The following is a 144,179-nucleotide window of genomic DNA, read 5'->3' on the forward strand; positions in this document are numbered from 1 at the left end:
TTCCTTGCCCGTACTGACACACACACATGCTTATAAAGTCTACGCAACTTAACCAGTGTACAACTGTGATGCGTGTTGATTAGTATGACAAATCTAGTGCCTCAATGAGCATTGTCCGTATACAGGGAGGAACAGACTGCTGCATGTACATTGATGGTGAATCCCTATTGGCAGCTCCACCTCTGTGAGCCAGACATTGTGTTTGGGATAGTTGCTGGTAGACCTGTGCTCTTACGTGTCTTTAGCAATGTGAGTGTGGTGTCCAATTTCTTTCCATGTGGATCAATGTGATCCATTAAAACAGACTGTGTCCACACCGATGTGGTTGAGTAGGTCATGCGAAGAGATGTTCTGTAGCCACATGCAATGGAGGACACTACTTCAGGTGTGCCACCGATTTTGACATTTCTACACACAGCCCTATATAACACATGGACGTGGGGCTACGTTGGGGGGGTTGTGAAATTGTTGTTCATGTGCAATGAGGCCACAGCTAGTTCACACCTTCACGGTCATCTAATTGGTCACGTGGGTCAGGGTCAAGCACGCGCATTTATGACATTTACCAGGGTGTACCTTTTTGTGCAATCAATGTCCCTACATTCATCCATACTTGTATACGTGAGTGAACATAGACATGACACATCTGTGTGATTTGGAATGTTTTATTCACATTCTGGGGAGTGTCGGAGCTGGAGGGGTACATGACCAGTTCAAGCCAATATAAAGTGGTTGCCCAATGGTGGGCCAACCAGAGTCCTTGGGGGAATGCAGAGTTAATCTGAAGAGGAAGAATTCAGTCCAAGGCCGGATTGCTGTGTCATTGGTACCAGAGCAGATATGGCAGTCCATGTTGGGGTCCAAGTGAATGTTGCAGAGTGTTTTGGGGGACAGTGGGAGGTGTTGTTCCAGGGCAAGATGCATATGGCTGAACCAGGCAGGGACAGGCCATGTGGTGGGGATGGATGCTACTACCTCCTTCCTCACACAGTCATTACCCTACACATCTTACTCCTCTGAGGCGTCTTCTGTGTCCAGTGTGCCAGGTGTGTGTGGTGGTGTTATGGCTGCATCACCGTGGGGCACTGATACATCAGGATATGAAGGTGATAGGGCTGCATCACTGTGTGCCAATGACACATCAGGGGGCGGAGATGTGTGTGTCGAAGTTCCAGCAGAAGTTATCTGGGACAGTTTCTGTGGCAGCAATGGCAAGATAAGGATCTGCAAGGCATGGAATATCCCAGCCACATCTCGCTGTGTTCAGCCGTGGCAGCCCTACTTCCAGCCTGCATCGGCTCCATGGTCTCCATTGTCCTCCGCATCTGTGCCAACTCTGTGCTGTCATCGCTGGAGCCTGTCTGAATAGACAGTTCTTGTATCCAAGTAATGGCCCCAGCGAGGTCAGCCAAGGATTGTTGGTGAGCATGGTGCGGACAGTGGGTGTCCGTTAGGGACTGTAAGTGGTCCCTGGGGACTCAGACACCCACGTATGGCATCTAGTTTGGCTGCCATGAGCTCGAACCCCACCTGCAGCTGATTAGCCATCTTCTCCTGGCACCCTAACACACAGCGTTGGAATTCCATGTGTTGGTCGTGGGGGTCCTGTGAGCCAGCCGTGATGGTGTGTGCTTCGTGCTGTGTGGTCTGTGCAGGGTGTGGGGTCACCGTGATGCAGCTGGGCTGCCCTGCTCATGGGGGTGGTGTGTGGAGGCTGTCCATGAGCCATTGGAGGGAGTCTGGGCAAATGTGCAGGGTGTCCTCTTCATCATCACTGTAGAGATGTGTGGTCTGCTCTGCAGGAGGTGTTCATTGTCACTCTGCAATGTAACAGGGAGATGCAGGTTAACAGTGTGTTCCATGCATGTTGACGCATTGGAGATGTTTACATTCAGTCTGCATGCCAGTGTACATTTTGGCTGTTTTGGTGAAGCTGGCTATTTGATGGGAGACAGTGGACATTTCAACTACATGATGGATGTGAGGTTGTACTCGTACATTATCATCTCACAGTGTCATGCAATGTCAGATGTGATTGGCCAGTTACTACGCACAAGTGGCACCAGTTGTGTCCTCTGTCCTGTGGTGTAAGGGTGGCACTTTGTACAACATTGTCATCAATGTTGATGTACTGTGTTTGCTATGTGTGTGTGCTGCATTGTTGGTGAGTCTCCCCTGCAGCTTGGATTTGGTGGCCCCTTATCCCTTTGAGTCGGTGTGCCTTTGACTTGTGTGCTTTTCGGATGCTGGGATGTTTGCGACTTGGGTCATTTGTGCTCTTGGACGGTTTTTGTACTCTTGTGCATTGTTTGTCTGCAGATGCGTTTTTGATGTCATGGGTTGTAGTTGCACGTGGATGAGTCAGAGTGTGACCTGCTCCTTTACGGATGTGGTCCACACTCAGCCACCTCTAAGTCATCTTTAACACCATGTCATGTATTGTGACTGCAGCCATGCTGTCATGCAGTGTCACTTGCATTGTCAGTGTGGTTCACAAAGCTGCTGCTTTTCAGGATTCTTGTTTCAGGTCCAGGGCAGACATGGCTTGGTAGTTCGGGCTGGACTGTTCCCATGAGGCACAGGGTCAGACTGATTTGCATATAGCCATGTCTGAACTGGGGTGGCAGAGTGAGCTAAAGAATGATGATGGATTAAACCCAGATCAGTTGACTAGGGGTGAGTGCTTGCAATGTTTAACACTCCGTCCATCATCCCCTTTGGTTTTGCTTTTCAGGATTCAGCACATGTGCTTGGGTAGATTGTGGCATTGTTGACATGGAGGGCGGCCCATTAGTGCACATTGTGGATGGGGCCTACTTGGTGTTTCGCTTTGTGCTGCAGTGTGCCAAGGGTATTAGAGACATGCTCCACACACATTGTGGGTGTGCAGTGTGCTGCACATGATTGTGCATGTGTGCCATTGTGTCCATCTCTCTCCGCCCCCCCAGTCCCAGGTTGTAACTCACCCTGTTGCTGTTGGGTCAGATCATATCAAGCTGTGTCCAGACCCCTGACTCCACACTGATGACTGTGGCCACCATTTCCTCCAGCTCATCCAACTCATCCAGCTCCTCCAGTGGCGCAGGACTCCCACCTCCAGTTGCCTTTGCTGCTTTCTTGTTGGCAGCGACTTTCTCCTTGGTTTGGCTGTGCACTTCATGCCAGCGCCTCTTGACCTCCTCCATTGACCTCCTTGATACTTCGACTGCATTCACGTTGATGACGATGGACTGCCATATTTCCATTTGTGTTGCCAATGACACAGTGGAGGTGATGAACAGTTGTTGGTAGTGTTCTATCACCTCTGTTATGATCCGGTCTTCCTGCGGACTGAACCCCGTCTTCCTCTTCTCCTTGCCCTTCCCCGGGGTTCCTGGCTGGTCCTCCATGGGGCTTCTGGGGTTCAGGTTGTCCTCTGTACTCGGTCGGGGTGCATCCATGATGCTACGCAGATTGATTTGGTTTTGGTGTTTTTTTTGTTGCTTTTATAGTGCATTTTCCCGCATGACGCATGGGAACTGCAGGCCTGTGGCTGGCTGTCGCTGATTTGTGTATTGCGATTTGGGGCATCACAACATTTTTCGCATTGGTGTTTCACATTTTTGCGTTGATTTGAGCGCGGTCATTTGACGCGTTGCTGTGGGTCCATCGCATGGTGCTGCCGGTTTGGGAATATCACGTTGACACGGAGATATTTTCCCACGATAGACTGCGATGTGAAGAGTTGCATTAATCTAATTTTGCGATGGTTATCACACGTTCTTGAGAATATCCCCCAAGTTTCTTGACCCTGAATTGGTGAAGTTTGTTAAATCATTCCATATTTTTAGTCTCCAAGAGACGTGGGAAGTCAAGAACACTTCTTTCAAGAGTACTATAGAACCTACTTTTTACCTGCGCGATCCTTGGTAGTAGGGAGGGCTTGTGGAGGACTGATCGCCTTTGTGCTTGTGGAACTGAGAAAGTTTGTTTTGCATTGGAAAGAGCAGATGATGCAGAGGTTAAGGATTTCACTTTTTATTGGTAAACCTTTACATTGCTAAAGCTAGTATTGATGGGGCCTTTAGCCTCCGAGGTTTAAATATGAAATTGACATCCAGGATGGATACTGGGGAGGGTAAAGGGAGTGAGCTGGTCATGCTATTGGGTGACTGAAATTGCCACCTGGGACTGAAATTGCCACCTGTGTGAAAGCCCCTTAGCGTCTGACGCTACCAGATCCAAATGCATTTTATCTAAGGGGCTTAATTTTGATCAGTCTATAGATGGCTTGGAGCTTGGTGTAATTCTGGAATCACACAATCTCGTGTTTGCGCTGGATAAATCGCTAAACTCGCCTAATCCCTGCATTGTTCCACCCGTCAAGAGTAGGGGATGTACCTTCATTACTGTTTTTGTTTTTGTTTCTGCTCTCGTTTTTGTATATTTCTGATTTTTGTATTATTCACAGCCCATTTAGTGATCATAATTAGGGCTCCCGGTTTTCCGTTTAAACGGATTTTTACATATAAATACAGACGGAAAACAAGTTTTCCTTTGTCTGTATTTAAATGTAAAAACGGGAAAATACTACTGCCATGCTCCAGCAGAGTTGCCTCCAGGGACTGCTTTAGGGCAGTGCGATCGGTGCCACCGCACCGGGGGCTGGTTTCCTGGGGGCGCCGTGTTTGAAAGTTTATTATGCTTTTCAGGCACCTGCTGCAGCGTTTCTTTCCCCCGGCAATTACCAGGCCTCACATAAATGTCAAGATAACTCGTGTGATTAATTATCTTCCTGGAGAGAGATCAGCATTTTGTATAGTTGAGGTTTTGATTTAAGTGAAGTTAGTGCAGAGGGTTAATATGCCTGCTGCAAAGAAAGTGTACGAAGTAGATTACAGAGTGCGTGTGATGTAAACAGATAAGCAGGTTACTACTTTCAAAGAGACATCCTTTTGTTAATTGCAATTTATAACTTAAAGTCCTAATATAGAATAGTGAGCTATTAACTTTCATCCTAGAAACTGCATACACACTGCAAAGCATACATTATTAGAACATTGATTAATGTTGCAAAAAGGATTTATTTGGCTAGAAATCAATTCTTATTATTGAAGAAAACTCCCAACTATGCTGTTTCTTTTTCGACTCTGAGTTTGTGCTTCTCCAAACCAAGCACTCTTAAACTATACTGCCCACCAGCATGGATGACATGTGACTCCTACACTTTTAGTCCTTTGGCTTATGTAGCATTTCTTATACACTGATTTACACACGTATGATAGATTGTCTCTGTGTAATGTGTGTGTGATGCAGTGCTCGGACACCCTACACTGGTATGAGTGGCGCTATATAACTAATTTAATGCATATGAGAGAGTGTGGTTATGGAGACTTGGTCACTGTTAAACGGTGCTAGTGAGAGACTCCGTGGTGGAGGTCGTGATTGGGGGGGGGGCGCCAACAAACATTGTCGCACAGGGCGCCACCAGCACTAAAGTCGGCCCTGGTTGCCTCTCCAAGTCCTCTTCCTGATTCCAGGGCTGTGCCTGCCTACAAGTAACATCAAACGTTTTTGTTGATGCCCAGCCATTTATTTCCGGGGCTCCGTACAGCCCCTGGAGTGAGCTCTTCACCAGCCATTAGTAAACAAAAGTAAGTGCCCTCGGGGAAGAGGGGAGGGGGTGGGGCTGGAGTCGGTGGCGTATGCAGTTTTGCGTGTGGCAAAAACAGGATTCGAATGCCAGCATCCCCTGGAGTGCAAAAGCCTAGCTACGTCAGTGGAGTGTTGTCGAGTTTGTGGCCAGACTGCAGAGCAACACTGTGTATGTGTGGCTGCAAGAACAATCTGGCCACAAACTCAAAGCCTTTCTACGCCACTAACTGGAGTGTTTGCAGAGTTTGTGGCTGGACTGCATAGCCTATAACCGTTGCGGTCTCTTCTTTTTTTAACTGGTCAAGACAAGGACAGTGTCCACTTCTGCTGCCCCCCCCTCTTTCTTCCTCTTCTTCCCTCTCTTTCTGCTGCACTTCTCCTCACTTGTAGAAAACCGTGATTGTTCTTTCCTCTCCTTTCCGTCAATCTCTCCTCTGTGAAATGGATCCAAAAAAAGGAGAAACATGTTTGCTGCAAATGTCTTTGTCTGGAATTTTTCTACACCAAAATGCAGCCTCATGAGGAGAGAAAAAAGGTTTTAAGATGCAAACAATGAATACATAACTAAATAAAACAAGACAGAGTAGTCGCAAAGTGGCCAGTTTGGTTTTATTTATACCCAAACACATTAGAGCCACCTTTCAGAGTTTGCCAGTGAAGCACTACTTTTCTTTTCATGTCGTTAGCTTTTCAAGCAAATACACTCATTGATTTCTGAATAATGAGTGTAAAAGCATTATGGTGACTTCCCTGTGAGTGTTTGCTTTTTTCCAGTACGTTGTTACTTTTTTTTCAGGTAGCATATTAGTCTAGTCTAGTGCATATTTAAATTGAGTTGCTTCCAGGTGTTTTATAGCGGGGCACAATTGGGTTGTAGCTGAAGTTAGTGCGCTACTCTCAGTGGGGCAATATGGTGTTCAGTGAGGGGGAGGATGTGGCACTCTACTGATGACAGAAACTGCAAGGCTCTGAGACAAATGGCTTATGATAGCACTTTTAAGCGTATTTGGGACATTCTGCAAATGACAAATTTATCAAATGAATGTATTGTGTTGGCCAATAACAACGAGTGCATGTGTGCATTGTCAATTTAAATAAATGTGGAAAAATACTAGCTGCAGTGTCAACTTTTGCTTGTGGCAAAAATAAATGTGGATAAATACAGATAAAATGCCCAAAAAATAAATATGGATAAATACAGACGGAAATGGTAAAAAAATAAATACCATAAAACCGGGAGCCCTAATCATAATCCCCTGTTGTTAGTTCTAGAGAGGGTTATGATCACTGCTAATTCACAGGCTGGGATTCACCACAGGCTTTCGCTTGTCAACCAAGGCAGGAGTCTTAAGTGGTCCCAGTGCACTTTAAAGAGTCCTTAGTGTTGGGCTGTGCCCAGGAGTTTGCTATTTGCTTGGAAGTAGACACCCCAGATAACGAGGGAATTTTCCAGAAAGTTCTGGCTTTTCTGTCAGTTCTTCAAACACATATGGGTAAGCAGGACCTTAAGTGGTTTACCAGAGACTGCTCCAGGTGGGATATTCACAAGGACTCATCTGTGATTTATCACCCCCTTAACGTATCAAAAGTGGAGATAGATTTAACACCCCATTCACAAGCAGGTGCAAACTGCTGACATCGCCAGTTTTCCAGCGTTAACTGCAATAACATGTATCTCCACGGTGGACACCACCAACTAACCCTAATGAGATGCAGAGTAGGCGTTCCCATGCAAAAACACACAAAAAACCACAACACCACTTTCACAACGAACTGACAGATCCGCGATGCGAACCAAAAACAGGTGATAAGCCGTGTTAGCAGCAGGGGATTAACACGTGCCTTTTGCTGGTGTTAAGCAGGACGACTACCTGCAGCATAAAAGGGAGTCCAGCCAAGAGCCACACCGGACTCTTGGCTGGAGACAATGGAGACAATGATCATGCAACACGTATACCCATGAGGGCCACAACACCCACTGCAACCTCCCCGAGCCCGCCACCCCCCCGGATCCCCCCGCCCCCCCTGGGAACACCACAGAGGCTGTGTACACAAAGACAGCGGACCCACCTGAAACACACCTGCCGCACAGACCCAATGCCATAGGAGGACATTGCCCACTACAGGCCCCAAAGGACAACCATCCCCCGCATTCTGACTTACATCACCCACCTGCTGACGGTACCAAACTAGCGGACAACCAACATCCCTCCATAGACAAAGCTGCCGGCTGCGCAGCACATGCTGGCCTCTGGTACCATCCAACCCACAACTGCCGGAGTCGGAGGAGTCACACAGCCAGCCACATCCAAGGTCATCACACCTGTCCTGGATGCCAACATCAGCCTGGTACCCCAGCACCCCTATGTCACCCACACAGCGCAGGAGCAGCTGGAGACAAAGCAAGGCTCCTACGCCATAGCTGGATTCCCTCACATGTCAGGGACAATCAACTGCACACATGTACCCCTCTTGCCCCCTGCCCACACTTCACACAACTACCACAACAGAAAGCACACGCATACCATGATAGTGCAGGCAATAGTGGCTCGCCTGGGACGCCTCAACAATGACGTGGCCAACTCCCCAGGCAGAGTGCATGAAACTCACATCTCCCGACAGTCCATCATCACCCAGCGCATCCAGGATGGCACACATAAAAATGCAGTGCCAGTTGGTAAGTCCAAAATAAACACACCACACACCTCCAGCCCACAGTCATGCAACTCACCACACTGCCAATGGGCACGCAGGACAACTACATTCAACATGACACACAATATGACAACCGACCAGACACAACAACACGACTCCATTGGGAATCCTGCCTTGCCGTACCCACAACCCAGCCACGGCATGGCACCACAGACACACAATAGCAGGATGTGAGGAGAGGCATGGAGCAGGCATGTGCAAGAGCTGCAAGTGAATACCCAATGCCAGGTGTGGCGTGGAGGTGCCGGACAGACCACAGAGTGCAAACCGCGGAAATGGCCATGTGGAGAACAACTGTTGGTGCATGGAGTGTAGTGGCCAGTGGACGCTACCATGTCCCCACAGGCTGTGGAGCAGAATGCAGAAATATCGTACGTTACATCCGCTCCTGCATTCGCGTGCGTAGTGAGTTGGACATGCGTACCCCAGGCCTGCGTAGGGGTGTGAACAAAAAGCCAGCCGCACTGGTTGTGCTTCTCATTCGGAATGGACAACACGTCTGCCAGGGCAGGGCCTCTCAGCTCGCCACGAGTCCTGAGCCTAGCGCGGCAGGGCCTGCGTTCCTGTGCACCTGCTGCACCCCGGGCCGCTGGTCCCCAGACCCGTCATGTCTGCCAAAGCACACCAACAAGGCTCCACTCACCTCCCTACACCGGTGTGTGTCAAAGAGGGCCCACAACGTGCCGGTGCAAGCTCCAAGCACCAGCCCCATGACCTCTGCAGCCTCCGCAGACCATCGCTGGACCCCCGATGCTAGCCCACATTACTCCTTTCTCATTGACATACTCCACCGGCATCCCCTTCTGCCCGGTAGGTCCCACATTTGGAACTGTGTCCTGAGTCCTGAATGGCAGTGACCCCAAGTCTGTGGCAGCGGCCACAGCACCAGACTCCCTTTGATCAGTGAGGCATAATTCCATATCACAGGCCTGCAACACGTGGTGCCACTAACCCTTTTCAACACAAGCCGGCGACCCGTGGTGCCACGAACCATGTTCAACGCAAGCTGCCAACACGTGGTGCCACTAACCATGTTCAAATCAAGCTGGCGATACATGGTGCCACTAACCCTGTTCAACGCAAGCCGGCGACACGTGGTGCCACTAACCCTGTTCAACGCAAGGCGGTGACACGTGGTGCCACTAACCCTGTTCAACACAAGCCAGCGACACGTGGTGCCACTAACCAAGTTCAACGCAAGGCCGTGACACGGGGAGGAGGGCTCAGGCCTAGCCTGCAGAGCAGTAGGTCTCACATCCAGCACATAGTCGCAAATCATGAATGGCAGAGTCCACACCAGTGAACGCATGGAGAGGAGTAAGAGGGAGATGCCACTCAGTCCGGACGAAAGTCATGGAGGTAATCGAACACTATCAACAACTGACCTGGTGCCATCAACCCTGTTCACCACAAGTCCACGTCCCGTGGTGCAAATGAACCTGAACTACACAGACCGGTGGGGCCATCCAACCTAAGCCGGCGACACTCGGTGAATGGCCCGTGCTGACCGCTGCCTCAGGCCTACACTGCGGTCCAGTAGGTCACACATGTGGAACTGTGTCTTGGGTAAGATGTGGAGGAGTCCACACCATTGGACACGCCTCATCGCATGCGGTATCCCCTAACAGCACTGGTGCCACTAACTCTGTGCGCAATGAGTCAGGGGTACCATCTGGTTGGACCTTGGTGGCATCTGAGTCCATGGACTGGTGGTCTTCTGGATCTTCATCTTGCTGGACCGGGCTTGGTGTCTGAAATGTGTCTGTTCCATTCATTGCCACCATAATGACTGTTTTAGCGTAATCCTGCCCTCTGCATCATGCCCTGGGGGTACACCTTCCACTGTCCACCGAGACACTCCGCGACAAGCCCCTTTCTCATCTACAGAAACCTGCTTTGCACTCGTGAGCCTGCCCAGTGCCCCGCAAGTCAGCGGCCCGTGGCGGTAGGCCCGTGCAGGACGCTGTGTATCCGGGGCCACTAACTCTGTGCAGCACAAGTCATGGGGCCTTTATGGTTGAATGGTTGTGTCCTTTACGATGTACACTGTTGTCGATTTCTGACTGCACCAGGCAGCCCTTGCCGGCTAGTGTGCACACACCCCACACACATCCAACACAGGAGTCACTCAGTATGTGTGCCTGCTAATAAATGTAGCCGTGCGCACGTGCCCGTAGCCATTCACACCATCTGAGCAAGTGTGTCCGTGTTGACATTGTGTCAGCATGATGGGCACGGGCTCAGCAACATCACAGTGTGCTGTCTTCAGCAGACATTACCAAGTCATCTCAGCATTGGCAGTGACCCTGGACATGTAGCTTCGCAAGCACCCCCCTGCATGCACAAGTGGCATGTGCTGCTCCGGAGTAAGTCAGATCAGCGCAGGGGTGTGCTGATTCAGCAGGGGGAATAGGGCGTGGCTCAGACCTGGCCTTGGGCAAGAAGTGCGGGGTGTTATCGCCGCCAGGGCCACGGTAGTCGATGGTGCAATGTGGCATGCACCAGTAGGGCGGGTGCGCACGTACAGGGACATGTAGGAGCGCAAGCTCGCTCGGGGGCTTGGCACATGCGTAATATGCATCAGTCGTTCGGATGCATGAGTCAGTTGCCTTGCCTAATTCGCAGCGCGATCGCAGCCAGCCATGGGCTGTACACCTATGTCTGCCCTGTCCGGCCAATTGGCCTACACTCGCTTGGCCGCACACCTTCAAAGGCCAGCATCGCGGTGTTATTGGCATGCCGCTGGACATGCGTGGACAGGCATTACAATGGTGTGCCGTAGGTTTGCACATGATGCAACCGCGCAGCGCACACAAGTGTGGGGGCTCGTGGGAGGGAGGAGCAGCTGTGTGGCAACATAAATAAGTGAGGCCACTCATGTGCCCCGTGCTGGACATATCATCCATGATTTCCAGGGTCACAGACATCCCCCCACACCCATGACAGGCCTCTGTACATCTCCTGTATGCATGCAGATGGTGAGGTTACTGTAGGGATGAAAGGACCTTTGTCTGAACTATCAACTGGTAGCACATCTACAGCTCCAAGCAGAAACTTGCATGTGGCCAGCACCCCCTGACAGATAAAATAGCATTTGCTTGCGACTCCCACACTACGCACTGCTCGATGTGAGACCAATGTGTACATATCCCACATGCAGACGTCCTTGGTCGTAGTTAGCATGCGTGAAATGGCCTTCACACGTACTCCCACCCCACCCCAGGCCTGCACCCGTTGTAAACAGACACTGCTCATTGCACCGAGCTGTGCCATTTCATCCACTGGACTGGCACTGGGCAATCATGTGCCGCTTTAAGCAGAGCCACTGACGCAATGGCAGACCATCCCGGACACATGCTCGACTCCAGTCACGTGGACCTGTACCATGCACGTCTGCTGCATGTACTGGGGGCACTGCTGTTGGCAGGGCTGCGGATCAGTTACCGGCTGTACTTCCACCTTGCGGACTTCACCTGCGTTCAGCCTGTGGTGCATTGTTGCTCGTGCACATTCGAGTGGTCCATGGATGTCTGCCTCTCCAACGTAACGATAGCTGACCTGGATTACGACATGTGTGTGCGCCCACTGCTGGCCCATGACCAGGAGTGTCACCGTGATGCCCTTTTATGGCATACATGGATGTTTGGCATGCAGGTTGTAAACTGGACCTGGGAGATTGCACAAGTTGTTGTGTGCAGTGAGCACATTGAACCACTACCCGATAGGGATTTGGTGCACATTGGGTCCAGTGGTTGGAGTCAGCACATCTGTCCGAGTCAGCTGATGGATTACGTCAACGACATGTCAGATGTGGTGGACAACAATTGCTCATTGGAGATGTTGGCCTACGCAGATGCACTCACGTTCATGGACGAGTGACAAGGTGCCTGCAGGGCAATTGGATGTGACCCACTGCATGTGTCCCAAAGCCTGGTTGCATGTTGGGAATCTGGTCACATGTCCCAAGACGACAGTGGACATGGATGCATTGGCCTGGACTCATGTTCCCGGCGCGGACAACCAACGCGGGTTGGCACTGACTTGTGTTGTTGATGGACTCCCCCGAAGTGGACATGAGCGCTTTCCTACGTTCCTCATTCAGACATGCTTCTGCATTGGTCTGCATTTCGTGGCACTTCTTTTGGCCGAACTGAAACGCACTTGTGGATAAAGTTTCCACACTTTCACTTGTCTCCAAACTGTGTTGTGTCTTGATTTGTATGCCAATGTGTGTGTCACGGACTCTCTTGCTCCCTGCCATATGTGCATTACTACCCCATCAGGACTGTGGGTTTGTACTTGTGTATTATCATGTCCCTATTTCGTTCTTAGCCAGATGCGTATGGCCGCTTACCGGCCACATGCGGGTGCACTTGTGTCCTGTGTTCGGTTGTGCAAATGTTGGTGTTTGTACCACATTGTGTTCGATGTTGGGGTGCTCTGCTTCCTATGTGTACGTGCTGCATTGTGTGTGAGATGTCCCTTCAGCTCTGATTTGGCTCATTCTTCTCCCTTTCACGCAGTGTGGTTTTCACTTCTGTGCTTGTTCAGTGGTGTGACATTGCCGGGCTGTGTGACTTGTGCTCCTGGTTGGTGTTGTTACTCTTGGGCATGGTTTGTCTGCAGTTGTGCTGTGCTTAATTGTGCATGTGTGCCATTGTGCCCATCTCCCCCCGCCCCCCACTCCCAGCTGGTTCCTCTCCCTGTTGCTGTTGTCTCTGTTGTTTTGGGCAGTTTCCAGTCTGATGTGGTGGACACCATTTCCTCCATGTCATCCAGCTCCTGGTGTGGCGCTGGACTCCCACCTCAGGTGTGCATTGCTGCCTTCTTGTTGTTGGCGTGTTTCTGCTTGTTTGTGCCTTTCGCATCATTCCGGATGTACTGGTTTGCTTCCATTATCCTCCTCCGCTCTCAGGCTGCATTCACCTTGTCCAAGATGGCCTGCTGTGTACAATGTTTTGTTGCCAATAGGGCTTGTTGGGTTGTCTGCTGGCTCGGGTTGCCTCCATTGTGCTTGGCTGTTGATTTCCGCTTGGTTTGTCTTTCTTTTTCAGACTTTTGTTGTGCTTATTCCCGCCTGCCGTGTGTGTCGCGGTCCTGGCGGTGCTTATCCCTGCTTTCCTCATCGCGAATGGGCTCATCGCATGTTTTTGTGTGTTGTGGTTTGTGTTTTTATCTCCCTTGAGGTGGTTGTATCATGGACATTGGCCGCAGTTTCGACAGCTATCGCATGGTACCGCCTTATTGTGAATCCGACGTTGCCACAGGGTTATTTCTTGTGATAGGCTGCAATGTGAAAAGTTGCGTTAGCATTTTTTGGAGATGTTTAGCACATGTTCTTGTTAATATACCCCTAGGAGTCTAAGGCAGCTGAAGGGTGCCCTGAAGCAAGTCCCAAGAGACAAGAGCATTGTAGCAGCCTGTAGGCTGACATATCGGCGGGTGATATGTGGAGAGGTGTGGCTCACTGGTTAGAGGTGGCAGATCCGTAAGCAGAGAATCGGCCAGGGACCAGGGTTCAATTCCCGACGCGGCAGGGTCGTGGACCAGGGTCAAAACGGACTCGATAATTCTCGCCTGGGTACCTACTCTAACCAGGCACACACTCGGCAACTCTGGGCATTAAGCTTGCCTCATCTCTACAACGGCCCCCCACAGACGCCGGGGATGCCTGGTTTCACCTTGGAGATACCCAGAAAGGGAGCATCTCACAGGGATAGCCAGGACGGGTTCCCCAGCGGTCTGTAGCGCCAGGACACTTCCGAGTAGCTGTGCGCTGTATAAATGAAAATAACATAACATAACATAACATAGGCATGTGGAACCACGCCCTGCAAGAAATAGCCTGGGGAGACTTTACCCAAGCTAGAAATTGCCTGGGGAGACTTTACCCAAGGGTTGATCATAGGCCTGGGGAGGGAATGGGCCCAGCAAAATGCACTCATATCTCTAAGTTCCAATGGGTTGACCATTTTGTCTATAATTTCGGGGAGGGAGAGAAGAAAGATGTCAGGATAGATCCCGCATTGGAAAGGGCCCCCATGGTCTTCACCCAGGACGAAATAATTACGGGTATTTACTCGCTCACCGGTAATAAGGCTTTCAGCCTGATGGTATCCCCCCAAACCTGTTCCAGGATGACACTGAACTTTGGGGTCCCCTACTGACACCGGATCTGAATGCAGCAGCACGAGGAGGGGTGCTGCCCTCCTGGTTGACAGGATATTGTACCTGTGTTCAAAAAGAGTGATATGGACAACCTCCAGTGTTACCGCCCCATCTCCCTGATCAATGCGGTAGTAAAGGTCTTTGGGATGTTATTCTCAATGGGTTACTGGTATGAGTGGAGGAAAACATGATCTTGTCAGAAGTCCAATATGGTTTAGGACAAGAAGCTCAACCTCTGACCAGTGTTTGAAACTTCACCTAGTAATTAACAAGTACACAGTAACCTGGTCAGAAACCCTCCACCTGGCATTCATGTATTTAACGTCTGCATTCGACCTGGTGAATTGTCAGAAACTATGGACCCTGTTGGATGAGTTAGGGTGAATCCGAACATGGTGGTTTTTGGCTGATCTTCATGCTGACACTTCTGCTTCAGTATGTTTTTCTAACGGTGCTGCTTGTACCTGGTCTTTCTCGACTAGCAGAGGAGTCAGGCAGGGCTACATTCTTGCCCCAATTTTGTTCAGCCTCTATGTTAATGGGCTTGAGGGAGCCCTTCTCTTGGTTAAGGCAGACTGCCCAAGGGCAGGCTTTGATTTACTGCCGGTATTGTTATATGCCGATGATACGGTTCTCCTGGCCCGTACGGCCAGAGGCTGCAGATGCTTCTGGACAAATTTGTGGCCTTTATTTGACAGTGTACTTCACCATTTCCCATGTAATGACACCATGTCCACAATGTAGGTCCTTTAAAGTGGGCCCACACACTCAAGGTAAAGTTTAGTTATTCCCATATGTAGGAGTCCTTTTCAATGACAAGAATATGTGGAAGTTCCTTATGGAGGGAAAGTGCGCTGATCTTGCCAAAGCCATTGGGATAGTGGCCAGTTTTGCAAGCAGGGTGGGCTTATGGTGGCCCCAGATTTTCTTGAAGCTATATCAAGCTGAATGCGTGTCCCAGATACAGTATGGTAGCGAGATCTGGGGTACATAAAGACGGACACAATCCAGGTTGCCAGAGAGCCAGTGCACAAGATGGCTGTACTGCTGTGAGGCTCCAGCAGTACTGGGCTCCGATCCGCCACAATCGTCCCTCATTTGGGACCATCCTTCCTTTATACTACGCTCCCTGAGAAGGGGAGGGTGGCAGATCGATCTCAATATAAAATGTATTGTCGACGGCAGCTCTGGTCTGGATTAATCAACCATTGCTGAGTCAGGCCACAACAGCGTGGAGGAGGCCTGCTGAGAGAGTGAACGCACTGGAGGAGGTCTTCTTGATGCAGTGAGTTGCTGTGGGGAGTAACGATCCCAGGGGGGTATCAGCAGGAATATCGACCCACAGTGGGCTGGGAGTGTGCACCGCTCCCCCCTTCTCCAGCGAACTCGAGTCCGGTGGGCTGCATTGCCAGGCCTGGCCTGCAGTGGTGGTGGGCAAAGACTGCACTCAGCCCTAAGAGGTAGAGTCCACTTGTGCTTGGACCCCAGCATCTACTCTCCATAGGCCATGCCGGGCCTGGGAAGGGTCTGTGATCAGCCCACACTACAACCTGCATTGGAGAGAATGAGTTAGGCCTAGGCCGCTGTATGGTGGGGCCGGGGGTGTTGGTCATAGGCCCGGCCGGGAGAGTGGGTGCTTTCCCTACAGCCAGGCTCACCATGAATCGTGGACCCTTTGAAGCTGGGGTATACTGTTGACCTGACTGGCTCTCAATCAATCTTTCTGGTCAACTTATACAAAAGTGGCAGAAGAGCCCAAAAGAGGGGAAGAATATACACAATTTAAAACACAACAAAAAAATAAACACAGATGCACTTCTCTGCTGTAGCATCCCCGCCTAATCCTACACACTGACAATGACCGGCCTGGGCCCTCCACTGCACTTGGTGAGTGGGAGGGTCGAGAGAGGCCTGATGCAAGGTCGAATGGGTGGGTATATACCTGCTGTTTGGAGCCATCCCCAGCCCACCTGCTGGGTGGAAGGTAACCCCGGGCAGCAAACGCCGCTGCGCCAGCGGAGTTTGCAGAATTTCACCAACTCTGCACTTCGTTGGAAACACAGAGTTCAGGAAAAACTCTGACTCCACAGTGGAGCAGAGTTAGCAGGCCCCTAAAACTAAAAAGCAGTACAAAAAAAGTCACGTACCTGCTGTGGCATCTCTGGGCTGCCCTCCTCCTTGCCGTGGTCTCTCCTCCTCATCGTCCTCATCCACGCAAACCCTTACGTTGTACGACTTGGGAAGACTGCGCATGCTTTTTAGTTTTAGGGGGGGGCGGATGAGAGCTGAGTTCCACAGAATTTTTTCTAACTCCGTGGGACTCTGCGTAGTCGCAATCCTCCAACTCCACCCGGGCTTAGTGGAAGGAGAGACAGGGGATGGTACACTGGGGCCTTCGAGGGAGAACCTGATGTTATCTTCGACTGCCTGCAGGTGGAGACATCTCCTGCCCCGGGAGAGCTTCCATGGAGGCAACAAGGGCAGGATGGCAGGACTGGGCTATAAACCTCAGTCCACAGACTCCTTGTGACACTTAACACAGATTTCAGGTTCATGCAGCGCCCACTGACGGTGGAACCACAGGGCACCCTGAGGTAAACTCAACTAGCGTCTGCCCACAACTGCCACCTAAGTGGTGTTTCAATCCATCTGTTCATTATCCTACCATCACCGGCAGACATAGTTTGATTTCTATCGTGTCCACACTGCTATACTGTGCAAACATGGGCAAGAAGGATGGGAAACAGACCAAATTGCACTTTGACTCTCGTAAGTCCTATAAGTAGCTCCACTCATCCTAATGATGACAAAATGCCTGTGATAACCAATAATGACACTGAAGACATGAACACACTTCTACTAGCCATGAGAAGAGTCTTACCTTCATTGAAACAAAATTGGACACCATGTGCACCGGAATGGACTCCATTACTCATAAACTAGAGAGTCAAGATGGCCGCCTCGCAGAGTCCACAGTCGAAGACACTTTTGCTACCCGTAGTGACCAATTAGACAACATAGAGAGGGTGCTCAAGGTTATATCAGCTGAGAACAAAGACTTAGAAGCCAGATCTCATAACCTATGGATACTGGGAATCACTGAATCTACTAATACAGGGAAAAGAAAAGACTTTGCCGAACAACTCCTCACCACCCTCTCTCGGCGCAGACGCTTAACTATCAAGATAGGTACACTGCTTGCACCCCGCCAAGGAAAAGCAGCACCTCCAGTTCGAGGGGAAAGCTGTGACCATATTTCACCGTTGCAGTGCAAGACGCACAAACAAAATGTATACCCATCAAGCAAAAGTTAAGGCAGGCAGTCATCCCCTATACCATGTTATACCCAGCCAGACTCAAAATATCTTTTGAGGGGAAAGACCACTTCTTTCAAACCCCACAACAGGCTACAAAACAAATGTGATATAGCTGCATGAGAAACTCCGCAAAAGAAACCTCCTTCTTCTTCCAGGCCTAAATCACAAATGTCTGAACAAGGCTGAATATACTGGAGAATTCAAGAGATCTTTACACCTTCCATTGTTTGGTTTGTACTCTATGTTGAAACCCCAAACACCACCACTGTGCTAACCCTAGGCGGGTCATCGGGGAACTCCATGATACTCTTCCACTATATGTCAATGTTGTCATGGACATTGCCCTCCTCCATTTCCAACTCTCGAGAGTTCCTTTGGCCCACAGGCCTCTGTCTTCCATCATACCCGATAGTGAACCCTTTCGAGGTACAAGCTACTCCCCCACTTAACACCCTTGTTATTACGAGGAAGCCCCCACTTGGCTCACTGGAGGCACCTGATAGGATACCGCTGCTTCACTACTTCATGGTTACTTTAGCAGTTGTTGATGTTTTGTTGTAAGATTGGGAGGGATTTGCATACCTGGTGGGATAGGGCCACCAGAGTGGGTGGAGGGGGGGGGATGGATTGTTCACTGGATCACGCTTTACACATCTGATTGTCATCTCAAGTCTTCATTGTTCCGATTACTCACTGCTCCGCTTTCTCTCACAAATCCACAGTCCAAGGTTAATAACTCCACTGCGCTACAAACAACGCCTCCTCTATGCCCCCTAAGCCAAGCTGTCAAACGCTCAATTTTGTGATATGAAATATTTGGGGGTTGGGCACCCCCACAAATGCAGGCATGTTCTCGCCTATTTGGATAGGCATAATTTGCATGTTGCCCTATTACAAGAAACTCACATCATAGTGTCCACCTGCACTACATTCACAACTCGCTGGTCATCACATAAGCAATGTTCCACATATTCCACATGTGCACAGGGCACAGTTCTCCTCATTCGAAGGGACGTCTTGAATGTCCCAAAGGGCACACTACATGACACTCAGGGGCACTTTTCCCTGATGTGGGCAGATCGGCTTCAACAGTTGATATTTATTGTAAATTGCTATGGACTCAATATTTATGATTCTCCCTTCTTTGACTGACTCTAGGGCAGAATTGCAGATATAGGTTCACCCAACTTAATCTGGGGGTGGTTTCAATGTCACATTGTATTCTGATGCTGACCACTCTCACCCGAATCCCAGCCGCCATAACAATGCTGCAGACCACTGAAGGTGGATTGTGGAGGAGCAGGGCTTGTTAGATGCTTGGGGTGATCTGTATCCAGGGTGGTACAGAGGGCACATTCTATTCAGGTAGCCACAACAGCTGGTCAAGACTAGATTACTGGTTAATTTCTAGAGATGTGGGTACATGGGTCCATGAGGTCAAACATATAGCCCCCACCTATTCCGATCATTCTCCTGTCCTGGGGGTGTTGCTCCTCCCTGCCCCTGCACCTCCATATGCATCATGGGGTCTCTCCCTTAAGCTTCTCCTGGATGCTCCGTTTCGGGAAGACCTGCAACAGAAAATCGTCAACTTCTTTTCCAGGAATACTGACTTGGTCCCAGAAGTAAGCATGGTATGGGAAGCTTTTAAAGTTATGTTCAAGGACAATTGCCTGACTAGAAGGGGTGGGGTGTTGAGACCCCTTTGGGATGAGGTGGTGAAGCTAGAGGTGACCTTAAAGGCTTATGAATCACGGCTGTGGGTGTCTCCTATCCCAGATATATTGAAGTATATCAGAGCTACCATGGCAGACTTTCAGAAGACAGTGGACAGGAAGTCCCTGCACCATGGGAGGTACGCACGTGCCAGAGCTAATGGCGAAGGTTAGCAGCCGGGACATGCCCTTGCCACAATGATTATAAAGCCCTCCTCTGCCAATGATGTATTAGAGATACGCGTTGCTGATGGGATGATACACAGAGATACACTAGACATGACATCCCACACACTTTTTCCTCTTTCACGGCTCCTTTCACACTTCTAGCAGAACCCAACACTCCGATATCGATGCCTGTTTAGAAAGGGTCATATATTATGATGGCTGAGTGACACCCAAAGAAACTCCCTAGCTGCAATTATCAAGGAAGATGAAACCAGAGAGGCCATAATGCAACTACAATCTGGCAAAGGCCCTGGGCCGGTTGGCCTGCTGGAAGACTTTTATAAAATGTACATTGTCACTTTGATTCCAGTTTTGAAATCAGTGTACCAGGAGGCTAAAGCAAAAAGTCTGCTTCCACTTTCCATGAGAGTAGATGTATTAATTACCTGTTACGAAGTCACCCACCTGTACTCCGGTGTGTTCCTTTCCTGATGTTGCCTTTTCCCAACTCCACCTGGAACCAGCCAAAGCCGCAAGGTAGGAATCTCCTGCAGCGCTGTCTGATCCCCGGGGGGGGGGGGGGGGGGAGGGAAGGGGGGAATGGGAGAGAGAGAGAGACAAAATACTGCAAGTCTGGAATTGCCTTGGGAACTGCTTAATCCATGTCTCTCTCTGGAAGGACTGTTAGGGTCTCTGGAACCTGTTTGAATTCACTTCAACACTGTCCTATTGGGAATAGACATGCAAATAACATCATTAAACTACATTTAAATATATATATATATATTGTTCACTTCTTCGTACAGAGTACATGTATTTATTCAACGTACCGCGGAAAAGGAGAGCCCACGACTTGGCGCCCTTCCTGGATATAATAGTATGCCAACTAGTCTGTTAAGCTTATTTGTCCTTTTCAAGAAAACAAACCAAGATTGCGCTAATTAGTTTTAAATTTTCTGGATTTACACATAAGTTTCTGTAATTGTTTTTTAAAACTTTTACATTCTCATACCTTAAGCAGTTTTCAGGCGATGAATCTAAAGGATTAAAAAAAAAAGAAAAAAGAAACAACAAAGAAAATTCTGTTCTTGTGAACAAATATTCACTACCAGTTTAAAAGTTCGAGCCTTGTTGACTCTATTGAGCCCAAGAATCCAAAAACTGTCCAAATGAGTCTATCACAACATTCTCCGTATTTTTTTTGTCCTCCGTGAATACTGGAATGCGTTTCTCAAATAGTCTTTTCTTGTGTCATGCCAAAGCCGCTGTTAAGCGATTAAAATTAGTAGGAAATAAATAAACTCTTACCAAGTCTTCTGTTTCCTTCTAAATGAAAGTGACCGGAAAATGTTCTCAAGAGGTTACCTGGCAACCACGTTGTTTTAATGTTTCTCTTTTTCTTTGCAGGAAATCGAAGGGAATACCTCCAGCGAGCCAATGAGAAACCCAGCCGGAATCGAGGATCAGGAAGCACGAGAAGACGCAGGAGTCCTGAAGAAAAGCACCGGGCGAGCGAAGAGCCAGCCGGATGCCTTCTACAGGAGGATTCAGGGCTGTGTACCAAAAGCGGGAAGATTGCGAGCAGAGAACAGGTAGGTAACACTTAACGAAGCGAAGCGCTCAGATCAGGCGGGTGGAGGTTTAAATAGTCTTTGGGGCTTGTGCGCGTTTCTCAGTCAGTTTGCACGTGCGTCCTGAACTGCCGTTGGAAAACATGTTCTAAAGCGGCTCTCATTAGCATATTACATTAATTACTAATGTTGGCTTCTGAGAAGCATGCTTATGAATACTGTTGCACTGAAAATCGGTAACAACAAACATTGGCAAATACAACATTCATTGGCAATCCAAATAACATCTCTCAAGTATAATAATACAACACAATACGTGAAAATGGCATTGCCGATCTTCACCACACAACACAGGTGGAACTTTTGGCTCGCACATTAGTATGGTGAGGAATGTTTGGATACACACTTAACGTCTTTCGCAACATTACCTTGCTCAAGCCAGGAAACCCACCTGACTGTTGTGAATTTTTATAGACCTTTCGCTCATTGACTGTTGTATGAAAATACTAGCTGAAGTACATTTTATCTAATTGTACTTCCCTCCTAATGTCATTTTTGGTGAGACCTGACCAATCAGGCTTTATCCCAAGTCGATCCACTTCCCACACTCTGCACGCTGTTTGCCCTCCTACAGGACATCGATCCAGGCTTGGCAGCGGTGGCGGTCTTTCTTAATCCCACCAAGGCTTTTGATTCCCTGGAATGGGACACTCTCAAGACTGACCTCCGTCGCATGGGGCTCCCACACTGTTTTTGGACATGAATTGCATTTTAGTATTATGTTTGAATGTTAGTACAAGCTCTAGTAGTAAGCAGATTAGACTACGGCAATGCTCTTTTGGCAGCAGTAAATGAGTCGCTGGAAGCCAAACTACAGGTAGTCCAAAACATGTCAGCCAGGCTTGTTCTCAATCTCCTCCTGGCACCTCTCCTGCCCCATTGTTAAAGGAGCTGCACTGGCTGACGGTGAAGAAAGGAGCATTTTCAAGATCTGCTCTCTTACTTACAATGCTCTACAAGGCAAAGGACCCAGATATCTTCAATTAAAGATTAAACCGTACATACACAGCAGAAGCTTAAGTTAGTGTGATAAAGCCCTATTGTGTGTCCCCAGCATTAGTTTAGCGAGATGCGGGGGAAGAGCTTTCTCTTATCTTGCCTCTTACTATTGGAATAAGCTTCTGCTACATGTTCACACTTGTGCGAACTACTGAAAATTCAGGAAATTGTTGAAAGCCCATCGATTCAAAATTTCTTTATTTCTCATTCTGCTGATACTTGTTAAATTGGCTACAGCTCTGAGATACCCATGGGTGAGTTATGCGCTATAGTAAACTTAAATGACATAACAACATAACATAACTCCTCTATTCATAGTCCTATGGCTGGTGTCAAGGTTAATGGAGCAGTCTCAGTACCATTTAAAATTGCGAGGGGCGGGCGGCAGGAATGCTCATTGTCGCCTTATCTTTTTACCTTGGCCCCTAGTGTCAGTGATTTGCCAGCACCATAGTGAATATGCCATCCGGTACCCTTCGAGACATATCCTAGCCTTGCTATATGCAGACACCATCACTCTCTCCTTTAGGGACCCCCAACTCAGTTTAAATGGGGTACTCCGTGAATTTGTTACATTTGGAGGTTTCTCAGGCATCCAAATGAATTGGGGTGAAACCAACCTGTTCCCTCAACGCCATCCATGCAACAATTCATTGATTTCCTATTAAAGTGGTGTGACACTGAACTCTGCTACCTTAAAGTGATGGCGTCAAGGGACAACAAAGAAATCATCAGGACGAATTATGGTACAGTGCTGTCTAATATCACTGACAGCATTTCATGTTGGATCCCCATGCCTTTGTCCTTAGCGGGATGCATCTCACTTATGAAAATAGTTATTTTGCCCATTACTAATGTACTTGTTCCTTTATATTTCTATCTCGCAAGGATGCCACTTCTTCAAGGCCCTTTAGACGCAGATGATCTGGTTGACATGGGCTGGCAGGCAAGCCCGGACACAATGGGATGCGCATATACTGCCTTTTTCCAAGGGGAGGGTTTGAAGCCCCTGACTTGGAGCTAAACTCTTTATGGTCCCAAGCTCACTTGGCCTTCCATTGGTACAGATCCATCCCTTTCCTTCCACATTTAGCTATAGAACAGGGATACATGGCTCCCATTCCTCCAACCTCCTATTTGGACACCCAAACCAAACCTTCAACGCATATAAACTTCACGGTTGCGTCTACCTCTCTAGCTTGGTCCAAGATGGCTCAGAAGCTGGGCAAGTCACAAATATACTTCCCCCTTACCCCCTTCCATATACCACACATCTCTTACCAGTCACACATGATACTGCCTGTCGGCAAGTAAGTATGGTCTAACTAAATGGAGAGACCTCTATAGTGAGGGCTAATTTAAAGACAGAACTACCTTCTTTGCAGGTAAACAACCAACCCCCCTTGATGTCTTCCTATATATACGGATAAGGCATGAGGCAAGGACTGCCACTCCAGACTTACCGTGTGAACCCCTGCCCTCAACACACTGTAAATGCTACTCCAAGCTGACACACCAAGCCATCTAGTATCCCGCCTATACTCAACTGCTCAGCTAGAGATTCCTCATACTGGGGATCACCTCCCGTCCCAATGGGACATAGACCTAGGCGCTCCCTGACCAATGACCACTCCCGTTTTTGCTCCACAAAGGCAGGTAAAATAGCTTCCAGAAGTAAACTACGGATAATTCATTACAAATGTCTTCACAGATTGTACAATACACCGGTGAGACTACATAAATACTGAGTCCATCCTGATGACACTTGTGATAGGTGCGGCATGGTGGGCGTGGACTTCTTGCATCTGGCATGGTCCTGTGCTTCCAAACAAACATACTGGAGGGGTGTGACCACAGCACTTACAGACAAGACGGGTACACCAGTGTGACTCACACCACTTATGGGGCTGCTGGGTTTTACCAGGGAAGCCGAAGCCAGCTTTAGGAAATATGTGGGATTGAATTTAATCATTGCAGAATCGGCTTTAGATGGGGTCATGACAGAGCACCCAAATTCAAAGAGTGACTGACTGACCTGACCCACTGTCAAGATCAATTGACTATCAATGCGGAACTCCTGCCCCCTAACCCCGTCCCTGGAATATCCAGGAAGCCCTACATAACTATTTGCTCAATCACCCACAAAGCGATGCAGCGACAACTGAGCCTGCGCACTTATTGTAAACAGCTACTTGCGTCAAGGGGCTCGCGCTTCCATTCAACGATGAAACATTGAACCCCCCTCTTCCATACTAAACCAGGGAAAGGTCCCCTTATTTACCCTACTAACCCTCTCCGGCCTACCAGCTACTGTGCTCTATGAAGCACCTGCCCACGCACTCACAAGTCAACCTGCACCCGGTCACCTTGCCAATAATAACTGCTTTCTACAGTCTTTATGAACTGCGATTAAAAGATGAAATGATGTGAAACGAGTCATGGCTAAGATAAATGAGATGTATTACTTTCTCTGACAAGGACGTGAAATATGTTTTTAAAAAATGTGTACGTTGAAAGTCTGACTGCTTCTTTTGTCGGCTGTATTAACAAACAAAAAACAATAAAGACATTTCTAAAAGAAACAAAAAGACGGACACCATCCAGGTAATAGAAAATCAATTCTTAAGCTCGACTGGTCCAGGCACCTCAATGCACCCCGGCTTTTTCAGCAGTCCATCTAGAGCTGGGAAGCCATCATATAGCTGATGTGGGCACTCTCAGTCTACTTTGTTGGCTAAAGATCTGGACTAGAGAGGATCTACAGGTTAATAGGCACATTTTATCGGATTGTATTTCCCTCAATGCTGCGCACAGAACCCCCATGTTAGCCTCTGTGAAGGCGGCTTTTGCCTCCATAGGATGAGGGAATACATTTCTGACACCCCAATCATTCACATCCTAAGATTTAAAGGTTGTAAAAGGGTTGTTTCTTGAGTGGTCATGGCTAACCCGTGAAGTGGCTGAACAAAAGAAACCCTTGGTGAGAGCCCCCATGCTCCTATAAACAGCTCAGGGTATGGAGCATTGTTTAGTACAGGTACCAAACAGGTGAGACAGATTTTTGTTGGCAAAATTTCGATTTGGTAAATCATCACATCTCTTGGCCTCACCCTGTGGTAGGGTTCAAGCAGGATGTAGGTTGCCCTGCGGCTGAAACAACAGGTCTCCACAGGACACTCTACATTTTATAATGTTTTGCGATTATTTTATCCAGCCTAGGAAGCAGTTTTTAGTCCCTCTGCTAAAAAGTCTAATTTTTACACAGGTGCGACATGCCCTCGTTTATCTGCAGATGCTTCCGAACGCTCCTGTTTTATTTGCAGTGGTCAGTTTTTTATGGGCTGCATGGATGTCTAGGCGGTGAAGACCTGATTGAATACTGATTTACTGTATATGGAGTTTTTAACTTTATTGATAGTTTATTGGATCTTTTTACCAATTTTATATGACTGTTTTATCTGCTGTTTGCATTATTGATTGGATTTTTTTATGTTTGCTTCAGTCAACCGAATAAAGATTTTATTATGATGATGATAAGAGCCAGGGCCACCATCACGACAGAAGTTTAAATGTGGAAGCTACAAGATGTGCTTAGAATATAGAATTGTATATTTATTTACAATTGTAAATATTTGGCACACTGGGTGGTTTCGAAATTATGCAATAGAATGCCAAGATCATATATTTCTATATGCAATTAGTTACCACTCTGAGAAGAGACTGATGTAATTTAAATGTAACATTTAAGTACACCGTTTGTTGACTTGCTGCAAACTTAGTTAAGGACACTACATTGCATGTTGAGAAATATCTTGACTACAACCCTCCTCTTCCCAAAATTATTTGACTAATATCTGCCCTTAAAAAGCCCTACAGACCCATGATGCTAAACCCACACTCACATTTTGACCTGTGGTTCATCCGCCATCTCAGAGGCTGTCCACACGCATTTTCGAGATTTGCAAATCTCTGACCTGAATTTAATTTTGAAATGGTTCATAATGAAATCTTATCTGCGGGGTCAGTGTTGGTCTTGGCTCAAACTTTAGAGCAGGGCTTTTGGGATTTTGCCTTTTTCAATAGTATAACACGATTTGCAGAACCCACCGAGGGTATTTGGCATAAGAAATAAATATGTTTGCCAGTTTCAGCTTGATTGAGCCTTGTCCATGACCCCTTTCACAGCCCTTTTACTGCTAATATGTCCACTGCTAGTATCAAAAGGGACAGTTTTGAGAAAGCAGCGATTGCAGGCACAGGTTTTCAGTAAAGTATAATATGGCATCACTAGTAAGCACTCTGCTCTCACCTCACTCTTTATGGGTGAACAAATATGGCATAGGTCTGGAAAACAACATACTAGAGGGTGCAGAAACCTTCCACCATGCATCGCTGGGGAGAAACCTTAGATCTCAGGAGGAGGTGTTGTCATTGCTATGATTCCTCCTTATGAGAGGAACACATTTTTAAATCTTTAAAATATGGGGAAAGAGCAAAGGTTATCTTTGGCGGCAAACAGGGATGTTTCTCATATTCCCTGAATACTAACACAATCTATGGAAGAATCTATCTTTCTAGTCATGGTCAGAAGTGTCTCCCAGATGAAACAGCCGAGTTGTGCCAGTAGCCCAGATGAACAGAATAGAATGGCTTTTACTGGTCATTATACAAATATCCTACATGGAATACTGGCAGGACGCCAGGGCCAATAAAAAAGTGTGTACCCTTCAAAAATGAATATGATCAGCGAGCCCATGCCAGTACATCCCGCAGGACACCCCCACAGCACAATGTGACGGGGGAGTGGAACAAATAGTGTAAAGCATAAGTACTTCTAAGACACAGTGCAGACATCTGCTGTGGGGTCCATCCTCTATGTGTGGTGACAGACAAACAAAAAAGGAGGCAGATCAGGTGGCCAGAGAGACGGTCATTAGGACAGGTGCGTTCCAGCTGTCATAGACACATCTGTGCCAACCTGATTCCAGTCAATCTTTTATTGACAAAGATTCCCCTTAGGGTGCGTTAATGGTTTCTCATACCCTTCCTGAGAGACGGCAGGGCTTTGGAGTTGAATGATTTATGTATGTTGGAAAGGCCAGAAATTTGAAGGGAACCTCCATTTTGTGTTGCAGTCATCATCACCATCACAAAAGCTGTATTAGGTTTCAGACATAGAACCATGAAAGCACGACAATAAGAGAAATATTTCATTAAAAAAGAGTAAAAAATTATAAATACATAAACATTTATTGTATGAGAAAGAAAGTACATAAAATATCAATAATAAAAACAGAACCTTTATAAAATATTAGGACAATAAGATATGCAGTTGCATAATCTTCTATCAGTCAGTAACACGCTCACATTCCATATCAGTATAAACCTCCATAAACATTTGGGCACAGCTGAACATCTTTCAAGGGAGCACAGTCGTAATAAAAAAAAGCAGAGCTGATCTGCATTGTCTACATTTAAAATGTTGCAAAGGCGGCTTTAGGAGTTGTGTCTGTGGTACCTCTTAGAATCATTGTTCACTGACACCATCACATGAGCATCTGGTGAGAATGGGGGACCAGTCATTTTCTCTCAAGAAGGACACAAAGCGATGAAGATTATTGCATCGAGACTTAGGGGGCTATTATAATTGCGGGCGGATCGCCACCGCCAGTATGGCGGTGGCAATCCGCCCGCCATTATCCACCGCCCGCATGCAATTTACCCCCCGCCTGATTATGTTGGCGGGGGGTACTGCGGCGGACGGAAAGACGGTCTGCCGCTTTTCGGCCCGATTGATGAGTCGACCCGGCGGAAAAGGTTTGAATATGGTGGCGGTGTCTGTTAGATACCGCCATCCATATTACTATGCATGCAGGGATCAGCCTTTCTGTGGCGGCATTGCCGCCACAGAAAGGCATGCGGATTTCGCAGTTAGGGGCCTGTTGCGAGCCCCCAGGATGTTAGTGGGGTGGGGGGCACATGGGGGGTATCTATGGTACCACCCTGCATTTGCATGCACAACATGGCAGGCACCGCACGGTGCCTGCCACGTTGTGCATGTAAATGCACAGTGTGCAGCCACAGCATTGTGACGGGCGGTGCTGTGTGCACCGCCCGCCACAATGATGGGGGATGCTACCGCCACCGTGGTGGTGGCATCCTAATTGCCGGTGCAGGACCGCCGTACCACTGCCGGCCGGTCCCAGCACCGCAAGGGTGTCCGCCCACCATCCTAATAGGCCCCTAGGTTAAAAACAAATCTATTTTGGAGAATGTGCACATGTTTCTGATCGAATTTATGCCCTCGTTAGTTAACCCGTTTTCATGATTTTGAACACTAGGCTTTCCGCACGCCCTGTAGAATCTTCCATTATCCACCACATTAATTGAAATGTATTTAATGTCCGCCTTCATAACTCCATATAGGGAGGAGGGGTTATTAAAAAATCCAATCTGCCCAGCCTACCACAATAGGCCTTGACATATTCAAGCCATGGAATTTTACCAGCACAATCCAAACATAAACAGTCAATAACAATCTTCCTCGGGCTGAGGCCAAATTCTGTGCCACAGAAGAAAAATAGCATGTAACCTATGAAGATCTTCAAGGAAACACAAATAGGTAGAAACTCTTTGTGTAGCTGAAAGGTACTTTTAAACACAGACGTTTTCTGTGAGCTGCAACTTTTCTAATTTAGCATAGCCCCAGACTCCTGCCCCATATCGGGCCAAGGAGATACATTTTGCTCTATAAATAATACATAATTCTTTAAGAGGATTTCTCCCTAATTTTACTGAAGAGATATTTAGCACAGCAATTGATTTATTCATCTGCATTGTTCTGACTATTACAAGCTGTGCCCAACTGCCCTGAACATCAAACAACAATCCCTAATAGGAAAAGGTGGATGTCAGGTCAAGCTTGGTATTGGTCTTTAAACAATTTGTGGAGTATCAGTTCTTGCTTCCTCAAGGACTCTGCTCAAATATTTTATAGAAAGTGTCAAAAGAAATGGTGCTTGGACACAGCCCTGACGTACTCTGCTGTCAATAGTAAACTACTGTATCCACTCCCCATGAATCCCAAACCTAACTCTAGCATTAGCACCAGAGTAGACTTATCTAAAAAAATGAGTAGGAGATGCTCTATGTCCATCTCAATCATCACACTCCATGATTTACTGATATTTGCACAGTCAAAAGCATTGGAATAGGGTACGGGCGAGTACGCGTATCCATACGCGTACTCGTCCGTACTCTATTCCAGGATCTCGAAAGTGCTCCTGTCCTGGTACTTACCTTAAAATTTTGTAATTGCCCTTGGTTGTGAATCACCAACCTATTCAGCCGGGACGGAATTACAACCGGCGGAGAGAATCTACTATCTCAGACCATCTGCCCTACTGCCCTGAAGAAGTCGTGGGTTCACACCCTGACGAAACACTTGTTGGCTGGGCATCTAATCACCGATTAAAACTTCAAAGAAAGAAAACACTACTTGACTGCTGTTATAATTGTATTCTTTGTGACTGACAGTAATTCAAACTGTTGATACTATCATGTGTGCACAGGTCATCTGTATTACTTAAATCTTAGACTCCGGTCTACTTTGGGGGTTCAGGGTTATCCTCCCACCTGTAGCACCGTGCTAATTTACTTTGCTATATACTTCACGTACACCCGAGAAGGCGCCACCGCATACCGCATCACTTCAAACCCCCTGTGATATTTTGTATAAATGAATATATATATATACATAAACATGTAATATAAATATAAAAATAATATATATATATAATAAATTAAATTATTATTATTAATATTTATTTGTAAATAAATTTTTTACCCTACATTAACTATAACAGTAGGGAAAAAGTTGCATAGCGGAGGGGTTAAAATTATTATTCCCACTCCAGTAATTGCAACAGTAGGGAAAGTGTTGGATAGCTGGAGGGTAAAAATTACTATTCCCACTCCAGTGAGTGCACCAGTAGGGAAAGTGTTGGATAGCCGGTTGGTAAAAATTACTATTCCTATTCCAGTAAGTGCAACGGTAGGGAAAGTGTTGGATAGCGGAGAGGTATAAATTAATATTCTCACTCCAACAAGTGTAACAGTAGACCACGGGGAAAAATTAAATATTTTCCCCTCGTCATCGTCTGTTGTAATCACCCACCACCTGGCCCCACCGTCGCTCTTACCTTCACGGGCCACGGCAGAGGACCACTCAACAATTCTGGCAGTGTATCTCATGCTCTGCTCTTGCTCTGCAACCCTCAGCTCTGAAAGTTATGAACGTGGAAGGCATAAACCAACAAGAGGACAAAACAAGCTCAACATGAGTTCAAATGTTATACTGTCTAACCAAGCCCAATTGAATTATGCTGCTTTGGAGGACCATATTATGTAGCAGGGTTGACAAAATTATGCAGCAAGAAAAGGCAAATTATGTGACTTCCTGCTGCACATTTAGTGCTAGTATTACCACAGTTTTTGTGTTTTTCCATGTTAGTTCTGTCTAGGCAAATGTTTCACTTCATTAGTACCAGTTTAACACCCAAGAACAACCATAAATAACACACAGGTGATCGGTCAACCTTTCTGAAGGTCCTTCTCATGCATTGCAACATGGGTCGCTGCATTTTTAATAACTCTTGATCCATTTGAGCTAGAAACTATTTGTTTGGCAAATTCTGGAGATTATGCAGCAGATGATAGATTATGTGCAGTTGCTACAAATTGAACATTTTGAGCAAAATGCAGCGGTTGCAAAATTGCATAATTCTAGTGGCCATGGCTATATCCTAGACTTGGGCATCAACCAAGTAGTTGATGTACCAACTCACACATGGATCAAGCATTATACTAAGCATTCTCTCAAAATATTTAAACCTCAAAACTAATGGTGCCACATTCTGCCTCACAAATATCATTTATGAGCATAGACCACAAAGGAAGATGAAAAAAGGTTTGTATTTATATAGCACTTGTTACCCATGATGGGGTGTTGATGCGCTTTTTTTTCGGCGGGTAGCACGCTACTCCGGAACCCATAAAGGATTAGTGGTGAATTAGTATAGTGAAGTATGAAAGTAATTTGAGTGGTGGATATTAGTCAGTTATTTGGAGTGAGAAGGATAGCGGAGGGATAGAAGAGTGAAAGAAACGTTTGCATTTATATAGCGCTTGATACCCCTGATGGGGTTTTGAGGTACTTTTTTTGGCGAGTAGCAAGCTACTCTGGAACCTATAAAGGATTAGTGTTGATAATTAGTATAGTGAAATATGAAAGTAACTTGAGTGGTGGATATGTTATTCAGTTATTTGGATTGAGAAGGGTTGGGGAGGGATAGAAAAGGGAAAAAGGTTTGCATTTATATAGCGCTTGTTACCCCTGATGGAGTGTTGAAGTGCTTTATTGGTGAGTAGCACGCTACTCCGGAACCCATAAAGGATTTGTGTTGAAAATTAGTATAGTGAAATATGAAAGTAATTTGAGTGGTGTATATGTTTTTCAGTTATTTGGATAGAGAAGGGTAGCGGAGGAATAGCAGAGGGAAAAAGGTTTGCATTTATATAGTGCTTGCTACCCCTGATGAGGTGTTGAAGTGCTTTTTTGGTGAGTAGCACGCTACTCTGGAACCCATAAAGGATTAGTTATAAATTAGTATAGTGAAATATGAAATTTGAGAAATGAACATGTTAGTCTGTTATTTTGATTGAAAAGGATAGTGGAGGGATAGAAGACTGAAGGATTTAGACTTTTTTTTGGAGCTCATAGCAGTAGAAAGAGGCTTTGGAATGAGTAAAAAGGGATATGTAGGAGAAGAGTCAGAGGGAAGAGTTTAGAAATGCTTGTTTTGGGGGATCGGTATAGTAAAAGAGTTGTCTGATGATGCACGGGGGGGTAGAGTATGGGAGAGTCTAGAAAGGGTTATTTTGCGGGATCATAAGAGTGGTATGGGGTTTGGTATAACTGAGAGAGTGGATGGATGTAGAGGATATATTGAAAGAGGTATAGGGTGAGAAATAGGGTAGTGCATTGGAAAGAGTAGTAGAAAGAAGTTTGAGAGGAGTCACAAAGTTGGGGTAGAAGATATATTGAGAGTAGTATAGGGTGAGAAATAGGATAGTGCATTGGATATGCTGAAATGGAAGAAAGTGATAAATATATAGATCCATAAGTACATGGAAAGTATATAGATGCATAAAGGACGTAGGTATATGTAGATTAAAGATATTGATGGAGGTATAGGATGAGAAATAGGGTAGTGCATTGGATATGCTTTTTAGGGAAAAAAGTAATAAATATATAGATCCAAGTACATGGAAGGTATATAGATGCATAAAGGAAGTAAAAAGATGCGTTAGGTAAACTCTGGTTTTCAAGTGTTATTGTACTTTAAACATTTATTTGTATTTATTTTTTAACAACATAATTATTCTACATATTTATACAAAGCAATACACAAAGATAGGTACATATCTGTAGTAAAATAAATGTTTATATACGGAGGCATATGCTGTAAATTTCTGTTTGCATATGGTGCTCATGTGGGAAAGAGCCAATTTTTGAGTAGTTTTCTGAAGATAAGGTGGTTGTCTGTGGATCTTATGTTGGGGGGAAAAGAGTCCCATAGTTTAGCTGCTTGAACAGAGAAGGATGTGCCACCTATGTTTTTTTTCGTGTATCTTGGGATTTTGAGGCGAGGTGCTACTTTAGAGCAGAGGTTCCTTTGTTGAATTTGTTTGGTGATTTTATTCCTGATGAAGAGAGGTCCCATTCCACGTATTGCTTTGTGGGTGATACAAAGCAGCTTGAACGTGTATCTTCTGGCAACCGGTAACCAATGCAGGGCTTTCAAGGCAGGTGAGATGTGGTCTTGTGGTTTGATATGCAAGAGGTGTCTGGCAGCCGAGTTCTGAATCAGTTGTAGTCTTTTCATGGTTGTTGAAGTTGATCTGTGGGAGAGGCTATTGGCGTAATCGAGTTTGGACAGAACAAGGGAGATGGTAGCTTGAACCTTGTTAGTAAGGATTTCTCTTTCTGTGAAGACATGTAGGTAACAATATCAAACACTTTTGGAGCCTGTAAATGATACATTTAAGAAATATAAATTTCATGTATTTATTTAAAAATGGTTTATAGGATTATTAGATTAAGATTTAACAATTAATGACGTTATGCAATTAATAATTATATATCCATTTTTTGTTGATGTGCTCTTGGTTTGTGCTTTAGTTCCCAGCTGTTTTTCACTTCTTGTACTTGGTGTTCAGTCTTTTTGTGTTTTGCTCTATATTCAAAATGTAGAATAAAAAGACAATGGGTCTTATTCACAAAGTTAAGATTGTATTTGTAGATGCAGTTACTTGTAGCTCTACTCTCTATTTTTTTATATCCACCATTGGTGAGTGGAGATTTACACCTAAGTGTGTACTTACTTGTTTCCAGTGAGGTCTTATAGACTCCTATGACCAAATCTTTGGCTGTAAAGCTGCAGTAGGTAACTTTAAGACTGTATGTTATGTTCCACCTGATTGGTGGAGACTTCTACCACTGGGTGGAGACCTCCGAATTGAAGGAAATAGGTATATACTATGCACAGGACCCAAAACATACACACCTGACACCCATTCCATTTTGACCCTTCTGTCAAAAGACAGCCACATACAGCCTCCGAGAGGCAGAACATAAAATTCAAGAAGACGAGGAACTTCACTGAGGATGGGACAACCCTTGTAGTTAAAATTGTGTTAAAACGCCACAAATAACTACATGGATTGGCTCCATACAACCTTAGTAGAGCAGAGGTAGCATGCTTGTGGCTGCAGGTCACACACTCAAATGTATTGGGGAGTAGTCACGCACCGTGGGGAAAAATAAAAGAAGGCAGAATGATAGAAGGTGTGTGTAGGAGAAGTTCTTTAGGATTCAGATGGTGACAGATGTTCCTTGAGGTGGATGTAGGTCCTGTCTCAATTTCACCACTCAGGAAAGGTATATACTTACCACGTTGCGTTCTCGCCTGCTATATCGGCTGCCTGCTGCAGAGACCCCTAAAACAATGCCATGTGAAACCTAGCCCCACTCTCTATCCCTAGGTGTTATTCTACTGCCACTCATACATCTCTGTGGCAGACTGCCCTACAGTGTTATAGAGACATCACACATATATCCCTCAAATACACCCCTCAAATTCATTACAGTTTATATTAATCACCTTTTACTCTTCCTTCCTCTCATACGGACATCAGTACAAGGAATGTGGTCACTACAGCTGGTGCAGGAGTACTTCCTAATGCTGCAGTGTAAAACACAGGGCATATCTTCAAACACAACTCTACAACACACACAGGGATGCCCCTATGCTATTAATGTCAATAACATATTACAGAGTATTTGTATACCTTTGTTTATTGGGCCACAACTGATTTTTGGTATTTAATTTTGATGATCCAATTTGCTTATCTATAACATGCCATATTTTTAAACCAAATTATGTTTACCCACTTCGTATTTCAATCTACATTTAAGGTCCTGTGTTGCATTCTATCCATCAGCTGCTGCCACCTCTACTCCTAGCACGTCACTCAAACAAGGACCATAAAAACTGAGACCGACCACACACATCACACGGATGTTAGCGACTGATAAGAACACCATCTGCTCTTTTGTATTTCGGTCAAACATAGCTCCCTCTATGGAAGTGACAGGATAGGTGTATGTCTACTGTCACATATCCCTATATCCATCCATGTTCCCATCTTATACAATTTTTGACTGTGATGTAGTTTGTTACTTTTCCTGGTGCTATGACATGGCATTGTAATGTGAGCCCAATAATCTTTCCTTAAGGCCTCCCCTGAGGTTCTTGAACCGCAACAACACTTCTCATCTCACAGAGCCTGAAGAGGACTCCCTGTTGCAAACATTACAGCTTATCCTGTGCCTGAGGACATCACCTTAGAAAGGGTGCCCTATCAGATTATGGGGCCCACTGAGACCTTTGCAATTGCCTTATGCGCTTAAAGTTTCAATGAATGATTGTTGTAATACCCGGGTCTATTTCAGATGATTGAGACATTGAGACTGGTAAAATAATGATGTCTGACTTACAGGCATATGCTGCTTTGAATAATGAAAACCCTTATTTGAACTCAGAAAATTTCAAAGAAATAGATTGCTATCACTATTATGCACATTATTTCATCCAGAGGACTAGCTATCCTAGAGAAATTCACAATTACACATTATGGAAACATTGTGAGACTCAGCCTACTGAAAGCCACCCTAATTTCTTAAAGAAATTCCCTTACTTTTAGAGTGCTGATAGATTACACCCATCACTCTTCTATTTTACAGAGAAGCCACAGCAGCTTCCCAAAAACCTACGGCCCGATTCACAAAGGTAAACTTAGACCAAAAGTCTAGGTTTACGACTTTCGGTATTCACAAATGGCAAATATGAGTAGTATCTTTACGTTCACACTTGGGCTAGAATCACCGCACTCGTGTTCAGTTTCCGCACCCAGACCGGAATCTCTGCACTTGGGCACAGGAAGTTTGCTTTCATCTGACATACCTGTGTCAGTGCCTACCATCCCCTCAACCAGCTCCAGGCGAAACCCATTAGCCCAACAGCCAAATCCCAGCCGTGCACTCAGAGGTAAACATTCAGGCCCGGCCCAGAGTAAGTGTAATTACAAACCCCTGCAAACCATCAATACTACCTGCAATCCCATAACTACAAACTACATAAAAGCACCACACATTCAAGGCCCTGGTTTGGCCACACAGACTCTTTGCCTGTCTGCGCCTTGCATCCACCATGTTACCAATGAGGAACAAGAGAAATTATAGTGAGGAGGTGACCACTAAGATAATACAGTTCTTAGTGAGACACCACAAAATACTGCTCGGCCTTATTTATTAGGTTTTGCCGTAGGGCAGCACAGCAGGCCTTCCTGCTGCTCTTCCCTATGGCAAGACAAAAGAAAAGGGCAGGAATGCACAGTATCTATCAGATACGGCGCATTCCTGTCCTTTTCCCCTGCGCTGGCGCACAATGGGCTGCTGTGCGCCAACACAGGCACCTTTGCACCATGGTGCAAGGGTGCCTGCTTTGCGGGAATGATTATTTTTGTACAGGAAGGGAAACCTTTCTGTACAAAAATAATCACAAGAGGCTTTTTCCTCTTGTGCTGCAGAATGCACCACACATAGAAACAGGATAAGACGAGGAGAAATAAAGATATTTCTCCTCATTGTGCCTCCCTTATGCCTCCCCTGGGGAGGCGTAAGCTTTTGGCACTGCCTCAGATTTACGATTTCTCATAAATCTGGGGCAGTGTCAGTCAGTCAGTCAAAAATAACTTTATTTCACCGACACAATGATGGCATAAAAAGTATACTACAGATAAAACATTTTTCAATATTACAGTAAGCTTAAAATACAAGGGTTACAGCAAAATTACCAAAGAAGGAAACACGTTAAAATATAATATTCCTATTATAGAGGTAAAAGGGAAGAAGTTCATATACACACACAGTTATTAACACAGTTCGATAAATTGATTCCTCTATTAAGTATAAAATTAGCAGATTGAACGTCTCTTTTTTTAGAGCAGATAAAAAGAAAGACGTCAATGAAAGACATGTAAAAGGCTCAGATAATAACTGCAGGAAGTAAACGGCCACAGGACACTGTCTAAAATCAATTTTACGCATAAGGGGTACAATAAACCTTTTCCTTTCATCACAATAAAATTTACAAAAAAACAAAAAGTGCAAATCATTCTGAATAGATCGATCATCACATGTACAAAATGGGCGATCGGAGATTACATAGATATTACGGGGAAGACCCAACATCAAGGGGATGTAGTTTAGCCGAAATCTCACCAAAATATATCTGTGTCATAAATTAGTGACAAACGATAGATAGGTTGAGTTCACATCCATTTGCGTTATGCTAGGGACCGCCAGGAATGCTCAAAAGGCCATGAATGTTGCTGGGAACGCCCCCAGTAGCACCCATTGCACGCCACACACCACACACTGGGAAGATGCAGGACCGTGGTAAGTATACCTAAGAATGACTTTAACTAATGCTCTTGCTTCAAAAAAGCGTATTAAATGTCTGCAGTATGTTGTGTGTGTCTAATATCACTGTTGTCACTCATCTCCTTATGCTTACATATGGCTCATAACACTATCGCACTTCATAACATGTTGGTTATTGAAAGAAAGACTCAAAAGGAATGGTAAGCTAATACACCACTTACCTAATTGCTAACATTGTCTCTTATGAAGAGGAGCAGACACAACTGGGTTGAAAATCCATGCCATGGATAATCTCTACATTAATCCCAGGGCCCAAAATGTATTGGCAATTGATGTGAATGAGGGCTGTGTGGATTTCAGCAGGGTTATGGTTGGGGAGGAGGGTTGGGACTGGTAAGGTGGGTGTGGAAGAAGTGAAGCATTTACATCTGGTGGCTGATCTGTACAAGGTGAAACCAGGAAAGGTTGGATCATCCCAGCTTCTCCCCTTGACTAAATTGTGTGACCCTAGCCAAATATTGATTTTCACTCTGCCTCCTCTGCCACCATAATCACATATAAGCTAACCTTTAAATATATGACTTCAGGGTGTGTGCTGTACAAAACCTTGTTCAGTATTAGGTAATACAGACTATGATGTTGTTCATGTATAATGGGACCACAGGGCATCCAAAGAGCACACACCACAAATGTTTGATCTCCCACTCCATAATGGGCATTGTTTTCTCAGTGGAGGAGGAAGGGGTGAAATGACTGTATCCCAAATATTAGCTTATAATTATACATATCAAACTTTTACTCTCCAATTCATTGACATGATCTGATGTGCGAAGGTGAAACTGGTCAGCATGTTGAGGAACACTGTGTTAGATTTTTGAAGAGACCATATCATACTTATTAAGCCTGATCACACTTAAAATTACGGTGTATGGAAAGGCAGACAGCGCAGGTCACCCTAGTTACTTCCTTCCTTTAACTAAAAGTAACCTTCAAGGACACGTTTGCCTGTAAATGTGATATCTGTTTGATTTTCCCTGGCGCGGGCACATGCTTTTGGGTGCAACCAGGTGCTTTATAAATCAGAATATTATTATTATGTCTGTGTCATATACCTACGACACATACATGTGAAATCATTATCATCATCCTTTGCTCTTAATTATGGACATGTATGTCACATTACAGCTCCTGACAGGACTTCATCAGTGAACCAGATGACATTATCTCTGGATTTGGGAGACATCCTGGCAGCAACAGTCAAACCCAGTACAATCAGTCCATCAGGTAAGCATGCCATATAGTGTTGTAAGCAATTGAATCCCAAACCATGCACAGTAACCACATTTCTGCGAAGGATATTAGCAGATATAGCCACTTCTGCATAACATCTGAAGTTGGTGTTTAAAAGGTTCCCAACATATTCAGTGATGTGTGTGTCAAGTGTGTATGCTCACATTTAATCCATGCAGAACATTAAAAGTATGGTGTCACTTCCTTCTCATGCTTCTGGATTGGAAATATCACACAGAGCTGTGGTTTTAACTGGTGAGTTTGCTTTTTTACTGCACATCTGCATTGAGCTCCTCAATGCTATGGTGTGAGTTGTCAAGTGTACACAAACAAGGTTACATGTGGAACTTCGTTGATGCTAATATCATTTGACGCAACCCTGGTCTTGCACCTCATGATTTAGTTAGGCAAATACGATAAGTTGAAGAAGGACCATATACCAGTGGCGGGAGACAGGCAATCCAAGGAGAGAACCCACTCCACTTCCAGGCAGCTTTATCAGATGCCAGTAATACATAAGAGGAGGAGGCGGAAACAGAGGAGGATAAAGAGGCAGTAGGGATGGATGAAGAAGACATTGTGCAGGTTGCAGAGGATGGTGAGACTAATTCCCTGCCCACCATTGTTGGCCCACTGGGCAAAAAATGTAAGCCCACACCTGTTCAGGACAGCATAGTGCTTACCACTCCACCCCAAGGATTGCCCTTTCCCAGCAGTCAGCTCACCAGCCACAGCATTCACCTACCTCAACACAACCATCAACCCCTCACAGCCCTTACGTCCAGATGAGACGTGCTGGTTCCCCAGCACACTGCTCTCATGACAGTGCATCCCAGGCTTTCCCCATACCATCCGAGGGACCTACCGCTCCTAGTGGGGGGCACGTGTCCCCTAGGCACCAATCTCCTGCCCACAGTCTCCCACCTGCCACTTCGCCCTTGCTGGTGGACCTGATGGTCATATCCAAGGCTGTTCCATGCAGAGTGGGCTGGCAGAAGGTCATGGTGGCCAGTGGGAGAAGGATGTTTTCCAACAGCAGGCTGAAGAGAGGCCAGACATTCGTGCCACAGGGGCTACTCTGTCTGACATGTCAGACTTACTACAGGATATGTACCAATTCCCACTGATGGTAGGCAGACTGACCCAGGTTTTGAATGAGATGGATAGATCTTGGCACAACATATCAAAGAAGATAAATAACATCATATTCATACATAGCAAAGATAGTGCAAGAGACCATGCCTTGGTGTTGATGATGGTGGAGGCATGCTGTAACGGATCCAAAGTCTTCCTTCACATCCAACACATGGAGGGGAGCCAACACATCTACCTGCACCACATCACACCCAGCCACCTGTACCACAACCTGCACAGGCACCGCCCCAAACTTAACTGGCACCATCCCCTTGCACATGCACCACACTGCACACTCAAGTCCCCCTCCTGCACAGTGATGTCCCCCACCTGTACAGCCACCATCACCCCCTGCCCAGGTACCCCCCACCTAAATAGGCAGCCACACCCCCTGTCCAGGGAACTCCCCCACCTGTAGAGCAACCTTTATCCCCTGTTCAGGCACCCTCCCACGTGAACAGGTAACCTTGTCCCCTGTCTAGGCACCTCCCCTGCCTGTACAGGCACCCTCATCCCCTGTATAGGCACCTCACCCACCTGTACAGGCAGATGCACAACACCTACCACACCACCAACAGAGTAGACACACTTACTCACAGTCCCCACCACCACAACTGTGAAATCGCAAGTGAGATCCCTTATTATCACTGTAAAACGTTGCCCAAAAGATATGCCAATAAAAATATATTCCTCACAAGTCAATACTGAGTTGCGTATTATGTGATAATGGTTAATTGGCAACCCTGATGGTTGACCATAGATGTGGTGATAGACCTGGGCGTAGTTTGCGGAGTTTTGCTACGCAGAACTCCACGAAGTTACAAAAAAACACAGCGAATTTCCGTGAGTGGCGGAGTGCAGTGCGAACTGCAGTTTGTGCTGGTATTCCTGCAGCTCAGGCAGAAATTCTACCGGAGCAGTAGCTCGTGCTCGTGAAATTACCGTTCGCGATCGCGAGCGGGGAAAAACTCCACTGCACATCGCGAAGCGGAGTGCAGAAAATGCTGTAAACTCCAGGAACGGAGCGAAGCTCACCAGCCAGGCCTAGTGGTTATAATTGTGTGTGAGTGAGACATGTACATTTGAAGAGCTATCTGTGTGACAAGGAATCATGTGGAAAGCATAGCTAAACTACTCCCAATGTACACTTCCATACTTTGAATCCACCATATATATATCATGAACACAATACAGAGATGATGTTCAAAATGAATACTTTAGATTTTATTTAAAAGAAAGGCAATTAAGTTACAGTCCATTGGAAGGAAAGAAAGGAACTCAAATATTTGCCTTTACATAGTATGGGCAAGGGGACTGGGAGGGGGTTGTGCAAAATAAATAAAGCATGCCAGGAAGCATCAGGGGAACTGGTCTATATAAAGGAGGGAAACAAATTGTCCGCACTCCAAACATGGTACAGTCACTGGTTATCCGCATCATCCTCCTTTTCCACGATGTGGAGATCCTCCGCCTTTGTGGCCTCCTTCTGGCTGGCCGGTCAGGACCAGACACCTCACAGGATTGGGAAACATGAGGACTACTAGGGGTATGAGGGAAAACAGTGTGGAAAGATGAACAGGGAGACACATGGAGGGTGGTTTGGGAGGGACCCTGGGCTAAGGCAGCCAACATGGTTACACCCAAGGAAGCAATGGTGACATTGAGGGTGGCCATAGCTCTTACCTGTTACTCTCGGAACATAACCAGTTCATCACAGAGCCACACTAAGATCTGAGAGGACATGCCTGGCTCCTCATTTCTTCCTAGAATGCAGCCACAGGACTAACAATACAGGGAGGGGTTTGGGTATCAAATAAAGGGTGTGGGGTAGAAGAGGAAGAGCTTTCCCTCAGTGCCTCGTGGAGGGGGATTAGTGGCAGGGGGTGCAGCTGGAGGCCCAGATGGAATAGGGGCCTCAAGAGATAGGGAGGGGCTGGTAGTCCACACAGAAGTGCAAATCTGTGGATCCTTGCTTAGGTACCAATATACCTGGACTAGTCCAACTCATGAGTGTTTTGTCTGCACATAATGTGGATCTGGTCTGTTTGTTGTAAAACCCTATGTGTTGTTCTAAAAATGTGCATGACAATCATTAGTATCTAATGGCCACACTAGCCAACCATCTGGGCTGAAATGCAAAGAATTATGTGTACCATTCTGAAGCATACAGTTGAGCTGTTCCACTTTATAATTTGTGAATTTGTTTCAATTTTCAAAACGTGCAAATGAAGGAATATGTGGTGTGTTCACATCCTTTATCTTAACCAAGCCCAGGCAGGGTGTTTTGTTTCTGTACAATCTAGTTGAGAAAAATCATTTGTCTTGGTATTAGACACACTCTAAACAAAGCATCATTGCCTTGAACTTGCCAATCTTTTAGTCGTCACACAGATTTCAATTCAACATTGTCTTTACAAAAGCTGTATCCTTGTATTAACAACTGGGAAATAAAGGAGGCCGAATAAAACTATTTTATTTCGGTCAGCATATTTTTACTTCCTTGGGAAGGGAGAAGTTTATAATAATAATACACTCTTCCCACGGGGTTATTGCCAGAAAAATTTGCACAAATCTATGCATATGATTCAGAGCTACCAAAAGGTGGTGTAGGGCAATGTTCCCAATGTGTATAGTTAAATACTCCATGTGGAGTACTAGCTCTGTATAAATAATGGTACTCATTATGATGATAACAAAAGATTTCATCATAATTAGATATACCACTATACATATCTTCACTTTCAAATACAACATAATGCTCTAGCTCAGAAAGAATAGATCTAACCATATTGATATCCCAATCATCATAAATACTGCCAGGAGTTATCACATCATTAAGTGAAATCTTGAATACATACAGTATTTGCAAAGACTCTGTGGGACCAAAAATATCAAATGGACCTTATCCCAAGAAATTTCAACGGGGACAGGAACTTCAGAAATGTTCACAAAGGACAAGCCTCTTCATACTGTGTGTGATGAAGAATAAGGCTTCAATACCTTGGTTACCAGCTCAACAACAGAGTGCTCTGGGAGATAATTTCCTTTCAAAAAGCAAAAAGGATACTGTTGTAAAACCGGTCCAGATTAAATGGGAAGGCAACAAGATGGAAATTGAAATGTAAATCCAAGGTCGAAAAAGTATGTCATTTTGAGCCAATTGAATGGACTTGTTCCATTCAATTATTGGTCTGACTAATCCAAGGAACAGTCATCAGTGTCGGCAAAATAGCCAGAGGCAGTCTGTGCAAAACAGGGACCTTACGTTGTATTGTAGAACACTAATGGTGGATCATAATAAACAACTTTGTTGTTAGCATGTGTTGTCAAAGACTGTAAATTCACATACAGTGTGTGCATGGTGTTGGTAGATGTAACTGGAAGAAGCAAAACTTCAGTGTCAGATATTCCCCGCCGGGGAACAGACACTTCTGTATTTGTTAATGCCTGCAAAAGGATCTCCTGTAAGGTAATGAGAGGAGGCAGGTAACTACCAAGGAGGCCCTCATGGACTACTGTGTAGGACTGACCATATGGTGTGGTTTGATTAGATCAATCAACACAAATCTTTTGCTTTTACAACCAGCAAGAGGCAGTATATGTACAGTCAGGTGACTTAAACTGCCAGGACCAGCATAGTTGCTCTGTAAGATGGGCCAGATTCTTTTTTGTCTATGACTTTTTCTAAAACCAGATCCCCTATCTTTGAAATACAGCCAGGAGTTGCTGGTTGCACCTTTACTTCTCCAGTAGCAGAACGTTACTCAAGCTCATTGGAGTGCTCATCTTAGACTTCTTTGAGTTTCTGTAGTACAGTCAAACATTCATTGATATCTAGCCAGTCCGGAATTCGGTTTTAACCGATTATGCCCGAGAGTACCCTACCGGACGAAAATCAGCTGACCCAGTTTAAACCGAGTGTCACTGATTTTCATTGTTGTTGCGCGTTTTGGCCACTTGATGGAGCCAAAGGTCGGAATATATAAGTTACGGAAGAACACCAGAGAGTTCGATTCTCCTATGAATGTGAGGGAGAGATTGTCTTGCCACTCGTGTTTCTCCACATCTGCGAGGGTCACACTCAGGGCTAATCATGAGTTATCTACGATATTCTTTAAGAAAAGTGAGTCCACTACAGCAAAAGTTGTACTGTTAACACGAATGCATTAATATGCTAATTTATATGCGGTGGAGGTTGGGGCTGCGACACCGAGGCACTTGGAGGCCGGGGCTGCAACACTGGGGCACAGCCATGGAGCGGGAAGAGACTGTGGGATCCGGCGATGAAGACAGGATGATTGCGCGCTCCTCGGGCGGGTGCGGCATACGGCGGAAGGGAGCTCCCAGGGCCTGCTGACAGAGCGCACCTCCCACAAGGAGCTGAGATACGAGCTATCTTGCCTCCAGCTGGGGAGGCAACCATCCACCCTACCTGTGGTCCCACAAGAGGCCCCCCAGCCCCTGTCCCCCAGAGAGACATGTCAGTAGAGCGTGGAAGCTGTCAGGACCTGCAGCATTATGTGGCCTCTGCGGGGATTCTTGACCCGCAACCCCATCACCGGGGGGCAGGGGGGCATGGAGGTCCTCACACGGCTCACTGGTGTTTGGGTTGCTGCAGCAGAGTCCTACGAGATGACTCACCATGGACTCCTGAGCTCCCCCGGCCTGCCCGGACCTTCCGAGAGCATCCGGATGATGAAAGAATGTGAGGACGAGCACGGGGGTGTCCAACACTTCAGAGACATTCACAGCTAGACCTGGGGGAGGCAGCTGATCTGTGCTCACTCCCAGCCACAGCATAAAGAACGTATTACATTCTATCCTCAGCAGACATAGCAAGGATGAATAATGCACTATGTGGGTATTGTGTAGTTGGCACTTTACAACTGTATTTTCTAGTTCATAGCTCCATTATGCGCATGCTAACATGTGTGACCCGAGTGCGGTTCTGGGCGCTCCAGTATGCGTTTAGTCGTGGTAACTTTTGTGCTTTGGGAGGGGGTGGGTGAAGGGGAGTATTTCACTTTGCTTAAAAGACACGTCTGCAGAGGTTTAAGGAATGTGTGCAGGCGGCTGTTGAGCTCCACGCCTCCACCTAACACTTTCTGGTGCAGCAGACCACCATGACTTTGGGAGGAGATTTGCGCAGGCAGGCGGAGGAGGAAATAAAGGGCCGGGTGTACACGTGGGTACAAACAAAAAAGTGAGGCACATACCTGTCAGCGGCAGCACACACGCATAGCAAAAAATAAAAGGCGTTGCCCAATTTAAATGAAAGCAATAACATAGAAGATGAAGTCGGCTACTTATAGTGCAACCGATGGATTCCCTTTCCCCAAAATAGAATATTTGTTTTCTAAACAAGTAACTAGTCCATAAATTGTTTAGTCACGGAGTGATTCTATGTATTTACAGGGTCAATACATTCGGAAACTGCCTGCTTGCCTCTGTGTCTCTCTCATCATATGGCGGTTAAAGTTAACTGAACACCAACTTCGAGGAAACCTGTTTGCTCTTATAATTTTAAAATGCGGATTACAGTCACGGTTTTGACGTCACAATGCCAGGAACTAGGTCCCCTCCTTGTACAAACGAGTGGTGTGTGCGCGAGACATGTGGTTTCAATTATCGCACCCGTGTCTCTAAGATTTCACAGTTCACCCCAAAAGGCTCAGAAAATGTAATTTGGAAAACTTTGGCTCCTGGGTGGTTCCAGGAGTGAGGAAGAGCAGGGGACGACGAGAAGCGTGCAGCGTGAACAGGTAAGGGATCTTTATTTTTATTTTTTATACCGCCCCCGCCACTCCTGTTCCGCAGTAGCTGCCACTGAATAAAAGTCATGGCTTTCCCACTGAACAGAACTTCGTGGGCAGAGTCTCAGCTTTTACAACAAATGCATTTTTAAAGGCTTAATGCAGTTTTATCATGTCTGTTATTTTTAGCTGCTCCAGGTTAAAAACATGCCTGTCCCCCCGTTCCCGCGCGGCTATCTAAACCAAAACAGAAAATGCGTCTGCCTAGGCCCTCGAATGTCCGTCGCCGTGTACAGTAAAACTCTCGCTTGAATAAACACTGTAGTGCATTCACGCTTGGGTCTGGCGTACTGTGAATGAGTGCACCCCGTCGGTGGAAAGGGCTTTATGTAGTTGTGCTTGGAGTAGGAACTGGTGTCATAAATGCGGAGTTATTTAACAAACGGCGGTATAAAGTCTGTCCCTGCCTGCATCACAAAACTTTAAGGTTTTATGCGACTTTAAAGAAACAGTAAATCAAGAGCACGTATTCAAATTTCGTTTCACAAGACATGAAATAGTCACATGTTTTTAAGGAGCAGGTATTGGTATTGTGTAACGTGCTAATTCTTCCAGCAATAGTCAGAGTGGCGCTGCAGGGGCTCTAGATGGTGTGAAAACCCAACAAAGCCTCATTAACAAGCGAATGGTCTTTTAAAGGCCTGTGAAGTACTGTGTGCGTGCCCGGGGGTGTATGCACTGCCAGCAACCTGCCAGGCCAGTTTACAATACTTGCATCACCCTCTTTCTGCCTGCCATTGCGCTCCATGAAGAAAAAAACATGCATTTGCGTTTCAAATGTCCGATCCTGCAGCAGCACACGTCCAAAGCCCATACATGAGAGTAACCCGATTCAAGGCCCCATTCTCCCGATTTTTTTCTAAAAAATCTCCCTCTTTGCTCTTCTGAAATGTTGGCATGTATGAGTCAGTGTTCCGCGGTCGTAATACCATAAATATACCTAGTGCAACTTCACCCTTATCTGACGAGCAATATGGAGAGCACCAGTCCCTTGCACCAAAGACATTGATGTGGTCTATCGTTGCTTTGGGAGAAAGGGTCAAGGGGCCAGCAGCTCAACTTTTCAGATTGGAACAGCAAAGAAAAGTGCAATGGTCATAGGATTTTACTATAAAGGAAACAACTGAAAAGGTTTAAAATAGCTCAGCACTGTGCTGGAACTATAAAGACACATTTCCAATAATGCCTGTTAAAAGTTATTAGCATGAAAGTTGATCTTACTATAAACCCCACTTACTTGAAGATGACAGCGGTCGACACACATCGTAGGGTTTTAGCTTCAAGACTGTTGATCGAATAAATGGATTTTGCAAAAGTCCCTGGGAGTGCAGCTAGGGCCGGCTTTAGTGCTGGTGGCGCCATGTGCGACAATGTTTGTTGGCGCCCCCCAATAACCACCTCCACCACGGATTCTCTCACTAGCACCCTTTAGCAGTGACCAAGTCACCATAACCACACTCTCTCAGATGCATTGAATTAGTTATATAGCGCCACTCATACCAGTGTAGGGTGTCCGAGCACTTTGCATCACACACACATTACACAGAGACAATCAATCATACGTGTGTAAATCAGTGTATAAGAAATGTTACATAAGCCAAAGGACTGGAAGTGTAGGAGTGACATGTCATCCATACAGGTAGGCAGTATAGCTTAAGAGTGCTTGGTGTGGAGAAGCACCAATGCACAGTCGAAAAAGAAACAGCATAGTTGGGAGTTTTCTTTAATAATAAGAATTGATTTCTAGCCAAATTAACCCTTTTTGCAACATTAATCAATGTTCTAATAATGTATACTTTGCAGTGTGTATGCAGTTCTGGGATGAAAGTTAATAGCTCACTATTCTATATTAGGATTTTAAGTTATAAATTGCAAGTAACAAAAGGATGTCTCTTTTGAAAGCTGTAACCTGCTGATCTGTTTACATCATACCCACTCTGTAATCTACTTGGTACACGTTCTTTGCAGCAGGCATATTAACCCTCTGCACTTACTTCGCCTAAATCAAAACCTCAACTATACAAAATGCTGATCTCTCTCCAGGAAGATAATTAATCACACAAGTTTTCTTGACATTTATGTGAGGCCTGGTAATTGCCGGCGTAAAGAAACGCTGCAGCAGGTGCTTCAAAAGCTTAATAAACCAATTAAGAAAGTAAACAATAATAAAAGCAAAGCGTCCCATAAACACCGGTAAAACACCGTTTCAGTTGTTTTTTATGGCGCGGAAATTAGTAACCACTGAAAAGCACTGTTTTTTTGAGGTATTGAAATCACTGGAAAACACTGAAAAAACACCACCAGAATTTACCAAAAATAGAAACTGAAAACAGGAAAGCCTATTGATATCAAAAGGCGTTTCTGCCACCATTGTGCTAGGATTGTCTAGGTCTGGAATCCACATCTCGATGCCAAACAGGACCTCATAGGGGGTCGTACCACCCAAGGCAGATTGTTTACAGCTCTCTGGACCCCTTGGAGGTGATGGATCCAACTACCAAATTAACCTAAATCTCTAACAGTTAAAGACTGCTTTAAGTCATGGTTTTTCCTTTCCTCTATCAAATATCTGTCAGAAGAAAGGGCAAGGAATAGTGCACAAACACAATCAATCAATCAGGGGTTTGTGTAGCGCGCTACTCACCTGTGAGGGTCTCAAGGCGCTGGGGGGCAGCTCCGGATCAGTCAAAGAGCCAGGTCTTGAGGTCCTTCCTGAACGTGTGCAGGGTCGGGGAGCGTCTGATGTTCACAGGGAGCTCGTTCCAGGTTTTGGCTGTGATGTAGGAGAAAGCTCTCCCACCGGTTCTGTTTCTGCAGATGCAAGGACCTGTGCCAGGGGGAGGTTGGCGGAGAGGAGGTTCCTCTTGGGTATGTGGAAGGATACACTCTCGTTGAGGTATTTGGGTCCGATGTTGTGGAGGGATTTGTAGGCACTGGCTCTCGACGGGGAGCCAGTGGAGGCCTCGTAGGTGTTGGGTCATGTGCTCATGGTGCGGTGTCCGGAGGACAAGTCTGGCTGCGGTGTTCTGGATGGTCTGGAGCCTGTGCAGAAGAGTCTTGCTGATTCTGGTGTAGAAGGCATTGTCGTAGTCCAGTCTGCTGGTATTGAATGCGTGGGTGATGGTCCTTCTACATTCGGGGGGGGATCCACTTGAAGATCTTACGGAGGATGCAAAGGCAGTTGAAACTAGTGGAGGCAACTGAGTTGATCTGGCGGTTCATGGAGAGGGAGGAGTCAAGGATGATTCCGAGGTTCCGAGCGTGGTCTGTAGGGGTGGGTGGGCTCCCAAGGGCAGAGGGCCACCAGGTGTTGTCCCAGGCGGAGGTGCAGGGACCGAGGATGAGGACCTCGGTCTTCTCTGAGTTTAGCTTCAGGCAGCTGTCCTTCATCCAGGCTGCCACGTTCTTCATACTTTCTTAGAAACAGAGTCTGGTGTCTTCGGGATTCTTTGTGAGCGAGAGGAGGAGCTGGGTGTTGTCGGTGTAGAATACGATGCTGAGCCCATGCTGTCTGACAATGGCAGCGAGGGGGGCCATGTAGATGTTGAAGTCCGCAAAGGGGAGGAGAGAGATGGGCCTTTTGTTTTTCAGGTCCGTTGGGTCGGCCAATGGTTTTTTGAGGAGGGGTTCTACCTCCGCCCGTTTTCAGTCATCTAGGCAGATGCCTGATCTGAGGGAGGCATTGATGGTGCGTCCTAGTTCGGGTGCGATGATGGTGGTGGCTCTGTGGAAGATGTGCGGTGGGCAGGGGTCAGTTGGGGCTCCTGAGTGGGTTTTCTTCATGGTCGCTGTGATGAGTTAGACGGTAGCGGGATCCCAGGACGTGATGGTCGGCTTATCGGCAGCAGTGGGTAAGGGGGTGGTGCTCGTCGTTGGTTTGCTGAAGTTGTCATTTAGGGCCTTGATCTTAAGATGGAAGTAGGCGATGAGCTTGTCGCGGAGTTCTTGGGACGGTGTGACGTCTGTAGCTTCGCAGGTGGGTTTTGCGAACTGCGGTATGACTTTGAAAAGTTGGTTAGCATTGGTCACATTGGTCTGGACTTTGTCTCTTATGAAGGTCCATTTGATGTCTCTTATGTGCTGGTGGTATTCCTTCAGGTGGTCCTTCCGTACTTCTGTGGTTTTCAGGTTTCATCAGGTTTTCTCTAGGTGTCTGCAGGAGCATCTGGCTTCTTGAAGTTCTGTGGTGAACCAGGTGGCTTTTAGCGGGTACTGTTTGGCGGGGGCGTAGGGGTGCGAGCTTGTTGGTGCAGCAGGAGATCCAGCAGTGAAATTCCCTGGCTGCGAAGTTGGTGTCGGTCGCAGCGATGGGGGGGTATTGACGGAGGGTGGTGTTGAGGTGCTCCTCTGTGACCTTGCTCCAGTTCCGTTGACGCGGGCGTGGGGTGGGTTTGGGTGCAGTGGTGGTGTTGAAGGTGAAGTGGACGCAGTGGTGGTCAGTCCAGAGGGGCTGGGTGGTGTGGCAGAAGCGGATGTTTGTTCCCCCCGTGAAGATGGGGTCGAGGGTGTGATCCGCTTTGTGGGTGAGTGTGTTGGCGAGCTGCTTCAACCCAAGGTTGGCAAAGTTGTCGAGGAGTGTAGTGGAGTCGGGGTCGTTCCCATTGTCGAGGTGGAAATTCAGGTCCCCGAGTAGAATGTAGTCCATGGAGGTGATGGCGTGGGGTGCAGAGAGCTCGGCGATGGTAGTTGCGTGGTGGGTGCAAGGTGCCATGTAGCAACGTCCTGGGGCTTGTCTGGATTTAGAAGTGGAGGTGTTTTGTGTTGGAGTGGGGGTCACTCATGCTCGATGTGAAGAGTTGGATAGGGGTCTTATGTGTGATGGCGAGTCCTCATCCTAGGCGGTGCGGACAGTTCTTTCTCTGGATCTTGTAGCCGTTAGGGATGGCGGTGGTGATGTCGAGACCGGAGGTGGCATTGGTCCAGGTTTTCGTGAAGAAGGCGACATCAGGCGAGAGGGTGTCAAGCAGGTCCCAGATCTCAACGGCATGTCAGTGCAGGGAGCGTACTTTGAGCAGGATGTAAGTCAGGGTTTTGGTGGTGTGTGTATTGGGCATTCCTTCGGCGGTCGTGGGGGCTCTGTCGATGGTGAAGGATTTGTGGCAGTGTTTGCACGAGAACTGCCTGTGGGTGGTGTTCGGCGAGGATCTTGCGCAGTCGGCGTGTCTTCCTGAGTTGAGAGTGTGGAGGGTGGTTGAGTCATAGCGATGAGGCCTCGGAGAACCAGGGGTCCTAGCGCTGGTCATGGTCGGGTCACGGACTGGCGCAGACGGGCTTGCCCAGCGAAGCGCGACAGCCGCCATTATGTAGAGTAGGGACTTGTAGCTGGGAGGCGGGAGCGGGGTGGTCAGGGTGAGGGGTTACAGGTGAACGCGGCAGCGGGAACAGGGGAAATATGGTGGGAAAGAAGGGGAATGAGCAACAGTGGTGGGGCAAAAATACAAGAGGATCACAGAATCAGGCACAATACAGTGAATTAAGCGCAGTCGGGCACAATATAGCACAAATCTAAGAAAAAGATAAGACTAGTATCAGGGTGGAATCGAACCCTGTAACGGTGAGCCTGGCAGGTGACTCACAGCAAAGCGGAGCTGCCAGGGAGAGTGCCCATTGTATTCCAGTAAGCCTTAGATGCAAACGCTGGGCCTTGGTCCGAACCGAATGCCTCTACTGCATATGTCCTGATAAAGACTTGCAAATCTTTTATAACAGTTCAAGTGTCAGCCAATCGATGTGGGTACACACATTGGAATCTACAACATAAATCCAACACTAGCAGAATCTATTTAAAGGAGACATCACTCTATAGTGGCTCGCAGTAGTCCATATACACACAGGCCAGAGGATTGTTCGAAATCAAGAGAGGTGTCTACAGTGGGCTTGCTATGGTGGAAACTTCTATTTGTTGGCAAATGTCATATTTAGGGACATACTGTTTCACCTGCTTGTATAGACCTGGCCACCAATAGTGTTGCTGTAGTAGTAAAACTGTAGCCGCCACACCCGCATGGGCACAAGCTAGCCCTTTATGTGCTGCCACGATTAGTTCTGGTCTACGATCTGAATTTTTAACTAAATTATCTCCTACTTTGGGAAGACAAGCAAATGGAATGTTTTGCACATGCAACAGGTATGAGTATTTTACTGAAAATGATTTTGGTACATGAGTGCCAAAGCATGAAGCTGTGACAGCCATCATGATGTTTCCATCTACCCTTGTGTAAGAACAAGATATTGCAGCGTTGACAGCAGTTTGCACTGCTGCCTTTGTGGCTTCATCAGCCAGTGAATTACCTGCAACATGTATTCCTACACGTTGGTGGTTAAGTGTGTGGAAAACCTAAACCCATGGCAAACTTCCTTTAAGACTTGCCCCGTTTCCCCAAAGAGGTTTGTGCTTGATAGTATACCCTTTAGAGTCTCTTAATCCATTCTGGCTCCCATAGAGTAAGTAATCATTGTAAGACTGGACACAGTAATACGAATCACACACTATAAGTATGGGGAATTCTGGATCTGTATTCTAGTGTCAGAAGTAGAGCTTTCAATTCAGTCAGCTGTGCAGTGCAATCACCTAGTGACTATGTAAATGTTTTAAGAGGCTGGAAATTCCCATCCTTTATTTTACCCCTTACCGCTGTGCAAGCGGCGGAGTATTGATATTTTATTCCAACTGCTGGCTGGACAGAACCATCAGCATTGACTATGAATTCATACTGATCTTGAGGCATAACTTAATTGTGCACAGGGTATTTGTGTTCGTATTGCAGGTATGCTTGTGTTTGTGTTGGAGAGTCGAAGACATAGTCTACGTCAGTGTATCCATCTAGGATGTAAGGCTTTCACTTTCAGAACTCTGGCCTTTGTGGCAGCTTATAAGGCTGGGGTGAGAGTTATTACACTTATGCATTTCTCCTGAGCCAATGATCTTTCCTTCACAACAGCCGTCTGAACTGAAGTCAGTATTTTAACTGTAGGTGCAAACGCATCTCTGCATTGGAATATGAAAGCGATTTATGTCTAATCGGTGCAGTGTCACCCTCATTGAAAGTGACCTATGTGTAGCTTGTGGTCCCTGTGCTTACATGTATCACCAAGTGTGTGGTGTTCGCATGTGTGTAAGTCTTTTAAAACTAGCATATCAGTTTGTATTGAATGCAAGATCTGTGTATGTTCTGGTGTCCAATGTGCATTTGAAATGTCTGGACATATTAATTTATATACTCGTTTTATCCGTTGTGCATAAACTGGTATGTATATTCTACCAAAATTTAGAAATCCCAAAAGTGATTGTAGCTTTTTGATTGTGTTGGGTGGTTTAAAGAGTGCACTAAGCTTTTGCCTTCATTTGATAGCTCATTTCCCAAAAACAGGACACTGAGAAAAGCTATTTTTTATTTCTGGAAACTAAATTTGTAGCCTATTTGAGCAAAACCCAAAACAATGCGATCTACTCTGACTAGGTGTGTTACTAAGACATCCTCTGTAAGGTATATGTCATCGACATAGGACAATGCTTCCTGGTCAAAATTTTGTAACAGTCCTGTTACACGGGATGAGAACACACCTGGGCTATTTTTATACCCTTGAGGCAATCAGCAAGATTGCTTTGTGACCCGAGCACGGTATTTGCTGTTAAATACCTTCTTCCAGGCACTACGGTTTGGACGAAAAAAGGCATTGGAAAGGTCTCATGTTGTTGTATATTTGTTGCACGCAAAATTGCATATTAATGCTGTGCTGTGTGAATTTTGTACTGCAAATATGTGAATGTGACTGCTTAATTGTCTGTTGTCTAAGACTAAGCCCTAAGAAGGTTATGGTTTCGCTATCAGAAACAAAGAATTGTTCATTGTTGAGATACAATGTTCAATTATGGCTTGATATTCAAGTTGTGTTAGAATTTCTCTAACTGGGCATTTAACTGCTTGTTTAATTGGGCATTGTGGTTGCACTTGCGGGCTAGACCTTATGGGTATTATATGAAAATGTGAATCTTCATTCCAGCCCACATGGTGGCGATATAATGCCGTGACTTGTGCAAGGGCCCATTTTTTGGCATACACCTGTTTAACTAATATGGGAACAAGGACCGAGAAGGGTGGTAATATCACAATTTCTCCTAGTGGGACTTTTCATACAAACTTGGATGGACAATCTTTTTAACCTCTTCCGTGCTCATGACGTCTCCCAGCCGTCATGAGTCACGATGGGCGTGTGCGGACGACGGCCGGGAGACGTCATGACCACGCCCGAGAATGGAATGTCCAGCACTGCGGGAGCGCTGCGGCGGAATTTGCGCCGCAGCGAAGAGGTTAACCAATGCCATAGCCAAATGTCAGGCTCTCCCAAAAGAAAACTTTAATGGTACTGGGTATATATCCCGCAATTTGGAGTTGCAAATGACACAATGTGGCTGGAGAAATAACTCTCTGATCCGGTGTTTCCACCTGAACATTCTCATTAGATGCTTTCGCCACCAGAAGCTCTTTAAGATTCTGGTGAACTATTGTGACCTCTGCCGTACTGTCTAGCAGAACATGTGTGCGAAAGGTTTCCCCTAGGTACTTTTAGGTCCAAGAGGAGGGGAAAGAGACAATTAAAGAGAAAAAACCTCTTATCTGACCTATCTTATTTCTATAGACTTAATCACTTTTGTGTTGCATTGTACCCCTGAACACAATAGGCCTTTCAAACTGCACAAACCAAAAGGATAGACACGCAGCGCACCTCTGTAAGGATTTATGCACCTAAATAATTTGGATGGAATTGACACAAATATTGTAAACAGTGGGATCAATCGCTTTCGTTGTGCTCTTAAAAAACAGAACGTAGGAATGAGTAATGGCCTAATATATCAGGATATCCAAAAATTTTCAGAGGAGTTAAACCTCTAGAATATTTTCGTGTCTACTACAACAGTTGGAACACGGAACAGGTGTTTGGAAATCAGAGGCCACGCCAATAAACACACAGAGAACCCCTATGTTTTCGCCGTTCAGATGATAAAGATACCTGTAATAATACACTGGTCCTGAAGAAGGAGACGTGGAATTTATATTCAGTCTCCGAAACGTACGTCGACCGGGAGTACCGACCATACACTGGGAGATCCACAGAAGAATTCAATCTCAACGTCCTGATCCTAGAATCTTAGGACTTAGCAAGAACTATTCAAAATTTATATATATATTTTCTTTGAATTAGAATTTGAGCAGGATCTCTTGCCAGAGTTGGTTTGTGGTTTTAATAAGAAATCAAAATTTTCCTTGGTAGAATGTCTGATAGTATGCAAGAGTGAGTGATAGGTGAGAATGTTGATGTGACAGTTTTTCTCATTTTCCTTTGGGGTCTCTTTACACAGGTTTCTTTATACAGTTTTGTCTTTTATATTCACAAGTATCTATGAAATTAAATTTATGTGGAAACATTGTGTGAAGTAACGTATGTTCTACATATGAATTAGATTCTAAATAGAACAATTATGAATGTTCTGTTATGTATATTTTTTAAAAAAAGAAAATAATGTAATATAAAAAAGATAATGCTTTTGAAGTAACTTTGCATTCGGGGGTTTTTTGCAACACAAAAGTGATTAAGTCTATAGAAATAAGATAGGTCAGATAAGAGGTTTTTTCTCTTTAATTGTACTGTCTAGCAGAGTCAGAGCCCATTCCTTGTTCAGAAGCAGAATCCTCAATACGAATGGCTTATTTAATTGCAAAAACTGCCACTTTTTTCTTCTTGAATTGAGGCTTTTGTTGTGGAAGTATTTTGGATGATTTCTGAAAGGAACAAGAAGGACATGCATCAGTATACTGATACCTAGCAGGCTGTTTATAGGTTCACAGTTACGCAAGTTGTAGCACTTTTCAGATGATTTCTTTCCGTAGAAGACTCTGGTGCCTGCCTCAGGGATACCCTTTTCAGAATTGCCCTTTAATTGAGGTTTATTTGGTCTGACCCCACATTATCTCAAACCATAGATGTGTAGGTTTCATCAATAATGTAATGTATTTAGTGCTCTTGGTCTGCCAAGGCGTCCTCTTCAAGGCGTTAGCATACTGCCAATGCTGCTGCTCCCTCTTTAATATTACATAATACAATTGAGGATACTGTAGCAAAATTGCCAATTAATTTCATCCCCAAATACAGGTCAGGGGATGCCCTGTATTCATTTTGTATCTATTTGAGCACATGAGGCAAAAAAGCTATGTATGATGTACATGTGTGATGGTATAGATTGCAGGAAACACTGTGCCCCATGTGGCGCATTCATATTTTGGGGGAACCATCCCTAAAGGTAGGCACATTCTGAGAATTCTGTGTTTATCTTGGGGTCCTGTGTGAAGAAACACTGCTTTAAGTGGATTTGGTTTTTAGGCACTCCAGAATGGTATTTCCTCCCATCTCGTGGCAACCTTACCCATATTTGCATTAATAGTGACTGGACTAATTGTTGGCATTGCTAAATGCAGTTTAGCAACTTGAGCTGCCCTCACTGGGTTTGTTGTTATTGTTCACATAAACTGTGTCATACGTCTGCATAATCTAACTAGACTTCTGTAAAGTGTGCAAAGCTCACCCTCTGTGAGTGCTGCTATTTGTGTATATGGTGTGTAACCGGCTAAGACTGGCCATGTTGCCCCATAATTGCTGAGGGGGCCTAGTCTGACGTTTGCTAGTGGATGTGGATGGGCACCTTGAAATCAGTTTGTGTTTTTCTGAAATGTAAGAGCAGTTTCTAAATCTTCATTAACTCTGTAATTGTGAGACATTACTGCTTCAGTGTATGTGTGGAAATTTCTAGTGTTGGAGTCTGCTGCCAGAAATGCTACCCATGAATTGATTACCTCTGTTTTATGCGCTTCATGGGCTTCTACCACAAAGGTAGTATCCCCTCCCACAAGAGCGAGAGCACAGCGTTTGTAACATCTGTTTTACTCCATGTCTGCAGTTTAGTGGTATAACCACTGGTACTGCATTAGCCAATTTAATGAATGGAATTCGGAGAAGGTAGACTATAGTGGGGTGATCCATTGAAAGGTTCAAGCTTGACAACCTACAGACAAGATTTGGGGTTCCCTATTCTAGCTGAGGAGGATTTTTCCCTATCAACACTGACGTCTCCATTCAAATGTGACTAAGGGTTTTGGGCACATGTACGTAAACTACTCAGGGGGCCCATTAAATAAGTACCTGGCCCATAACGTTGGTAGCCTCAAGTCATACAGTTCCTACTGTTTTAGTAAGACTGTTCTTTTTGGCAACCTAAGTGTCAAACCTCATACCATCACAATATGTTGACCTGGTTCCCAGATAGCTCACAGTGTGCCATCTTGAACTGTGAAACTTATAAGGGTACCTAATGGTGTCTGCAAACTCAGAACATGACAGCCCTAATTCCCCTAAGGAAATCGTGAAAACAGATCTAAGGGTACCTAATGGTGTCTGCAAGCTCAGAACATGACAACATTAATTCCCCAAAGGAATTAGTGAAAACAGATCTACCCTTTTGTTTTTATCTCAGGCATGCCCAAAGGGAGACATGAGAAATACGCAAATTGCCATTTCAAACAATTTGAAACAATTGGATTCCTATGTAAAATATGTATGCTGCAATGATTAGGAGAAGGAAACAGAGCATTGTAACCAGCCTTACAAGAGTGGTGGAAAGGATCAATAATTCAACCATTATAATTATTACATTGAATTTATGAATAAATCTAATTTTATTCCTACCTAGCACTACCTATCCTAGAGAGCATAGGGTGACTGCGGTTCTACTAGATACTTTGGAGTGGTCTTACTCCCTATTTACTTGCGTGCATGGTTCATCTGGAAGCCAGTCTGACATATAACAGACCCCTCACAGGATAGTGATGAAATTCAGTTGTGCTGAAGTTCAGGCACGGATGACCACGACAATCTGTGGAAATGCTTCTCTGCCAAACAAAGGCTTGGGGCAGTTTACTTAATAAAAACTGGCCCAATTCGCACTGTGTTAGAGTTCTGATGCAGCTGCCATTGTTGATTCTCCCAATTCAGAGCTGTCTCTGAACAGACAATAATGTGCGCAGGCAGTGTCCTTGGTCCTTGAACAAAATATATGATGGTATGATAATGTGCCTAAGAAGACATGTATTTATAAGCAAAACACTTTTTGAGTATACTATTGTATGCAACTATTCAGGAAAAATCAGCTAAAAGTCATTGTCTAAAAAGATGTCAAATTTAAGCATGAACATATAAAATGGGAGAGTTTGTGCACAGGCCCTATTAACCTCAAGTTTGACATGCACTTTTAACTTTTACATGTTGTGGTAGTGAAAAACTCTCATATTTGTTTTTCACTACTGCAAGGTCTGTCTCATAAGATAACATAGAGTTACCTTGTTACATTTAATAAGTGATACCTTCCAATTGGGAGAAGGTGGAAATGTCGAGTTTAGTCTCCTTAAGAATTGTAATTTAAAACCCTCTTTAAAGGTAAAGTTGGATTTTATGAGTCAATTCTGAAAATGTCACTTTTAAAAGTTGGTATTTTCTTGTTTTAATTATTTGGACAGCCTGTATCCTGGGTCACATGGCTAGGTGTAGCTGACTGTTGGCCATTGTGTATTACTCCAGGCAGTAAGACAAAGGAGCAATAGATTGTGGCAGGATGGGCCATTTTTGACTTGATAGGGTGAACGTAGCTGTCACCTAGAACACTTGCACATCACAAAGACTATGCCTCAGCACACTCACAAAGGGTTTCACACTATCCTTTTGTGCCCCAGGCAAGCTGGGGACAGGGCAGGGAGGAAGGACATTCCAGATACCTCTGTAGGGTAAGAACTCTAGAAACTTCTCTCACTTCAAAGTGGGCATCAGCTATGAATAATGGACTCTCACACCAAACTCTTCAGTACACTTCTGGACCTGTGAAAGACTCAGAAGATAGACAGCTGTGCTTCTCTTCTGAAAGAAGAACTGCCCTGCTGCCATGCTGCCCTGCTACCTGAGTGAGAAGGACTGGCCTGTACCTTGAAGCCAGAACCACCAGAGTGACTCTATTGGCTAGTTGGCTGGCTGCCTGATGAAAGCCTCAGGGACATGAAAGGCCCCATCCATCTGAACCCTTACACCTGGACTCTGCCTGCTGTGAGTCCTAAGCCCACAAGTGGTGCCCCACCAGTCCTGGAACTTTGGAAGTGGGGCATGAAGGTGTTCTGCCAGCCCAGCTGCACTACTTACCAGAACAGATGCAGTGCAATGCAAGTGCAAAGCATCCCTTCGTGGAGCCTCATAGGAACCAACACAGCGTGATGCAACCACGACGCAAGCCTGCATCGCAGACCTCCCAGCTCATCGGAACCACTGCTGTGCAATGCATCTTTAACACGGGCCTAGCATCTCCTCATCTGAACTGGTGCAGTGTAATGAAGACTCATAAGAAATCTGAATGCAGCCCTCAGAGCTCATCGGGACTGCCTTTGTATGACGCATCTTTGACCACAACCTCGCATCGCTTACAGGGACCACCACTGCACAGTGCAATGCTACACAACCAGGATTTAAGGTACATTTCTCAGTGGGTCTATCTTGGTCTTTGTATCTGGCCTGTGCTCCATCATGGTCGGCCTGAACTTGTCACTTTATCCCGGTTAAGCGTGACCAGATAACCACAGTTGGTGCATTATGATTTGAAGCACAATTTTTACCTACACATTTAAAAGTGCATATCTCCAGTTCAATTGATTGGATTTTTATCACTTTGGTGTCAAATAATGTATTAAACTTTACTCTATTTTCTAAATTGGTGTGGGATTTTTCTTGTTCTGTGTTTTCACTTTATTTTGGTTTGAATTCTTCACGCATGGCCTCTAAGTTGAACCTGACTACTTTTGTGTCAAGTTACCAGAGGGTTGAGCAGAAGTTTATTTGGGGTTTGCTTGTGTTTCACCCTGATAATAATTGTGGTTGCTGCTTGAAAGGGTTTCACCTCCCCGAACCAGTAACCCAATTTCCTATAGGTACTCAATAAAACTAACCAAAAAATGCAACATCAACAGAATCATGCCTTAAGACTGCGCCTGTACCTCTGAAAATGTATGCATGTTCAGCCAGCATTAAAAAGATTTCTCTTACTACTGACAGAAAGAAAAATTAGTTTAAAGTCCTCTGTATGGTAAACAATGCATACTAGAAGAAATGCCCTGGGTACATGCAAAATCTTGATCCCCACTGCATGCCAACTAAGAATCTGTGGTGGTCTACAACTCATCAGATTACTCAACAAACTGTCAAATGGAACAATAAGAAGCAGAACCATAGGCAGGGCTTCAAGTGTGCCCCATCCCCCTCGGCCACAGACCTGGTAGTAATTAAAGCTAGTCATTCAAATGGTTGCCTCAAAACATCAGACGGACAGTCATGCAAGCACTCATCTGAACTAGAGCAACACTCTCTACACCGGAATCTCCAAACCATCCAGAACACAGCTGCAGACTCATAGTCGACGTCCCACGCTGCACCCACATCACGCCACACCCCAGGAACCTTCACTAGCTCCCCATTTGCAAGTGTAGCCAATTCAAACTTTTCACGCACACATACAAAGCCCTACACAAAAGAAGACCAGAATACCTGAACAGCCACCTACACTTTCACCAATCCATCAGACACATACGCTATACCTTGTTCTCACTCGCACACATTCACCGCTTCCGCAAAAGCATAACTGAAGGTTGCTAATTCTCCTACATTGCACCCAAGACATGGAATAACCTCCTACAACACATCTGAGCCTCCTCCTCATTTCTTGAGTTGCGCAAGAAGCTGAGACCTTGCTGTTCGTATCAGCACATTGGGGACCACTAACCTATACACCTGCACAAGTGATTGGCTACCCTCTCTGGTGATTAGTACGCTATACAAATCAATATAGCATAATATAACATAACATACCTTTGAAACAGGTCCATATTGAGCCCTTTATTCATGTAATTCCAAGCAAAAACACTGAACAACTTCTAAACACTGAATGTAAAAAACGTTGTGGTAATCCATGTCAACAATTTAATTCATGTTTAGATTTATTTACTTTTGCATAATGTTGCATTCCCTAAGAGGGTTTGCTATTTTCAAGAAGTTGTGTTTTTTGCATAACATATTACTATTCTGTAGTGCATGCTTAGAACTGAGTCGCCTTCAAGTGTTTATAACGTGACGCGATTTAGAGGTTTGGGGTTGAGGCTGAAAGAGGCGTAAGTTTCTCACAGTGTCTGTCAGTGGATCAGAAAGGTGTTCAGAATACATGGTCAGCCGGTCCTTGGCCTCTCTGCAGACCCCACAGAGCAATGGTCATATATTCCAGCTGCAATTGCAATTTTGTGCAAACAAGTGTGAAGGAGGTACACAGATGTCAAAATATTGAGGAGATGAAAATAAAACAAAATGCAGTCCTTGCAGATGAGTAGATGTGTTGTGTGGTTGGGGCATGGTGAAGTGAAGAAGATGTGAGGAAGTGCATTCAAGAGAGAGTTGAAAGAGGGTGCTGAAGAGAAAAGAGAGGAGGTGTATGATATGCACATTGAGATGTGGAGAAGAAAGGGCATACATGTCTATCATAGAGTGAACATAATTGGGACAATTTGAATACCATTACCCCTTCTACAGGCCTCAGTATTGTTTAATTCAGAGCCTTATAATTACAGAATTAAATTGTTTTCAATATTAATTGTTTACAACAAAATCATTGTTGTTACTCATTTATCTTTAAACAGGTAGCAAATATTGACAAAGCCAATAGCCCTGATTTGAGGTGTATGTAAGTTGCTGTGTTATCCATCTGAGTACAAAAACAGAAAGTACAGAAAGCTCAGAGATACCCTTAATTACATAGGCCAGGGCCCTGTTAGAAGTCCTCCCTCTATTTTGTATCCCGCTTAAAGCACTATCCATAGAAGTTCAGGAATCAACACTATTAGAGCAATCTGAACCCGACCATCTGCACTACAGAAACTCTGTAGGACCAAACAATTCAGACAAGGCATGACTAGAACATGGGATTAATGGTAGAGTATGAGAATTATATGACAGAAGTCATGGCATGTCGACTATTGCTTCTTTGGCAAACCATTACACTTCAATGGGGTAACCCTGTTAGCCTCAGGGCCTGGGTAACATTTAGTACAAAGAGACAAATGGTCCTTGTCATCAGTCACATGTTTTCACTTGATACACTGCACGGCCACTCTCACTTTGCACATATGGAGTAGCCTCAACCAGTTTCCATTTGATTATCTTAATTTATAGTTGGCTGAATATACACAAAAACTGTAACTTAAACAGTTCCTCGTGTGGTTTTTCACGTTTTTTCAAAAGAAAAATTCATATGCATTCGTCTGTGAGAGGATTCATACCCTATATATAGTTACTAAACAATTGTATATGAATTGCTACGACAGAATCATTTGGTTCTTTGGCAAGGCAAAACCATTCAACCTCCTGCAGCAAGGTGCATTGTTGCCCTAAAAGAAATAAAAGAGGGCTAATTATACGTAATTTTGTGGGGGAAACGCATCTTGCTTCCAGGGCACGTCAATTCTCAGCTACAAGCGGCCGCACGTGCTGCCGTGCAGTGGCGGTCTCCAGCAGAGGCACGCGCACATACTTCAGTCACTTCCATATATTCGTCTAATTTCTTTTCAAATGTCAGTGCTGCTTCTACGAGGTAATGTGTTCAATATCTTGACAGATCACCCGTTGTGAGGTGCCGCGGCATCGCTCCGACAACAAAAGGCCACATTTTGCAAACCTTGTCAATACCTCAGGAAATGGATTTCTTCCAAGAAAATGAATGGCTGTAAATTACAGCGCTTTCATTGACCGGCGGCTACTCTGCCCTCAGCAGCATCCTTGCACCTTTGCTTCCACCCTGCACCCCAGCCTCTGCATTCCCGATGAGCACCGGCAAAGAGTGCACGCGCTGCGGTTGATATATTCGAAGCTCTGAGGAGACAATTCCAATGAAAAAGGGAAGAACAATTGTGCATCCTTTGAACAAAATAGAGAGAGAGGATTGAGCGATCCGCAGATATATTCCATAGATCCATCAGGATAGCTACAAAATCTTAGCTCAGGCATGTCTATTTAACTATGGGCCGTTTCTGCAAAAAAAGTGGCAGCAAAAAGCGGTCGCAATTTGCATACTGACCTTTTGTGACAACTAAATTATTTTGTGAACCGGCCTATGATCTGATAGGTCGTTTGTAAAATAATTACCTAGAGGGGTGCAAAGTTTCCTCCCCAATGCGTAAGTATACATTATGCAGGTTGCAAATTGAGACTCCCTCTGGTTGCTGGCAGTGCTTAATTTGTAAAATATAAAGTGCAGGTGCTCAAATGTTTGTAGGAGGCCACACCCACTTTCCTTGGCTCCACCCACTTCCACCACTGGCTCCACTCACTTCCACAAGTGGCTCCACCCACATCCTCAACTGGCACTGCTGACTGCTTGGGAGGTTATTTTCTTCTCTGGATTAGGGCCCGGGAGGCCCAGGCCACTCACTGCACATTTACTCTCCATCTGGTCTTAACCTTTTTTTTTCTTGCAGATTACTATTGTGCTTTACATGAGCCCCAGTTACAGTACACTAGGACGCATTAATTTGTTTGATGGGCACGGGTGGATGACGTGATGGCCGAAGCTGGACCTGGTTCACCCGTTCCAAAGTGGACAGCTCTGGCCATAATGCCACATCCTCTACCCTTGACATGGAATCAGCAATGCTCCTTTCTGTCCCCAGCACTACCACAGTGTACATTACAAAGCATTCTTCGTTTTGTTCTCAAGCTCTTCCCAGCTTCTGACTGGACGTTCCCGAGCACTTCTCAAGGTGCACTCGTGTCCCTCCATCATATAAGAAGCTACTGAATTACCACACCGGACAGTGTTGTTAGGCCATAACAATGGCACACCCGAATCCACAAATACCATACAATGTAGCAGAACTGCACAACAAAAACGGAAGCAGGTGAAAAATGCCTCTCGCCCGCTATTAGACATAGAGGGGACACTGGCCCTTTTTTAGCATCCATAGTCCAGACAGTTAATCAGAGATGCACTTGTTCAAATACCATGTCACAAACAAAACGTTCCTTACAGCTTGCCTAGTTTCACTTTGTAATTTTTGTGTGTGTTTCCTATCATAACATTTATTGCTGTTTTTGAGTGCAAATTTTAGGCCAGTCACGCATTGCAATGCTTAGGCCGATCGATGCAAAAAGGCAGAGCCAACTTTTCAGGGTCATTGGAGATATTTTTGCTGCATGAGCTTCTGCAGATGTTAAGCTTTTAAACATTTGTGCTGACTTGATTAATCTCCAGAAAGATTCTCTACTGCCTGACTTTGTCTGAAAACTTGAAGTGGTTTCTCAAGGCAGACTTAAATTTAGACAGCACATGCACTATTTTAAGAATACCTGTTTTAAAGTCAGCTAGAACTAGCAGTGTAACAGGGTGGCAGGCAGTAGAGCAAAGAGCTCCGTTGCCTGTTAAGGTCTAATTTTTAAACTGTGTTAAACAATTAAGTAAATAACATATATACGCAGGCAGCCTTGTAGGGTGGTAAGGACACGGAGAGGAAAGTTCAACTAGGGAGCCAGATATGCTCTGCAATAAGTATTACCCACGAGTTACCAGACCATGCCAACGCTCCACAGGTCTTACATACATTCTGACATTTTCCTAAGCTACCCAAGATGTTCTATGTTTGTCTCATACCAAACCGATCTGTTGTTTTTAACCCCCACTACTCCCTGGCTGTGACCGGTGTACTCTGTGAGCTTGTTCAGCTTCTGTGCCCTATGTCTGCCTGGCAACATCGCTTAAACAACTAAAGATGAAAAACGTGGTGCTGTTGTTGTCCAGCACTTACTGGGCACAATAATTAGGTAATATCACTGCAAACAACGAGAGACATGGAGCAGGAAAGTATCGATGCACGCTGCCATGGTAAGGGACAGAGACCCTCATGGTTCAGCTGAGTCAAGGGATGTAATGTTGAGTTCTTCTTTAGAAGTGTTTTCGAAGAAGGAATGCCCTGAAGAACCCTCTATTCCCCCAGCCTATGCAGAGTGCCTTTTACAGCATGCATAATAGAAGCAGCTATTGTCACATTCCGGCATTGCCTTTCTTGCTCATCTGTGTTCCATCCTTTAAGAGCTCAAACTCAGACCATTGGTAACATGCTGATGACCATCTTTAAATCACCTACAAAAATATCCTTAAATTATACAATTTATAGGAGACTTCACCATTTTGATTTTGTCTGCTTAAAAATTGGTTAAACATCTTGATCTTACAGATAAGTGAAGAAAATCTGTATATGTAGAATCAGTTTGACAAACTGGTTGCTCCTGCTTCATAGTACAGACATGCTCTGCTTCCTGCCACCTCGCCGTGCGCCCTCCCTGCCCTGAAACATGAGCCCTCACCATCAGTAGCTGCCCTCAATGGCCTCCAGCGTTAAGCTGATTCTCGTACCATAGGCTGCAGCGTAGGGAAGCAAGACCTTTGGGATGCTCAGCTTGAAGGCCCGCCAGTGCCAGGAAGAGCAGCAGGGGCAGTAAGAGGAAGCCATGCAGAGACAGAGCTCCTCCGCCACCCTGAGAAGCAGCCAAGCCAACTGCTCAGCCGCAAACCTGCTATCCTCGGATCACAGAAGCCCTGCTGTGTGGTGGAAGGAGAGCCTTGAAACAGGAAACGGGACATAGAAGCTGCTGCACGTTGCACTTGTCCCTTTTTTTTTGCTTACACAGTGGTTGCTCCTGGGGCTTGTAAGGGCAGTCCGGTGGCATCGTGGCAGAGAGGGTTCAGGACTGGAGGGGCAGGCTGGGAGACACTGTCTTATTTATTTTCAAATGTTCCCTATAGAAAATAAAATGCCCGCCTTTTGCCGCTATTAATGTGACGTCGGGATCATGGCAGGGGCAGGAAGCGGAAGCGGAAAGGCGGACGTAAGCTAGAGAGTGGGGGGAGGTGCCTGTTCGAGAAGGCTGATCTGCTCTGGGAACTGCACAGCGTTTATCAAACAGGAGGGACCAGGGACGTGATTACAGCTGGTGAGAACGATGTATGTTTCATCATCAGCTTTAGGCAGAAGTATGGGCAGGCACTGCTCAGCTGTGTGCTCTCGGGCAGTCCCTCCCAGAGAGGCGGAATGTGCCTCATAGTAAGGCATACGCCCATGGCATGCGGCATCCAACTTGAAATATTTTACGGCGTTCACGAGAAGACCCGTGTGCGTCAATATGGAGTGAACACCCGGCCCTGAAAAATAAGTGCCGGTGTTAAGCACCAGAAAGCACCACCACAAATTAAGCACTGGTTGCTGGCAAAGACAGGGATGGTGGCCTGCAAGCAGCAAGATTTCTTTAAGGGAAACAGGGATGATTTAACAGGGATGCTTTAAAAACTTCTGTGAACCCCTTGACCACGCCCTGTTCGCCCTGAAGCTGCCACCCCGATTCACAATTTGTAAGAGATCCCAAGTGAATCCCTTTGCGAATGAGTTACCCCTCCAAATTGCCAGTCAGTTACTTATCAATGGTTTACAACCGGAATTGCGTCTGCAAGCCATTGATACTTAGGTTATCGACTCAATACTTGGAAGGGTCACTCAAAACACGCCCCATCCAAATACCGAATCAATAATAATTTCTAAACACATTATGAGAATTGGAACACATTTTCTGGAATGTAAAATGTGTTTAGTACATTGGAGAAAACATTTTATTGGTCACAAACTCTCTGAATTAACGAATAAGTGGGTTTGCAATTGACAAAAAGTTTAGTAGACCTGGGCCTATATATTCTTGTTCATGCCATTGTGTTAAAATAGAAAAACTACCAATGCACCTATTACGCTGTTCTATCCAAGATTTATGGCTTGCATTCATTTTGACAAAAGTCGTATTAGTTCTCTTGTCGATACACAGAAATTCCTCGGCATATTAAAAAAGTGAATTGAGGTTACGATTTCCATTCACTTTTTGTAATGGTCAGTGTTTATCTAAACAGGAAGTACTATCATGATTTGTGAAAGGCGAAGTGGCTGACTACAAGGGGCATACTTATAAGCCCCTATCGCCACAACAACGACACTTTCAGTGACATTGTGACGGCGATAGGGGCCTCGCCTTATTTACAAGGCAGCATTAAGCCACTTAACGTGGCTTAACGCTGCCATGTCAATAAGGCACCCTTTCATGCTGTGTTTAGCGTGAAAGGGAAGGGCAAGGGGTGTTGCGGTGGCCGTTCCACCGCAACACCCATTGATTTTGACGCTGCCCCCTATTTACAAGGGCAGCGTAAATAGGAGGCAGCGACAAAATGAACACCAGTGAAAACCTGGTCTTAAACAGGCGAAATGAGGAGAAATGCTTTATTTCTCCTCGTTTTTGCTGTTTCCATGTATGCTGCCTTGTGCCTCACACATAGAAACAACAAATTGTCTATGATTGTTTATGTGCAGGAAGGTCCCCCTTCCTGCACTTAAAGAATCATAAAAAAAATGCAGTTTTGCAACTTCAATGTGTGCTGCATTAAGCAGCACACATAGAAGTTACAAAACAGCATGTATAGATTGTTTTTGTGCAGGAAGGGTGCACCTTCCTGCACATAAACAATATTACTCCCAATGCAGACACCCTTGCACTATGGTGCAAAGGGGCCTGCGTTGGGGCTAGGCAGCTGAACTCAGCGCCAGCGCTAGGGGAAATGCAGGGGTGCACCGCATTCTTGTGAATACGGCACATCCCTGCGTTTTCAGAATGGAGACGCATGGCGTTAGCAATGTTTGCTTAACACCAGGCTTCTCCATTCTGCTATAAATATGCCCCCAACTTGGACTCTCTCCTTTGTCTTTCTCTTTTGTTTCAATTTGAGTTTGACTCAATAAAACTTGAAATTGACGGTAAAGTTCCCCGCCGGGCAGTGGTTGTAGGTTGGTGTATTGTTATCGGTTACAACAATATCCAATAAAACGATTTAAACCATAAATATGCCCCCAAGTTGGACAGGTGTCCGGCAATTTTCGAATAGGTAAAGGATTTGAAAGAAGGGAGGCCATCAATGAAGCAGATCCGAAAAATATATGAGTTCAGATAGAGAGGTTGCTGTTTGATAGATCTCTTTTTACAGTGCAGGAGTATGACCCAAGCAAACACCACCATTCGAAGGATGGACGTTATGCTGTTTGGTCCAGTTGAACAGCCATCAGCTGTTACATTCAATGCAATGGTTCTGTAGCTCAGGTTTGCTTTATCATCAGCTGAATGGAATTATAAAAGTTAGGCAAGGTGACTACAATGTTAAGGCACAGTGGAGGCAGTACAAGAGCAGGTATCCTTGACTGTGAGCCAGCCTGTCCCATCCTTAAGCAAGAACAAGACTTCCTATTGGAGAAGTTAGCAAGGGTAGGGCACAGAGGCAGTAGAGGCTTACCAGTTTGGTAATCGTGATGAATTCCTACCCATGCCTGTCGTCGCTGTTTCATTCTAAGGATTTGGGAAGAACCAGAGCAGGACATATTTTGGATATCATTTGGAATCCTCTCTTTGTAACAACTTTAAATGTATTTTTTCTTTCAGATAATTCAAGCTCTCATCGAGCCAAGCAATATTGAATTTTAAAACTTGCAGAAGGAGGGGCAACACAAAAAACATCTAAAAGTCCAAGATTCCTGGGGTTCACCAGTCAGTTGGTACCAAAAGAAAGCTTGAACAAAGATTAAGAGAGACCTTTCATTTGCTTTTGTATATACAAGTGTTTTGTATTCCAACAACAGTTAAATTATTTTGTACTGAGAGGCCTATTTACCAGTAAGTCGTGCAGTGCAGTGCAGCAAGTCACCTTGCTGCACTGCACTGTGTGACAGATAAAGGGCAGAAATGTGCCATATTTAAGGCAATACGGGTCATTTGTGTCCTTTACCTTGGCACTGTCACATTTTGGCTGCCTAGCGCCAATGCAGGCACCCTTGCACCATGGTGCTAGTGTGCCTGTGTTGTATACTGGATTGTTTTTGTGCAGGCGGGGGCACCTTTCTCCGCAGAAACAAGCCTGGGAGTCATATTCCTCTTTCTATGTAGATGGAGAACATATACAAAGAGGAAGAAATGAGGTGATATAGATATATTTCACGTTGTTTCACCTCCCCTGGGAAGGTGTAAGATTCTGATGCATTCCTAGGTTTACGGGTTCTTGTAAATCTGAGAATTCATCATAATGCATGGGAGTTGCTTGTCTAACCAGCCTGATCAAACCATTGCAGAGACAACACAGTTTTGGTGACTCAGTGTAAGTCTGTTTGACTAGTGCATAATTTTAAAATTAAACATATTACCCTAGCGCTTGAAATAGGCAGTTACCATTTGAGTACAATTCTAACAGTTGACAAGATGGCTTTAGCCATGTTTCTGTGTTTTTTGTTTCATTACTTGTGTTTTTGTTTTATAGATTTTTCAATCGAATCTATTTTGATGAATTCTAATAAAATTTCTATTGGCTTGTTCTGTATCTTTTATGGCTTGGCTTTGTTCTGCCGAATTAAGATTGATTTGACTTGTCTTGAAATAGCCACTTTAATTGCCGAGTATTTGTAATCACAACCCCCCCCCCCCCTTGAAAACTAGAACTCTTGCTGTATGAGTGAAACTTGAAACACTGCCCTGAGGATTTTCACCATTCCATCAAGTGAAATTTGATAATTTCTTCCCTAATATCCCCCACCTTTTATCTCCTCTATCTTTTCAAGGTGTATATTTCTGTGACTTGAAAGTTACCTCAAGTTCTGTTGAGTAAGAAAAACTGATGAGGTGGGAGATAGACAGAAAAGAAAAGAGAATGCCGTAGCAAGAGAGACGAAGGAGAGGAAGAAGGATGTAGGAACATATAAAAGATAAATGGGAAATGAGGAAGGGAGAGACATAGGATGAAGTGAGAAAGGAATAGGTAATGCCAGTTCAGGGCTAAGTGCAGAGGTAGAGAAAGCTAGATATAGGTAGAAAGAAATGTAAAAAAACGGTGAGGACACCCGTTAGCGAGCGGCCGTGACGAAGAGAGTGAGGAAAAACATCGCTATCCCGCCGTAGCGGCATTTTTGTGGATTATTGACAACAATATCTTGGAACTGAGAGTAAAAGGGTCGCAGAGACCATCGCCCTGAACTGAACTTTGCATTCCCAATTTGAACTATTTTTGCAGCATCCAGAGAGAATTTTTTTTGCACAGTATTGTGGCTTTCTCGTTATTTGGTCTTGTGATAAGCCTATATATAAAGATAACTATTTTTTGATACCTACCTGTGTTGTGTCCCTTTGTAGTGTTCCTCACTGTATTACTGTGTATGGTCATAAATGCTTAACACACTGCCTCTGAGATTAGCCTAACTGCTCGTGCTACGTTACCACAGGGTGGAGCAGGGGTTGTCAAAGGGGTGCAGCCCTTCACTCTGACTTAGGAAGAAGGGTCCCTGCTTGGACAGTGGCCATCCACTGCCAACCAGAGACCCCCATTTCTAACAGGATAGGGGTACTTGGAGAGGTAATGTGAAGAAAAAGGTAAGGCAGAAAGAAAGGAGAATCAGGGAGAACTAGAGATGATTATGGGTAGAGGTGGAGAGATAGAGAGGCTTTGTAGTCAGAGAAACAGAGAGAGAGAGATGCAAGGTAGAGAGAGAGTAGTGAGGTAGAGAGAGGGCAATATGAAAAGTAATGTAAAGAAATGCACCTTAATTATTAATTGCAGTGTGTCTGAGAGAATGGTGGCTTGCGAGGGTAAAGGGTAATGGATAAATGATTTGTATAGAGGAAAGAGGTAAAGGGAGGAAATAGAGATGTGGTAACTCCACTGAAATAAGTTCAATACAGGGTAGGGACAGAAGATGAGGAAGACAAAGTGGTGAACTAGAGGGAGAAAAGTGATATGGAGAGATGCAGAAAGAGAGGTATAGAGAGATGTGAGGTGGAAAGGGTGATTTGAAACAGAGGAGATGCAGAGAGTGATGAGTGCGACAGAGAAGATAATAATCGAAAAGAGGTAGAGAACGAGAGGTAGGAAAAAGGGGTAAAGTAGTAAGAATGGTGAGGTACAGGGAACAGAGGTAGAAAGGTGACTTGAATAGATGAGTTAGCAACCAAATGCTGAAGTAAGCTGAGAGGTTTCAAATGAGAGAGGAAAAGAGAGATTGGGAAGAGAGCGATGAGTAGGTAAGTGAGTTAGACAGGGAAATTAGTTAGAGGGAGAGGTGAAGAAGAGAATAGTGGTGTAGAGAAGAAGATTTTGTGGAGAGATGTGAGACATAGTGAGATGGTTAGGTAAAGAGAGGTTAGGAAAAGAGGTAAAGAGAGACATGAGAAGGAGAGAGAGTGTTTAACTAGCTGGAGAGAAGAGATCGGGAGATTAAATGGAAACAGCAGTGAGGTGTAGAGAGAGAGGAAAGGTAGAGTGAGAGGTGGTAAAAAGGCAGCGATGACGAAGTACACACACAAAGTATAAAAAACAGAGAGGAACTGAGAAAGATGGGGTAGAGAGAGATGTATTTGGCAGAAAGGTGGTTCAGACAAGGTTAATAAAGTTGAGATAGATGGAGGTTGGGTAGATGCCTAATGATGTAGAGATATGTAAAGAGAAGAAGAAAAAAGGGATGGGTCAGATAGAAGAGGTGAGATGAAGTAGAGGCAGAGACAGGAGACAGAAAGTTAGGCTAGCCAAAAAAGGATAGATGATGAAAGAAGATTGTGGATTTGGGGTGGTCTGATTGGGGTAGATAGAGAAGTGATGTTGAAAAAGGGCTGGAGACTTAGTAATTGGTGATGCAGAGAAATAAGGTGCAACACGATTGAGAGATAGTGGAAGAGGTAAAGTACATTAAGAGGTGAGGTATACAGAAGGATATAAGGTGAAGATTAACAGAGGGAGGTAGGGAAGAAGAAATAGGTGTTTCGATCAGATAGGGAGAAAGATGACATAGCAAAAGATAGGTAAGGGGAGAAAGAAGTGAGTGCTAAAGAAGGAACAGCAAAAAGAGACAGAAGCTGAGGTAAAAGAATTCAAAGAGCAGTAGAGCAGCTAAGATAGAGAAAGAGACAGATGCTGGAGTGGGAATCAATTTAAATAAAACAGTGTTTCTTCTCTATCCAACTCTGACAGGGTTGATCCCTGTTCGGTTGGAAGTATACACTTCTCCTTATGCAGCAGACCTTTGCCATCGTACATGACAAGATCAAGAGCTAAACATCACATAAATTGTATTCACAATAACTGTCCTAAGTTCAGTAAATAATGAGAGTTAAGTTTACGTTTTAATGTTTTATTTTCATTCAGAGTTTAGTAAATTCTCTTTGTTCAATTAGTTCACTTATCAGTCAATAACAGAATTGATAATAAAAATATGGTTAGAACAAATCATGTTCAACAATGCATGAAACGCGTTCCATAATTGAAAGAATCCCTAATCTAAGAATGGGGCAAAAATTGTGTTAGCGGGTACCCATAAAGAGTTCAAGATTCAATAGGAAAGAATAAGATAGAGCATGAAGCTCAAATTCAATCATTCAATAGCTGCAGAAATTCCCATGAATAGAAGTTCATGAAACTCAGTAAAGTCTCAAGCAAAAAAGCTAAATAATCATGCAGTAGCAAAATGCATTCAGCAGCAAGTTCGAAAAAGTCTTTCAAAACAGCATTCAGCCTTCAGCATTAAGCCGATGGCATCCAACGAAATGGAAATGGGAAGAGTATGAAGCAAGGTCCTGAAAAAAAGCATTAACCTACTCTAGGAACATGTACTAATATAAACTGTCAAAAGAAATGTTGCATTGCACATTGTATCTTCTTCTCCTATCATCCAATAAACTTTCTGTATTATTCTGGGAACAGACTCTCCTTTCCCATGTTCACGATAGAAACAATGGACTACAAAAAGTTTTCATGAAGTGTGAAACACTATTCAATTGTGTCCATGTATGAGACTTTTTGATTTCCAAATCTCCTTTTCCCATGTGCAGGACTGCAGTGAAATATTATTCAGCACGTGTTAGACCTGGCACCATTGGCGTGAGTCTCCCTTCATTTTTTCCCTGTGCCTCCTCTGTTTTTCTGGTGATAGATGCTCTGGGCGCTGTGCCACTGCCATTCAGTGCCGCAGCGCGGAGGCTCCCTGTGTAAAGATGACATATGAATTGATGTATCCCTGATTGGCTTATTTGGTCTACATGTTAGTCCCTAGTAATGTGGCCTGTGTGTGCCCAGGGCTGGTAAACCAAATGCTGCTGGTGGGCCTGCAGTGCTGGTTTGCGCCACCCACAGAAGCAGCTTGTAAAGTGTGTCTCAGACCTGCCACTGCAGTGTCTGTGTGCAGTCTAGAACTGCCATCTTGGCTGTGAAGTGCACCCACTTCCCAGCCCCTGAACCTTCCCTTGGCATCATGTAAGCCACCCCTATGGTAGGGTGCATTGTATGTGTAAGGTAGGACATGCTCTGATGTGTGTAGCATGTCCTGGTAGTGAATTACACCCAATTTCGTTTTTCACTACTGTAAGGCTACCTGTTCTCCATAGTCCAGAATGGGAGGTTTGGCTATTACATTCTATAGTCCTAACTGACCCATAGAACATGGAGGAAAAACAAATTTAGTATGCCTGGGCTCAGAATATTAAAATACATCTTTTAGTGAAGTTTATTTTTATATTCTGTGTTTGAAAATACCACTTTTAGAAAGTAGGTATTTTCTTGCCTAAGCCTTCCAGTATGCTCTGCTGTTATGTGTATTGGCTGTCTGGTTTTGGAGGGACAGGGCAGGCTGAGTCAGACCTGGGTGGAATAGAGAGGTCTGCATTGGAGTATGGGGAGGGGTAGCTCCTGCACCTGAGTAGGGCTGTGCCTGGCAAGGTGAATGCTGGCTCCACCTCCCACTGTGCATCTGATGGCAGACCCCCTCTTTCTGAAAGGAAGGAATGCTGCCTGGTAAACAAAGTGCTCCAGGGCTGTGCAGAACTGGTTCTGGCTGGGTTCAGTGACTTGTAGCTTCTGAGAACAAAGACTTTTGGGGTATAAATATCTGTGCTGAAACCCCTACAATTTGTATTGCCCCTGGATCTCAAGACCAACCTCAGTCTGTGGAACTGAAGGAAGCTGCAAGAGAGGACAGTCCTGGTGTTGTGTGCTGTTCCCTGGATTGGCCTGCAGTAGTTTTCATTGGACTGGAAATAAGAGGGTAAAGAAGCTGTAAGAGAACTTTTTAATCTCCAACCTGCAATCACCCAAGGGCTAGAGAGAGAACTAGCCTCCTGACTGAAGTCTCAGGACCAGTAGACTTAATTTTGTCGCTAAGGCCTGTTAGCGAGCCGCCGCAGCCGAGGAGCGTCAAGAAAATCATCGCACTGCTGCCGCCGAGAACTCGCTGGCCTGATCATCGCCCCGCACGTTTGCGGGCCTCAAAATTATAGCCAAAGCCTGTTAGCGAGCCGCCACAGCCACGGAGCACCAGGAAAATCATCGCACTGCTGCCGCTGAGGGCTCGCTGGCCTGATCATTGCCCCGCACGTTTGCGGGCCTCAAAATTATCGCCACAGCCGCGGAGCATCAGGAAAATCATCGCGTGGCTGCCGCTGAGGGCTCGCTGGCCTGATCATCGCCCCGCACGCTTGCGGGCCTCAGAATTGTTGCTAAGGCCCGTTAGCCAGCCGCCCCAGCCACAAAGCGTCAAGAAATTCATCGCGTTGCTGCCGCTGAGGGCTCGCTGGCCTGATCATCGCCCGCATTTTTGCGGGCCTCAAAATTGTCGCCAACACCCGTTAGCGAGCGGCCGTGACGAAGAGAGTGAGGAAAAACATCGCTATCCCGCCGTAGCGGCATTTTTGTGGATTATTGACAACAATATCTTGGAACTGTGAGTAAAAGGGTCGCAGAGACCATCGCCCTGAACTGAACTTTGCATTCCCCATTTGAACTATTTTTGCAGCATCCAGAGAGAATTTTTTTTGCACAGTATTGTGGCTTTCTCGTTATTTGGTCTTGTGATAAGCCTATATATAAAGATAACTATTTTTTGATACCTACCTGTGTTGTGTCCCTTTGTAGTGTTCCTCACTGTATTACTGTGTATGGTCATAAATGCTTAACACACTGCCTCTGAGATTAGCCTAACTGCTCGTGCTACGTTACCACAGGGTGGAGCAGGGGTTGTCAAAGGGGTGCAGCCCTTCACTCTGACTTAGGAAGAAGGGTCCCTGCTTGGACAGTGGCCATCCACTGCCAACCAGAGACCCCCATTTCTAACATTGGTGGTCAGCGGTTGGGATCTGGACTTGCGTTTGTGACCGCATATATTAATTATAGTGTACACTACTAGTGAGTGCAGACCATAACGTACCACATACATATTTGAGGATTTGTTTTTTTTTTTAGTCTATTTTTGATTAAGAGTGCCAGTTGTTGATACAATGGCCAAGCCCAGAGCTGTTGATCCAGAAGAGTTCTCCTGGGAAGAGGAGAAGATAGATACCTACACTTCCAAGGAGCTAAAAAATGTTTGCGAGAAATTTACAGTGCCTACCACAGGTTTTACCAGGAAAGAAGAATTTTGCAAGGTGCTGAAGGCCTGGCTAGCAGCCAGCGATGCCCCTAGGAATATGGGAGAGCCTGTGGTGGAGGGAGAGAATGTGGAGGAAATGATTGATGTAGGAGGTGGTAAAGCGCTTTCCAGCCCGGGCACAAGTGTGTCGGCGAGGGGTCTGTCCCCAGAGGAGATGGAGGACAGGGAAAGAGAGAGACGCCATAATATGGAGATGGCTAAAACGCAACTAGAAGATCAGAGGAAGAGAGATCTTGAGAACAAGAAGCTAGAGTTTGAAATGATGAAAATGAAGCTTGAGCATGAGAGAGCATTGAGGGAGCTGGAGATTAAGGCAAAGAATGGAGAGACCTCCAGTCCCTCTGGTGGCAGCATACCAGTAGTACAGACAGAGAGCAGAGTTTACATTTCTAAAGAGGTTATTAAGGATTTCCACAAGAGTGATGATATTGGGCAATGGTTTGCCGCTAATGAAATAGCTATGGTGTCCCATCGGGTCCCTGAGAAGAATTGGGGAGCGGGGTTGTGGGGACGGTTTCTGAGTGAGGTGAGAGACACCTTGTTGGATAACTATTTTTTGACACCTACCTGTGTTGTGTCCCTTTGTAGTGTTCCTCACTGTATTACTGTGTATGGTCATAAACGCTTAACACACTGCATCTGAGATTCGCCTAATTGCTCGTGCTACGTTACCACAGGGTGGAGCAGGGGTTGTCAAAGGGGTGCAGCCCTTCCCTCTGACTTAGGAAGAAGGGTCCCATCTTGGACAGTGGCCATCCACTGCCAACCAGAGACCCCCATTTCTAACAGCACCTCATCTTTTCATTTCAATAATATGTAAAAGAGTCAACATTGCTTATCGATGTATTATTTTATTATGTGATCTATTTTATTCACCAACAAAGCTTTCTAGCAAACTTTTTCAGAATATTATTATTATCAGAAACATTCTTCTGTGTTATGTGAAGCTTTCTTTTAAAAGCATTCAGGATAAGGTCACATTTTAAACATTTTATGCGTGTCTTAACACATTTGGTTATGCCACTAATAAACTAAAGCTGCGTTAGGCATTTTGAGGCCTAGTACAAACAAGTATAGTTATGTACTGCATATTGCACATTTTAAATGTCGGGTTAGCTCAATATAAATTGCACGTTAGCATATTACTTGAACTATATATTTTTTGCATTTTGAAAACACTTTTTCAGAGATAAAAAAGACATGTCTCTTTACTGGGGGCACCTTGCAGGAAGGGAGGTTTTGATAATTGTCCTCTTTGTACATGCCTTAAAATATCTGAGTCCTCACATTGGATTTTTCACCAGCTGCCTCACCATACACCTCTTTTCATTTACGTGCCATGTCACTTATGTGCGCTATACCTTCCCTCTCTTCAGGGCATAGCCTAGTTAGTAAGATGTACGTCTCAGAGTCTCAAACTTCCCAGCTAAAGAAGCAGTAGGCCACTGGGTGAATAGGTGAGATGATCAAGGTTTGGGATCAGGGACATCTTAAGGATTTTGGGGGTGCTGGGCCAAACGTATTCTGGGGGACTCTGTTTGGAACAGCTTTGAATTTATGATAAAATTTCAGCTGTTTCATGACATTTGGCCAGGTCACTAACAGTGCACAAGCACATCTATTCAAATTCTTAATGTGCTTGCATCTAATTTTTCGGGATGGTGATATGTGTTTTTAAAATTGCAGCACATCAGCAGCGCACTAATATTACTGCAAATATTTTCTGTGACACCCTCCCATTTCTCATATGTGAGGTACTGTTTTAATCTGACTTTTTGTAATGAATGTTGCATGACAAATAGACACAAAGGATATTCAATCCCTCCTACTCTCATATGACCCAACATACTCCGCTAACACAGATAATATGTGCCAAATCAAGGCACTCCATTCGGATCCGTTCAGAGAACCTAGGACAAACCCCAGATCCTTAAATCGAGTCCACACTTTCTACCACAGTTGATTCCAGGCCAAAGCTTAAATCCATGCTTCTCAACTGCTGATCAGCAATACGACATACATCAGGTATTGCTTTTCTCAACCTTACACATGATCCTGGCCTCTTAATGCGGACTGAAAACTGATTAAACAACTCATCTGCCCTAGCCTCAACATACTAGTGCCTCCTAGATATGACATCATTAGGTTAGATAGATCTAGTGAACAAGTTGGAGGCATTGCCCGTATACATCACAACAATCTATCAGTTTAACAATTACAATCTGCTGCCCTGTCATCATACGAATACCTGTGCATCAAGGCTGCATGTAACAACAGGCAAGTATGCAAATTCCACGCGCTCTACCACTCTCCACGAAACAACCTTCCTTTCATAGAACAACTCACATCAAGGAAGCTATCTTTGATCTAGTCATCGGTATGGTCAGCTCCATTCATCCTGTATCTATTGCCCTCTGTGACTGGATGAACTAGCATTGCATCACCTTCCTCATCACAGAATCCGTGAGAGCTAATAAAGTTCAGCTAAAGAAACCCAGACACTGGCAAAGAAGCTTGCAAAAAGATTAACTTGGATGATCTGCCTTCCATCAGTGATAACATCTTGCCCCCTTCTGTGAACATATCGGATGTCCATGACCTTACAGACCACTATAACCACTCCATGACAAACATTTTAGACTCAATGGCACTTTTACAGCTAAAAAGAATGTCCTCCAAAGTATACAAACCTTGCTACAATGGTAATCTAAATACAGAAAGACGAAATCTGAGACTAGCATCAAACATCTCAAATCAGCTGAGATCATTGAGAAATATCTATAACAAATGCATCAGAGGCTCTTATAGTTACTTCAGAAACCAACTAGAGCAAGCCAAAAACCGGCCGCAAAAATTGTTTGAAATCATCAACCTCCAGTCAAATAGTAAACCTAACCTTCCCTCCCTGGGACCCTGTCAGCAGTCTAACTGCGAGGAATTTGCCATCTTCTTCCATGAAAAGACAACGAAGATCGAATCGGATTTCGGTCAGCTTTGGAGAACCTACCGACCTCACCACCTATCACCCTCACTTCCCCTTAGTTTGGCGTACCCCACCCATTCTGGCTCTCGCCCATAAAACATTGCTTGTTGGAGCCTATTCAAAACTTTGGATCAAAGCACTTTTCTCAAAACTCTTGCGGCACTGAAACCCTCCGACCACTTTAGTGACCCATTGCCATTGAACTTCTTCAATAAGATCAGATCATCCATACTCCCACTTTCGACTAAGATTGCCAATGCTTCACTACTTCAAGGCTCTGGTCCGGATTGCCTAAAGGCTGGGCAGGTCACCCGTATTCTAAAACAAACTACTGCAGATCACACTGACCTTCACAATGTCCATCAAATTTCCAACATTCCTACTCTGGCAAAGCTTCTTGAGAAATGTGTCCACATCCAGCTACGTAACCACATAGAACAATTCTGACTATTAGACCAATTCCAATCCGGCTCCATCAGGGTCATAGCAATGAATCCGCTCTCACTCTCATTGTAGATGATGCACTAAGAATGCTGGATCAGAATGAATCATGGTTTTTGAGCCTCCTCGACCTATCATCAGCATTGATACAGTTAAACATGACAGCCCAATTAGCCTATTAGAAAACAGGATGGGCCTTCCAGGGCCTGTTCTAAACTGGTTCTCCTCATTTCTCCACAATAGAACCCAAAGATTCAAGGGGAACCAGTCTCTATCTAATCCCACACCGCTCACTCTGGGGGTACTACAGGGGTCCATGCTTTTACCCACTCTCTTCAACTTGTTCATGGAGCCTCTAACAGAAATTCTAGAACTATCCAGCATCCACTATCACATGTATGCCGATGACTCCCAACTGTTAAGGGTAGGTTGCGAACTCCGCTCTGCCAACTTCGTGCTCCACTGGGAATTCGGAATTTGGCAAAAACTCTGATTCTGCGGCGTGTTTTCCTCTGCTGCTGACCCTGTGGGGAGAGTTATGGGGTGAGGAGGACCAGGTCTTACCTGGGTCTGGAATTCTCCGCCGTACCTGGGCTGTCCTCCTCCTGGTCTCCTCGGTGCAAAAGCAAGTCCCCTACGCTGTACATTTTGGGAGGACTGCTCATGCATGCAGATGTGCAGTCCTCGCAAGTCATACAGCGTCAGGGTTTTGCTTTTGCACTGAGGAGACCAGGAGGACAGCCTGGGCACGGCGGAAAATGCCAGACCCAAGTAATTGCTGTGAAGCAGGTGGCAGTCTGTGGGATCGGAAACCCTCCAGGTCTGCTGCCTGCATGTAGGTTGGAGCATCAAAACAGAATTCCTCCTAACTCGTCCATTCTTCGATGGCTGGTGACTGGTTGGATGGGGCATCCAACCAGTCACCAGCCATCGAAGAATGGACGAGTCAACTAACAGCTCTCAACTGCATGCCTAACATTATTGATTCCATGAGCTGATTGGGAATAATGCTAGAAAAGGGTTTGAACATGCAGAAGCACATCAGTGCTCTCACCAAAGGAGCAAACTTCCAAGTGAGCATCTTAAGGAAAATAAATCTTTCCTACCCTACAACGACTTCAAGGCTGCGGTGCAAGCCCTAGTGATCTCCAAGCTGGATTATGGAAACGCAACACTCTGTGGCCTTCCCAGATCTAAGACGTCTCCACTTAGGGCCACTCTCAACTCTGCTGCAATGCTCATCACAGGTTCTAAACAAAACAATCATTTCACTCCTTAGCTGAAATCCTTAAATTGTCTCCTGTGTGAAGCAAGGATACAACTAAACATAACATGCGTGACCCACAAACCCTTGCAGTTCCACACCCTGATATACTTCACACAAAAACGTGAGCTCTCTGGTGTCGCTCTAGATCCAATAGAAGTGCCAGCACCATAATGCTCAAGCCACAGAAATTCCATCAAAAGAAAACTTACAATCGAGCATTCTCTCGGCATTGCACTGAGAATCTGGGATTCCCTGCTGCCTGAAATCAGACTGAATCCTTTGACTGCTTCTTTGAAAAGGGAAGTTAAAGCGATAGTGATGAAGAAATTTCTGGCCTAGATCCCCAGCACCCCAGGTACTCTAGGACTCGCTTGTTTATATTTGACTGTTATGATTGTATTTTGATCTGTTGGTTTACTGTTACTACTTTGTGTAACTTTCATGATTGCCAAATTGTAAAGCACTCGGATCCCCTCAGGGGTCATGTTCACACTATTTCAAACGTTTAAAATAGATAAATAAATAAAATAAAATGTCTGTAATAGACCCTCATACATCAGTCACATTAAAATAAATTAAAGGCAAACAGCATTTAAAGCAATCTGTTTAAGAATTATTCAAGGTCGTCATGGCAAGACTCTGCAGAACAGAGCCGGTTCTATCAAGGGGCCCCTTGAAAGGCTGGGGCCCTGAGCCAGAGCCCTCTTTGCCCATGGCTTAAAATGTCTCTGTTTGTGATGGGCTCTTCCCATGAGGAGCAGGGTCAGTATTGGTTTGCATTAAGTAGGCTTCTGGGGCTCATTTAGAATTTGTCAGACAGCGTTCTACATTCCAATGACAGCAGAATCAAGCACTGTTCACCAAAAAACAGGGAGTAACTTAGGGATGATACTTCTAGACCCAGAAAAGGTCTTTGACCCCGTAGCTTGTGGATGTCTCTGGTCTACTCTTGCAGCCTTTGGAATTACTGGCCGGTTTCTCATGTGGACTCGAGCCTTATACTGCACACCGTAGGCCAAATTGAGCTACCTAGGTATTTAATCTGCACCATTCTTTATACATAGAGGGACACAGCAGGGGTGTGCTCTATCCCCATTCTTGTTCTACCTATATATTGATCCCTTAATACGGACACTGATGATTAATAAAAAAATGACACCCTTACTTTCCGGAACATGTGAGCTCAAGGTAACGGCTTATGCCGACGACATTGCGATTTTTACAGTTGACCCAGCTGTTTTTCTAGAAATAATTTTGTATGAAGCAAAAACCTTTGCGTCATTCTCAGGGTACAAATTAAATCCTAGTAAGACACAGGTGATCATAACCTTCAAACCTGCTAGGCCTATAGCAGGGGTGTGCCAGGTAGCAACTTATCTAGGTGTTGCGTATTACTTCAAAACTAGGAAATAATACTACATTTGAATTATGATTTTTTGTTACAGGAAGTCACCAAAAAGTTAAAACGATGGCATAATCTTCCTATCAGTATTATCGGCAGATGTAACATTATAAAGATGTTGATATTACCTACATTTTTATACTTATGCCGTGCTATCCTTTTAAGAGTACCCAATTTTTTCTTGAAAAAATTAAGCTTTATTTGGGGCTATAAGCGAGCTTGGCGAGCGATTAAGCTTGTAAAATGCCCATACATACAAGGGGTCTTCAATTACCTGATCTCAAGCTATATTTCAGGGCCTCTTTCTCGGGGCATTTATATAGCCTTCTCTCAAACAAAGATCAAGATTTTAACCACCAGCTTTTACTGGGCCAAGACAGTAGTAGATTTCTCTATCGCACTTTAGATCCAAGTATTACAAACGAGTTTGCTTTAAGACAATCAGAGATACTGTCACTGTTTGGCGGGTTATTCTTTCTGACTACTCGCTTCCAATATTTCACGATAGGTTTCCTCTATGGGTTAACCCATTCTTGCCCGAAATCTTCAATGACAGGGTAGCAAAAAGGTGGGCTATGTATGGGGTGGAAACGCTCGATCATCTATACGATATCAACGGCTTTAAGACATTCCAAAGTCTCCAGAATACGTTCTCCCTCCCTCAATAATATTATTATATGCATCTGCAAATTAGAGACTTTTTCCTGAGATCACAAAGGCTTGTATCCATATCTGCTTATGAGATTCTGACATTAATGCAAGAAACACCCCATAAACACTCAATACGCATTGCTTACCAATATCTAACGCACCATAGAACAGATCCTTGCGTCCAGCTCGCGTTGAAGTGGAGTCGTACTCTGGGGACAGACATCTCCGCTACTGCAATCAATGATGCACTTACTACATTAAAAGAAGCTGTAGCATCAGTCAATCTAAAGCTCCAACATTTTAGGACTCTCTATATGCTATACTACAATCCTGAGAAGATAGCAAGTTGGCGGGGAAAAAGAGGTGATCAAGCCCCCGACGATAAAACTAAATGTCCCAAGTGTGGATTTTTTGCTATCAACGTAGTGCATATTTTTGCTACATGTCTGCTGATCTGGGCATTTTGGGAGGGTGTTAGACATGTCTGTAAAGACAGACTTGGTTAAGAATTAAGATTTACTGTACAGGAGACCATGATGGGATTCAAGGCCAATCCTAGCCCTGCACGCCGCGCATTTTTTGCAATTTTATTAGTTTCTGCTAGGCTTACCATCTCCAGGGTCTGGATCTCCCCAAACCTAGAAGCGCGGTACAATGGTGGATTATGTTGGTCAAGATTTGTGAGAGGGGAAAAAGCTTTGGCAAAAACCAGAGGTATACGTTGTGTGCAGGAATTTCAAACTGTTTGGCATAACGTACTTAAGGATGAATAATGTAATATGATTTTCCTGCTTTATATGTTTTTTTTATACCCGATGTACCAGATGGTATTCATGTAAATTATGTGAGTCTGAAGCTACCCCGTCTTCCCACTGTAGAATATTTTTCTTTGTATATACTGTGATGATTCCCCTTTGCATCAATAAAAAACATTTTAAAAAAAGAGAGAGTGGTACCTGCCAATGTATAGAAATGTCCACTGGGCTAGAGTTCATCTCTAAATTTGTCAGGTGGATTAAATGCAAGATGGGTGATATAAAGTCCTCCTCCACCCTATCTGTCTTTCCACCATCTGCCAAGCTCTAAATTGCGGCCCTCTGTCTATAGAGGCAAAGTAGGTGAAAAAAGATGGGTTGGAATACTACTTTGAAAAATTTCAAGTGTTTAGATTATTGGCAAGCATTCATCACATCACCTTTTGGGTGTTTGATTGCCAGTGGTATGGATGGAATCCTGAGACCTGCACAGCTTCCCAAGCCAACTACTGGCAATGTTTGTGATTTCCAAAAATGTGTAAATTTGCATCCTTTCATGGAATAAACCAGTCACTATGAAAATTGTTACTTTAGATTAGTCCAGATCCGAGCCCAGTCCCTAGTGTCCATGATTCCATTTGGAGAATTGGTGTCGGTGATGTTCCAGTGGTTTGAGAGTGAGTTGTAACAGCAGAGAAGTGAGTATCAACAGGGCTGTGTATAAGCGGCTTATGGTTAGCTTGTAGTGTTTGTGGCAATTGTGTGGTGTGTTTTGGAGATTGTGTGATATGGTGTGCTAATGTTCTAGATGATTGTGTGAGTGTAGCGCTTATTGTGAAGATATCGTTATGGGGTACGACGTGGCCTATAATGCAATTGTCTGCTAGTGTTTTGTGGAGTTTGTCATGGGACATCGTTGTTAGCCCAAACAAGATAGTGATGTTTATCTTTTGAATGAAAGCAAGGAATAATTAGTTTGGCAAATCTTTTGAGCAAAGGAAAGGTGCACTGATCAGAGTAATTCCCTGCTCAATGAGGTTTCATGTGAATGTGTGTTTGTGTTATTTTTGCATCATTGATTTCTGTTAATTCTTTAGCAAAGCAGACAATTGTTACTTGGTGCATTTGCATTGTATTTAGTTATAGAGTGTTGCTAAAAAGAGTTAGTTCATGAAATTGTCAAGGAGGGTGAGTTACTGCGAGGAGGGTGATTGTCGTCACAGCATGCCGCGCTGGGGTAGGTCAGCTGGTGTAAAGCAGCCTTGTTCTTGGCTGTCTATGTTACGAAGTTCTGCGTTGTTATTGGTTGATGATTTGGAACAAGTTTTAAGTAAAAGAGTGATATTGTATAAACTAATCAATTTTAAATGAAAATTAAATGTTTTAAAGTTGCCTGCAATTTTGCTTAGAGATGATCAACTACCTCTTAGGTGGAGGATGAAGCCCAGCCCGAAGACACTGCAGGACATTTGGCTCAAACTATGGCACAAGATCACTGAGAAAGAAGGTGCGTTGGCGTTTCCATGTTATGGTACATTTAATTTGAGACTTATTGAAAATATGGGGAGAATTCTGCATGAAATCAAACCACAACCTAGACCCACACAATTTGAAGTGCTTAACGCTTGGGAGCATACGGCTCACACCAGAAAAAAAGAGAGACATCGGGGACGAGTATAAAAGGCAGTGCGTACTTATGCCGATGCAAGGTGGGATGCCCAGCACAAAAGGTGGAGAGCTAAATTGATGGAAGAAGCAAAAGTATAAACATTATTGCAAAACAGAGAAGGGGAAAGAGGGAACATAAAGAAAAAGAAGGATAAAATATGACAATCCGTAGACAAAGATAAAAATAGTGATAGTGATACCAGCTACAGTCTTTTAGCTGTATTAATGTCTGAAAACCACCTCCATATAATGAGATTTGAATGGAGGCAGGTTGGAGTGAGGATGCAGATGGGAATACCAGATTGCCTACTGCACCAGTAAGTATGATTCCTGGTATGATAGGGATTTCTCTGGTGCAGAAGGAGCAGAGTATGAAAGGGACTATTAGAGTGAATCAATATATGATTGGAGGAAATCCAGGTACTTGTGTTCCTGGGACCTTGACTGTCTGCATAGTCCCAGATGCATATACAGTTCCTGTTACCATTAGACCAGTGGTTTCTATATATAAACCTGGTTCTGGGATAGATGGGATTCAAAAGGCAGGTGTCCACGCTCAACAACAGGTATGAGAAGTTACACCTATGAGTCAGAGAGAATTTGTTCCTTTAAATCCAATTAATGCAAGTTCTCCTTGTGGTGCAATTGCCGGCCCATCTGTGCATCAGGCTGGATTTAGACCATTAAGGTTGTTGCAGAGGAAACCAAATCTGGGTTCACTTACCTGGCAACCACCTTTAAATATGCACAGTAACACACCTAAGTTAAGGTAGTATCTAAATCCCCTTAGGTACGTCCTGGTCTTGATGTTCAGGAAATTGAAGACTTTTTAAAAGCTCTTAATGCTACATTGAATGAGAGTGGGAGTACAGATGTGAGTCAGGGAACTCTTCAGTCCACTTTGAAAGTCAATTTGGTGAATTTGGCAGAGTCCGATAAAGCAGAATGTGGAATATCCCAGAATGTAGTATGAATTGACCCTTGCAATTATTGCTGGAATAACCCAAGTGATTGAGACAATGATTCATCTCGGTATATGAAGGAAATCATGGGGAGTCCACGTAACTCACCCATTATGAGCCTGCAGAAGCTTAGTGGTAAGTACTGCATAGTGCAGGACCTTCACAAAATCTGTAATATTGTGATTCCCTGCTGTACCGTGGCATCGAATCCTGCTGTAATATTTTTCCAAATTCCATGTGTGGCTGAGTGGTTTACTATGGTTGATTTGTGCCAGGTATTCTTCTCCATACCCTTGCATGAGGACAGTCTGTTCCTCTTTGAATTCAGGCTTGGGACCCGTGTTTTGGAATGGTGCCAAGTCCCACAAGGGTACATAGAGGGCCCCACCCTTTGTAATCAGATAGTAAAGAAGAATTTAGAATCTTTGGTGATACCAAGCAATTCTGTCCTGTTCCAGTATATTGATGACCTTCTGTTTGCATCAAATACTTGTGAAGCATGCACAACTGACACTATTGCATTGTTAAACTACTTGGCTGAGAAAGGACATAAGGTGTCCCTGAATAAATTGCAGTGTTGTTCGAGAAAAGTTTTATATATTGGCCGTCATATCGAGAAAGGTGCGAGAAGGGTATCACAAAAGAGGGCTTTCAGCTATCATGCAAATCCACCAACAACACAGAAAGATGTCTGGATGTTTTTGGAATAGTGGGGTACAGTCCTCAGTGGATAGACAACTTCTCCCTAGTGTCTGAGTCTTTACACAGGCTGACACACAAGGATGTATCAGATCCGATGCATTGGGACAATGACTGTCTAGCTGCCTTTCTAGGTTTGTGAGAAAGCCTTTGCCATGCCCCAGCACTAGAAATGCCTTATTGCAACAAAGTATTTTCTTTTTTCTGCGGTGAAAGAGAGGGCTGCTCTCTTTCAGTGTTAACACAAATCTTGGGGAGCCCAAAGGCTAGTTGCTTATTTCTCAGCCACGTGAGATACAGTGGCTGCAATGCAACCTGTCGGCCTTAAAGCGGTGTCAGCAACAGGTGTCAGCATCGAAAGGTGCAAAAGTATAGTAATGGGTCATCCCTTGACTGTCAATGTTCCTCATTCTGTCGAAATGTTAACTAGAGCAAGGACACAGCACCTCAATAACAGTTGCCTTACCAAGAATGAGTAAATAATTCTGGCTGCCGAGAACATGTCCCTAAAGAGGTGGCCTGTTTTGAATCCGGCCACTTTGCTACCCCCTTCTGAGAATGATAATGATGATGGTGATTTGGAGCATGACTGTCTTGATGTCACGAAGCCGAGATCAGATATACAAGCTGACCCACTACCTGAATCCGACTATGTATTTTGTGTGGATGGCTCATGTTTACGAGCTCACAAAGGAAATTTGATAGCTGCTTATGCAGACTGTACAACTTCAGGAGTAGTCGAAGCGTCTTGGATTCAAGGAGTAGTCTCCACACAAGAGGCTGAATTGATTGCTCTTGCCTGAGCATGTTATGTTTCAAATCAATTACAGGCGACTATATTTACAGATAATCAGTACAGCTTAGGTGTGGTGCACCACTTTGGACAGTTATGGTCTCCAAAGTGATTTATGAAGTCATCAGGGTCCCCTATGCACAACTGTGAGCAGGTGAGAAAACTGTTTGAGGTTTTGCAATTGTCTGCACAAGTTGGAATCGTGAAATGTTCCACTCATTGCAAGGGTGATGACTATGTGACAGTTGGTAACAGATATGCAGACGAGGTTGCAAGGTATGGAGAGTATGTAAATGAAGGAACAGACAAGACCAATTACAACTGTTAGCTCAAATCAGCTGATACTTCAGAGGAAGTTAAGAAGTACAGGAAGAGGTGTCAGAAGCTGAACAGCAGAGTTGGGTAAATTCAGGTTGTGTTTGATTGGATGTAGGTGAAACATGGGTTTCAGGAGATGACAGACCTGTGTTGCCAAATAGTTTGTTGCTGCTAATGAGTAGACATTACCATGGTCCGACTCATTTAGGGAGGTATGCAATGGTTACATTATTTCACCAAACATGGTTTAATCCAATGGTTCAGGTTGATGGTGGAAGTGTTATGTCACAGATGTGTTGTGTGCCAACAAAACAATGTCGGTAAAAGAACCGCAAGGACATTTAGCCATACAGGGAGGTCAGATGGTCCCTTCAACAGGATGCAAATGGACTTTACTGAGATGCCTGTGTGCAATGGGCTGAGATATGTGTTGGGTATTGTGTGCATCTTTTCACGATGGGTTGAGCCATATTCCGCAAGAAGAAATGGTAGTCTCACAGTAGCAAAGGTGTTGTTGAGGGAGTTGATACCATTGTTCGACTTCCCGGCTTCTTTGGAATAGGAACAAGGCACACACTTCAATAAGGAAGTGCTGAGGATGCTGTGTGTTGCTTTCCAGGCTGAACAGACACTGCATTGTAGTTACTGACCTGGCACATCAGGCCTGGTAGGACAAGTCAATAGAACACTGAAATCAAGACTTACCACAGTGTGTGCTTCTATGTCTTTGAAATGGCCGGATGCTTGGAAATTGGTGTTGATGAGTTTGCACAGCACATCTGATCGTAGGACAGGACCGTCTCCCCATGAGATCATCATGGGAAGCGCAATGAGATTGCCAGCTGTACCTGCAAATGCGCTTGTGAATATTACTGACAATCTGATACTAAATTGCTGCAAAGGATTGGCTGATGTGGTGTGTTCTGTCTCATCAGGTTGAACCTGCTACAGTCCTGCTACCAGTGGCAGTGCCATGAACGAAGTCCTGGAGACTGGGTGGTGGTGAAGAAGCAAGTACGAAGAGTCATGCTTAGAGCCTCGTTGGCGAGGACCATTCCAAGTCATACTTGTGACTACAGCTGCTGTTAAGTGCGGAGTTCTACCCAATTGGATCCATGCTGCCCATACTTTCAGGGATCTATTTTCCCTTCATGAAATAAAAGCACCTCTCTCAGAAGAATCTGTGGTGGTCGAGAGATCATGGGAGCAGTTTAGTCAAGCTGTACAGAAACAATCAGAAACTGAAAAAGCACTTGATCGGCCTGATGAGGGTTCTGGAGAGTTGAATGATGAGACTGGTGATGGAGAGGCTAATCTAGTGGTCGTGATGGAGCGGGTAAAATGTTTTCTTTTTATATACCCAATCCATTTATATAAGTTTATATTAAAATGATTAATAATTAATTCTAATAACTAATTGATTGATGTGAAGGTACTAAATCAACCTTATTAACCAAGAGAATACATGTGGGAATGCATTTGCATGGCTAAAATTAATAAGTGAACTAAGTTGTATGCATATTAAAACGATAAGTGTTGCTTGAGCAGTGTTAATGTGATTTGCGCTTAAATAAACCAGCATTAACGGCTTCAAATGTTGCATATGGCTAGATAAATGCATACACATAAGGGTATTAGCAAGGGAATAACATTGTTTTAATCATTTCTATGTATTAATTACGATATTGTGTTTCTTTGCTTAAAGTTGACTATTCTGGCCTACCAAAATATGGCCGCCTACTGAAACCTAACTAAAGTACATGACTTCATCATTTGAACAATGGAGAAAGGCGCCTGCACTGACTTCGTTCGTGTCCCTTGTGTGACCTGTCAGACCATGCCCATGAAGACTACCCTGGGCGAGGTGCCAATGTCCCTGAACGTGAAGCAATTGTTGCCAATGGGAAAAGTGAACTACCGAACTCAACCTATTTCCAACTAACTGATACATTTTGACCTGGGAGTAGTCTTTCCCATACATCTACTGTGAAACTTCTTCCACATGAGAAAATTTGAAAATGTTTCCTAATGTATTGAGATGCATTTGAATTTAGCCAATCATTTGCCTGGGAATTGAGAAAATGTTACTGTTATATGTAAATTTTAGTATAAATATTAGTAGTCTAGAGAGGGAAGGGTCTACACTCTATGCTGCTGCTCACCGCTAGAGACCACTTTGTGCCGAGCTTTTGACGGAGAATCGATGATCAGAGATCCGTATGCTGACGGAAGAGGACGGAGACTTTAGAACTCTGATGAATTTTCTGAGGACCAGTTCTGACTTGGAAAACGACAATTAGCCAGAATAGGTAAATATGACAATAGATAATATTGCATTATTAGGATTTAACCTGCATTTAAATTAGATAAAGAAAATCATTATTTGAATTACTGTGTCGGGTGATTATTTCTTGAAATGTTTATTGATTAATTTTAGAGTTAAAGGCGTCATTAAACTAAAAAAAAAAAAAACTAGATGATCCAATTGACCTCCGGATGGAGAAACTGTTAGGGTGATTCAATAGAAGTGGTTTCCTCTATCAAAGTGAACAGCTGTAGTTTGGGATTTGATATCCCTCTGTAGGCACGGATAGTTTGATGATTTTGGCATGTATATAGCTTATCAATTATTGATTGGTATTGATATAGTTACTAACACTATATGTTGAAGTCGTCTTGAGTTTTATGTCGTCTGTACGGCTTCTGGGAGGTAGGAAGTCAGGAATTGGTAACAGTTCCGTAGCAGAGCAGAGGTAAGTGCTGCTCTGGGGGAAAGACGGAATTGTGGTTGCCCGTAGGTACACGAGAGAAATGTGTGACAATTGAAGTTGCACGACGCATTGTCTGGGTTCGATTCGGAAGCATTGCCGAGTGTTACCATTAGTGATATTTTCTGTGTGAGAGAAGTGTGAATGATAGCAAAGGGTTACCTGTGAAATTTTGGTCTTAGGTACCAGGAAACCAATTGGCATACCGATAACGCTTATCACTGAAAAGGTAGCAGGTGTTCTCTGAGCTTGTTAGAAGGACAAGGTAGAGGTAAGCGCTGCTTTGTTAACGTATGTTATAATTCTGTAGTAAGACAGACTGTTCGCTGTTCTCGGAAAAGACAGGATTCTGTGTGATTGAACTATATTTTCTTGCGTGAAAGTGCGTGAATGAAATAGCATTCGGATTAATTGCGGAACTCTGGATTTATTTCTTAGGAGCATTGCGTGTCCAACTATGTGTCTTAATTCTGGAGAAAACAGTTAATTGATGCTTGGTAGAAGGGTGAAGTAGAGGGATGTGCTACTTTGCCAACGGACGTAACGATTCTGTAGTAGGGCAGAGGTAAGCGCTGCTCTCGGAGAAGCAGGATTCTCGTGGGAAAGGTCTTTTGCTATTCTGTGGTTAGCGGAGCAGACAAGGGAGATGTTTGTACGTTGTAACTAACAAGTATTGTAAAATTGAAACAAAGTCTACCGAGTAGTTTTGTAAAGGAGGGGTAGACTGGAGACCGGAGTCAGGAGCAGGAGCTGTTGCAGCGACTGCTGACATCAGGAAGACCGCGCTGGGATTGGACAGCTAGTCAGAGACGTAGACGCTCCAGGATTGGTGCGTTAGTGTGAGTCGCGCAGGGATTGGAGATTGTGACAGTGACGTAGACGCTCCAGGATTGGTGCGTTAGTGTGAGTCGCGCAGGGATTGGAGGTTGTGACAGTGACGTAGACGCGCCAGGATTGGTGCGTGAGTGAGAGTCGCGTTGTTAGTGGACTAAAGATCGTACAGTTGCAGAAAAGACTAAAGGGTTCACGAAAGGAAGGAAGATGTATTATCATTCACCCGAGAAAAAGAAAAAATCTTTGTTCAGTAAAATAAGAAATTGGTTTGTGAAAGACAAAGAGATTGTGACTAGGGAAGGAAAGTTACTTCCTCCAGCGAAAACCCCTGCATCCTTCACGGTTGCGAAATATGGGTACCATACTTGCATCTGGTTAGACAATTGGGCGAAGTATACAAAGGAAGACGGAGTTTTAGCGTTTCCAGAAAATGGTTCCTTTAATTTGGCAATATTAAGGAACTTACGGGAGAGGATGATGAGCTTAGATCCGCGACCTAGGCCTACGCAGTTTGAGGCGTTGACAGAGTGGGAAGACGAGATGCATGAGCGAGAAAAACAGAGAAATGGCAGTAGGTACCGATATATGTTCGGATGGCCAAACGATCGCGAAACTCATTGTGATCGAATGAGAAGATGGCGAGACGCAAGTATGACTGAAGGATTGTTTCCAGTGAGAACTGCACGGGAAAGTGAGGGAAGAAAATGCATAGAAAAGAAAAATAATGTAGAAACCAGAAGGTACAGAACAAATGACACAGAAGATGATGTCTTAGATGACATGTTTTACAAAAGTCCACCTCCATATAGGCAGGAATCAGAAACGCCAACCGCAGGTATACCAGTGAGGGAGACTCTGAGAATCATTAAGACAGAAGATGTGACCCCGGAGGTAAAGAGAAGGAATTCTCTTAGGGAACGGGGAAGGGAAAATAAGGTAGAGAGTGAAAATTCCAGGGAACTAGCAAAGACCACATTAGAGCTGACAGAGAAAATAAGAGAATTGACGGAAAATCTAGAAGCAGTTACAGTCCCTGTGACCATAGGTCCTGTTATGCCTATTTTTGAGAAGCAGAAAGAAAGTGAGAACGGTCTAACAGTTCCGTATGTGAACAATAGACAAACAGAACAGCCCCTGATGAGAGCAAAAGAGAATTCCTGGAGACACACTATGAGTGAAGGTGAATTACATGTGTCAAATAACCCATTTTATTGTCCTGATACTGTAGAGAGAAGCAGAATGGTAGGAGGATCAATATTAGAACCACAGAAACTGACGGAACCAGGAAATATAGAAAAATCAGAAGGTATAACCACCGTCGAATTGAGCGAATGGCTGAAGGGCTTGTAGGGTAAAGAGAAAGAATCCCATACCATTGATGTGGCAAAATTACGGATGGTGTTAGAAGAATTGATAGTAGGGACCATCCCCACAGAAAAGCTGAAAAATTACCAAGATGAGGAACTATTGTTTTTGTGCAAAAGTGTCACCTGGAGAGCAAAGAATTTACATGACAGACTAGCAGAAATAGCAAGTGAAATGGGAATTGACATGGACAAGGTAAAAGCTTTACAGAAGCCATACCGAGTGGATTTCACAGAAAAAGAAATTGAGAATCTGAACACTGCAGAACGAATAGGGCAGATTAGGGACATAATCACAGTATTGAGGAAATGGGGAGATGTGGACAAATGGAAAAGCAGGTGGTATAGGAAGCGGGATGACACCTCAGACAGAACATTTCCAGCGTTTCCTGTGAGAGAAAAGGAAAAGGTGGTGACAGAGTTCCCTATGAGAGAGATTCCAGGAGGGGGATATGTGCATGTCCCATGGACCAGACAGGATATTTTGTCATTTACAAATGACTTCCCTCGATTACGAGAAAAGCCGGTCGAGTGGTACAGACAGGTAGACAGATTTGTTAAATTGTCAAAAGTGCTGTGGATTGATCTGAATAGTCTGTTTGATATAATAGTGCCAGCAGACTTGTGGGCAGAATGCAAGATAGTCATAGATTGGCCCACTAAAGAATACCCGAGAGATCCCAAAACAGGCGCACCAGACCCAGAGGTAATGAAGAAATATGAACAGGTCATGGTGTTCTTGAAAAACAAAGTGCCTCCCAAAGAAACAGACTGGGTTAAAATAGATCGAACCCATCAAGAAGCGAAAGAGTCAGTTCACGCATACTATGAGAGGCTAATATTAGCTTTCAAACAGTTCAGTGGGGATGACAACCTGGGAGAAAAGGACCTGAGTCATTTTGTGTACAGATTTGTGTATGGTCTGCGCCCCGAGATTGGGGAAATGATTAAGCAGCACACCGTGGACTGGCAGAGCAAGAAAATAGATGAGATCCTAAGGCATGCTAAATACTTTAGCGATGAGATTGAGGCAAAGCAGCGAAAACTAAAAGAAAAGGCAATGTGGGCTCAAGTGAAAGTTGCAGAGAGACAGGAAGCTCAGCTGGTTGAACAAGCTAATAATCCAGGCATTAAACTGAGATTTGGCCCAGGAAAGGGGAAGGTAATATAGAAGAAGCTAAAAAGAAGTTTCCATGCCACAATTGCGGAAGGTTAGGGCACTGGAAATCCGAGTGTAAATATCCACCAAGTACTAACAATGAAAATCCATCAATAAATCCACAGGTGCAGTGTGAGGGGAGTGGCCCACCGCCGCAACAGCAGAAGGCTGTTAATCCACAGAATCAGGTGCCAAAACCGCCCCTACCGCAGAGCCGGAACACCCAAAGATATAGTAAAGAGACGGGATTCTACAATGAAGAACAGGTAAACAAACCGCAACGCGCGAACGCTGTGTCACAATATTGGCTGCAAAATGACGAGAGTGAGTCAGAGGAGATTTATTGACGGTGCCGAAAAGAGGAAGCAGGGTGCGTACTTGGCGCATCTCTAGAAATAGATCAGACAGGACCATTTGTAGATGGGAAAATTAATGATGAAAATATTACTTTTCTAGTAGACACTGGAGCTACGCGATCTACTGTCAGATCAGCAGACGTGAAAAATCTTCCTCTTTCGGATGAAACAATCCAAGTAGTTGGTGTATCAAACACCCAGATTAGAACGTACCTTACTGAACCGGCAAAGGTCAGAATAGGGAAATTTTCAGACATGCACCGATTTGTGGTGTGTGACACCAGTCCTGTGAATTTGCTAGGTAGAGATTTGTTGTGCAAAATGAATTGCACCATATTCTGTACACCCGACGGAATAGCCTTTGAAACACCAGATGAGGATGTTCTGTATAAAATGACCATAGCTAACAGAGAGAGTGAAGTTACTGGAACCTATGCCATATTCAATCCAGATGAATTGCCCCCAGAATTGAAACAGACAGTGAAGGCAGCAGTCTGGAATTTCACTGGAGAAGATGTAGGCCTGATGAGAAATGTAGACCCAGTGAAAATCACTGTCAAGGAGGGAGCAGTTTTCCCAAACATTCCACAATACAGACTGACACCCGAAATAATTGCAGGAGTAACACCTTTAATTGAGAAAATGATCCAGCAAGGAGTGTTAAGAGAAATATTGAGCAGTCCATGTAACTCGCCTATAATGGGACTGAAAAAGCCGAGTGGGAAGTTCAGGATTGTGCAAGATTTGAGAAAGATTAACAAGATTGTTGTGTCATGTTGTCCCATTGTTCCAAATCCATCAGTAATTTTGTATCAGATTCCTCATGATGCAGAATGGTACACAGTAATTGATTTGTGTCATGTCTTCTTTTCCATTCCGTTGCATCATGACAGCCAGCCGATCTTTGCATTTCGGTTTGGACAGCGTATTTTGGCATGGTGCCGAATCCCACAGGGGTACACAGAGAGCCCCTCCATTTTCAATCAGTTGCTAAAGAAATCTCTGGAAAGTCTTACCATGCCTGAGAATTCAGTTTTGGTCCAAGATATTGACGACCTATTAGTGGCGTCAAAGACACATGAGGCCTGTGAAACAGACACCATAGCTTTGCTGAATCATTTGGCAGATGGAGGACTGAAGGTATCCCTGACAAAATTGCAATACTGTAAAAAAGAAGTACAATATTTGGGTCATACTATCGAAAAAGGGCTGAGAAAAGTAACCATAGACAGGATCAGAATCATTAGAGGAATGAGAGCTCCAATGACCCAAAGAGAGGTGAGAATGTTCCTAGGAATGGTTGGTTACTGTCGTCAGTGGATAAGTAACTATTCCCTGATTGCCAAACCATTGGTAAAATTGACGAAAAGTGAGGTTAAAGACCCCCTCGAACTGAACAAAGAAGAATTGGCAGCATTCAGACAGCTGAAGAACAGTCTTTGTGAAGCCCCAGCTCTGGGAATGCCAGACTATGAAAAAGAATTTGAACTATACTGCAGTGAGAGAAATGGTTGTGCACTCTCAGTGTTAATACAGAAACATGGAAGGCAAAGGAGACCAGTGGCATATTTCTCGTCAATGTTAGATCCAGTGGCGATAGGTCTGCCAGGATGTCTGAAAGCAGTAGCTGCTACATGCCGAAGCCTAGAGCAGAGTGAGGGAATCGTGATGGGGTATCCAGTAAGAGTGTTTGTACCTCACAGTGTGGCGATCCTTTTAACAAGGAGTCGAACACTGTTCATGTCACATAGTCGACTGACTAAGTATGAGAAGGTCATTCTAGGTGCAACCAATGTGAGTCTGGAAAGATGTGTGAATGTGAATCCAGCTACACTTTTGCCTGATGCAGAGAGAGTGGAGGTAAGAGAGGATGTTGATCATGATTGTCTGGATGTGCTTGATTACTGCACGAAACCTCGACCTGACATAAGAGATCTGCCATTGCCAGAAAGTGATTATGTGTTTTTTGTGGATGGATCTTGTCTGAGAACAGATGAAGGAGTGTTGAGTGCAGCATATGCAGTATGCACAGTTTCAGCAGTTATAGAAGCATCACTTTTGAAAGGAGTTAAATCCGCTCAAGTAGCAGAAATAGTGGCATTGACAAAAGCATGCAAAATTGGGAGAAATGTGAGAGTGACTGTGATGACTGATAGCCAGGATGGCTTCGGAGTTGTCCACAACTTTGGCCAATTATGGCTACAAAGGTGTTTCCTGACCTCAAGTGGAACTCCCATAAGGAATGCAGAAGTGGTTGGAAAATTGCTTGAGGCAATACAAATGCCCAAAGAGCTGGCTGTGGTAAAGTGTGCTGCTCATGGTCAAGGAAGTGATTACATCACTACACGGAATCGCTTTGCAAATGACATGGCTCAGTATTGTGCCTGAAACCAGTATTCCATTAATCGGTCAAAGGAAAGGGAAATGTCTTCTTGCTCCTTAATGTTTACTAACGTTGTGGGAACATGGGATGAAGTGAGGCAGTTGGAGGATGAAGCAGGGGATGAAGAAATGAAGCAGTGGGTAAAAGCAGGATGTGCACCCAGGGAGAAAGATCATGTGTGGGTCTATCGGGATGGAAGACCAGTAATGCCTGATAGCATGATGTCAACCATGGCACGGATGTATCATGGCCAAGGACATCTGGGAAGGGATGCCATGATAAGGGCTTTTAAGCAGACCTGGTACAATGCAAAATTCAGGTTGATAGCGGAAAGTTTCTGTCAAAGATGCCTGATATGTCAGCAGTACAATCCTGGAAGGAAAACTGTGGTGAGTCTAGGCACCATAGGCAGGGAGGGAGGACTTTTCACCAGAATGCAAGTAGATTTCATTGAAATGCCCCCTTATAACAAGCTGAGGTATGTTTTGGTGGTAGTTTGTCTGTTCTCTAGGTGGGTGGAAGCATACCCAACCAGCAGAAATGATGGAATCACAGTGGCCAAGCTCTTGTTGAGGGAATTCATCCCAAGGTACGGGTTCCCAATAACAATAGAATCAGACAGAGGAGTACACTTTTACAATGAGATCATGAAATTGATTTGTGAAGCATTGGGTGAACAACAAAAACTGCATTGTGCCTACCGACCAGAGGCTTCTGGTGTGGTCAAGCAAATGAATGGTACCATCAAAAACAGAATAGGGAAGATGTGTTTAGCCACAGGAATGAAATGGCCTGATGTCTTGCCTCTAGTTTTGATGACCATTATGTCTACTCCAGACAGAACTACAGGTTTGAGTCCCCACGAAATCATCATGGGACGCGCTATGAGACACGTGTTTGTACCAGTCAACAAGCTGATGACTATAACTGATGACATGATTTTGAATTACTGTAAAGGCCTGGCTGACGCAGTCCATTCTGTGTTTCACCAGGTTGGAGCGGATGCCACCACACTTGAAAAGAAACCAGCCCATGATTTGAGCCCAGGGGACTGGGTGAGAATATAAGTCAACAGAAGAAGAAATTGCTTGGTTCCAAGGTGGGAAAGGCCAAGGCAAGTCATCTTGACCACAACAACTGCTGTGAAGTGTGCTGGATTGAAAAATTGGATACATGCAAGTCACACTTAAGAGTTCCAAATCCAGCGGACAGTATTGGGAAAGAATATTTCGATGAATCAGGATCAAGTGATGATTCAGGTGATGAGAATATAAAGTCAAAAGAAAATCCTGAAAGGGGGGAAAAGGAGACAAGAGTAGTCCAGACTCCAAGAGAAGAAATTCTGAGGAAAAGATTGCAGATTTCAGATGGTTCAGATTCTGGTGGTGAGCACAGAAAGAAGAAAAGAAAAGAATGTCCAGTCAGAAGTAACATTTACACCAAATGAGAGAGTAGAAGAAGCTCCACCTGAGAAAATATTGGAAGGAGAAGAAGGGACAGTCACAGAGAGAGAGGGACAGATTGCGGAAAAACCCTGAGGAGGTGTAGGGAACTGCAACACCCAGCTAGGTGAAGCGACAAGTAGACAGCAGGAAAATTGCGTGCCGGAGACCCGAGGAGGGACAGAAGTAGGGCCAACACAAGAGGTGGAAAAAGAGACTGTTGAAAAAGAAAAACCAAACGAGACAGAATCTGAAGACAGTGAAACTGAAATACCAGAGGGTCGAGTTCTAAGAAAGAGAACTTGGATTGAGGAAAGAAACAGTAAAGACGGCAAAACAAGAAGGAATGCTAAAGGAGATCTTTGGCCAAACAAAATTAAGAGACTGAGATATTGATTGACACGAGTCAAACCCTCAGAAGCTGAACAAGTGAATGAAGTAACCAGTCAGCACAAAGAGAAAGAGGGAGAGACATAAGTGTCTGAAGCAAACAAACGATCGAGAAAACCAAACCAGAAGTATAAGTCACCTGAATGGACGTACGTGGCACTGCCTGAACAAGGAGAAGAGGTAGATAGTCAAGGAAATCCAGAGGAGACTTTACTGAAAGTGGTAAAGGAAGAAGAAACAGAGGAAATCCTGAGAGTTATCCTATCCGATATCGGAGAAGAAGCGGAAGATCAGGAAATTCTGTATGTGGATGACGAGAAAAAAGTGAAAAACAACGAGAGGCCAAGCGGAGTAATTTCAAACAGGTCCTTGTAGAAATATAAAGACACCTGATAAGGTCTTAGCTCTTGTAGGAAAGCTACAAGAGGCGGAGTAGAAGAGGCTAAGTCAAAAGACACGGTCAGATTTAACAAGATGGCTAACATAGATGATAATAAGAGTAGATGTACCTTTATGAGAAGATGGTGCAAGACATGTTGTTGTTGTACAGGACTATTAATGCTTCTTTGGAGCGTACTCGCTCTTTTGATCTCTTTCAAAGTAACTTTAGAAACACTAAAGGGACATACAGAGAATATGACTAACATAGTGAAGAGTTCACCAAAGGTAGTTCCATTTAGAACAAGCACTGAGCATATGCACAAGGATAGGTCAATAACTGATTTTTCTAGCAATGTTTTTTCAAAATTATTGTACTAATATGTAAAAACAATAGATGTAAGGGATTGCTATGTATGCATGCAGTTACCAACCTCTGTTTCAGAAGGGGTGACTTATCATCACCTTTCAGCAACTTATGGAATAACATGTAGCTTTTTAACTAGTATATTTTATCAAGTAGAAAAATTAGAATATAATTTGTCTAATATAGATAATATTCTTGGACAATTGCCCATGAATAATGAATTGAATCCATCTAAAGCTGCTAATGTATTAGGTGAAATTGTTATAGAAACTAAAGAACTAACTTTAGATTATATTTTTAAGAACAATTTAACTTGCAGTTTGAAGACAGAAGAGAAAACAATTTTGGATATGGTTGAAGAGAGGAGATTGAAAATACACAAGAATGCAGAAGGACATAAAGAAGGGGAAAACATTTGGGAAATAGATGGGGAAAAAGGAGACAAAGGGTGATGCTAGACCAACAATAGCTATAGATTCACCACAGAAAGGCAAATTATGCATTATGAGAGAAAGATCCCAATATGATTATTATTATATAGGGACAAGTGAGTGTCATGATACATATTTTATTGCATCTGGATGGGGATTTAGAGGCGGAGAAGATCCAGTTTTCCCTGGACTGTATTATATTTGTGGAAACAAGGCTTATTACAGGTTGCCCGACCATTGGTATGGCACATGTTATGTTGGCCTGGTCTTTCCAAAGATCTTTCACATAGATCGAGTAGAAGATAGTGGACCAAATAACCTACTTATGCGTAGCAGGAGAGAAACCTGGTTAGAAATTGTAGGTGATATTTTTGGAGCCTTGATCCCAGCAGTGGGAATATCTTTGAATGCAAATAATATTCGGAAGTTGTCAACCATAGTGGATCGCTTGTCAACAAGCACTGCTGGAGGCTTTCTTTTGGTAAACACTGAACTGGCTGCCATGCGTGCTATGATTATGCAAAATCGACTTGCCCTTGATATCTTATTGGCAAAAGAGGGTGGAGTCTGTAGAATGCTGAAAGTTCAACATTGTTGCACTTACATTCCTGATGAAAGCAAAGATCTAAAAGTCTATATTAAGAATATTACAGAATTGCATGATGAAATAAAACCACTGGAGGTTGAAAGTATCTGGACTAGAATTAGTAATAAGATGGCTGCTATTAAAGCTTTCTTAGGTAAATTAGGTAGTACTATAATAGGGAAAATATTATTTCCATTAACATGTGTAATTTTCATATTATTAATACTTAGATTAGGATGTATGTGTTGTAGACATAGAAGAAATAAAAAGAAGGTTAAACGAGAGATTTATAAAAAGAAGGAAAAGAAACCAGAAAGAGATCTTAATGAAATAGAATTCTGTCAGGTTCTGCCAGACAAAGTCCTCGGGATTGTGCCGATGCTCTTAGGGGTCCACCTCTAAACTGCCCCAAGTCCGAAGAGCAATAAACTCGGACTGGTGGGATAGTTAAGTGGGGGAAGGAAAGGATGGGAACTGCAGGGAGGGAGATCTGAGGAAACACAAGAACAATAATTAATCCCAACTGCCCAGCCACCACACCCGCCTTTCCCGTCTAACTCTAGCTCCTCTGTTTTGGGGACCCCTCTCCCTACCTGAAAGAAAAGGCGGAAGGCAGAGACTGGAAGAGAGACGAGGGTGAGTGCACACGTCCGACCCAACTGCTAGGAAACAGAAGAGAAGATATACAGTAAATATAGCTCCTATATACAGTTTAGGTCAGACTACGAATTGCCACAGCTCTCTTCTCATGACACATACCCCTGAGTGAGGACGGCTAGTAAAGATGCGCAGACGATCGGCTATCGCCACACCCTCTCATGACCTTCTCTCCTAGTAAAAGAATAAACACAACGAACAACGTAAAACTGAGTCTGATTACCAGACATGCATTTTCTTCATTGGCATAATGATACTTCTCAATACCATGGAATTAGGTCGGGTTCTTGAGGCAATCAGTGTCTAGCTTTGACACACTGTTTATTTGTGACAACATCCAAGGTTATTTGGAGGTTCCCATCCTGGGACCTTGAAAGCTTGAACACTTTAGTTTTAGGAACCATATGTCTCTCTTACGTAAGTAGGCTTTCCCTGCCAGAGCCTTTAAAGTACTGGCTCACTCACAAAGAAAGTACTCGTAAGCATGCAAAGGAAGGTTTCAACACGCACGTCTGCACGAGATGCCAGCCGGCTATCTCACCAACAGAGGGGCGTTATCGGAAAAGGAAAATATGGAGCGAACTAGTCGCTCTAGCACAGACATGTTTTTTGCAAGTAGCTGTTTCTCCGCACGAGATGCCTAACAGCGATCTCACCAACGGAGAAACCGTAAACAAGAACACCGGCAGAACCGGACCCGGGAATCAGCAAAAGAGGAGAAGGCTCGTTACAGCCCCTCTGCATGAGACGCGGGGGCTGCAGTCTCTCCAACAGAGGGACCCTCGGTAAAGCCTGCTCTCCTCCTTCCGACTAAGCCACAGCAACGAGTACTCACTGTACCGCTCAGCGCAGGGACGACTTCACCCACGGAATGCTCTCCAGAGGCAGCAGGGTCCAAACGCCATCCGGAACTTCAATCAACGGCCCCGCTGCATCCGCAAAGAACTCCTATATCCGGGTTTGTGCGTCGCGTTGATCACGTGGAACGTGACGCCGCTATGCATGCAGGGAACTGTAGTTCGTGCAAGGAGCGCTACACTCCCTGGTCGCGCCGTATTCCAGATGCCGACAGTGTTTACCGTGAGCGCATCATGACAGTACGTCTCCCTTTTGGAAGACACTGATCGGCACCTGGTTTGGATGGATTACGTTTAAAGAAGGCAGAGACCAAACGCTCAGCATGTACTGCTTCTGCAGGTTCCCAAGAGTTTTCCTCCGGGCCGTAACCTTTCCAAGACAGGAGGTACCATAGCTTTCTCCTTACCCATTTAGAGTCCAAGATCCCCTTTACCTCGTATTCTCGGTCTTGCTGGACCCAGATAGGTAAGGGCGGCTTCCTCACTGGGCAGTGCGAAGGCTTCAAGAGGGATACATGAAATACCGGATGTATACGGAGGTGATCTGGCAGTTTTAGTTTCACCGCTACTGGGTTGATGTGTTTAATCACAGGGTATGGCCCTATATATTTAGGATTGAACACGCTGTGTTTTTTAAAGTGAATGTGTTTTGTAGACAACCACACCCTCTCCCCTTTCTTGTATACGGGACCTGGTCTGCGATGCTTATCCGCCTGAGCCTTGTACTTTTGTTTGGCCTGAAGCAAGTTGTTCCGTGCTTCTGTCAAAGAAGAGCGAATGTGGGATAAGCGTTGTTGTAGATTCGGAAGGGTTGAGGTGTGACTGGGAAGAATCAAGGGTGTGACCCGAGGATGAAACCCATAAGGGCAGTAATAAGGGGTATGTAGTGTGGATGCGTGTTTGGAGCTGTTATACGCTATCTCCGCCACCCATAGCCAGTCCACCCAGGCCTCTGTATTGCTATCGATGTAGCAACGCAAGTACTGCTTTAATGTTTGATTTAACCGTTCCGTTTGGCCATCGGTTTGGGGATGGAAACTGGTTGAAAGGGAAGACTCGATCTTTAACGCAGAGCACCAGGATCTCCAGAATCGAGCGGTGAACTGGGTACCCCTGTCAGAAACTATGACCTTCGGAAGGCCATGCAGTCGAACCACATGCTGCAAAAACAGTTTTGCCATCTGGCTCGCGGTTGGAACCTGAGGGCAAGCGATGAAATGACCCATCTTGGAGAGATAGTCCACCACCACCATGATAGCGGTACAACCCTGATCTTTGGGTAGACCCACTATGAAGTCCACCGATACACTCTCCCAAGGGACTTCGGGTGTGGGCAGCGGCTGGAGAAGTCCCTGTGCGGCTCTGTGGTCGGATTTCATCTGCGCACAGACGAGACATTCCCGTACCCAGGTCAGGACATCGGGACGAACTGTGGGCCACCAGAATTGGCGCAACACCTTGTCAAGTGTCTTTTGGCCTCGACATGGCCTGCACATGGCAGTTCATGACACCAGGAGAACACCACCCTCCGTAGTTTCTGCGAGGGAACCAACAACTGGCGACTTCTCATAGGGAGGCCTTGTCGTAACTGCCATTCGGGGTGGTGTTTTAACCACGTTTTCCAAGCAAAGGAGTGTATTTGCTGTCGGGTTTTCCTTAAGAACTCTTCTGTTTGAAGGGTGCATACCACTCGGCTAGGTTCGATGATGGCTCTGTCATCCCCCGGGGTTTGTTGAGTTGATGTCCCCTGTCGTGACAAGGCATCTGCCTTCCTGTTTTCTGTACCGGGACGAAAGGTGATGATAAACCGAAATTCTGCAAAAAACAACATCCACCGGAGTTGTCTGGGGGTGAGGTGCCGAGCAGCACGCATGTACTGAAGATTGCGGTGGTCAGAATACACAGTAGCTGGGTGAGCGGCCCCCATTAACCAGTGTCTCCACTCCAGAAAAGAGTCCTTGATAGCTAGGAGTTCCTTCTCCGCTATCGTATAGTTAAGCTCTGCAGGGTTGAGCTTCCTGGACATAAAAGCGATGGGATGCAGTTGTCCGGTTGTAGCATGCCTTTGGGAGAGAACAGCCCTTACCGCTATGTCGGAGGCGTCCGCTTCTACGATAAACGGGATCTCCGGGTTCGCGTGTACCAGGACGGGTGCAGAGGTGAATGCTTGCTTCAGAGTGTCGAAGGCTGTCTGTGCTTCGGGGGACCATAAAAACGGGTTTTTCTTCCGAGTCAACCGAGTAAGGGGTGCCACCTTGTCCGAGAACCCACCAATGAAACGCCTGTAGAAGTTGGCGAACCCCAGGAAGCTTTGGATGTCTTTCACGTTCTGCGGTTGGGGCCATTCGAGGATCGCTTTTATTTTCCGTTCTGCCATAATTTGACCCAAGGGGGTTAGAATGACCCCCAGAAATTCCACGGACGTCACATGAAATTCACACTTGGTGATCTTACAGAATAGATGATGTTCTTGTAGGGCTTGTAAAACGCAGCTTACGTGGCCCCTATGGTCTTCTTCCTGAGCCGAATAAATCAGGATATCATCTATGTATACCACAACAAAGTGGTCCAGAAAGTCTCTCAGAACGTCGTTTAGGAAGAACTGAAAAGCGGCGGGGGCATTACACAGCCCGAAGGGCATCACCAAGTACTCGAAGAGACCGTACCACGTCTTGAATGCCGTCTTCCATTCATCGCCGCTTCTCATTCGAACCAGATGGTATGCCCCGCGAAGATCCAGTTTTGTATAGATGACCGCCGATTTAATCTGCTCCAACAGGACCGGAATCAGCGGGAGTGGATATTGGTTTTTCACTGTTATTGCATTCAACGCGCGGTAGTCGATGCAACACCTCAATTCTCCATTGGCTTTAGGAATGAAGAAGAGCGGCGATGCGGCAGGTGATCTGGACGGGCGTATGAACCCCAATTGTAGGAGCTTGTCTAAGTATTCCCGAAGATGGAGGGTCTCTTTTTACTGAACTGCCCACTGCGCTGCCTCCCCAGCTAAATACGATATCACGAAAGCTACTCTAGCCTGGTTGGTCGAAAAGAGCTTCGGCTTGCAATTGAAATGGAGCAAGGCCTGTGTCATAAACACCTGAACTTTCTTATTGTCTCCATGAAAACGTTCAGGAGGGGCTAGGGGTATCTGAAACGGGATTTCTACCACCACTGGTATCGGTGGAGGGGTTGACGTAGCACCGGCATCAAAGGGATTCCTTTGCAGCCTTTCTACTCTGGCCTGAAGAGCAGCGGTCTCTTGACGAGACGCCGTGAGCTCCAATTGTACTTGAGCCAAAGCGGCCATCACATCATCCAAGGTGGCCATCCCTGCTATCGTCACAATCAAGAGGACGAGTAAATTCGTGGGCCGTTGATTCTGTCAGGTTCTGCCAGACAAAGTCCTCGGGATTGTACCGATGCTCTTAGGGGTCCACCTCTAAACTGCCCCAAGTCTGAAGAGCAATAAACTTGGACTGGTGGGATAGTTAAGTGGGGGAAGGAAAGGATGGGAACTGCAGGGAGGGAGATCTGAGGAAACACAAGAACAATAATTAATCCCAACTGCCCAGCCACCACACCCGCCTTTCCCGTCTAACTCTAGCTCCTCTGTTTTGGGGACCCCTCTCCCTACCTGAAAGAAAAGGCGGAAGGCAGAGACATGAAGAGAGACGAGGGTGAGTGCACACGTCCGACCCAACTGCTAGGAAACAGAAGAGAAGATATACAGTAAATATAGCTCCTATATACAGTTTAGGTCAGACTACGAATTGCCACAGCTCTCTTCTCATGACACATACCCCTGAGTGAGGACGGCTAGTAAAGATGCGCAGACGATCGGCTATCGCCACACCCTCTCATGACCCTCTCTCCTAGTAAAAGAATAAACACAACGAACAACGTAAAACTGAGTCTGATTACCAGACATGCATTTTCTTCATTGGCATAATGATACTTCTCAATACCATGGAATTAGGTCGGGTTCTTGAGGCAATCAGTGTCTAGCTTTGACACACTATTTATTTGTGACAACATCCAAGGTTATTTGGAGGTTCCCATCATGGGACCTTGAAAGCTTGAACACTTTAGTTTTAGGAACCATATGTCTCTCTTACGTAAGTAGGCTTTCCCTGCCAGAGCCTTTAAAGTACTGGCTCACTCACAAAGAAAGTACTCATAAGCATGCAAAGGAAGGTTTCAACACGCACCTCTGCACGAGACGTCAGCCGGCTATCTCACCAACAGAGGGGCGTTATCGGAAAAGGAAAATATGGAGCGAACTAGTCGCTCTAGCACACGCATGTTTTTTGCAAGTAGCTGTTTCTCCGCACGAGATGCCTAACAGCGATCTCACCAATGGAGAAACCGGAAACAAGAACACCGGCAGAACCGGACCCGGGAATCAGCAAAAGAGGAGAAGGCTCGTTACAGCCCCTCTGCATGAGACGCGGGGGCTGCAGTCTCTCCAACAGAGGGACCCTCGGTAAAGCCTGCTCTCCTCCTTCCGACTAAGCCACAGCAACGAGTACTCACTGTACCGCTCAGCGCAGGGACGACTTCGCCCACGGAATGCTCTCCAGAGGCAGCAGGGTCCAAACGCCATCCGGAACTTCAATCAATGGCCCCGCTGCATCCGCAAAGAACTCCTATATCCGGGTTTGTGCGTCGCGTTGATCACGTGGAACGTGACGCCGCTATGCATGCAGGGAACTGTAGTTCGTGCAAGGAGCGCTACACTCCCTGGTCGCGCCGTATTCCAGATGCCGACAGTGTTTACCGTGAGCGCATCATGACAAATTGGAAGAGTGGAAGGAAAGTATGTATGACAAAACCAAAAGAGAAGATGAAAAGGAAACAGAATTTTAATTGAGCAAGAAAACATCTCGAATTTCCGTAAAAGGGGAAATAAATTGATTTTTGTGGGTTTTGTTTGTGGTGATAAAATCACCAAAGGGGGGAACGGTGGAGCGGGTAAAATGTTTTCTTTTTATATACCCAATCCATTTATATAAGTTTATATTAAAATGATTAATAATTAATTCTAATAACTAATTGATTGATGTGAAGGTACTAAATCAACATAATTAACCAAGAGAATACACGTGGGAATGCATTTGCATGGCTAAAATTAATAAGTGAACTAAGTTGTATGCATATTAAAACAATAAGTGTTGCTTGAGCAGTGTTAATGTGATTTGCGCTTAAATAAACCAGCATTAACGGCTTTGAATGTTGCATATGGCTAGATAAATACATACACATAAGGGTATTAGCAAGGGAATAACATTGTTTTAATCATTTCTATGTATTAATTACGATTTTGTGTTTCTTTGCTTAAAGTTGACTATTCTGGCCTACCAAAAGATGGCCGCCGACTGAAACCTAACGAAAGTACATGACTTCATCATTTGAACAATGGAGAAAGGCGCCTGCACTGACTTCGTTCGTGTCCCTTGTGTGACCTGTCAGACCATGCCCATGAAGACTACCCTGGGCGAGGTGCCAATGTCCCTGAACGTGAAGCAATTGTTGCCAATGGGAAAAGTGAACTACCAAACTCAACCTATTTCCAACGAACTGATACATTTTGACCTGGGAGTAGTCTTTCCCATACATCTACTGTGAAACTTCTTCCACATGAGAAAATTTGAAAATGTTTCCTAATGTATTGAGATGCATTTGAATTTAGCCAATCATTTGCCTGGGAATTGAGAAAATGTTACTGTTATATGTAAATTTTAGTATAAATATTAGTAGTCTAGAGAGGGAAGGGTCTTACACTCTATGCTGCTGCTCTTCGCTAGAGACCACTTTGTGCCGAGCTTTTGACGGAGAATCGATGATCAGAGATCCTTATGGACGGAAGAGGACGGAGACTTTAGAACTCTGATGAATTTTCTGAGGACCAGTTCTGACTTAGAAAACGACAATTAGCCAGAATAGGTAAATATGACAAAAGATAATATTGCATTATTAGGATTTAACCTGCATTTAAATTAGATAAAGAAAATCATTATTTGAATTACTGTGTCGGGTGATTATTTCTTGAAATGTTTATTGATTAATTTGAGAGTTAAAGGCGTCATTGAACTAAAAAAACAAACAACTAAATGATCCAATTGACCTCCGGATGGAGGAACTGTTAGGGTGATTCAATAGAAGTGGTTTCCTCTATCAAAGCGAACAGCTGTAGTTTGGGATTTGATATCCCTCTGTAGGCACGGATAGTTTGAGAGAGTGAATGTTGGTGTTATGGGCCCCACCAGCGCGGGATGTGTGTATGTGCGTGAGACTGAGAAATCATTCTGTCCGTGGAAGCAGGGGGAGATTTAGTAACCCAAACTGCACCAGTCGTACAGAGATAGACTCATACCCGGACGAAGAGCCTAGTGCTAGAGAACCACGATGGGCAGCAGAAGAACTGTAGCCGAGAAGGCAGAAGAGAGGGAGACTGGTCCCGCAAGGAGAAAGTGATCTCCTAGTTATCCCAGAAGACAAAGACGATTCAGAGCTGAGTGAAGGGGTGAAAAGAAAACATTCAGGAAGATGAAGCTAGTAGGAGTATCCTGCTCGAGGTACTCATCCAATGAATGGACATACTTTTCTTGCAAATGACAGGGAGAACAGGTTCTGGTTGTCTTTTAGAAGAACACAGAGTACAGCTAAGGAGAACTCACAAAGATTCCTGTACATATTTTGTTGCATATCGTTTGAAAATTGGTTATGCTGTTTGCATAGGTGGAATTCGACAAAGAAGTCTCTGCAGCTGCTACATTCTACCCAAGGCTTAGATTCCAACAATGTAATAGAAGCCAATCTTAATACTAGTAGGAGTAAATATATCATAATAGGCACACTATGGCTTTAGTTGTAGTACTAGTCATAGTGCGTATAGGGCTATTTTCTGCTACAGATAGCTCAGTGGAATATAAGTCTACTGCTGCCCCTACCATGTCACATTCTTCTGATAGTAAAATGCAGTTGTGTGGGGTTAAGAAATTACACAGAGATGTATCAAGAGGGGATTATACTTCAACTGTTTTTTTAGATTGCTTTATGAGTATAGAGACATGATAAAAGATAGGAGTTATGTTTGTACTCAGTTACCCACCTCTGTTTCGGAGGGAATTACCGTCATCTCCATCTGACATATGGTATTTCTAGTCGTGTCCTACTAAGTATATTTAATGAAGAAAGTAGTTTTCAATATTTTTTTTCACATTTGGATGTAGTTCTCCCACAAGCTCCCCTTAGCAAACACCTGATTAAGAATCCTTATTTTAAAGGTGCAGCGATTGCAGGCAAATATTTTGTATCCCTTAAGTCACTATACACAGTGTATGTGCATAAACATCATTTGACTTGTTTGATTTCAGATATGGAAAATATATTTTTGAATTTGTAGAGGATTGAAGGAGAGAGACCTAAAGTCTAAAACTGAAACTGATAACTATCTTAAAGATCACAAGTGGATTAGCAAAGAAATTGAACACCAGGAAAAATAAGTTTACCTGCCTTAGTTTTAGACTGGAAATACAAAGGAAAGTTGTGTATACATGCTGATCAGAGTTACATAGATCCGCTGTTCCTAAGGGAGAGCAATCGTGAGCATACCCATGAAAAGAGAGGGAAAAATTCTTGTTTCCTCGAGGGACATGATCCTATGATTCCTGGAGTCTGTTTTATTTGCGGACCAAATGTATATTTCAAATTTCCACACTAGATGGCATGGTACCTGTTCTCTTGGCATAGTTTTCCCGAAGATTGATCATGTGGAACATTTTGATAATCCTGTATGGGAAGAGAAATCCAGAACTAAGTGTGGTGTTAGTACAGCAGAAGTAGTGGGAGATATTTTTGGCGCTATAATCCCGCCTGTAGGTGTGATACTGAATTACCTGAAAATTTGAAACTTGTCTACAATAGTGGATAAATTGGCTACTAGTACAGAAAATTACTTATTACTTGTGAACACTGAGATGATAGCGATATGAATATAGGGGCATATTTACAAGCCCCTGCCACCACCATAGCTTCACTTTTTCTGATGTTGTGGTGGCGATAGGGGCTTCTCCCTACTTACAAGGCAGCGTTAACCCACTTAATGTGTCTTAACATTGCCTTGTAAATAGGGCACCCTTTCACGTTATAATTAGCATGAAGGCAATGGGTGTTGCGGTGGGCGTTCTATCGCTACACCCATTGATTTGACACTGCCTCATCTGTACAAGGGTGGCATTAATATGGGGCAGTGCCAAAATTAAGACCTGGGAAAACTTGGTCATACCCTGGCAAAATGAGGAGAATTTTTTATTTCTCCTCATTTTTGCTGTTTCCATGTGTTCTGCATTGTGCAACACACATAGAAACAGCAAAAGGTCATTGATTGTTTATGTGCAGGAAGGTGTCCCTTCTGGAACATTAACAATCATTAAAAAAATGACGTTTTGCAACTTCAATGCGTGCTTAATGTGTGTGCTGCATTAGGCAGCACACATAGAAGTTACAAAACACCATTTCAGATTGTTCATGTGCAGGGAGGGACACCTTCCTGCACATAAACAATCTTCCCCTGCAACGCAGGCACCCTTGCACTATGGTGCAAGAATTTCTGTGTTGGTGCTAGGTGGCTAAATTAGCCCCAGGCGTAGGGGGAAACGCAGGGTTGCACATATCCTTGTCAATACGGTGAAGCTCTGCGCTTCAGAAGTGGCAGAGCGCAGCGTTAATGTTAAAAAATAGGGACCACCTGCAGGGACTAACAGTACTCCTAGGGCAGGGTAAATAACATTGTGAATTTAAACACCTAGACAGTCTAAATACAAAACACTATAATATTCAATAAAAAGACATAAATATTGTTGAAGGAGACACAACATACAATATATTATAAAAAATATATATGAAATTTATTATATCCAAATAACACAATGATGAAGGTGAATTGATAATGAAAGAATATGTAATTTGAGAATATGATTCAGACAGAAGTTAATAAAATAGACAGTACATTATACAGCATGAAACAAATCACATCTATGATCAATCAAATAACAGAGTATAAATACAAAAAAATATAAATAGGAGTGGCGAAGACCGAGATGTTCTCAACGCGCGTTTCGACGCTAGTAAAGCGTCTTCATCAGGAGAGCCACAGTATCTTTGAATCCTATAAACATACAAAATATACAATGTAAAGCACAAAGCAAGTTTTTTTTAGGTTATTATTCAAATAGTTTTTTTCTTTTTGTTTATCTTCTAAATGCTTTTTTCTTAAAAACGTGGTGCTCCTTCACACTAGTATAATACCAATAACAAAAAAGTGCTGTCACAAACCAATCCATAGTGAGAATAACAGATGAAAGAAAGAAATAAGTCCAAATGTCAAAAAGAGAAAGAAGTAATAATAGATGGGGACAGTGCTATGGTGAATGTAGTTAGATCAGTGATCTGAAAAATAGAGAGTAGATGAAGAGACGTCGAAGTGATATGTAAAGAGTAATAAGACAGAAGATGTCAAGAGTAGTCATAAAGAAAGAGAAAAGAAAGAAAAAGACAGATGAAAAAGAGAGAGGAGAAAGGAAAGGATCTTACTGTTTCGACAATTGAGCAAGACTTTAAGTAAATGCGTGAGGTCCAACCAGAGTTGGCAAGCATGAAGAATACTTCCTGTTTGAGATAAGAGCAGACAAAAACACATAAAGTACTCAAACATAAAATGAATTATGAGCTACAAAGGAATACGATATGTATTGATGCAGAAAGTCCAATAGTATTGAGGAGGCAAAAAACTTGAAACTGCAGAAAAAGAACTTGCATCTTTCTCTGATTACTTAATTAAACGCAAAACGGAAAAATTAAGAAAGGATTTACAATACTATTCTATCACTAAAACCTATCCTTACCTTGAAGAAAACTATTACCAACAAAACCAATACTCTCAGGATTATAACCATAGAACACCGCAGGTTAGAACCTTTTCCGATACTACAGACTCCAATGGATATCAAGATGACCAATTCCAGAATCCATCTAGGCCAAGTCGTCCCTATAATTCACAATATCAGCCTTTTTTAGCCCAATGAGGGACACGCAGAGGACGACAACGTGTCCGATTCCAACCTCAAACGAGAGGGAATTACCAACAACAGACTTACCAACAACAGAATTCCTACATACCCCCAGACAATCAACAAGTACTACAAACCAGGAATCGACAGTATTGGAGATAGAAGAAAACATCCCTATCTTCAACCTATCATCTTACCCTCTAGACTCGAATTGTTTGAGTCTTCTGTCTAAAGGTTTGTCTTTTGTGCCTCATTCGTATACCAATAAATTCGAATTATACACTGATATCATCTCATTCTTCCGCAAAATCAGATTGAAAAAATACTTTTCCCAGGATACCACCAATTCACCCATAACCTCTGTTGATATTATTACTTCTTTCTCTTTTTGACATTTGGACTTATTTCTTTCTTTCATCTGGTATTCTCACTATGGATTGGTTTGTGACAGCACTTTTTTGTTATTGGTATTATACTAGTGTGAAGGAGCACCACGTTTTTAAGAAAAAAGCATTTAGAAGATAAACAAAAAGAAAAAACTATTTGAAAACTTGCTTTGTGCTTTACATTGTATATTTTGTATGTTTATAGGATTCAAAGATACTGTGGCTCTCCTGATGAAGACGCTTTACTAGCGTCGAAACGCGCGTTGAGAGCATCTCGGTCTTCGCCACTCCTATTTATATTTTTTTGTATTTATACTCTGGTATTTGATTGATCATAGATGTGATTTGTTTCATGCTGTATAATGTACTGTCTATTTTATTAACTTCTGTCTGAATCATATTCTCAAATTACATATTCTTTCATTATCAATTCACCTTCATCATTGTGTTATTTGGATATAATAAATTTCATATATATTTTTTATATATATTGTATGTTGTGTCTCCTTCAACAATATTTATGTCTTTTTATTGAATATTATAGTGTTTTGTATTTAGACTGCCTAGGTGTTTAAATTCACAAAGAGCGCAGCGTTAAGCAAGGAGGCCAACACCACGCTCTGCCACTTCCTCATAAATATGCCACATGGTTTTACAGAACAATCTTGCATTAGACCTTTTGTTTGCAAAAGAGGGCGTAGTCTGATAGATATTGAAAGCACAGCAATGCTGTACTAATATTCAGGATGAAAGCAAGGACATGGAGAAAAAATATTAAGAATTTGAAATAGCTTTAAGAGACATGTGCTTGGAAAGCTATTGGAAATGGGTTTGCTTCAATAGGTCAATGGTTTGGAATCTTGAGAAGTGGAATTTTGGGTGCCATTTTGCACCCTCTTTTGATACTCGCCCTTTGTGCGATATTCCTATACCTGCTCTTTAAGGGATATCAGCATGCACAAGCTAGACAGGGAGAGCAGGGAAAAAAGAGAAAGAGAGTAGATATGGAGTTAGAAGAAGGTCAGAGTAGATATAACAATGACATGTAGAGTCTAGCGGAGTCCAGATAAAAGATGCTCAAGACCACTAAGTTTTGATTGGTCTAATCATAATGATCTGATTATAATCTGAGATGTCTTGATTGCCCTCAAAGGGGTGATTGGAGTACCATAATTTTGGCTCCATAATTTTATGTTTGGTTAGGCCATATATATATTTACCTTTGGCCTTAAGCACTCACGTGATGGGATAATACCAATGAGATATGGTACACTAAATGTCTAAAAGGTGCATTATTGTGTATTTTGATATATATTTGTGTACAAATTAACGTTTTTCCTTTTTCAGAGACCTCTGGAGTTTGATATTAATATTCTATAGGTTTGGATTGTAAGGTAGTACACTAAAATGCATTTAATGCAGTACGTTCACCAGAGAGATTAGTGAGAATGAATCAGGGTACTGGCTATTGTGTACTCAAGGGGGGGGGGGGTTCAGGAGGGGGTCAGCCCCTGCGCCGCATAGGAGACACTCAGCAGGGGAAATGTTGGCAGAGGTACATCGGGTGGGGTGGGGTAATGAGGAGGAGGGAGCACCCCATGCTCTGGAGTGTGGGGGCATGGGCTTTTTTTATTAACCTTGGCACCCTGGACTTTCCCTTTATTTTACAGGCTTGTTGCTGCAGTGGGATTGCAAACTCAGGAGAGCTTTAACCCCTTCAGCGCGGCGCGGATTTCCGCGCCACGCTGAAGGTTCCGTGCACGGGCGGGGCCATGACGGAGTGGTTCCGTCATGCGCACAGCGCGACCGTCGCGCATGACGGAACCGCTCCGTCACAAGCACGGAAAGGGTTAATGGCACAGAGCGGAAGAGATGGCAGGAAGGCATATTACAACCCTGTGTTCTGCAGCAGTGTAAAAAAAGAGGCTTCCTGCTCTGGACACGATGCAGTTTGATGCCAAGTGTGTGGGAAGGCGCTTACACTCACCTCCAGTTATACTATGATGAGCAAAGTCTTGAGGAGGGTGAAGTGGTTGACGATGAGCCTTTGGAGGCGGAAGAACGCCAATGGTGGCAAAGCAGTGCAAGAGGGGGGTCCTGCTAAGGTTGTGAATAGTTTGTGACAGGAAAGGGGTCTACCTCAAGGGACCCGACACAAGGAGACGATGGACTTGGAATCCTTGCAGCTGGCTACAAAGCTGGATCCAGTGTGGAGGCCTATCTTGATGCCAAGTAAGGGCATTAGTGGAGGGGGGGGGTGAGCAGGGGACAAGAGGAAGGTTTCTATCTGGTTTAAGCAGGGGGTGGCAGGGTCAAAGAAAATGTCCAGTTGAGAAAAGGTTTGCATGTGAAAGGCACAGAGGTGGAGACAGACACATAGCTGTCAGTTGCAGCAACAACCGGGGGCAGGTCCAAAAAAGAAACATGGGGAGAACCCATGGGGGAGTTGGATCAGGAGCCCCAGACAGGGTCGGTAACTCAGTATGCGAGTAGAGAAGGGGAAGGAGCATGGGAGAGTAAGGAGGAACTAGCGCCGGGACGCCTCTTCGCTGAGGCAGCTGTGTGCGATATAAAAAGAATTAACATAACATACCATAACAGAAGGGGAGGCCAAAGAGAGTAAGGAATTGAAGACTAAGAAGCTCCCATATATGGGTGTTGCGGAGCCCCTGGGCACCCATTTAATGCTGGCTACCAAGGCGAAAATATAGAAAGGGGAGTATGTGGAGATGTTGAAGCTGCTCCACATGGAGCTGCACATGAAGGAGGGGTCCAAAGAAGAGGAAAATGAGACGTCCAAATGCCTGCAACCATAGATAATTGGAAAGTGAAATAACTTTCGCGAGTGTAAATTGTGAAAAATATCTAGTAGGATGCGTGTCTATATTTAAAGACATGGATGTGATCAGGGCGCTCGACCTTGGACCTGGGTAACTGGGTTTGAGTCTCGTTAATGACGCTGAACATCCTGTGATTCTGGGCAAATCACGTAATCACTGCTGCTATGTAAAGCGCTCTGATACCCGATTGGATTCGAGTCAAGTTCGCGCTATATACATTTCTGCAAAAAAACCAAAAACATTCAGGAGGGCTCAGGTCACATACAGAGGCCAAGCATATGTGCAGTACGATGAGGAGTTTCAGGTGCATTTATCGTGGTGCTCTGAGGCCAAATGTGGAGAAAAAGACAATGATCTGTAGCATCAGACAATGGGCCTGGAGACAATTGGTAAAACCAATTTTACTGCAAGTGGCCACCCTTTGGTGTATCAGCCCTTTTAACAAAGCCCTATCTGAGGGAGGCAGGTGTAAAGCCACAAGGGGGACATGCTGGGACTTTAACAAGTTTGTATGTATGAGAGATTACGGTAAGTTTCAGCATGAAAATTCCAAGTGCAGAGGGAGACATGCCCTCATCCAGTGCTATGGAATGGGAAGTAGCAGTCAGGGGCAACAGACTGGGAAGTGGAACAAATACCAGGGTCCAGCCGAAGAACAGCAGGGTAATCAAACAACAGGAAACCGAGGAAGACATGGAGCACATGGGAAAATGGACAAAGGCTCATACTCCAAGGTGGACCGTTTGGACTGCTGGTTGGCCCTCTACCACAAAAGAGAGGACACAGAATTGTTGAGTGCAGGTTTTTGGTTTGTTTCAGGCTCACAAATGAGGGTCCACTGTTATGGCAACGGGCGAACAATTTGAAGTCAGCGAGGTCACACAAGCAGGTAGTTAGGCAAAGCTCTTGAAAGAAATGCAGGAGGGCAGGATGGAGGACCCTTGCCAATTGGCATAGCGCCAAAGAAGGAGAGGGGGGACTTCCTGTTAATACAACACTTGTCATGACTGGAAGGGGGCTTGATCAATGACTACATAGCAGAGGAATCAGCGTCAGTATCATACTCATCCGTGGATGTGGCTTTCGCAATAGTGGAACAGGTTGGTCTAGCAGCTTGGATGGCCAAGTGCAATATAAAGTCAGCATTCAGGCTGTTGCTGGTACACCATGAGGACTTCTAGTTACTAGGGTTACAGCTGGAAGGGTCTTGGTATGTGGAGAAAGCACTCCCCACGGGTTGCTCCATATCATGTGTGCTGTTTGAGTGAATAAGTAATTTCTTGCAATGGGTGTTCACCTTGCAAACAGGGTGCACCACAATAAAACACTCCCTGGATGACTTATTTTTTGTTGGTCAACCCGGTTCTGCGGATTGTCCACAACAGTTGGCAAGTTTTCAAGAGCTCATGGTTGACATTGTGGTGCCTCTAGCACTGGAAACAATGGTAGGTCCCAGCCCAGTGCTGTAATTTTTGGATAATGAGATGGATTGGGTGCCCATGGAGATGTGCCTTCTGGTCAAAAAGAAAGTTCATATGCAACTGGTACTAAAAGCAATGCTAGAAGAGCAAATGGTGATTGCTAGGGAGCTCCAGGTTTTTCTCACCCATCTAAACTTCGCATGTAGAGTAATGAGGGTGGGGAGGACATTTTGCAGGAGGCTAGGTTTGTCACTCACAGGGCTGTCGCTGCCCCATCACTACATCAGATTGTCAGCAGGCGCAGAAGAGGACCTGCACATGTGGCGCCCATTTTTGGGTGAATTCAATGGTATCCGATTGTTATGCCACATGATTGGGAGTGGGATGTACAGATATACTCTGACACAGCAGGTAGAATAGGTTTCGGTTTGTGCCGGTAGGGAAGGTGATGTGTGAAAGAATGGCCATGAGACTGGAAGCGGGGAGGCTGGAGCATAGCTTTCCTGGAATGTTTCCATAGTAGTGGAAGTGACACTCTGGAATCAGGATCTAGCACACAAGAAAGTATCATTTCAAGTGGACAACATGGCGGTGGTACATGTAGTCAATAGAAAGTTGGCGGGGTGAACAAGGGCTCGAACTGTCGAGAATTTTGTTCTGCGTTGCTTAAGACATGATGTCGTTTTCAGGGCTAGGCATGTACCAGGGGTGGACAGTGACATTGTGGATGCTCTGTCTTGTTCACAGTGCGATAGGTTCCATGGTCTGGTCACGGATACAGACAAGGTCAAGACAACGATGCCAGCAGCAATGTGGAGCATAGGGTAAAAATAATGCTTAAGTTGGTGGTAGGGTCTCTGGCAGAATCCACTAGGATGGCCTATGCACATGCTTGGCAGAAGTTCATTGCCAGCAGGGTTAGGTGATAGTAAGAGGTATGGTACAAGGAGGAGGATTTAGATCAGTATATGTTAGTCTTCATTGAAAAGGGTTTATCCAGAGTAACGATTACCAGGAAACATGCTGGGCATTGAATTCATGGGCAAGTTTCTGTGGGGTTATGCACCATTGTCTGGGAAACTAGGAAGAAGGATGCTCAAGGGTCGGATGCAAGAACGGGGGTACCAACCACAGGTGTGAAAGCCATTAACAAATCAGCTCCTTGGCAAAGTGATGGGGTTTTGACAGTCACATGCAATTGTGAGAAATAGATAATTTTGTACTCAACACTAATGGCATGGATGTTTTGGGGGGATTTCAGGGTGTTTAAACTGTTGGGGTGGTGGGGTCGCTGGTTGGTGTGGGAAGAGCTTAGGGCCGCATGAGACAGATTGGAGCAATATATTCGCCATTCTAAGACTGATTAGAGGGTAGCAGGGAAGATGGTGGTGGTGCAGCCATGCCCAGTTGCAAACGTATGATGAGTAAAGTGGGCCACCAAACTAAGAGGACTCAGCGGAACATCGGGAGGGGTTCTCTTCAGGCACTTGGTTGGCTCTGGGTGATGTATTTTCAACTTTTATGGGTTTTGAAGAAAGCATTGTCAAAGCTGGGAGAACCTCTATGAGATTATGGGACCCTTTCTTTCCAAGTTGGGGTGGTCACAGACGTGTGGCAACAGGGTTGGGGTAGGGGTAGGATCATGCAGCTGGGTCGTGCTCGTCACGCTGCTTTCAGAGTTATGCGCGATTTTCTCAAGGTGGTTGTTAAGTGTGTTGCGTCTTTTGTTGTATCTCATATATACAATTCTTATCAGGTGTTGTGGCTGGTCTGGAGGCAGTAGAGCTATTGATTTGGATAGTAGGGCATTCATTTGTGAAGTTGACAGAGCGGTAACAAGTACAAAAAGGGCAAGGTGCCAACATTGGGCTCAATCACCACTGTATAAAGTTTTGTGGTATGGAAATGGGGGGGTATGCAGTGGTATGAACTGTTACAATATCTGAATAAGTTGTTGCAGAGTGACACATGTCCAGACATTTTGGTGATCCACTTAGGGGAAAATGACAAGGTCAGGAGGAAGGAACTGGCATCAATGATGGAGATGAAGAGAGATCTCGTAAAAATTAAGAGACAATGGCCGGGCACTTTCGTCGTATGGACGGAATTTATACCCAGATGGCAATGGAGGGGGTTAGACAGGACCACAACTATTGATAAGGCCAGGCACAAGATCAATCGTGCAGATTTTCTGCAGGGAAGAGGATTTTGGCCAGGTGGAGCACCTGGAATTGAGATTTGACACTCCAGAATTTGTTTAGAGGCGACTGGGTTCACTTATTATACTATGGGATGAAGCTATACCCCATGCGGGTCAAGGAGGTGCTGGAAGACACACTAAAGGGCAGGTGGGGAAACAGGGGTTCCTCGTAGGGGATCAGAAGGCGAGGCATTTCTGAGTGGCGGTTGGCAGTTTCAGTTGCCATGTTGCTTGATTAAGATATTGTTGTGAACATAGGTGAAGCATGAGAATGGGGGGTTGCAAATGGAGGAAGTAAAAAGTTAAGGTTTAGGATACTTAGATAGGTAGAGGTGAAGAGACGTTGGTTAAAGTGCAAGGGAGTAAAGGTCAACAGTTAAATAGCATTTCAAAGTGCAAGTTGAAAGTTTAAGGGGGAGAGACATGATTAAGGGAGGGGGTAATTTTGCAGGAAATAGTTGTATAGTGAAGTTTGGATTTCTAAGGCTATGGCCTAGGGTTGAAATGTGTGATGTGCATCTGTTTTCAATAAAGCGGCCTTTTTCATACACAAAAAAAGCAATTATGTTGTCTGTGCTGCTCCCCTTTATGGCAATTTACCATTTATTAATGTTATTTTATGGGACGGTAATAGGATTTAAAATTGATGTGTGGTCCCTTTCTAAACACAAATCATTTTAGAAAATGCATTTGTTTACTGTGGCTATGGTTATACTGCTAAGCACTTTACATACTTCAGTGGTTTGTAAGTGCACACATTTGTTCCACTGTTTAGACAACGCTTATTTTTAATGTCTGGAACATTTAAAATTGAATGATGATTCACTGGGTGCACCTGATCTGGGTAAAAAAAAATTAATAATTTATTTAGATCAGAATGTGCTGTGGGTAAACAAATATGAATGAATCATCTGTTGAGTTGTCTACTGTGTGTTAATAATAAAGCATTCCTGTGGAGGGCATTTGGTTGAGGTTCTAAGCGCTTGCTAATAATTCAGCACAAAGAACGTTTTCCTTAACCTTTTGACATACGGTGCGGCTAACTCACTAATGAAGTGTGCGAGTCTCTCTCCCTTGGGCCCTTACGTCTAGATTTTTTGTCTAACACAACGATAACTCCATGAGTTATAGAGTACAGCATTGTGGGCATTGGGTTTAATGGTACAGGCAGTTCTGACCAATGACAGAATTTACCTAAAACACCATATTTCATGTGGAGATAGGGTTGAGAAATGGATGCACTCTATATGAATGCGGGTTCCATTCCCAAGCTCTCAGCCTGAATAGCTTGCTTATTGCACATGTGTATCTAATTCGCTTACAGTGGTGGCTTGCAGTGGAAGTGCTATGGGCAGTGGGCGGTACGGGGAAGGAGCAGGGTGGGGGGTAGTGGAGTCGGACATACGACAGCCACGAGTAAAGTAAGTAAATAAATAAATAAAACTATTTACCTTGCGCTCGCTGCATCACCAAGTTGGTAAATAGTTTTATTTATTTATTTATTTACTTACTTTACTCATGGGGGTCGTATATCCAACTCCACTACCCCCCCACCCCTCCCCACCGCCCCGCAGCACTCCCACTGCGAGCCGCCACTGAGCGCTTATCATTTTGCCATATGATGTCTTATGTCATGCTATATGAAAGATGTCCTGCAGCTGTTTACAGACCTCTCTGGCAGACAGATCTATCTCATGCTGGTCTCTTCTTTTTGCTCACCTCCATTCACTCATCGGGTATGTGTCCCTTGAGACTCAACAACTCCTACACTAGCAATCAATCAATCAAAATAGTTTATTTTTTATACAGTTACCCTTAAAACAGACAAGGCAATTATTGCACGTAAAATGCAGTGTATGACAATATGTTACACTTAAGGAGAATACACATAATAAACATAATTCAATATTATGTAAAAGACAGTCCAAGTTGTACACCCTTACATAAAGTGCAATTTGACAGCAACTCACTTATGGGTCTAGGTTTTACATCGATATATACATAGATTTCTCAGTGACATAATACCTCATTACCATGAGATCACCATAAAGGTGTGTCTCAGGGAGCAAGCAATAAATACCTAAGTCTTGCTGACTAGCCCAAAATTATAAAGTGCAAAAGGGCAAAAACGAAGGACCCGATTCAGAAAGGAACTTACGAATCATGAACTTATGAGTAAATGTAAATGTAAATGTTGTAGACTTGTAAAGCGCACAGCTGCCCCAGCAATGGGGCGTCCCGGCGCTGTAGACCGCTGGGGAACGCGTCCTGGCTATCCCTGTGAGATGGTCCCTTTCTGGGTATCTCCAAGGTGAAACCAGGCATCCCTGGCGTCTGTGGGGGGCCGTTGTAGAGATGAGGCAAGCTTAATGCCCAGAGTTGCCGAGTGTGTTCCTGGTTAGAGTAGGTACCGAGGCGAGAATTATCGAGTCCGTTTTGACCCTGGTCCACGACCCTGCCGCGTCGGGAATTGACCCTGGTCCCTGGCCGATTCTCTGCTTACGGGTCTGCCGCCTCTAACTAGTGAGCCACACCTCTCCACTGAGCGATGAGTCTACGCACTTGGGGCAGAATACCTGCACTCAGGGCGGAATCTCCACACTGCAGTGCGAAGATTAGGCCCCAAGCAGGGCCAGGCTAGGCATGGGCAGTGTGGGCAGCTGCCCAAGGCCTCGCTCCTGCTCACAACTAAAAAGGAACACACTGCCTTCCAAAAAACATAAAAATGTTAAGCGGTCCAGGGACCATCAGAGGTGCAGCACTAAGTGGCCCAAGGGAGGGAGCCCCCTCCTGAGGGCCTCGAAACCATGGGCTGAAATGGCTTCAGAATTCTAATCACTGCATCTGCATGATAACAGCAATTAGATGGGTACGTGCCCTTAGGTGTGAAGTGACCCTGGCTCTTGAACGTAAAGCAGGGTGTCCTGCAGGGCTCACAAAAAAAAGAAAGAATCACGTCCCTTCATCAAGGATGGAGGACAGGGAGACAGGCGTCATAAAAATTTAACAAATGTAACCTGTTATGATTACTTCACTTTTCTAGAGGTCAAGCTCTTTGTGCCCTTACTCGTGTTTAAAATACTACTGACTTTGAGCGTTTGGTCTCCTTGCTGTGATGACAACTTGGTTCACATAAGACAGTTCTTGCTTCTTGTTAAGCCCCCTTGTTTATAGCATAATTCTGTTGAAAAATGGTTTCTGACAAGATTTGTAACCTTTTGTGCATTGGAAAGCTTTGCACCGATGAGTGGATTGACTACCAAAACTAAAAATCTACACTCTACATAATTATATCAGCCTTTTATCATTTTGAGACTCAAACCTAGGGGCATATTTACAACGAAGTGGTGGAGCGTGGCGTTAGCCTCCTTGACTTAACGCAGCGCTCTACCACTTCAGAAGCGCAGGGATGCACCATATTTACAACAATATGGTGCAGCCCTGTATTTCCCCCTGCGGTGGTGCTAAACTTAACTACCTGGCGCCAATGCAGGCACCCTTGCAACATAGTGCAAGGATGTCTGCATTGAGAAGAAGAATGTTTTTGTGCAGGAAGGTCTCCCTTCCTGCACATAAACAATCTTTAAATGTTGTTTTGTAACTTCTATGTGTGTGGCTTAATCCAGCACACATAGAAGTTGCAAATCGTAATTTTTTTTAAATTGTTTATGTGCAGGAAGGGAGACCTTCCTGCACATAAACAATCAATGGCAATTTGCTATGTCTATGTGTGCTGTGCAATGAAGCACACATGGAAACCGCAAAAACGAGGAGAAATAAAGCATTTTTCCTCCTTTCACTTGTTTAAGGACAGGTTTCCCCTGGTCTTAATTTTGGCATTGCTTCCTATTTATGCCACCCTTGTCAATAGGGGTAGCATCAAAATCAAAGAGTGTTGTGGTGGAATGCCCACCGCAACACCCATTGCCCTCCCCTTTCCCGCTAAGTACAGTGTGAAAGGGTGTCTTATTTACAAGGCAGTGTTAAGTCACATTAAGTGGCTTAACGCTGCATTGTAAATAAGGCAAAGCCCCTATCTCCACCACAATGTCACTAAAAGTGATGTTGTGGTGGTGATAGGGGCTTGTAAATATGCCCCTTAATTCCCCAGTTATAAAGTCGGTGCCTCTGGCTTTAACACCACATCCTCTTCCAAGCAAGGTGTGAAAATAAATGATCACTTAAAATGGCAATTGCAGTTCTTTTTTACATTTAACACATTTAAAATGGACCCACAATACAAATAAAGAACTTCCATGGCTGGAAGGCCTTCCATTGAAAGTAATTTCATCTACTTTATGTGTTTGCCCAACTTGGAACTATAGATCAGTGACCTCTGCTTGGCCACGGGGCTATTAAACCAACACTAGCGCTCTGTAAAACCTAAATGCTTCTGACCAGTCAGTGGAGATTCCCCTACCGTTGGCTGGTTCAATATGAAAATCTAATGTATTGTTAGTCAGCCATAAATGTTTGCAGCTGAGAGGTCAGTAATGAATATTAATGATCAGGATCCCCCAGTTGCACTGTTTTCGTCAGATTAAGCTGCACTGTTATCTGTCAATTATTTAAATTAATATGTTATTTTGTTGTGATTTAAATATCAGGTCAGAAAAATGCAATCTATGTCAAAACCATTTCTCAAATTTTATTTGACCTTGTGTGCTCAAGTTTTGTGACCTTTGATTCATGAGATGGCATGCCTCTAATCAAACTACAGTGATGTAAAATCTTCTGCTACAGAGCTCGTTATCATTCTTACCTCTGGACAGTTCTCCATATCCCAGTTTTCTTTCATTCTATAAACAGTAATCTGAAATTCTGTCCAAATTCTGTAGAACTACAAATCCCAGAACACAGTAAGGTGTTAAATGAAATTCACATGAGATTTGAGTCATCTGGTGCATATTCATACACCTAATATATATACTCTGAGCTTTGTGATGCGGCATCTGAGTATCTCGTGCACCCAATACCTCACATCGAGAAGTTGATCAAGTCATGGACACTGAATGAATCCAACATCACACCCAGTGCAAAGATCCCCCCGCCACGTTAGGAAAAAGAGACCCTCATAGCTCGCTTGATGCACCACTTAATTGATGCCCCATATAGAAGTTTAGAGAGCCAGCACTACAATACCGGCAGTACAGTGACACAGTCAGACATCTTGGATTGGGCATTAGGCTTTCCAAAGATGCAGAGAAACGTGGTGTAAGCCTCGTAAATGGAGACATTTAAATATTGCATTCAGTAGATGGTATAGTGAACAAGGAATGTGGATGATTTGATGTTGGCTAGTTTGAGTTCGCTTTTGCATTATGCCCCCAATGAAAAACAAGAAAGAAAAGTGCTATAGAGGAAACAGTGGAAGTGGGAGGGGGAAAAATGATTACCTTAATCACGTCGGAAGCAGTGGACGGGCACTAATTAAGTTGAGTAAATCTCTGCTTGGTCTGTTCTCCACAGCAAGCATAGGAAGTGGTGCGTCAGCTGGACTCGCCAATTACGGAAGCTGCAAAGCAGAGTGAGTTGAAGCACACAAATGGTAAGCAATGAGATGGGGACAAGTCCTATTTTGTAAATAATAGTATCTCGCAAGTGAGATGCATGTGCAAGTGCATGCACTTGCAAGCTCGGCCCCCCAAAAATGTGTAAATGCACAGAAGCGTATTACCTTAGAACATGGGATTATATCACTGTATCTCAGCACTGAGATGCATTTACTAAAGGTGAGAGTTTTTAAACAAGAACTGCAAAACAATGCTGCCCCTGCCCTCATGATAAAGGTATTAGTGAACTAAGAGCAGGGCTATTGGAATTATGTGGCAAGAAAAGACCAAGGTGGATGCACCCCCAGAACTTGGGGTGTGTCCCCCAGGCACAGGATAAAGTCCTGAAAGAGGTTTCCAATATTGCAAAACGATCGTTCCAAGTTTTTTTTTAAACTTTATTGAGGCTTTAAACTTTTCAAAGGAATTGAAGGCTTCATTTTTCAATCCATTGTGAAAAACATACACATCTGGGTAACTGACTTTATGTACTTTCCCAATGCATTTCGGGACTCATGCCTTCGTCAGGGGAAATCTGGAAATGATAAATGTAGTAATGAGTATAGTGTGGTATGCAGGAAGTTATTTCCACCCGTGCATTGTGATACGGAGGAGAAGAGTGGGGTGTGTTGTGAAAGGTACGGTAAAAAAGATATGGCCGGTGATAATGCGGTATTGGTGCTACTAATAGGTAGTCGGTGTGGTTGATGCGGCGTGATACAGTTTTAGTAGGGTTGGTGCTGGTTCCGTGGTATAGCTGTCCGGACGGACTTATAACGTTACGGTGTGATGCGGTTAGTGGAAGCTGATGCTGTGAGTGAAACGCGATACGGTTGTCAACAGATAAAAACATACGGGTCTAAACCAGTGTGTTAGCGGGTTATCCAGTTACTACCAAAGATTCATCCTGTGGAAGGGTCCGGTTCACATTCTTGAGAATCACCTTGACAGTCTAAACCAAATTGATCAACGCATACAGTTCACTTCTAACATCCATCCACATTCAATCACTTTTTTGGATGTTAACATTACCAGAAAACCTACAGGATTTGAAACAGACCTACACAGGAAAATTACGGATAGAAACAATACCCTTCATTACCAAAGCTTCCATCCTTTACCCCTCAAACAATATCTTCCATACTCTCAGATGCTTAGAGTAAAAAGGATAGTATCCAACCCTACCAAAGCAATTGACCAACTTGACACCCTTACACAAAGATTCAGGTCTCGTGGATACCCAGACCAGGTACTACAAGAAGCGAAAGAGCGGTCAGCCACCAAGAGCAGAACTGAACTCCTCAGCATTCAAACCAAACCCATCAAGAACCAACTTACTGTAGTTTCTAAATACTCCACTATGAGTGTCGCCTACAAACGCATCATTAAGAAACATTGGCAATTACTCAAACTGGAACAGGATTTCAACCACATATTTGACCAAGAACCGATTTTTGCCTACACTAGAAATAAAAACATCGGGGAAATGCTTAAACAAACAGAACAACCATCCATACACTCCATATTCAAGGGTACTAGCCCATGTTTGAACTGTAACAATTGTAACAGCATCATAAAAGGTGAATATATTACACACCCCATGAAAGGACACAAAATCAGAATTAAAGTAACAGCGACGTGTGATACCACCAACGTCGTTTACATGCTTAAATGCCCTTGTGGCAAGATTTATATTGGTCAAACTGAGAGAAAAATGAAAACCAGACTAAATGAGCATAAATCTAACATCAGAACCAAACAAATGAAATCCTCAGTCACTCAATGTTGGACCCGGCCTCGTGGCGTGGTCCTTAACCCCCTGGATTGTGCCCGTTCCCCGCCCCGGCCGTCACGGGCCACCCGTCTGAACTGCACCAAGGCCCTTCACCCGGAGCTGCACGTGGTCGCATACTCCTCGTGGCTCCGCCATCTTGTTGGCATCCACGTCACACCGTGCACCAGCCGGCGCGACCCCGCTCAACCCGGCCTCGACCCCAGCGAAGCCCCGACATCGAGGCACCACGAACTAGCCAGGGGGTGCCGCAGGAACCATTCATCGCCCCCGGCGGAGGACAGTATCGATGGGACCCCCAACTGTCCTCCCCTCTCGAGGTGTGATCGCCCTGCAACTCCCATGGGCCTGGCGCCTCTCCTGCTGGGCGTCTGGCCACCTCCACCCGGCCACTCCGCCCCCTCGGGCGCATAGGTCCGGACATCAAAGGGCTCCAGACCTATATCTGGGGCGACCCCACCACAGCTCGGCAGTTGTATCCCGGAGTCGAGAGCCCTGCTGATTGAATCGCGGCTGACCCTACTGAGGAAATATGAATTTTGTGATCAGTTATGTCCCCTATCGTAGACCCCAACGGCTCCATGTGCATGCTATAAGTACATGTATGTTCCCTCCTGCTCCAGTTCTGAAGACGCAAATATATGTGCGTCCACCGTCAACATGTCCTCTTTCAGATCCGCCATGAATGGGTCAGATATTCCATTCCTAAGTATGAAAGGCCACCGACTTTATGTGGTTCACTTTCCACATTTTACAAATTCAGGCGAGTAGGCCCGAATTCTGTCATCAAGCCTTTTCCTGCCTTCTGCCTCTGAAAGCTCCAGTCTGAGCCTGCATCCGTGACCATGAACTTTGTCCTACTCCCTGCGCGGCTAACGGTGCCTGATCCACCATATTGCCTGCCAAAAACTGTATTTCACCTTCGAGATTATCTCCTTCGCTCCTCATCCGATGCATTCCTGTCTAGTAGTTTAGGTAAACATTCTTCCAGCTTCCGTGCAAAGGGCCAGGCCTTGCTGCCCTCATGCCAATAATTCATAGCCCCGTTACCATGGAATATTCCTACCCCCTCGCATCTAGTGTAGACACTTAGACGCTTGTACATGCACCAACAGTCAGTATAGTCAGTATAGAATAAGATTCTATCCTAAGAGACCTCTCTTTTGGATAACACAGTTCTTTAAACATAGGATATTAGATATGATTTGGAATTAGGTTGACATAACCCCAGACTTCTGTCTCCACATGTAGAGCTAAATGTCAAGTCTCCTTCACCCTCTAGTTCCACGTCAATCACACGTCATGCAGCTGCGCGCGCATCTCTGCCACATATTTCTGCTGACATTGCAGGATTCTTTTATGGATCCACCCACTTGTAACATCATGTTTAAATGACGTATTTTAGTTACACCCATGTTTAGTTACGTATGTACAGTTTATCTGAGTTATCAACTGTCACGCCTTTTGCATCTGTTTCACTGTAATGCATTTTCTATAAAACCGCTTAACTATCAATAATATGTGTTCCTTCCTTCCTGAACTCTCGTGGTGATGGAATAGAAGGCCAACAATTCGAATTGTTTCCCTTTTTATAAGAATAAAGCCTTTTAAACCTCTAATATCACGGATTCTGCCTCTTATATTTACTGAGTTATTCTTGATAGATTTTACCGCATAAAAAATAGTACCGGTAACGAAATATTTACCACATAAATTGGCGCCCGAACAGGGACACTTTCTCATCTCACGCGCCGGCGGTGCGTTGCAGGCCCGGTCTCCTGCCACAGCTGAACGGACAACAAAAACGCGTATCTGCAGGATTTCCTGTGTCTCCTTCCGGCCAAGCGGGGACGACTGAGGCTGCGATCAACACCCAGACGAGGCGGTGAGAAGTGCGAAGTATCCCGACCAGAGCCTAGCTGAGAGAGCAAGATCCGAGGTATACAGAGACCCGCCAGGTTCCGAAGTTCCAAGTACAGTCGAGTCGAATCCAGTCCGGTCCAGTTCCAAGTTCCGTTCCGAGGCCTTCCGTTCCGAGCTACCCGGTGAGTACCATTACCGGGGAGGCATTTAACGTGCGCATAGTCTGTGCCGGTCAAGACGGGTTTGGGTACACAAATCCGGTCTGCACTGTTCTAGCAGTGTATCTGTACTGTTTAGCAGTATATATAGTAATATAGTATGTCTTGCATATAAATAAGTATTATCCAGTGTCAGTATAATGTCGGTAACCAGTTTTCTATTAGTTATCATTGTTCATAAAAACTGTTAAATGTTAAATGTTTTAAAAACGTTCTATATATTGTGGTGTGAATGACTGTTCATTATTGTGTTTTCTTGTATAAAGTGTGTTCTAGTAATAAGATCTAAAAATGCCGCTCTTTTCGAAACTAAGACAAATCAAAACTAGAAAAAGTGTACTCGAAGAAGCTGTTCCCATCCCACCGAGGGACACTCCAGGGTACTTCATGTATCATAAGCATGGCCTAGATGCCGTATTATTTCTTGATTTATGGGTAGATTACACCAAAGAATTACCAGAGAGTCAGAGATGGCCCGCAGCGGGGACCTGGGATGCAGATTGCATCATGAGAGTAGAAGAAGAGTTATGGAAAAAGAAAGCCAGACAGTCACAGAAAGATGCCATTGAATTATGGCGTAAAGAATCATATAGACGTACAGAAAAAGCACTTAGACAGGAAGATAAGAGTAAAGAGAATTCAAATAAAATCCGAGAAAATCTATTACTTGAGGAAGGTACTCGAGTAAACTCAGAACAAGTAGATAGACAAAGAAACGCCCTTATGAATGGTATGTATCAACTTCTGGCCGAAGGGTTACCTAAGGCTACTCCGGAAATACCAAAAGACTTGCCAACCCCATTGTTTCCGATAAAAGCACATCCCAAGGGACATCCCAGAACCGCAGAAGATGTTTTCCTCTCCCGCTATTTAGATGACGCAGCTCCCGAGTATGCTAATACCGCACCACATAGACCGCTTGCCGGTGATGCTCACCAAGATCTTTCGTCTGTACCTCCGCAACAACACGCTTCGACACACATTCCGACAAGCACATCTGTTTCTACAGCTTTTCCCACAACGACGGGTGCTGTCTCACCCTCAACAAATCCTTTCACGTCCAGCACCCCAGACGGTGCTACAGGAGGTACGACAGACCTTTTTTCTACACCACCCAGAGGAAATACATTTTCCCTTAGAGATTTAGCCCTCCAACGTACGCCCAAACTAGCCACTCCTGACATGCTTAAGGAACTTCTAGTAGATTGTAGATATGACCCTGTGCCCGGTAAACGGGACGAAATGCTGCTGTCATCATTACGTATCCGACGAGCTGCAATATATTTAACGAAGTTACCAGGAATGAATACACATTTAGAAAATATATATCACTTTGTCCAGTCAGGGCGAGGCCCTGAAAGTATTAGCAGAGCCATGGAGTACCAGAAAGCGGAGGTACAGGGACAACTGTTACGTTTCCTCATAAACTGTGTAATTAGAAATCAAGACCGGCCTGGGGTAAATCCGGAAGAAATGCAAACACTTGTCACCTGGGGCCGGAATATATCAGAAGGAAGACATGATAAACAGTTATGTATAGTAGCTATGTACCGAAAGATCCGCAAAGAGGTAGAACGAATGCACGAAGAAAGATTAGAGGTAGACGCCGCTGATCTAAACAGAGAGGAGGAGGAGCAAGAATCAGAGCAAGTAGACACGATAGCTTATGTAGGTAAAGGAAGACCCCATAATAATACCAGAGGTTTTAACGACCCAATACGTCCAATACGTCCAGAATATAATAGACATTTTCCAAACACTATGCTAAATACAAAATCCCCTGAACACCTATTCCAAGCCGCTGATAAATTACTCCGAGATTGAAGGGGGTACCACGTGCTCGATTCCATGGACGAACAAGAATTAGCCAGGTCAGCAGTACAGTGGGCTGACAGCCCCGGCGAATACAATGATGATGTACTTGCACACACGTTTCTGAATCTAGACCCGTACGAACAGCGTTTAGCTAGTATATACATGATTCAACACCTCCTTATATTATATAAAAGCCAACACTCCGATCCAGGACCCTTACCTGACATATTGACAGAACTACTCACGAACATATGGAGAGGGTCAGGTACTGATTTGATTAAGGAAATACTAGAATCCCGAAACCAATATTTAAATTTCGTATGCCCAGAACACGTCTCAGTTCCCATAATGGGAAGAAAAATGTATCACATAGATAGACAGAACCCGTTACGCGAAGTGCACCCGATCAGAGGTGCCGACGATAATTTCACACGTGTGTTTGTGTACACGCCTATAACTAAACTGGAATTATTAGAAATGAAGAAAGTAGTACCCAGTCATGATAAAGATCCAGCAGGTTTCCACCGTGAGATAAAAGACATGTTACTCATGGGAGAGTATACCTACCCCGACATTATGAAAATATTAAAAGTCCTATTACCCGCAGGAGTTTATGAAAAACTCAAAGAAAAAGAATGGGAGGTAGGAGACCAAAAGATAGATTGGACAGCATTAGAAAACGAAGAAAAGGCCCGAGCTGCAGGAGCAGGGCTTGGGGATAAGACTACAGCACTAGCAGGATTACTAATACAGGTATTGCCACGTTTATTAACTACGAAAAAGGAAGACTGGGGTGCAATCTCAGCCTGTAAACAAAAACCAGATGAAGACACTAGTGATTTCTATTCCCGATTTGAAAAATGTTGCAGTATAAATAGTGGTATAAAAGCCAGTAGTGAGTCATATCCACATCTGTTTGTGACAAAATTAGTTGAAAATTCTCTGCTACAAGTCAAGAATAGAGTATTGAAATTCGAAAGTACCTGGCAAGGTAATACCCCATCACAGATGCTACAGATGTTACAATATCATCACAATAGAATTAGAGAAGAACAAGAACACGAACAAAGACGTATGAAAGATACGAAAATGAAAATGCTTGTTGCACAGTCAGTTCCAGCCGATAGTCATCAAAAGGGTGATTCCGCAGGCCCTGCGAAAGGGACATGCAACTATTGTAAACAACTAGGTCATTATATACACGATTGTCCAGTCCTGAAACATAATATTGCTACAGGTAGAACACATGAGAGACCACGTCCACCTAGACAGGATCAGAATCAACAACAAATACCTCAGCATGCACAACCTAGGTTAGCTCCGCAACAGTTAGCTCCGCAACAGCTAGCTCCGCAACAGGCAGCTCCACAACAAATTGTAGCACCACCACAAGCGCAGCCTATTGCTGCAACACAAGCAACGACACAACAGATGTATCAGTATGCACAAGCAGATTATCCCGATTATCAGCGATACTCATGAGATAGCCTAGAGAGGGAAGTTGGCTTACCCCTTATTGAGGTTCCTGTAGACCAAGAGGGACCTTATGTACATAGTGAACTATTAGGGGAAGACAGAAAGTTTTTACTTGATACAGGGGCAAGCAGAACAACTATAAGACGTAGTGAAGTTCCAGGGGCACCCCTCTCAGGCTCACAGAATATTTCCCTTGGATTTTCAGGAAAACCTATAATTAATGACGTAACACAACCTCTTGCACTCACAGTAGGTCCATTAACACGTACAACAGATTTATTGCTTACTAAATCATGTCCAGAAAACTTGTTAGGTATAAAAACATTGAAAGCTCTAGGAGCTATAATATGTTGTTCTCCGGAAGGAGTACGACTATTTTTACGTGACTTTAAAGGTCACTACGTATCCAGAGACATGGATCACCGACTGCAGAATTTACCTACACATTTATGGGCACAAGGCCCCACTGATGTTGGTTGCATGAACATTACACCATATCGAGTTACACTGAAATCAGGAATAGTACTACCACGAATACGACAATACAAGTTACCACCAGATGCTGTAGTGGCTGTACTGCAAATCATTGACGAGCTCATTGCACAAGGAGTGGTTGTCGAAACAGACTCCAATGTATGTAATTCTCCGATAATTCCGATTCTTAAAAGAACAGATCCAAAAGCTACACCAGTATATCGATTAGTTATTGATCTGCGCGAATTAAATAAATGTATTGTGCCACAATACCCCGTGGTCCCAGATATCTCTTCATTACTCACAGCTATTGACTCAGAAGCAACGTTCTTCACTGTAATTGATCTCAAGAATGCTTTCTTTAGTGTCCCAATTGATCCGGAAAGTCAATATTTATTCGGATTTAGTTTAAATGGACGAAGTTTTAAATTCACACGCGCACCTCAAGGATTTACAGAAAGCCCCAGCATCTATAGCCAAGCACTGAAACGAGAACTTGACAGTATCCATATGCCAGTTAACACTGCCTTGCTTCAATATGTCGATGATCTGCTGATCACCGCCCGAAGCGAACTTGAATGTGAAAAAGCGTCACTGACGGTTTTAAAATTTTTGGCTGACAAGGGGCACAAGGTGTCCCCTTCTAAGCTGCAATTCTGTGTCCAGCGAGTTGTTTACCTTGGGCACTCGCTGTCCAAGGAGGGAAGGCAGCTTACATCCGACCGCATCCAGTTAATCGCTAACATGCCACCACCCAAGACACAAAAGGAGGTGCGGGCTTTTATAGGCCTCACTTCATACTGTAGGCAGTGGATCCCTCAATATGCATTTCTAGCAAAACCACTCATCCAGTTGACAACACAGGAGGCAGCCACATCGACTGTCCTCCCTTGGACTCCAGAACATACACACGCTTTTGAAAGCTTAAAGAAAGCTTTATGCCAAGCACCAGTCCTAGCAACACCATGTTACAGTAAACAATTTACACTCTTCGTTACAGAACGCGAAGGTACTGCTTTGTCAGTACTCACTCAGGAACAAGCAGGATCACATAAACCATGTGCTTATTTCTCTAGTACATTAGATCCAGTAGCTCAGGCACTTCCAGCGTGCCTGAAATCAGTGGCAGCAACAGCTTTAGCAATCAGACAAAGCGATGCCATAGTGTTAGGACATCAATTGACAGTACAAGTACCACACGCAGTAGAGGTTCTCTTGAACCGCACACAAACACAACACTTGACTATAGCGAGACTCACCGGTTACGAATTAACATTGTTTCAGCCACACATAGAAATCAGACGTTGTAATACGTTAAATCCTGCCACACTGTTACCAGTGGGCGGAACAGATCCATTGGCACATGATTGTGTCGAAGTCATTACTATCACGACGAAACCCAGACAAGACTTGACAGATATCCCTTTGACAGATCCAGACTTGACATTGTATGTAGATGGGTCATGTATGAGAACAAGTACAGGAGAGTTAGTGGCCGCTTACGCAGTCACAACAGACACTGAAGTCATTGAAACAAATTGTATTAACACTTTGTCAGCTCAAGCAGCAGAGCTCACCGCTCTGACACAAGCCTGTATTCAAGCCAAAAATAAAAAAGTCAACATATACACAGATTCACGTTATGCCTTTGGAGTTGTCCATGACTTCGGCGTACTGTGGCGAGAGAGAGGTTATTTAACTTCTCACGGTGCCCACATTCAACACGGACCCCTCATTCAAGCCCTATTAGACGCGATTCATCTACCTACTGCAATATCGATTATGAAATGCAAAGCCCACACAAAAGTTACCGATTTCATTTCTCAGGGTAATGACCTAGCTGACAGAACAGCTAAACAGACTGCTCAGAATCAGACTCACACAACTGACATGACAAAGACAATAGTTCCGACACCAACCCATTGCATGACAGTTAAGGATCCCGCCCTTGATGTAATTGATATACAGACACACGCTACACCAGAAGAAATAAAGAAATGGAATGAATTAGGAGGGATCCAAACAGATCAGGGATGGATGACGAAGGAAAAATCTATATGGTTTCTTCCCGACTCAATGGTCCAAGTCATCATTAACACTATACATAGTCCAGCGCACCTAGGAGAAAAAGCTATGCTAGACAGCATTCAACACATTTGGTTCAACAAACATTTACGAGCCGCAGCTAAACAAAAAGTTCGTACCTGTATGATATGTTGTCAGTTTAATCCAGGTAAAAGCATCCCCGTAGAACAGGGTGGATTCCAAACTCCCGATCATGCTTTTGAAGTCCTCCAGATGGATTATATCCAGATGGAACGATGTCGAGGATTCAAATATGTTCTCGTAGTTGTCTGTGCTCTTTCCCGTTGGACAGAAGCATACCCAGTTTCAGATTACACTGCCCCGACTACTGCCAAACAGTTAGTTCGAGAATTCTTCCCACGATACGGTTTACCACGTGTTGTTTATTCAGATAACGGCCAGCCGTTCTCATCCGAACTAATGAAACACGTTTCCCTTCTATTAGGGTATCAATGGAAATTTCACTGTGTCCGACATCCCGAGGCAGCAGGTCTCGTAGAACGCCATAATCAAACTTTGAAAATTAGATTGTCCAAAATATGTAGAGAAAAAGGAGTCGATTGGATAGTAGCCTTACCAGTTGCGCTCTTTTACATGAGAATGGTAGCACATTCTCGAACAGGGCTATCCCCGTATGAGGTGATCTTCGGTAGACCACCAAATATGTGGGGGACGCCTATACCTCGTAAAATCACTGACGTTGACTGTAATATGCTGACAGATTACCTGGCTTCCTTGATGTCTGCACTACAATCTTGTCGTTCACAGGTATCCGCAGCTTTTCCCGACAATACTGAGGTGAAGCCCCATGACGTGGTTCCTGGGGACTTGGTGCTGGTCAGGAACTTTGACCGGAAGACCCAACTGGATCCTAGGTGGAAGTCACCGAAGTTAGTTTTACTTACCACCAGGACAGCCGTGAAAATCGAGGGAAGAAAAGAATGGTTGCACTCAAGTCATATCAAGAAATTTTATGGACTACCATCCAATATAGAGACTAAACCCTGTATTTCCTCAAAGACAGACTCAAAGCTCCCCTTGGTTGAGCAATCGAACTCAGAAATCTATAAACTAAAATTGAGGTCTAATAAGTCAGACAATTTGATTGTTTAAGTCCTCTCCAAGGTGAATCGGTTGAATTTGTCTCTGACATGTATCCTCTAGACCGAAATAGAGAGAGAAATCAGCGAAAGCAGCTGAAAAAGCATGCGTATTGTAAATCACTTCGTAGTCACTGTACAGTAACATTATTAATTTTGTTTTTTCTAAGTCTTTTGATCATCATTGTCAGCATTCTATTGCACATGTATTACCCTATTCCTAAACATGCTTATAATATAACTGCAGAACATTCTTTTAGCGAATCTCCTCCGCATGAATTGTCATATAGATTTGCGCTGCGCAACAACACATTCATTAGTATGCTACATCATTCCCATCAAACCAGCAATGCCACAAATTGTTGGATATGTGGCCGACTCCCTCCCTATCAGAACTATAAGGGAGTCTTGCCCCTCTTTCCCTATCCTGTCCTGTGGAGCATGGTTTAGTTTGATTAATACCCTAGATTCAAATTCCGCAGTTTATCAAGACAACTGGGTATGGGGAAACCCGAACCTAGCTTTACTTAAAGTCTGCTACCGTAACAAGGAGGGACTTCCCAAAAGAACAGGAACTGATCTAGAAAATGAAGTATATGGATTAGGTAATTTTACACTTAACCTCATGATCCTGAACGTTGAATCTGAAGCTACACCAATCTTGCCCGCCATGTCAGTATTCCCAGTAAAAGGGGAATTATGTATAAGAAAGAATGGTTCCATATATATGGGCCATAGTAAATGCACCACTGTAATAAAATTCAGTGATCAAGGCAAGTCTACATTTAGAGCTTCCCATCATTCCTACTTCATATGTGGCCAGACCGCATATATATGTCTACCTTTAGATTGGGATGGTACCTGTTACATAGCATTCCTTCTGCCACCTGTTTTCCTAGCTCCTCCTGATTATCACAGAAATACCCATTTAGTACACAATAGACGGCAGAGAGATCTCCCAATTGTCGATTACACTGAAACAGCATGGGAGAAATACACAGATTTCAATAAAGGTTTCTTTCCCTATATAGGTACAGTCACTAATAGTAAGCTGATACGTAGATTAACCAGAACCCTTGAAGCAGTAGTGAACGAAACTATTTCCGCCTTAGGCAATTTAACAGAAGAGCAGTCTGCTATGCGGATTGTTGTGCTTCAAAACCGTCTTGTCCTTGACGTCATCCTGGCCGATAGGGGCGGAGCTTGTAGGATCATCGGATCAAGTTGTTGCATTTTCATACCAGAAAATTCACCGTCAGTATATAAAGCCATAACTCGCCTTCATAAGATTGTAAGCCAGATACACCAGAGTCCAGGCACCTGGACTTGGTCCGGTTGGTTCTGGGGCGTGTTGTCAGCCTGGGGATGGAGAATTCTATCCTTCCTAGGTATTGGCTTTCTCATACTATTCAGTTGCTGCTTATGTCTACAATGTGGGCCAGCGATTTGTGGTCTGTGTGCCACCTCGTGTATCCCACATCCAAGTTTTCGTTCGAGATCCCGGAAGAAGAAAGAAGAACAAATGATGCTATATGAACAGATCGATGGATTGATGAAGATCGATATCTCCTAAGGGTCCGAAGGGGACAAGGAGGGAATGAGGAAATATGAATTTTGTGATCAGTTATGTCCCCTATCGTAGACCCCAACGGCTCCATGTGCATGCTATAAGTACATGTATGTTCCCTCCTGCTCCAGTTCTGAAGACGCAAATATATGTGCGTCCACCGTCAACATGTCCTCTTTCAGATCCGCCATGAATGGGTCAGATATTCCATTCCTAAGTATGAAAGGCCACCGACTTTATGTGGTTCACTTTCCACATTTTACAAATTCAGGCGAGTAGGCCCGAATTCTGTCATCAAGCCTTTTCCTGCCTTCTGCCTCTGAAAGCTCCAGTCTGAGCCTGCATCCGTGACCATGAACTTTGTCCTACTCCCTGCGCGGCTAACGGTGCCTGATCCACCATATTGCCTGCCAAAAACTGTATTTCACCTTCGAGATTATCTCCTTCGCTCCTCATCCGATGCATTCCTGTCTAGTAGTTTAGGTAAACATTCTTCCAGCTTCCGTGCAAAGGGCCAGGCCTTGCTGCCCTCATGCCAATAATTCATAGCCCCGTTACCATGGAATATTCCTACCCCCTCGCATCTAGTGTAGACACTTAGACGCTTGTACATGCACCAACAGTCAGTATAGTCAGTATAGAATAAGATTCTATCCTAAGAGACCTCTCTTTTGGATAACACAGTTCTTTAAACACAGGATATTAGATATGATTTGGAATTAGGTTGACATAACCCCAGACTTCTGTCTCCACATGTAGAGCTAAATGTCAAGTCTCCTTCACCCTCTAGTTGCACGTCAATCACACGTCATGCAGCTGCGCGCGCATCTCTGCCACATATTTCTGCTGACATTGCAGGATTCTTTTATGGATCCACCCACTTGTAACATCATGTTTAAATGACGTATTTTAGTTACACCCATGTTTAGTTACGTATGTACAGTTTATCTGAGTTATCAACTGTCACGCCTTTTGCATCTGTTTCACTGTAATGCATTTTCTATAAAACCGCTTAACTATCAATAATATGTGTTCCTTCCTTCCTGAACTCTCGTGGTGATGGAATAGAAGGCCAACAAATCGAATTGTTTCCCTTTTTATAAGAATAAAGCCTTTTAAACCTCTAATATCACGGATTCTGCCTCTTATATTTACTGAGTTATTCTTGATAGATTTTACCGCATAAAAAATAGTACCGGTAACGAAATATTTACCACACTACGGAGAAGAACTCTTGTCGGAACCATCACGAGCCCTGCTGACTGCGTCGCGGCTCCTTCTTGTGAACCCTTTCTGAACCACTTGGAACATCGGAGCCCTGCTGACGCTGTCGCGGCCCAACCTCGCTGAAGCCTTCCTCGGAGCCCTGCTGACGACGTCGCGGCTCGAGCTGAGCAGAAACCATCTTGAGAGCCCTGCTGATTGAATCGCGGCTCTCCACGAACTGTACGCCAGAGCCCTGCTGACGCCGTCGCGGCTCGACCCATCCGAGATCCGGAGGTCCACCAGCTTGAGGATAAGAACTGGGCCCCAGGTACCCTCGTACCGCATTCCTGCCAAAGACTGTCCCGCTACCCCTACCCTTCCAAAGAGACACTGAGACTTTTGGTGGATCCCTCGATCCCTTCGTGTAAATATTGACCTCGTAACCTTTTTATTGCTGATAAAGAATTGCTTGTCACAAGACAACCTCCTTGAGTCCTGTGTGGTGGTGTTACTGTGCTAGTACGTGATAGGAGAAGGATCTCTCAGGAGACTTCTCGGCAGCGCTCGGCTACTTCGTGCAGTGAGAGGGCCCCCCCTTGGTGGTCTCACCGACTCCTCGGGGTCCGCCTTCCAACATTTGGTGGCAGCGGTGGGATCCGAGCCGAACGCAGTACGTACCAGCCAGTACCCACTAGCTACCCATCCAAACGAACAGCATCATGAGCAGCCAGGAAAACAACGCGACAATGGAGTTCCAGCCCGAACGGCTGGAAGATTATACGCACAAAGAATTAAAACAGTTCTGCAAAGACAAAGGCATTGCAACCACCAGCCTAGGTACCAAAGAGGAGATGCAGAAAGCTCTGAGGGCATGGTTGGAGGCCGGGGCAGGCCCCTCCCAGGAAGAAGGGCCCTTGCCCCTGACGGAGACCACAGCAACCGCACTGACTCCGGCAACCGGAGGAAGAAAGAGCCTAGAAACCGGCCTCTCCGAAGAAGAAATACGAGAGCGGGAAAAGGTCCGGAGCCACGAGCTAGAGCTCGCCCGACTGCGGCTGGACGGCGAACTCCAGCTGGCAGAAAAGAAACTGGCCCTCGAGCAGCTACGCCTTCAAGAAGAGATAGAAGAGAAGAGACGACACCGGGAGTTGGAGGAAAAGAAACTAACTCTTGAGCACGAGCGCAGTCTCAAGGAGCTCGAGATCAAGGCCAAGAACGGAGGGACCGACACCCCCAGTACTAGAGACACTCTACCGCCTTCCGAGGCCAAGGTACATATCCCGAAAGAGGTCGTCAAGGAGTATTACAAGAATGACGACATCCAACAATGGTTCAAGGCCTACGAGGTGGCCATGACCTCCCATCGGGTGCCCCGAAAAGACTGGGGCGCAGGCCTGTGGGGGCGATTCCTGAGTGAAGGGCGGGACACGCTGCTCCAGCTACCGGAGGAGGTGATGACCTCCTACGATCACATGAAGGAGGCCCTGCTCACCCGCTACGGGCTAACAGCGGAAATGTACCGCCAGCGGTTCAGAGACTGCAAGAAAATCCCGGGTACCACATGGGTGGAATATGTGGACTTTTTCAGTCGGGCCCTAGAAGGGTGGATCAAAGGAAGCAAAGTAACCACCTACGGGCAGCTGGTCGACCTCATCGTGTGGGAACATCTTTCCAACAATTGCTTCGTGGAACTGAGACAGCACCTCCTCGACAGCAAAATGACCGACCCGCGAAAACTTGCCGTCGAGGCCGATCGATGGGTCAACTCCCGGGTCCCCCGGAACTCAATGGGGGAGTACCAGAGGAACCCCAACGGACCCCCCCGCCAGCGCGGTGGGGGGGAGGGCCGAACAGGAACCGAGACCCTCCCGCCGGGGCCCCCAAGAGCCCCCCTCGAGGGCCACCGCAGCCACATCTCTCCCCGAGCCTAGCCCGAAGGGTGGGCCCGGACCACGGCCACCAGTGACCTGCTATGGCTGCCAACAAACCGGACACTTTGCCAGCGATCTGGCCTGCCCTCTGAACCGAAGAAACGGGGCCGGCGGGCCCCCGCCCCGGCAGCTGACAGCCGCCGCCTTGGGGGGAGGAGAAGAGGAAGATGAGGCCCTCGACCGAGAGAACACTGAGTGGGAGCCGGCAGCCATGTCCCTGGTCTGCCTGGGTAGCCGAGAGATGGTACCCTGCACCCCCATCCCAACCAACACCCAGAAGTACCGGCAGCAGGTCACGGTCAACGGACAACGGGCCGAAGCCCTTCGCGACACAGGCGCCAGTATCACCGCTGTCCGCTGCCACCTGGTGACCCCTGAACAGATTCTACCGAATGTGCTGTGCCCCGTACGGACGGCCGACAACAGTGAAAGCCTATGCCAGATGGCCCTGGTCCCCTTCGAGTGGGGAGGGGTGATGGGCCTGCTGAAGGTGACAGTGCGCGACGACGCCCCGGTCGACTGCCTCCTGGGGAACGACTTGGAAAGTTCCCCCTGGGCTCAAGTAGAGCGACGAGAGCACCTCCGAATGTTGGGACTGGCTGATTGGGCCTGCGCCATCACCCGGTCCATGACCGCCCAGGCCCCCCGCTCATCCTCGACCTCCGGGACCGCCCAACCCGAGGGGCTCACACCCCCTCCCACCAGCAGCGAGGAGGAGGCGGACACCGACCCTGGACCCAGCGAATCCTCCCCCGAAGAGATGGCTTCTCCGAGCGCCCTACCAGAGCTGACGCAATGGCGACACGAAGGGGGCCCCACCCGAGAGCAGTTCCAGCAAGAACAACAGTCCTGTCCCTCTCTCGAAGGGGTCCGACAACAGGCGACCGCGCAAGCCAACGGTGACCAGACCGGCACCCACTGGATCTACTGGGCCGAGGGCCTGTTGTACAGTGAACAGAAAGTAGCAGAACTCGGGGCCAGCCGCGTGTTGGTGGTCCCCCTCCGCTTCCGGGAGTTCCTTCTCAACCTGGCCCATGATGTGCCCCTCGCCGGACACTTGGGGCAAGACAAAACGTACAGTCGTCTGGTGACCCACTTCTACTGGCCCCGGATGCGGAGAGATGTGGACAACCACTGCCGGTCCTGCCAGACCTGCCAAGCCAGCGGAAAGACGGGGGGTCGGGTCAAGGCCCCCCTCCAGCCCTTTCCCGCCGTCAGCACCCCGTTCGAACGGGTCGGAATCGATATTGTGGGACCCCTGGACCCCCAAACCGCCCTGGGCCACCGCTTCATCCTGGTCCTCGTGGACCACGCCACCAGGTACCCGGAGGCGGTCCCGCTAAGAACTATAACGGCCCCTGTGGTAGGCCGGGCCTTGATGGGGATCTTCTCCCGAGTGGGATTCCCCAGCGAAGTGGTGAGCGACCGCGGCACAAACTTTATCTCCAGGTACATGCGGTCCCTGTGGCAACAGTGCGGGGTCACATACAAGTTCACGACCCCCTATCACCCTCAGGGGAACGGACTGGTTGAGCGGTTCAACCGAACATTAAAAGGGATGATCCAGGGCCTGGAAGAACCCCTCAGGCGGAAATGGGATGTCCTGCTGCCCTGCCTCCTGTTTGCCTATCGGGAGGTCCCGCAGAAGTCCCTGGGGTTCAGCCCGTTTGAACTATTGTATGGACACCCGGTCCGCGGACCGCTCAGCCTGGTCAAGGAGGGCTGGGAGATGAAGCCCCGAGGCGCCCCTCCTGACGTCTACCGATACCTCCTGACCCTCCGAAACCAGACCCGCAAGTTCCGAGCCATGGCCGAAGCCAACCTCGAGGCCAGCCAGGAGGACATGAAGCGGTGGTACGATCGCAACACCTCTACTGTAGAATTCGAGCCAGGTCAGAAAGTATGGGTCATGGCCCCGGTCGAACCCGGCGCCCTCCAGGACAAGTGGACCGGGCCCTTCAAGGTGGTGGAGAAGAAAAGTCCCGTCACCTACCTGGTCGATCTGGAGTCCCCCCGGAACCCCCTCCGGGTCCTACATGCTAACAGGTTAAAACCCCACTTCGCCCGGACCGAACTGAGCCTGCTGCTGGCGACCGACGAGGGGGACGAGGACGACTCCGAGCCCTTGCCCGACCTCTTGCAATCCGACATTCACGATGGATCGATCGAAGGGGTCCAACTCGCCTCGTCCCTGACCCCGGAACAGCGCAACGACTGCCAGCAATTACTGCGGGACTACGCAGCCCTCTTCTCTCTCACCCCGGGGGTGACCCACTGGTGCGTCCACGACGTCGACACCGGGGAGAGCCCCCCCATACGCCACAGAGCCTACCGGGTGCCTGACCGAGTGCGGGCCTGCATCCAGGCCGAAGTAGCGAAGATGCTGGCCCTGGGGGTCATCGAGCCTTCCGACAGCCCGTGGGCCAGCCCTGTCGTCCTGGTGCCCAAGGCCGCAGCTCCCGGTCACCCCCCGGAGTTGCGATTCTGCGTGGACTACCGAGCCCTGAATGCAGTAACCAAGACAGCCGCACACCCGATACCCCGGGCCGACGAACTCATCGACCGCCTAGGGGCCGCTCGCTACTTGAGCACGCTGGACCTCACCGCCGGGTACTGGCAAATCCAGCTCACCCCCGGCGCCCAAGAAAGATCCGCCTTTTCGACTCCGGATGGGCATTACCACTTTCGGGGGATGCCCTTCGGAATGAAGAACGCCCCGGCCACCTTCCAAAGACTGGTGAACAAGGTTTTGGCCGGGCTTGAGGCCTTCAGCGCGGCCTACTTAGATGACATTGCCGTGTACAGCAACCACTGGGCCGAGCACCTCCTCCACCTGAAGGCCGTCCTGGCCGCCCTCCAGCAGGCCGGGCTCACAATCAAGGCCAGCAAATGTCAAATCGGCCACGGATCCGTGACCTACCTGGGCCATCAAGTGGGGAGCGGGCAGGTGGCCCCCCTCCAAGCGAAGATAGATGCCATCCAGACCTGGGAACCCCCCACTACCCAGACCGCTGTCCGGGCCTTCCTGGGCCTCACCGGATACTACCGGCGGTTTATCCGGGACTATGGGAGCATTGTTGGCCCCCTCACAGAGTTAACGTCCAAAAAGCAGCCCAAGAAGGTACACTGGACACCCCGCTGCCAAACAGCCTTCGACACCCTAAAAACAGCCATGTGTACTGCTCCGGTGCTGCAGGCCCCGGACTACCAGAAGGAGTTCGTGGTACAGACGGACGCCTCCGAGTATGGGATCGGGGCCGTCCTATCCCAAGCCGACGAAAAGGGGCTCGACCGACCAGTGGCCTTCATCAGCCGACGACTACTGCCCCGAGAGCAACGCTGGAGCACTATTGAGCGCGAGGCCTTCGCTGTGGTTTGGGCCCTCAAGAAGCTCCGGCCCTACCTCTTTGGCGCCCACTTCCGGGTCCAGACCGACCACCGGCCCTTGCAATGGTTAATGCGAATGCGGGGCGAGAACCCCAAGCTGCTGCGATGGTCCATCTCGCTACAAGGGATGGACTTTGACGTCGAACACCGGCCCGGCAATGACCACGCCAACGCCGACGGCCTGTCCCGCTTCTTCCGCCTTGACGAGGAGAATCCCCAAGGAGATGGGTGACTCTCCATGCCTTCGGCTGGGGGGGACGCCTGTTGGACCCGGCCTCGTGGCGTGGTCCTTAACCCCCTGGATTGTGCCCGTTCCCCGCCCCGGCCGTCACGGGCCACTCGTCTGAACTGCACCAAGGCCCTTCACCCGGAGCTGCACGTGGTCGCATACTCCTCGTGGCTCCGCCATCGTGTTGGCATCCACGTCACACCGTGCACCAGCCGGCGCGACCCCGCTCAACCCGGCCTCGACCCCAGCGAAGCCCCGACATCGAGGCACCACGAACTAGCCAGGGGGTGCTGCAGGAACCATTCATCGCCCCCGGCGGAGGACAGTATCGATGGGACCCCCAACTGTCCTCCCCTCTCGAGGTGTGATCGCCCTGCAACTCCCATGGGCCTGGCGCCTCTCCTGCTGGGCGTCTGGCCACCTCCACCCGGCCACTCCGCCCCCTCGGGCGCATAGGTCCGGACATCAAAGGGCTCCAGACCTATATCTGGGGCGACCCCACCACAGCTCGGCAGTTGTATCCCGGAGTCGAGAGCCCTGCTGATTGAATCGCGGCTGACCCTACGGAGAAGAACTCTTGTCGGAACCATCACGAGCCCTGCTGACTGCGTCGCGGCTCCTTCTTGTGAACCCTTTCTGAACCACTTGGAACATCGGAGCCCTGCTGACGCTGTCGCGGCCCAACCTCGCTGAAGCCTTCCTCGGAGCCCTGCTGACGACGTCGCGGCTCGAGCTGAGCAGAAACCATCTTGAGAGCCCTGCTGATTGAATCGCGGCTCTCCACGAACTGTACGCCAGAGCCCTGCTGACGCCGTCGCGGCTCGACCCATCCGAGATCCGGAGGTCCACCAGCTTGAGGATAAGAACTGGGCCCCAGGTACCCTCGTACCGCATTCCTGCCAAAGACTGTCCCGCTACCCCTACCCTTCCAAAGAGACACTGAGACTTTTGGTGGATCCCTCGATCCCTTCGTGTAAATATTGACCTCGTAACCTTTTTATTGCTGATAAAGAATTGCTTGTCACAAGACAACCTCCTTGAGTCCTGTGTGGTGGTGTTACTGTGCTAGTACGTGATAGGAGAAGGATCTCTCAGGAGACTTCTCGGCAGCGCTCGGCTACTTCGTGCAGTGAGAGGGCCCCCCCTTGGTGGTCTCACCGACTCCTCGGGGTCCGCCTTCCAACATTCAACACTTTTTGGAAGCTGGTCATAATATCAGTCAGTTAAAATTCTGTATTCTTGAAATCATCGCCAAAAAAGAAGGGAGAGACAACCATAACTTTTTACTACAATGAGAAAACTATTGGATTTACCTTTTAAACTCCATGAAACCGTTTGGAATGAATGATCGTACAGA

The 144,179-nt window shown here is 45.2% G+C and overlaps 1 long non-coding RNA gene across 3 annotated transcripts; it reads left to right on the forward strand.

Annotated features, from left to right (window-relative positions):
* The first annotated feature begins 21,198 nt into the window (after nucleotides 1–21,198).
* On the forward strand, nucleotides 21,199–107,038 carry LOC146785322 (uncharacterized). 3 transcript variants are annotated; one of them, XR_014970963.1, is made up of 6 exons: nucleotides 21,199–21,309; nucleotides 38,600–38,698; nucleotides 83,390–83,493; nucleotides 84,205–84,302; nucleotides 88,171–88,571; nucleotides 106,551–107,038. It is a non-coding gene; the product is annotated as an uncharacterized LOC146785322 (long non-coding RNA). The 3 variants fall into 3 exon arrangements; XR_014970962.1 differs by lacking the exon at nucleotides 106,551–107,038 and adding an exon at nucleotides 88,941–89,576; XR_014970964.1 differs by lacking the exon at nucleotides 106,551–107,038 and adding an exon at nucleotides 88,941–89,576 and having other exon boundaries at nucleotides 84,226–84,302.
* The last annotated feature ends 37,141 nt before the right edge of the window (nucleotides 107,039–144,179 follow it).

Source organism: Triturus cristatus, chromosome 11, assembly GCF_964204655.1.
Source record: "Triturus cristatus chromosome 11, aTriCri1.1, whole genome shotgun sequence".
Lineage (NCBI taxonomy): Eukaryota > Metazoa > Chordata > Amphibia > Caudata > Salamandridae > Triturus > Triturus cristatus.